The following is a 115,898-nucleotide window of genomic DNA, read 5'->3' on the forward strand; positions in this document are numbered from 1 at the left end:
CCAGCTCCAGCCTTCCTGTGTGGAGTTTGCATGTTCTCTTTGTGTCTGCGTGGGTTTTCTCCGGGTACTCCGGTTTCCTCCTACATTCCAAAAACATGCGTGGCAGGTTGATTGGGTACTTCAAATTGTCCCTACGTGTGATTGTGAGCGCAAATGGTTGTTCGTCTATGTGTGCCCTGCGATTGGCTGGCAACCAGTTTAGGGTGTCCCCTGCCTGCTGCCCGAAGACAGCTGGGATAGGCGTCAGCCTTGTGAGGAAAAAGCGCATTGGAAAATGGATGGATGGATGTTCTTTCCTTGAATATATAGTTGGATTTAACATCAATACAGTGAGCAAATTGCATTTGTGTTTTTTTAAAAAGGGCATTTCAAATTTGCCACCAAACCTTTGAACCGTCGTGTGCAATAATGTTGTTACCCTATTTACACGCACCAACAATAATTGAACAAACTATTATGTTTGACTTTGACGTGATAAAAAGGAGTTTGTCACCCCTGTGCGTAGCATTGTCCTTCTACCTGTCTTCAGCAGGGGGAGCCCATTCTCCGGTCACCGCGCGCCCCCGCGACACAGGCGTGGATGCTGCTCGACGGGGAGCGCGCGCGCCGCCAACCATAGCGAGTGCGTCCTTGCTTGGTGACTCGTCGAGGCGCTGAGAAGGCGGAGAGAGGCTCTCACGGCGTGGAAGGGCAGACCGCAGCTGGGGGGGAAAAACGATGTCCGATCGCCGGTAGCCGGTGCTTCCTGCCAGGACACTTTTTCACATCTCACTTCAGCCACTACCCGGAAGATCTACGCTGCCGTCGGGTGGATTCACGATGGCTCAGAACGGAGTCCTGGTTCTTCTCTGCATACTGCTGGGCTCTGGGGAGTTCCAGCAACCGGAGCCGCGAAAGCTGCCACCCCCGCCGGCTAAGTTGGACTTCGGCTACGTGCCCGTCGGAGTGTACGAGACGGTGGCCCACTACGAACCTGGACCCATCGGCATTCTCTTCCACATGGTGCACACTTTCCTGTGCGTGGTGCAGCCCAACGACTTCCCGCAAGGTAAGAAAAGCCCAACAAGATACTTTTTAGTTACATTTTTAATTACTCACTGTTTCTGGGAGTGAACGAGAGCCGCTTGAGACCTATGAGCCCTGGGCTCGATTCATTGAGCAAAGCAACTCTCTGGAAAATGTACAAGTCAAACATTTTGTGAAATGCATGCAAAAGAGTTGACTATTTATAATGCGTCGGTGTGCAACCTGAGGCACGTGGTCTAAACGCGCCATTCTATATTATATATATACAGTATGTTTATAAAATATGTGTGTATATATGTATACTGTATATGTGGGTGTATATAATATATATATATAATATATACACACACATTATATATATATATATTATATATATACACACACACACACACATATATATATATTTGTATATACATTATATATTTAAGTATGTATATACAGTTAAACCTCGGTTTTCGACCATAATCCGTTCCAGAAAGCTGTTCGAAAACAGATTTGTTCGAAAACCGAAACCACGCTCTTTAAAAAAAGAAATCTTAATTGAACACGTCTGTTCACAATGGAACGCTATACGAGGAAGCACCACTTCCTCGTCTACCCGAAGAAGTGTCACTTCCTTGTGGAAGGAAGGCGAGAAGAGTCAAGTGACACATTCAAGTGCGCTCAGTTTGTTCGAGAACTGAAATTCGGTCGTCATCCGAGGCATAAAAACCTCAAAATTTTTGGTCGAGAACAGAGACGTTTGAAAACCGAGGTTTGACTATATATATATATATATATATATATATATATATATAAAATATGTATATGTGTGTGTATGTACAGTATATGTCTAATATATATATATATATATATATATATATATACCTGTATGTATGTATGCATATACATACAGTATGTACTGTATGTATGTGTATATATATATATATAATGTATGTTTATACAGGTATATATATATATATATATATATATATGTATGTCTATATATATGTATGGATATATATATACTGTATATATATATATGATATATATATATGTGTGTGTGTGTGTATGTATATGTCTACATGTATTTTACATTGCATCAACTTTTGCCATCTTTTTCTTAGTTTGTGTTCGTGCCATGTTGGTGTTGCATTAGCTCCTACGCAGTTTTTGTTTTGATATGTCCGTAAATCCGCTGTTTTTCCCAGTGTGTAGCCTCCATATCCCATGTTAATTTCAAACTTAAAATTGAAATTGATAAAAATGTGCTGACATATCAGCATTTTTGTTTGTTAAGCTCCATATGCTATTTACCTTAGCATAAATCACTACTATATATATATATATATATATATATATATATATGTTGCAATACAACTATATATATATATATATAACAGAAATAGATAACCCCTGTAGTACTGTGTCAGCAGCCTCAGGTTTTTATTTGATTTGTTTGGGGGCGGGGGGCCTCTACAAGCTATGTTAGATTAGCATGAGCCACCACATAGTTTTGTTTGTTTTGTTTTTTTACTGAATTGGACAACCCCTGTCTACTGTGTCAACATATTTGCATTTTAGCTTAGTGTTAATTGTCTGTGTGTGTGTGTGTGTGTGTGTGTGTGTGTGTGTGTGTGTGTGTGTGTGTGTGTGTGTGTGTGTGTGTGTGTGTGTGTGAGAGAGAGAAACAGAAAACGTATAACCTCTGCACTGTGTCGTTTTTTTTAACCTCCATAAGAACTGTTGCAATACAATAGCATTCATTGCCACATAACTTTTCATGAAAAAATACATAACCCCTATTCTAATGTGTCAACACGTCAGCTTTTTATTTATTTTTGTTAGCCTCGATACATCATCTTAGCTTAGCATTAGTGATGATACAGGTGACAAAATCTGTCAAACAGAAAAGGGCACATGTGACAGGTAGATTAGTGTTTAGCTTTTGTTGCTATATTGGCAAAGAGTCAAGACGAAATGTGCGACAGCTATATTGGTGCATGGCTTGTGCTCACAATGGCCGTGTTCGGAAATTCTTTGTGATGCCCTTTGCACTACTCTGGAATTGTGTGTGTTCGAAGAGGCAGAGCGTGCTCCCCTCTCATTAATTTCAGAACGTAGCTCATTTTCTAAACCAATCAGCAGCTCGTTCTTGAACTGTTTCCACCTGGATTGCCTGATGCACTTGCGCACTTTGTCCCGAGTCGGAGTGCCTAAAGTGCACCATGGCACTCCGATTTTGGGGCACTCTGAATAACAGCACATTTCAACATCTCTCTCAAAAGTGAACTAGTACGCGCTTATAGTGTATTACTGAACCTGCCCTATGTCATCTGTGATTGTAAGGCTCCTCAGGTGACTGACTGTTAATCAACGCAAACATTTGTTGCTGATTCCCATCAGAACAGTTTGCCATGTGCTACAGTATGTTGGTCACAGTGTTCAAAATACACAATTCCACTAAACTTTGGATGGGCACTTTAGCTTAGCCTCTGCTTGCTATGTTAGCTTAACATTAGCAGCTACCCAGGTCACTTAACATCCGTTCACCATGTTCGCTTTGCATTAGCATGGCCACGGGTAATAAAAACTGTGAAACATACAACGAGGTGCAAAAAATTGGCGTCAAGACAAACTGGTACATTCGTGCTTAGCCTCTATTTTGCCATGTTAGATTAGCATTAGCAGCTATTGACTCAGCTTGTTATCTCGTGTGCGTTTTCACCAAATACATTTACGTCTCACCCCTTCTATTGTATTTTTCCTTTTTCTTTGGGATGCTATTAGTTTGCACTTAATGCAATTAAACACACACAGACACACAGGCACAAAAGCGTGTGTGTGTGTGTGTGTGTGTGTCCATGTGCTGGGGTGTTTGTGTGAAACGGGGGTCTTGGGATGTTTCAAGATGCCCTCCTTGTCTAAATCTACAGGACATTTTGCAGATTAACAGCTCGATGAGTCACCTTGTTAACTCGCTAAATCCCATAATGCCTTGCACCATATGCTGTTCAAAGTCTCCGTTCCATCCAAGCGCAAAACACTCACACACACACGCACACACACACAATGGAGAGTACATAATATTATACTGATAAACATTTCTTCTATAGTTCATTGAACCTCACGTCCACATATGCGGTAACCGAAAGATGTAAAAATGTATTGCAATGGATCAAATCAATACACTGACATTATTTATATACTGTAACTGTATTGTTAGCTCTATTGTATTGATACACCAGCATTAAATATTGATTTGTGACAAATCTTAATATCTCGAGATCTAATACTGACAAACTAGCATCTTGTATTTTAATATGATTCATATCAATATCTCTCTGTGAACAACACCCGACTCCAACATTTGATATTAATATCACAACGTATCATATCATTGTCTCTCTGTGTTCAGTGCCACACATTTGCATTCATTACTATTGCATACATGAACATTACATATCAACATTTATCGTATCATGTCGATACACCAGTATTATGTACAGTATTTAGATTGCATCGTGTCCTTATCTTTTAGGGGGAAATAGCTTTAATATAATTGGTATCGTCTCATTACTTTTCAAAGAACAGTATCAATACACCAGTATTAGATATGGATTTGTATTGTCTCAGAGATTAGTAGCAATACATGATGATTTGCAATTGATATTGTCATGTATCATTATCTTTCAGGGTACTTTATCAATACACAAGCATTAAATATCACAATCATATTATCTGTGTGTACAGTATCGATACATCGTCATTAGATATCAATGTGTGCCGTATTGTTATCTCTCAGATTACAGGATTGAAGCACCTGCACGAAATATTGATATGCCGAAACATATTATGTCCACTTTTTTTTTTACTGTTAAAAGAAAAAGAAAAATCAAAAAAAATGTGTTTTGTGTTAGTCAAGGTGAGAATAATCTTTTTTTTGTTGTGAAAAATCATTGTGTTTGCTAATGGGCGTGCAACCGCGGGAAGCCACTCAACACTTGTGGCTGCACACAATGGCTGCTTGTGGTTTTGTTTTACCAATGACCACTCATGTCATGTACTAGTAGGACTTGTTGTTGTTTGCTGCTTCAGTCATTGAATAGTGTGGCCACTGTTCCATTGTGAGTGTGTGTGAGTGACTCAGCCCAAATATTCAGTGGTGCCTTCATCCGTCTCCACGTTGCCTCAGGCTGTTCTGTCCACTATCATCAGGAAGCAACTCACTCATTCTGCACACCAACTGACTCCAGATCAGCCGAGACATGTGAAACACTGATATCAATATGTATCATATAGTAATCTCTAAGGGTCTTTACCACAGCATTAGATATCATTCCTGCGATGTGGTCTATTTTCTCATTTAGCATTAGATGTTAATAATGCTGCGGTACAGTGTCAATTCACCACAATCAGATATCAAAACCTATCACACATTATTATCTGTTGGAGGACAATAGTGCTGTCTCAGAATTAAATATTGATATCATGACTATCCTTCAGGGTACAGTGTATTAGAATCTATCATCGATACATTAATCGATATTGTGACTTATCATTGGGCCTCATCGTAGATGATCCATACATAACACAATTTGTCATATTTTAATTCTCAGAATGTAGGATCAATATAACAAATTTTAGATATCAATCAGTATTATTTAATACACCATATTGATACACCAGTATTGATATTGACATTGATTTTGCGGCACAGTGTTATCGTTGTGGACAATATGGAGTCACGGGCATTAGGTATTGATATCGCAAGACTATCGAATCGATACACAACCAGCAAATTTCGATATTGTCATATGTCCTATCATGATATCCCAAGGATTACTCGGCATTACGTCCCCCTGCAGAGTTTAGTTATGAGACAAATTCCAAGTAGTTGGTCTCTAGTTGTGTTCGCTGTGATTCAACTCGGAGAAACACGCTCTAATTATTTCAACCAATAATTCATCAACATTTTTTATTCTTCTTCTCTTAAATAATGCAAACGATGTTCACTTACCCAGAGTGGCAGAGAGGGGAGGGAAGGCGTTGATGTTTTTATTAAGGCATTCTGTTTGAATCTGTGGCCGCCCTGAAGCCTGCAATGCACCAACAGTGGCGCATCTTGCCGGTTGTTCAATCATATTACAATTGCAAAAAATGTTTTTTTACTTTCATCTGTTGAAAAAATTTGGGGTTTCTTTCTTGTTGCTTCCAAAAACCTTTGAAATCTGACTCACTATTTATTAACCTAACAATTAGTGTGATATGATCACACAAGTATAAGAAACTATCATTTTCTGGAAAATTCTGATATTTTCACAATGGCCATATGTCCCAATACCTTCGTCTTTAGGCCTATTTAATCTCACCAATGCTATCTTTTGCGTCGAAATGCCAAACACAAAATGACCTTTTCCCGGAACCGAGATGAGCAGCTCCTTGCAATCAGATGAGCGAGCGTTGACATTTCTATGCGCATTCTCTCCGCCAAACTCCCACGGTGAGGCACAATCAGTAAAACAAGCGGCGTCAAAGCGTCGCGCTGTTACGGCACAGGGGGTGCTGATCTTTTTGGCGATCTGATTTCGGCTTCCCTGCCATGCCTTGACAACATGTTGTAATTTTTGCATTCATCCTCGTGTTAGTGCAGTGACATCGATAATTGAGTTACTATCCCATACATTTATCATAGAGCTGTGTTCTTGACATGATTATGAATATTGGAATTTAAGGCCAGATTCGATTGACTATAAATATTCACTTTTGTGTTAATGTGAAAGGGATACTGCATACGTGCCATATGCAGTATACACAAAAGGCAAAGGTATATATTTTCAAATTCACTATGAATGTTGCCCAAATCCTTTAAAGGTTGCTTGACCAATTACGTAATATAATCCAAAGGAAAAAATGTCCGAAAAATTGGAAGGTCATGAAAATCCATGCTTACTTGGCATCGGATCAATCACAAATATTTCAGTATTGGACAACACGAATCATAGAGGAATAGTGTTTTACCATATACCATACCCTTTATGCACATTTTAACTTATTTAAACACATTTAAATATTTTTTTTAAATGCTTGCATTCCTGTGCGCCTGTTCTCATTTTCTTGCTAACACAGTTCCCTAAATAGGAGCAAAGCGTTCTTGCTTCCAACGTTATGTCACTCCCACTTGATTACTGCAAACTGTTGCTATAAAATGCAAGACAAAGAAATTTGATATATTTAAAACACCAGACTAATCAATGAAACCATATAATCTTGTGTACTACTCTAGCTTGCTAACATACTGTATCATGTGAAAAGCCATAGATGGGCTAATGGAAATTAGCCTCGATTTTAAAGTAATCATAAACCCTCAAACAAGTGATATTTTAGCACACAGAGAGCAGCTACACATAACATAATGTACATAATGTACAGTACATAATGTACAATGACCCTCACAGGCACACGTTCTCTCTGCTTTGTGGAATCGATGACCATGACTAAAATATTAGGGAATGCTGTAAACTTTTAGATATTGGGGTGGTTTGCCATGAGATATTTTTTAACGTACAGACTGTTCCTTGATTCATTATAGGTTGGAAAACACGGTGTTAAGTGTACTTGGTGTTAAGTCGGTTTCACTGTATTTTCGGTGACCTTGCGGTTGCTCGTTACATGAGCCAGTCATTCTGGCTGTGAGAGTTTAATCCCAGATTGGGATCCTTTTCACCATTAACAACGTGCTATCCCTCAAGGCTATTTTGGTGACAGCTAACAAGAGGTGTCAGCAGGGAATGAAAGTGCTGCATAATATCATGTTTTGCGTTCCTGTGTCACAGCGTAGATATAAAATTATCAGAAAAGACGCAAGGTAGCGAAGGGCAAATGAACCCTCAGATGGCGACATGACGGATGATTACTTAAAAATATCTTGACTTTCTTTCGGATTAAAGTAATTTCTAATTAGTGTAGGATATAAAGACTGAAAATGACGGCCTATTTAAACTGCATGTACTCAATCCTGATGTAATGATATACATACTGTACCCTGAAATGCCATGCTGGTGGCATCCAAATTCGACCATGCCAATGCAGTATCATCATCATGGTCGATACAAAACTGATAACCACCATTATTAGATATTGATATCGCAATGTGGCGTTGTCTCTCGGGGGTGAAGATTCTAAAAGTAAAGTACAGTGAAACTCCTCTAGAATGAAACCTGCATGGGTGAAAATACCCCCTGATGTGAAAAAATCTTCATGCATTCACACAATTCCCATTCTCCTGCCCCCCATACGACGAAAACCCCCCTGTTGCGTTATACAAAATCATTTTCGCTGCTCCAGCCTCGCGAAGACATTCTACAACGAAATCTTATCCAACAGCGACCTCTAATGGTTCATTCAGAAACGGCAACAGCAACCACCAAACTGGTTTACATAGTGAACGATGTTTATTTCGGCCACAGCTGCGAGTTTCCTGGACTCAACATACTCATAGCTGCTCTGCCATTGGCTTACCGAGCATCATCCTGGCCTCCAGTTGGCCAAGAGGGACCTCACTGTCTATGTGTGTAGATACTGAAGCTAGATCCGTAGCATCCGATTAGCTGCTCAGAGTAAATTGCTTATGGCTCGACGGACATTCAAATAAACAAACGTTTCCTGGAATGCTTTACTTCTTATCATGCTAAAAACACCCACGGGTCGCTTCGTAGTCCTCGATGGCCATAGTTAGCTCTTAAAGGCTAAAAACTTGACGCTAACTGGAGCGCTTCTCTCTTATTAGCGCTCCAGTTAGCGTCAGGTTTTTAGCCTTCGAGAGCTAACTATGGCCATCGAGGACTACGAAGCGTCCCGTGGCTCGACGGACATTCAAATAAACGAACGTTTCCTCGAATGCTTTACTTGTTATCATGCTAAAAACAGCCACGGGATGAAAGTTAACTATGGCCATCGAGGACTACGAAGCGTCCCGTGGCTGGCTTAAAAGTTCATTGCATGCCAGGAAGTATTTGTTATTGTTAGATTCAGACGAGGATGGACGTTGCATTGCTAAAATGGCTACAAAACGGACCTTTTGATGTCAAGCAGTTAAGACAAGAAGAGCTCTGATGCTGGAAGAGAGGATAAAAGTGATCAAAATGAAAGACGGAGCAAGCAAAATAAAAGACATTATCCAAGAAATTGATGTAAGTGAAAGTGAATGCTGATCGTAAATTTCGCAATTTCTTTCCCTTTTTTTCCTTTCTACACTGACAATATATGAAGTGTCAAATAAGTGTGTGCTCATACTTATGCACTATTGGAATAAAAATAAAGTACACATACGTTTGTGTGTGTGTGGGTGTGTGTGTGCTTACATCTAAGATCAAATTTGCTACAGTGAAAACCCCCCTGTTGTGAAAAATTTCTTGCTGCAAACATGATTTCGTTGTAGAGGAGTTTCACTGTATCAGCATGAAATGTCGATATCATGACATTATCTGTCCTTCTCTTTACCTCTCTCTCTGCACTACCTCTTTACATCTCTACCTCTGTAGCACGTGCCCTTTAATATCAATACTGGTATCAATACACCAGCAACATATTGTTAAGTTCAGATATTGACTTCGCAACAATATGGTTGGTTATCTCTTGGGGTACAATATCAAGATCACAATTCGTAGATGGATCGTTATTTTCCATAGAACAGTACTACACTTTCCTTAAATGTTGCAATGTGCTGTGTCATTATCTGTGTGTTGGAGTATAGTATTAGTGTCAATACCACCAGTATTAGATATTGATATCTTGACATATCTTTCTGAGTATGAAATTAAGACAATTCAAAATAGATGTTGATATTGTGTTTTAGTGCTCTTTTAAAATCAGCAAAAAATTGTCTTTTCTTTTTTTTTTGTTTGTTTGCTTTGTAATTCAGACAAATGTTCTGCCTGTAAATCACATCTTTAATGTTGCAAAGTTATTTTATTCATTATCTATTTTTTAAATTAATCAATCGATTCATTGGTTATGGGAATTTTATTCAACCAAATTTTGGAATCAGAATCTGCTTAAAACATCCATACCAGTTGGGCCATTGGAGCAAACACAACATTAAGAAGTTTGATCTGGACATCATATATAGGAAGGAAAGCAAAGGGACGACTCAATTAACGGACGCTTTCAAAATGGCGGAAAAATCGCACGCCTCCTCGTCTCATCATTGTTGAGTGGGAAGGACGTCTCATTCGGGTCATCAGAGGAGCGCGGCGACCGAGGCGGCGGGGATAGCAAGTCATGCATTTCCCCGCTTACTTTTTCCACTTCGTTGGCGCCGCGGTGCCTCCCCTTTGCAAATGGACGATAAACGGACTGACTCACCCCTGCCGCCAAAACGGCTTCCGCTTAGGAAGCGCTAACCACGTGGTTTTAGAAACTTGAGTTGACCTCAAGGTTATTGTAGTTAACAAAAGTGAACAAAATAAACTAAAACAAGGGGAAATTTGTTCATGCAATCAAATTAAAGTTTTTTTAAAAAAATGAAAACTAACTGAAACTACATCTAAGTTTATAAAACTATAATTATAGCCAAAATGTCCTCTTTTCCAGGGTTCATTTTAAATTACAATAAATAAAATACAATAAATTAAAATATTTACAATTAATATATTTTAAATATGTTTGGGGGGTATTGCTGGATGCGCATCCTGAAGAAAAAAAGTTAAACTGTCTTTTGAGAATTGTGGGTTACTTGACTTTATCATACAAATGCTTTATGGCCTTTTTTTTTTTTAAATCTTGCACTTGCCAAATACACAAATACCCCACGTAACCCCCCCCCCCAAATCATAATACTAAAACTAATAAAATTACGGAAACAAAAATGAAGAATTTTCAAAAAAATCAAAAACAATTAAAACTAAGTGAATTTAATTTGGTGTCAGAAGTGGGATCAAACCTGGATTCCTGAGTTCAAATCCATATTTAGGGTGGAACATGGTGTAAGAAATACCATTTTCCATTGCCATTCAAGTAACTTTCTCACAAAAACTGAGTACCCCGAGCATGTTGTAAATAGGGGTTTTCACGTTAATAGAACCATGATCAAATGTGGTTTGAGGGTATGCAAAAATTGTGTTGTAATGGGATTGTGAGATGCCTCATTGCAACTTCTGGGGGAAAAAAATCACAAAAATATAATGACAATGATGACCCCACTGCTCTAGATCCCACTTCCGACACCATTTATCACAAAGACTGTAACCGCTAACCATACCTCCAGAAAGCCTGGTCGCCAGTTTCTAATCTGGGCATTCCATGGATGGGCCCACTGATATTGATCTCACTTCTGACACTATTTGTAATGAATGGAGGGTAAACTCAACTTGCATTTCAACTTGGGTCTATTAGTTTATAATATACAGGTTTGTTCACCAGGCCACTAAAGAGCTAGGTACGAGCTTCCACCTGGGCACGCCACTGGTGAACTCGCGACTACCAATTCCAATTCTGACACCAACTGTCATGTATGGTGGGTTAACTCAACCTGCATTTGAATCTGCGGGTCTGTTAGATTGAAATGTACAGGTTCACTTAACAAGCTACTAAAGAGCCAGCAAGCCAGCTTCCAAACTGGGCACACCAAGGATAACCTCACCACTCGTAGTCCCACTTCTGAAATCATTTGTAATAGACGACAGGTAAACCAACCTGCATTTGAACCTGGGTCAATTCGGTTGAAATATGTAATTTATTGACCATGCCACAAAAGAGCCAGGTAGCCACAGCTTTCAAACTGGGCACGCCACAGATGACACTGTCACTAGTGATTGACCAATTTTTCAACTTTCAGCCTCTCTAATGCCATCCAGGCATTGTTTGTATGGTAACATGGAGCTGCATTGTTGTATCGGTGTAACGTTACATCATACTAAGTCATGACTCCCAGCTACTACAATGTGTCACTTCACGCCCATGTCACATCCAGACCAACTACATCGATTTTGGTCCGTTTGAGTTTAGCTGACGCGATGACAGCTCGTCTACATATATGTGTTTGTGTGTGTGTGTGCGTGTGCGCGTGTGTGTGTGCTGCTGCCCATCAATGCGATTCCCACTTGAGGGGGAGACTGTCATGTTGCAAGCATTCTGTCTTTTTTTTTTCTTCCCAGATGCTCATGTGGTCAGTCGAGCGCACTAGCAGCTGCGCACGTGGCCCATTATTATTATTATTTTGTTTATAGCACGGTAGGCAGGACACATCTGTTGAACATGCCAAGCACACGAGTGTAGGAAGGAAAGAACTTGTGTGGCGTTAAAAGGCAGATTCTCTCTCCATAGTAACAGATTCTATGGTAACTGTTCTGACCTTGTGCGGAGGTGTTTGTTTTACAGTGTGCTCATGAAGCAGAGGAGGAATATTGAAACACACACACGCGCGCTATTAAGTGTAATGGTGGCAGCACGGCAAATTGTTGCTTCACGTTGGTGTGTTGAGGTGAGGCTGTTGTCAACTTTTTATTTTTTTATGCTTGATTTTTATTTATTTTTGAGGTAAACATTGATTAGGGGAGGTTTGATAGGATTTCTTTTCAGACCAATACCAATACGACAATTCCCTGTTGAATACTCAACGGTACTGATACCAAGTTCCGATACCCGTTTTTCCTATGATTCTTGCAATTTCAGTTTACACAATGCAGGCCTGAGCATCCGTTGGGTCACCTAATGGGAAACCACGGTAACTAATTTTGGGTTCTGTAAATGTTCACCATGGGAACCCATTTTTCTAATTTGACAGGTATTCATAATCAAGAATTCTGATATTCAAAAGTATAATCTTTAATGGGTAAATGTTTGAAAACTATGCACGAACAATGAACATAATTTCATCAGCAGCTGTGTACTCCAGGTTTATTCAATAAAATAAATGGATCAAAATATGTTAACACTTTTATTGTACCCATTTGGCATCATGAATACAGCATACCACAATATCAGAGTATTTTTTTCCAGTCTCACACTGCAAAGATTAATTTACTGGTAATCATTACCGTATTTTCTGCACTTAAAGACGCACTGGATTAAGAGGTGCACCTTCAATGAATGGCTATTTTGTACATTTTTTTTCATAAATTGGACGCTTCGCGTTATAAGGCGCAATCTACAATGCCTCCACTAGATGGTGGTACGCTCCTTCCATTCAACTCGAGAGGCGTCCGTTCAACTTGAGAGGCGTTCATGACCGCCTCTGAAAAACGTAAATGAACTATTACTGTACTTAAATGAAACTACGAAAATTGAAAATAATGCATCAAAACAGAAAATCAAGCGAGGAAATCACAAAATAAATTCTATATCCCCAGACAGAATTTATTTTGTGATTTCCTCGCTTGATTTTCTTCGTGGTTTCATTGAAGTAATAATTAATTTACGTTTTTCAGAGGCGGCCATGAACGCCTCTCGAGTGGAACGGAAGAGAAGGCACGGAGACGGACAAAGTCGTACAGTGCCTATATTTGTTGAGACTGTGAAAATAAACCATTAATAAAGTCTGCGTTTAAAAAAATAAATTAAAAAAAACACAACCACAGCTTTCCTTTTTTCAACTAATACAGGTGCGTCTTTGTCCGTCTCCGTGCCTTCTTTTCTTCCGGTCAACTCGAGAGGCGTTCATGACCGCCTCCGAAAAACACATTGGCATTTCCTTGATCGTAGCTCCAACAGTACGATCAGATGTCAGTCGTAGTTATTTATTCCTTTGATGTGTATTCACCAGTGATGTGTTCCTCGAGCCGGTCCTTGGCCTCGAGGACCGGCTCGAGGACCGAAGGTCGGTCCTTGGTCCTTGGCCTTGGCCTCGGAGTCAAGTCCTTGGTCCTTGGCCTTGGCCTCGGAGTCAAGTCCTTGGCCTCGGACACAACGAAGGATTTGAGCCTCTAATCCTTCATCCACAGATAAAATGTGGGCCCGAGGACCGCAAAAATCATGAAGAAATCAAACAAAATCCATCCAGGGAAACCTATGTTGATGACTTTATCTGGCGCTTTAAGAGGGGCGGGGCTGCCACTGACAGGTGACAGTCAGTGCAAGGTGTAAAGAGCGGCATCACAGTTAGTTTCAATAACGGTTCGTTCCGTTCGCGATCGGCAATTTAAATAGCGTGTAAAGCCTTTCTGTAACAGTGGTGTCTTTTATTTAGTTATTTTTGCACAGTCGTCACGTTTGTGCGGTGGCACTAGAATGTTTGTTTGAACCAAGTAATTTGCGTTACAGCTGGAGTCAATAATGCCGGCACTTCACTTCCGGGTTTGGCCGTTGGGATTTGGAGTCCTTTTGCTCGATTCCAGTTATGTTTGCTGAATGCTTTCTCACGTTTGGAATAATGAATTTTGATAATACATAGTTTAAAATCATGGTTGATTTAATTTTTTTTATTATTATTGTGAAGTTGAAGGTATTAAATTAATGTAGTATTAGTGGGAGTGGTAATAATAGTAATACTCAGAGAATGTTTAGAGATCAGCCATCTCATTACCTCTGCGTCCCGCGTCCTAGACGCATAATTAACCCACGGGACGCACAGTTCCAAACAATGTGCGGTTTTGGGACGCAAGTTTTCTCAGTCAAAACAAACAAACAAACAAAAAAACTATGGCAAGCCTGAGGATTTCACAGTAACAATCGTTACCGGTAGCGTGTCGTTTCCGTGGCGTCATTTTCACGGTACCGAAAAATAGTTTAACTATAAAAGTCACCGCACACGAGTTGACTGTGTGATCAATGCGATTTCACTGCGCCTGTATGTGTGTTTGTGATGTGGTGTGGTGTGTGAGTGTGTTTCTTCTAATTTACTTTCGTTTTGTTTTGTTTTCAGTGTTGGGGGGGATGCAACACATGACGTTATGTGCGCATGCGGGTTGCTATTTTAGTCCGCAAACTGAGGAATCGCGCAGATGAAAGTTTGAGATGGCGGCAAAAAAAACTCACGAAGGTCTACTAATTACGATATTTAAGAAATGGGAATGCTTGTCTGATTTTTCGTATGAATCGTCCAAAGGGCGTATCACGAAACTCACCGGTGACGTATGCACAGAACGCGAGAGCGAGATACGACGCGAGGCACGATTACGAGGCAAGTTGGTCATTAGATTTGTAGGCTAATCGCTGTGAAAAATATTATGAAACAGTATTGGTTATTCTATAATTTACTGGTTGTAGCATGGTAACTTTATGAATAAACCATTCGTCACAAGGTGTAGTAATGCTAATGTTAACTGTTGCTAGAACTAATGATGACGTGTTAAATTCTTTCGTCAAATTGATCGTAGATTACACATGCATCATCTTGGGAAGAGGATGTCAAGCCACATCAATACTTACCTGTATTAATGATTACCAGTCAATTAATCTTTGCAGTGTGAGATTGGAAAAAATACTCTGATGATGCCACATGAGTACACCAGTTTTTGATCCATTTATTTTTTGGAATAAACCTGGAGTACACAGCTGCTGATGTAATGTTCATTGTGAATGCATAGGTTTCAAACATTGACCCTTGAAACACATACTTTTGAGTTTCGGAATTCTGATTATCAATATCGGGCGGCCCGGTAGTCCAGTGGTTAGCACGTCGGCTTCACAGTGCAGAGGTACCGGGTTCGATTCCAGCTCCGGCCTCCCTGTGTGGAGTTTGCATGTTCTCCCCGGGCCTGCGTGGGTTTTCTCCGGGTGCTCCGGTTTCCTCCCACATTCCAAACACATGCATGTCAGGCTGATTGGACGCTCTAAATTGTCCCTAGGTGTGAGTGTGGGCGTGGATGGTTGTTCGTCTCTGTGTGCCCTGCGATTGGCTGGCAACTGATTCAGGGTATCCCCCGCCTACTGCCCGGAGATGGCTGGGATAGGCTCCAGCACCCCCCGCGACCCTAGTGAGGATCATGCGGTTCGGAAAATGGATGGATGGATGATTATCAATATCATCAAAATAGAAAAATGGGTTCCCATGATGAAAGTTTACGGAACCCAACATTTGTTATCGTGGTTTCCCATTGGGTAATCTGACGGAACCGAAAAACGGTTACCATGAATTTCCGAAATCCTCAGACCTGCTCCTGAATTATTAAAATTTTTGCAGCATTTGTTTATCATTGTATGGATATGTTGTTTGTGTTATTATCATATGCAATTGAATAAGTAGACCCTTTCAGAATTCGAAATTTGGGACTCTCTCAATGCATAATGGGACTCATACTTTTCTGATCAGCGAGTCCCTGGGACTCGCTGCCGGTAAACTGTAAAATTATCACTGAGAGATTACTGATTTTTCTGCAGTCAGTGATTGACTTCTATGCAAAGTCATTTCTCAACTTGTGTTCCGTGCCATGTCATGCCTGTTGAGTGTTGATTTACAGTACTTCATATTAAGAAACTACTGCACTAAAACATACATTCATAAATGTATATCGTATGATTTTATTTTTTTTTCTCAGTATAAATAACACATACCCTGACTGTTCTACTCTTTGAATAAAAACACTTCATTCAAGCGTTAGGGACTGCAAAGGGTTATGATGGAGGGGTGTTGCAAATCATGAAGACCTGCCAAGTGGTATGATAGCATTGTTTTATACATGTCCTTGGCTAGGCCTCAATTTCAAAATCAGTCCTTGGTCCTTGGCCTTGGCCTTGGCCTCAGAAAATTTCTCAAGTCCTTGGTCTTGGCCTTGCCTCGGAAAATTTTCCACGTCCTTGGCCTTGGCCTTGGCCTCTGAGGCAAGTCCTTGGGCTTGGCCTTGGCCTCGGGTTGCCGGTCCTTGGACACAACACCGGTATTCACAAATGATGAAATCACAATATAAATTCTGTGGGGGTGGCTATAGAATTTATTTTGTGATATCCTCGCATGCTTTTCAGTTTTGATGTATTATCTTCAATTTTTGTAGTTTCATTGAAGTAATCGTTAGTTTACGTTTTTCGGAGGCGGTCTTGAACGCCTCTCGAGTCGAACGGAAGAAGGCACGGAGACAGACAAAGACGTACCTGTATTTGTTGAGCCTGTTTTAAAAAATTAACACCACAGCTCTCCTTTTTTTCGGAGCTGCAACACAAACTTATTTAATAAAGCAGCGACACAGTTCACTGAACCAACAGCAAGTTCCAACATTGGAAGCATGTCTCCAGGAAGGAGCCATCTTGGAGTCGACGTATTACCGTAATGACCATACAAAAGACGCACCGGATTTTAAGGCGCTCGGTGAGCTTTTAAGAAAATGGAAGACTTTTTGGTGCACCCTATAGTGCGGAAAATACGTTAAAACTTTGAAGTCAAGATGGTGCCCGAGTAGGCAGCCGTCAGCAAGTGCTCTCATGAGCCTTGCTTTTTTTGTTGTTTTTGTGTTTGATTTGTCACTTTGTGTTTGTTGTTACGTCGTGTGGACCTGATGTGGACTTTTTTCAGCATTTTTTGGCCACGACATTCATCAAGGAGGAGACTCTGTGCTCGGCGGTTGCGCCTTCTCGGCAGCATGGGTATACCAGCACTGTTTTTGACTGGGAGGGATGTCGGCGCCATTTGACTGTCGTTGCTGGACAGTCCCGGGGCGCTTGTGTCTTGCGCCTGTAATGGGCAGCATTTTTCACAGCCCCGCTTTGTTCAGCGGAGAGATCGGTGCTGTTGAACAGTCTGCGGCTGGATGGATGTAAGGCTTGAGGAGCCGACGATGAGAAGAAAGGAGCGTTAGCGCGGAGCGCCGATGCGGATTTGGAACTGGGAGTCGCAGTTTGGAGTTTGAAGCGGATTACGTGGGACAGGAGAAGTGAACTAATCTCTTTTCGTCAATGGACGTTACATCTTCGTGTTTGCTTTCAAAACTTAGCTTGTAGCAGACGTGTGCACATTTTCAGCACGTCTCTGATCCACTGGTGAAAGGACACTTTGATCCTCTCCTCTTTCATCTATAACTGCTTCAGACAACACAGTGTATGCAGAAAATTGGTGAAGATTGCACGACTGTCTGTGTCCTATGTGTTGTGTTGTGTTATTTTGATTGCAAAATGGCGCCGCGAGAGTGGCTGCCTTTCCAGCAGCTCCTATATTTTGTTGTTCTACTTCTTCCTTTCATAACTTTGCTGCTGTGAATTGGGAATTTCTCCATTGCGAGACTAATAACGGTTTTCTTATCTTATCTTAATACATCAATTACAGTACTGTGAAATGCTATGACCATCAGAAACACAGATGTGTCCACAATACTTCTGTCCTGGCTATATATTATGGGCCACAAGTAAACCTGATGCTGTGAACATGATTATACGCGTGTGTGTGTGTGTGTGTGTGTGTGTGTGTGTGTGGGTGGGTGTCTTTGTGTGTGTGTGTACTATTTATGTAAATAAACATATCAATGGCTACTCACCCCCTTTATTAATACAAACGCATGTAATAGGAATTGAATGATTAAAATCATGTGATGAATCTTTTTTTTTTTGAAAAATTACCTTATTACTATATATAGTCATATCGTATTGACATGGCTGGACGTCCGCTTTGCAACCCCAAGACGACGCACTGTGTAATCTACTTCGGCCTTACCAACAGTTATTACTACACCTTGTGATGAATTTTTTATTCATAAATTTACCATGCTACAACCAGTAAATTATACAATAACCAAGACTGTTTCATAATATTTTTCATAGCGATTAGCCTATCGATCTAATGACCAACTTCAATACTTGCCTCGGAATCGTGCCTCCCGTCGTATCTCGCTCTCGTGTTCGGTGCATACATCATAGGTGAGTTTAGTGATACGCCCTTCGGACGATTCATACGAAAAATCAGACTGGCATTCCCGTTTCTTAAATGTCGTAATTAGTAGACCTTTGTGTGTTTTTTTCGCCACCATCTCAAACTGTCGTCCGTGGGCTTTCTCAGTTTGCGGACTAAAATAGCAACCCGCATGCGCACATAACGTTATCTGTTCCGCACCCCCCATCGTTTTGTGGTTGGTATGAACCCGGGTTTTGGGGGGTTCATCCCAACCACAAAACGAGACAATTATCAACTAATCTTGCTTCCCTTCAAGTCTTTACTTTTCTAACGTGTCTTTTGCAATGTAATAAATTGAGCTCATCAGCAAGCTTGCCGGCATATATCGAGCGGCGTCCGCCTCCGGCGGTGCAATACTGCATGGATCACGATTTGGAACATCAAATTCACAGAGATAACGTCGCAGCCGAAATCCCAGAGTGGATGTTTGCTTTGTCATCGTACTACTGGCGCAAGGCTAAATGAAGTTTAGCTGCGTGCCAGCGTGTCCCGGCCTGGCTTACATATTCCATATTTATTTTCCCCTCGACTTTGTTTCGTAAGCCGGTTAGCACGCAGCTTAGCCATCGAGCTGATATTAGAGTCTGGTGGCGTTTATTCGAGCAACTTGATTAGTTTTTCTACTTTCCTTGCATATCCATCCATTCATTCATGTCATGTTTCACCTCTCACTTTTGCTTTTCTTCATCCGCCATCCGTGTCAGGCACATTTCTATTCACAGACGGGGTTTTTTTCTTCCTTCTGTCTCCCTCGCCTGTTTTATATATTTATTTAGTGTACACTTTCAGCCTTTTAGCTCCTCTGCACTAATGCCGAGCGAGTCATAAGACGGGAGGATAAGCCTCAGTCCTGACACCGGCGAGCCGTGTTCAGCACGTTGCGCGCCCCTATGCTAATTTTATGTTTGAGCTGAGCTCGTCTGAGAGTTTCTCAAGAGGCAGACATGCTAAGAATCTGATCAGAGAATAGTAGCTGCATACTGAGTCGAGTGATCACTCGTATTATCAGAAAATATATACGCACCACACTCTTTTACAACAATAAATGCAATGGTCGTACTATGACTAGTACTACTACAGTGAAACTCCTCGACAAGGAAACCTACATGAGTGAAAATACCCCCTAGTGTGAAAAAATCTTAATGCATTAAACAGGGTTCGTACGGGTCCTTAAAGGTCATAAAAATCAATAAAAAAAGTTGTAAAATTCTGTTCTTAATTGTCCATAATTTTCAGGAAAATCTTCTAAAATCCCCAAAAATTAACCGGCGGTGTTCATTTCATTTGTGTATGTAATTTTCCCCACCCTTCCAATTATTAGTTTTGTCGAAACATGCAGGACCTGGTACCCGCTCTGCTTTTTCCGTCGTCTCTGATCACGTGATCACTTCGGGTCATTCTGAGAAATAACAATAGATTGACGCCATCTTGGGGCAGTGAATGGGTGGTTTGGTTGCCGGCTCGGCAAACAATTACCGTATTTTCTGGAAAAATCTATTTATCGAATTTATCGATCTCAACAAGTGACAGACAACTATGTAGCGACGCCACTCGAGCGAAGCGCGCCTCAGCAGTCGATAGTGCGCTGCTCTCTGCTGTGCGTGCGTCAGCTAAGCTTAGCTGTTGTTTCGGCTAGGCTAGCGTTTTGTTGTCGTAGATCAAAGCATATTTGATTTGTGACGTCGGTTCCTTCCAAAAGACGTGCGCGTGCGTACATGTTCGCGCGGACGCACACACAGCAGACAGCAGCGGACTTTCGACTGCTGAGGCGCGCTTTGCTCGAGTGGCGTCGCGACAAATATTCCGGGACAATGCTATTTTCAAGTGGCGTGTCTGGAGAAGCCGGAGTTTCGTGCTTGAGTTGGAAAAATTGCTGGCGATTATACATCGGCCTACTGCCGAGTGTGCAAGAAGGGCATCTCCGTGAGAGATAAAATTTGTCATAGCTTCCTGGTCAAGTCAAATGCATTGAAGCACACAGCAAAACAGAAGAAAATTGATCGCCAAGAACTTGCAAAAGAGATTGAGGAGAAAACTAAGTCGCTGTCTGCTATTCCCTAATTGTCATATCAGTTTCATATTTATCATTATAAAACATGTCTGATCATTGAAGGTGATATGAGGGAAAATAATAGGGTTGGACCATTTGGGATTTAGACTTCTGACATGCATTTCAGCTGTTCAGGTATACTGGATACTGCTAAGATGGGCAATCAGCACTACTGTTAGTGAAACCAGATTTTCCAGGTGACCCATATGACCATTAAGATAAGAAAAGATAAGAAAACCTTTATTAGTCTCGCAATGGAGAAATTCCCAATTCACAGCAGCAAAGTAATGAAAGGAAGAAGTAGAACAACAAAATATAGGAGCTGCTGGAAAGGCAGCCACTCTCGCGGCGCCATTTTGAAGTCAAAATAACAAAAATAACACAACACAACATATAGGACACAGACAGTCGTGCAATCTTCACCACTTTTCTGCATACACTTTGTTGTCTGAAGCAGTTATAGATGAAAGAGGAGAGGATCAAAGTGTCCTTTCACCAGTGGATCAGAGACGTCATGCTGAAAATGTGCACACGTCTGCTACAAGCTAAGTTTTGAAAGCAAACACGAAGCTGTAGCATCCATTGACGAAAAGAGATTAGTTCACTTCTCCTGTCCCACGTAATCCGCTTCAAACTCCAAGCCGCGATTCCCAGTTCCAAATCCGCATCGGCGCTCCGCGCTAACGCTCCTTTCTTCTCATCGTCGGCTCCTCAAGACTTACATCCATCCGGCCGCAGACCGTTCAACAGCACCGATCTCTCCGCTGAACAAAGCGGGGCGGTGAAAAATGCTGCCCATTACAGGCGCAAGACACAAGCGCCCCGGGACTGTCCAGCAACGACAGTCAAACGGCGCAGACATTCCTCCCAGTCAAAAACAGTGCTGGTATACCCATGCTGCTGAGAAGGCGCAACCACCAAGCACAGAGTCTCCTCCTTGATGAATGTCGTGGCCAAAAATGCTGAAAAAAGTCCACATCAGGTCCACACGACGTAACAACAAACAAAAAGTGAAAAACAAACACAAAAACAACAAAAAAAGCAAGGCTCATGAGAGCACTTGCTGACGGCTGCCTACTCGGGCGCCATCTTGATTAGCTCTGTTCTTAGTGTTGTGTTTATTCGAAAATAAGTTGAAATTTTATATTTTCTCAATTTAAATTTTTCTTTGTGTGTTTTATTTGAGAATTAATTAAAATGTTTTTTTTTTCATTTTCTTACCTGTGATACAGGTAGCAAAGGGAAAATTTGACATACAAGTATGTCAAATAAAGGGTTAAGTGATTGCCCCTAAAAATAAAGATGTGCCCTTACTTTGGTAGCAATGATTTGAACACCAGCTCAGTGATATGTGGCTTTCTGTTCAGCCCGTGTATTGCTGAGCGGGCATTAAATCCACCGTGAATCCCCGCTGAATGGAGAAAAAGTCCTTAAAAATGGCTAAATTGGTCCACAAAAGTCATTAAAAGGTCCATAAATAAAAAGCAAGTGGAAGAGTGGGAACCCTGTTAAAACCATTCCCACTTTTCTACTCCCCCTACAATGAAAAATCCCCTGTTGCGTTATGTGAAATCTTTTTCTCTGTCCTTGCCTCGCATTGAGATTTACGACAACGAAAACAAGCCTTCCGCAAAAGTCTAATCCAACTTCAGCCTACGGCGACTCTTACTGCTTAGCTCGGAAACGGCAACAGCAAACACCATGCTTACACATGCGCAGTAGTACAGGAAGTATTTGTTATTGTAAATTTCAGAGTTACATTGCTAAAATGGCTACAAAAACGGACCTTTGCAGACCAAGGAGTGAAGAAAAGAAAAGCTTTAACACTTGAAGACAGGATAAAAGTAATAAAAATGAAAGATGGAGGAAGCAAAGTAAAAGACATTATGCAAGAAATTTATGTAAGTGAAAGTGAATGCTGATCGTAAATTTCGCAATTTCTTTCCCTTTTTTTCTTTCTACGCTGGCTATATGAGGTGTCAAATAAGTGTATGCTTTATACACTATTGGAATAAAAATAAAGAGTACACATATGTTTGTGTGTGTGTGTGTGTGTGTGTGTGTGTTTACATCTGAGATAAATTTGCTATCGTGAAAAGTCCCCTGTTGTGAAAAATGTCTTGCTGCAAACATGATTTCGTTGTAGAGGAGTTTCACTGGACTATTACTATTACCGTTACTATGACTACTACTGCTATTAGTGATGATGATGTTGATGATGAATGATACCAGTAGTAATATGAATTTTTAACGTGAATCGGAATAGATATTTACTTTATATACTGTATGTTGGAAATGACTTCATTCATTCATTCATCTGTCTAATGCTATTAGTAACATGGTATTTTAAATATTATAATAATTATTATTAAGAATAATACCAACTATAGAATATTAAATATTGTTATTGTAATTATTCTTATTATTTTAAAGTTACAAGGCTTTTAGGTTCTTTTGATTTGGAATGTCGTGAGCGTTTGTGTTTGTAAATACCTTCAGGTGTTGTGTCTTTGCTTGTGTGAAGCACCTTGAGTTGTCTTGTGGATGAAATGTGCTTAATGCTGTAAATAAAGCTGCCTTACCTTGCCTTGCCTTTTTGGTTGATTTTACGTAAGACAGACATTGTTTCGTCTTTGGGGGGAGGGGAAACCCGCCACCACACAAAAGGCTCAAAGATCTTTATGCAGTTTTCCCTTCTTCGCGTTCCTTCCTAAAGCCCCGATCATTTTACACCTGGCCCCAAACCCACAATAGATGCCTACAAAAGCCATTCAAAGTCATACAAAAACGGCCACATATAGTAGGACACACTGACCTTTCCCAAACTTTGCTTGCTTAGAGAATCATCAGGTGTTCACTGTCACCAGATGACAAACTTTCGCTTTTAGTGTTTTTTTTGGGGGGTGGGGGGGGGGGATATTTACCATTTGTGAGATCGCTCCGCTCACTAGTTAATCATGATAACTGCCACCTGCACAGTAGAAAAAAACAGAACAAATAGAAATAACCAGTTTCTAGAGTTGCAGTGCAGTTCGGAGGTCTGTCATGTTTCAAAAGAATTACCGTAGTTTGAGTTGAATCCCAGAAATAGTTTTTGGGGAAGATGTGCTGAAGCAAGCAGTATGTCAACAGGATGATCAAAGGGAATTCATCAAAATTTTTGACCTTGTCAGTTTTAACCCAAGGGAGAAATTTCTCGTTTGGGCCGTTGTAGCAGATTTTGGCTGACAAAGTCCCGTCAATGTCACTTCTCTGCTCTCACAATACATGTGTGCTTCTGCGTGCCTTGGACTTTTTTTTTTTAACTCTGGTTTATTTCTTAGTCTATCTGTTTATTTCTGTTTGGCCAGGTTGCAGTTATCAATTTTAACTGGTAAGGAATTTTTGTATCTTGTGTAATTGTATGACATGTCTACATTGCGCATGCATGTTCTCATGTGTGTCATGGATTTTTTCCCGCCACACATTCTGGGATCATTTCACACCAGGAAATACATATGAAGAATGTTCCATGTCCAAATATGGACACACATGGAATTATTTTGGAATCGTTTAGCACTATGAAACCCTTATCAAGTATCAAGTACAACTTTATTGTCAAATATGCTGTATGTTACCCATACAGCACAGATGAAATTTCCTCCCTCTTAAACATCCATGTGAAAAGACAAGGAGAAACACATTGAAATTATTTTGCATTGTAAAATGCAGATATGTGTATGTCCTTATAATTTCATTAATTGTACAGTATGTATTGCACCACATGATGCATTTTGGATTTAAAAAATATATATTATTAGCATTATATCCTGAGTTGACTCCCACGATTCGTGCGGAATCGGGACCAGTTCGGAACCCTGAATATTGAAAATCAGCATATTATTGATGCCCAATGCAATGCATTGGGTGATAAAACATTTTATTTTCTGCATCATTAAAATATATATAGCAACCAAAAAAAAGAAGGCATGCTTTTTTTTTTTAAATACATTTTATAATTTAGATTCTTCAAAGTAGGGACCTGAATCCCCTGATAACACCTTTGGACATCTTGGTATTTTCTCAGTCATTTTTATGATGTGGCTGATGCTTCATGACCTGAAATGACTTTCAGTTCACAGCTGTGCATTATCAAGAATTAATAGCTTGAATTTCTGGACCTTTGAATGCGATTGAGACCATTTGAATTTGAAGGTGTTTCCAAACTTTTGACTGGTACTGGTATTTTTATATACAGAGTGGGATGTTTCGGAATGGTTTCGCACCAGGAAATGCATTACCATGTATCTTAACAGAAAAGACTGAGAATTTGGGAACCGTCTAGCCCCAGAAAATGCACAATGTGGGTGTTTTAGAATAGTTTAGCACCAGAAATGTATGTTTATGTATTTTAATGTAGTTTAAATGGAGGGATATTATGGAATAGTTTAGCATCAGAAATACATGTACAAAGGAGTACTACAAAATTTATATTTATAAGTACTCAAAGAATTGATTGGTTCGTTTGGAATAGTTTAGCGCCATAAAATGTTTATCAATGTGTGCTTGTGTTAAAATGTATTGATTGTTGGATGGTATAGCACTTGAAAATACGTTTTACAAATACTTATGTGCAAATTTTAACATTTTGGAATGTTTTAACTCTGGAAAATGCATATTCATGTGTGTTTATCTGCAAATTTGGATATTTCAGAATGATTCACCACTGGAAAATCCATATTCATATTTGTTAATGTGAAAATGTGGACATTTTGGCATGATTTAGCACCAGAAAATGTGTTTATATACTTTGTACATGGGTTGACATTTTGAAACGAGCAGCAGCCTCTGTATGCTGAACCACGACCAGAAACTCTTTTCGCAATGTCTTGCAGATCTTCTGATCAGACTGGCCAAGGACAAGTTTGGAGCCCTTCAGACCGAATATCAGAAGGTGAGTGGATGACTTTCAAAGCCACAAACACTTCAGAAATCACATTTTCCTCATGGGAAATGAAATATACGCCCAGAAGTCTGTTTATCTGTGCGCATGCCACATTTCTCATTTTTATAATTTCCTCTTCAGTTGGTATTGTTGTTTGTGTTTGCTCCTGCTCTTTCTTTGACGCTTGTGTTTTAATGCTTTGTCTTCTGCATGCATCTTCTTCTTCTTCTTCTTCATGTGAAACCATCTGATATCTCCTTCAGCCAGAGAACATTGTACTGAGCCTGCAGGTAAAGTGTAAAAGTCCATACCAAAGTTCACCATTCCTCATACGACAAGCACTCCTTTTCATTTACATCGCCATCCATAAAATGCACAATTTTGCTTTTCTTCCCTTTAAGCAAACATGTTAGACCTGTTTAAAACCCTCTCAGGGCAGGTGATGCAGATTTGTAACAACCAAGTACCTTTACTTTACCTGTTACAAGAACTTAATTTGAGCGTGAGAAATCCCATTGGGCCGCGACCCTAGTGAGGATAAAGCGGTTCGGAAGATGAATGAATGAATGAAATCCCATTGGGAGTGATATATTCCTTTACTTAAATATGATGGAATCTCAAAATCTTCCCACTAGCACAAGCAATGTTTGAAGTTACTGTCCTGCTATATGTGAAAATTTGTTACTCTTAATTTTTATGATTAATGTACCGTACGTATAGCACAAAGATGATTTACAGTACATCTCATGCCTTTCCTGTTTTGGGCATTTTTAATTGTCGTACAAGCTCGATGACAATGTAGTGTATGCTATGTAATTTCAGTTTGACATTTGTGCTAAATCATCTGAAAATGTTCATCTGTGTACACAAAGATATATGGATGGTTCTAAAGCATTCCAAAATGTCCATATTTGTAGACAAGCAAAATTCCCACCTTTGTGCGTAAATATTTGTAGATATGCATTCCTGGTGCGAAACCGTTCCAGAAATGCCAATTGTGTTCATAAATACATAGTTATATGCATTTTCTCGACCTATCCATCCATCCATCAATCCGGGTTGCGGGGGTAACAGCTTTGGCAGGGGAGCCCAGACTTCCGTCTCCCCAGCCACTTCTTCCAGCTCCTCCCAGGAGCCCGTAGGACATGCCTGGAACACCTCACCAGGGAGGTGTCCAGGAGGCATCCTAATCAGAGGCCCGAGCCACCTCATCTGGCTCCTCTCGATGTGGAGGAGAAGCGGCTTGACCTCCCGGATGGCCAAGATTCTCACCTTTTCTCTAAGGAAAAGCCCTGACACCCTGCGGAGGAAACTTATAGGCTGCTTGTATCCGAGATCTCGTTCCTTTGGTCACGACCCATAGCTTGTGACCATACGTGAGGGTAGGAAGATAGATCGACCACGACAGACCAATACAAAGTCTGCATTACAGCCGATGCTGCACCGATCCGCCTGTCGATCTCCCACTCCATACTTTCCAAAGCACGTCCCACAGAACTCCCTGAGGGACACGGTCCACAAAGCACATGAAGGATGGTTGGGCGAACTCCCATGCACCCCCGAGGAACCTGCCAAGGGTGTCGAGCTGGTTCACTGTTTCACGGCCGGGACGAAAACCACAGTGCTCGACCTGAATAGATCTTACCAGGGAGGCTGAGGTAGACGAAACACACCCACCACTCCCCCTTCTTAAAAAAAGGGCACCACCACCCCGGTCTGCCAATCTAGAGGCACTCTCTCGGATGACCCCGCGATGTTGCCGAGCTGTGTCAACCAGGACAGCCCCACAACATCCAGAGCCTTGAGGAACTCGGGGCAGATCTCATACACCCCCGGGGCTTTGCCACTGAGGAGCTTTTTAACCACCTCAGTAACTTCAACCCCAGAGATAGGAGAGCCCACCTCAGGGTCCCCAGACTCTACTTCTTCTAAGGAAGGCGTGTTGGTGGAGTTAGGAGGTCTTCAAGGTTTTCTGCCCACCGACAATGACAATGTCCCAAGTTGAGGTCTGCAGAGCCCCAACCCCACTATACACAGTGTTAATGGCGCACTGCTTTCCGCTCCTGAGACGTTAGATGGTGGACCAGGATTTCCTCTTAGCTGTCCGGAAGTCGGCTTCCGTGACCTCATCGAACTCTTCTCATGTCACGACAGGCACCGGCCACGGCCACCGGACGGCCGAAACGCCAATTGGCCCCCTCAATAATAGATACGCGAAACATGGTCTCCCCCGACTCAATGTCCCCCGCCTCCTCTGGGATGTGGGAAAAGCTCTGCAGGAAGTTGAAACCCTTTCTGACAGGGTATTCTTCCAGACACTCCCAACAAACCCTCACAATACGTTTGAGTCTGCCAGGTCAGACCGGTATCTTCCTCCAAAATCGGAGCCAAAATCGGACAGCTCCGCCCCTTTCTTCATCCGAGTGTCCAAAACATGTGGCCGCAAATCCAATGATACAACCACAAAGCCAGTCATCGAACTGCGGCCAAGGGTGCCCCGGTGCCAAGTCCACATATGGACACCCTTATGTTTGAACATGGTGTTCGTTATGGACAATCTGTGATGAACACAGAAGTTCAAAAACAAAACACCACTCGAGTTCTGATGGGCGGGGGGGCGTTTCTCCCTATCACACCCTTCCAGGTCTCACTGTCATTCCCCATGTGAGCTCTGAAGTCCCCCAGCAGAACAGGCATTGGCCCAGCCAGCTTACGTAGAGAAAAAGCTACCCACTGCCTTGCTCAACATGCTGTGCTGGACAAAAACCATGCCCTGAACCAGTTGATCGCCGAGGTACAACCTGGAAAGCGCCAAAGGCTAAAATCTCGCCACCTTTTTCCTCATCATGCTGCAGAACTTCATGATTCCAACTTTAACATCCCGGAAGCGTGGAGAAGTAGTTGGGATAATACTGCAAGACCCAACCAGTTCATGGTCCAACCCAACACCGAACCCCCACCTGGCTCAACGCTACCCCGGAAAGTCTGGGTACGACTCAACCGCCTACGAACTGGGGTAGGCCGTTTCAACGACAACATGTTCCGATGGGGTCTCGTCGAATCACCATTCTGCGACTGTGGACCAGAACTCCAAACTGCAGAACATCTCCTCTACTACTGTCCCATTCATCGACCACCAGATGGCAACTTGAACCTCACAGCACCTAATGAATCTACGGTCCAATGGCTGCAACGTCTGGACATTTAACACCGCAAAGCTGCCCTCATACGCGAGAAGAAGCAGAACAAGGCAGCCTCTAGAGGGAGCACTCTCCAGCACACCCTCCAAGCACTCCAAAAAAGGGTGGGTACTCTGAACTGCTGTTTGGTGCAGAGGCACAAACAACAGTCGTGACCCGTCCCCCCACCCAAAGGCGGAGGGAGGCTACCCTCTCATCTACCGGTGTGAACCCCAATGTACAGGGCCTGAGCTGGGGGCAATGAGCATGCGTTTTCTGGGATTAAACATTCAAAAAATATCCATATTTGTGCCTTTTTCTTCTTCTAAAGCATCTAAAATGTCTACCCTTGCATGTAAACATTTGTGGACATGAATTTCTGGTGGCAAACCATTCAGAAATGTCTACAGTTGCACACAAATCCATTGTCCTTATGGATCTGTACCTCTGTTCATAAACATGCTGAAATGTTCATCTTTGCACATGATCGTTTCTGGATGATCAAAATCATTCAGAAATGTACATATTTAATATCTGGACATGATTTTTTGTGGTGCTAAACCACTGCAGAAATGTCCATATTTGCGCATGAACACGTACTGTATTAATATGCATTTTGTGGCGATAAACATATTTTGGAATGATTTATTATGGTTCCAAAGTGTAAGAAAGTGGCGTAGATTTTAGCATGAGTTCTCTCCAAGCACAAAGCTGCAACCTTCCTCCCGCCTCAAGACGCTCCGGCGGCTGTTTTGGTGATTTTTAACATCTTAACGACAGCGACATGCCGCCACCTCATCTTTGCGGAAGGTCACATTCTTCCTTCGGGCTTTCGCCAAAACAAAGTAATCGTCCAAAAATAGTATGAGCTTTAAGCCATGGAGGGGGAAAAAAATAAAAACACACAAAATTGTTATTATCACAAGATAAGACAGTGGGGTGAGTGGGGTTGCTGATTTTGTCTGATGATTTTGAATATAATACATTTCATGAAACTGAAATATGGGGGGGGGGGTATTTATTTTTATTTTTGACAAGCATTGGATACTGCTTTAAGTCCAACTTTCTCTGTGGCTGCTCAGCTGGAAGTCATCAAAAATTCTGTCTTTCCGCCTTCGTTAGTGATGCGGCAGCACCACAGGGATACACACATTGATCTGCGAGTCGTACGCCAACAATAATGTGCTTTCCATGGCATTGATCATACTGAATAACATCACAGAATGGTTCATTATTAAAATTTTCATACAGTTTCAGCAAAATCTTGACCCAGTGTTGTTTACACGAATCCTATTTGGGCACGCAATCGAGACGCCGTCAGATTCATTTATCAACACATTCTCTGGTGTGCTCTTGCTTTTCTTCAATCCCCAAAGTACTCTGCCCCTCTTTTTGGTTCACATTTGCACACAAATACAACTGGATATTCATGTTCTGATGCTAAACCATTTCAGAATGTCTGCACTTCCACTTGTATATAAACACATTTGAATTAGCATTTCATGGTGATAAACCATTTAAAAAAACAGTCCATATATATATATATATATATATATATATATATATAGATAAGATTTTTTTTTCAAATTCACGACCCTTCGAAAATGTCCACATTTATACATAAAGACAGCATTTCTGATTATAAACGTTTGCAGAATGTGTACATTTGTATATGTACGCATTTGGATTTGCATTTTATTGTGCTCGACGATTCCAAACTGTCCAGGTTTGCACATACAACATTTCTTTTTAAAACAGTTCAAATTCACTGCACTGACATATCAGTATACATTTTCTCGTACTTAATCATGTACAACTGCATTATGGACCATTCCAAAATGTATACATTTGTATTTAGACTTATTTGGATTTATAATGTGCTTGTGGATGTTCTAAAATGTTTATTTTTGTACATAGACATTCCACTGAATTATGGGGGGTGGGGGAGGCTGTTAAAACATTCAAAAATATCCATATTTCCTCAAACATTTATTTATTTATCTTTTTCTAGTAATAAACCAATCAAAAATGTCTATCTTTGCATATGCATAGTAAAGCATTCCAGAGTGTCTCCCCATTATCGAATGCCTATCCTTGAATTCAAACACATTTGGATTTGCGTTTATATTGCCAAACCGTTCTACCACATCAATTTCTGCACATAGACAAATGAATATGCATTTTGTGATGCTAAACTATTTCAGTATGCCTACACTTGTATATATAAACACACATGGATATCCTGTGAACATCTTGTGACAAACAATTCCAAAATATCCATATTTGCACACACATTCATTGTATGGCTATGTTGTTTGGCGCTAAAGCAATACAAAATATTCATATTTGCAAGTGCAGCAAGTGGCTACATATTTTTGGGTGTGAAACCACTCTTCTTGTACACATTCCCTGAATGTCATCCCTCCCTCCGTCTCCCAGGCGGTCTACTACGAGATGGGCTTCCTGGTGTGCGCGGCGGTGGGTGTCCTGTTCACGATCCTGTTGCCCGTGGTGGGCCTCTTCTTCTGTCTGTGCCGCTGCTGTGACAACTGCGGTGGAGAGATGCACCAGCGGCAGAGGAAGAACGCAGACTGTCGACGAGGCCTGCTGGGAACGCTGCTCTTCTCCACCTCGCTAGTCGTCACGTGAGTCTGACATGTAAAAATCGTACACAGGAAACAAACTAACTCATTAAAAGTACATTTTTGACACACAGACATGACATGTTTTTGTGGATAACTGTGGTTTGGGGCACTAAACCATTACAAGGTAGCCACAAATGTTCATGTCTCTGCATTGTTTGGTCCTAAAACATGGTAAACATTTGTGCATGAACTTACAGGTACAGTATGTGGTCATGCATTTTCTGGTTTTAAATTTTTCCAAAATGGCCACCCATCTGTAGTGTGCAGAGTAAACACGTTTGGAAATTATTTAGTTGACTTCAGTACCTCACATCATCCTTCCCCATTGAAATGAATGGCAATGCCATTAATTTGTTCCAGTCTCCCAAAAGATACAGAAAAAATGTAATGTGTTACTTTTGATGAGAAAACATAGCACTTAACATCACAGTCCTGTATAAAAAAAATACATGATTACATAATTCAGTGGAACGTAAAGAAATTCAATAGTTTTTGCCACCTTGTTTTCTTTAATTCAGTGGAAATTGTGCTGCTCCTTCTGGTGTGTGTGCTTGGCCACATTGAGGCAGTATGATACTGACATACAGACATTTGGTTCACAGACATTCCCATATTAGTGGATTTTTTTCTCGATATTTTAAAATATTTTTTTGTATTTTGGGGTGGGGTTTTTTGTTGTTGTTTTGGTGTCTTTTGCCCATTTTTGCATATTAGCAATTTTTTTCTTAAAAAAATTAAATCAAAAGATATATATTTTGGGGAGTTTTTTGTTTGTTCAGTTTTGTTTTTAATTCCCATGTTTTTCCATGGATAACATACAGTATATTGAATGTACATCAGCATTTTCTTTGAAGAATTTAGTTATATTTTATTCTTTCCCAATGCATTTTAATGGGTATAAATTATATGCATATTATTGCCATTTGTGCACCAGCACAGTCCTTATCCGCCATGAACAGCAGGGGTCAACTATACATGTCCACTGACGGTCTTCAGCACTACAGTTAGCTGCAGTAATTTTACTTTTTCGTTTAGAGGATAAATAATACATTCCTGTTATGTGTTGCTCGACTATTTGTGGGCGAATATCTCAACTAAACTTAGACTTCAAGGCGGTTATATTGTTGATTGTTTGATGTTTAGTTTGACAGTAAACTTGAACTTGGAATAACTGGCAATAAACAGCTTGAAGGCTCCTTTCTAAATAATTATCCATTTGCCAAACTTCTGCTTGTTGTCAAGTGAGTTGGTTTGAGTTCACTGCTTTCGTACAGCTCTCACATCTGACATTTTTCCTCACATGTCAAAGCAAAAATAAAAATTTTCGCTCGTACCTCCAGAAATTTAACCTGTATCACAAGCCACTGCTGTATACACATTTCTTGTGCTAAAGCATTCCAAAATGCCCATATATGTTGATTAACATATATGGATATGCATTTTCTGATGTTATCTACCACCATACACTTCTACATTTACAAACTCTTCCATCTCTCTGGGTGTTTCTGGTTCTATCTGGATCTAACTTGATTCAAAGTGTTCCTGGAGAGAAAACATAAATTTTGTAAAAGTCAAGTGGGGATGAAAAAAAAAAAAAAAAAAGTGCCATTAGGCTGGTTTTGGTCCTCATTTCACTCCAGCGTCTGTTCTGGTCGCTGGGGAGATTTTAATAAGTAACGACGCTCCCTGGTGCCTGCTCCTTGTGCTTTGGAATTTCCAATAAGTCAGACTCATTCCAATCATGGAGGAAAGTCAGCTCTTGTCAAAGTAAATACACCCCTGCCACATTGCCATGGCAATGCTTTCTTTTCCCACTGACCCAAACGCATCAGGCCCCGGTGGTTGACTGGTTAGCGTGTAGGCCTCACAGTGCAGGGGTGCAGGGTTCGATTCTGGTGGAGTTTGCATGTTCTACCCGTGCTTGCGTGGCTTTTCTCTGGGTACTCCTGTTTCCTCCCACACTCCAAAAACCTGCGTGTCAGGTTACAGGAATGCTCTAAATCAGGGGAAGGGAACTCAGGTTCCTCGAGAGCCATATCCTGCCTGTTTTAGATCCCTCCCTACTCCAACACGCCTGATTCAAATGATCAGCTCATCGGCAAGCTCTGTAGAGGCCTGAAACGATCATGAACAATTGAATCTGGTGTGTTTGGAGTCGGGAGGGATCGAAAACAGGCAGGATACGGCTCTCGAGGACCTGGAGTTCCATACCCCTGCTCTAAATTGTCCCTAGGTGTGAGTGTGAGCGCGGATAGTTGTTCGTCTCTGTGTGCCCTGCGATTGGCTGGTCACCAGTTCAGGGTGTCCCCTGCCTACTGCCCGAAGACAGCTGGGGTTGGCTCCAGCACGCCCCGTGACACTTGTGACGATAAGTGGTTCAGAAAATGGATGGATGGATAAACAAATGCATCAGAAAAGCTACCAGTGTGTGTGGATGTGGAACTTTTTCAAGCTACAAGCTGTCGCTTGGTATTGATTTTTGTTTGTGTGAGCCAAAATGCAAGTTGCAAGCGAGTGTGTGATCCACTCAAGCACAGTGACTCCAGCTTCTGACATCATCCACTTGGCCACACCCCTTAAAGACACTCCCAACACACATATACTACAGTACATACAGTAATCACACTTTGCAAGACCAGTTTACTATTTACATTCATTCATTTTGCTGTATAATGCTTTTATACAACACAGTGCCATTTTTCTTTACTAAAAATGCACCAAAAAATGATGTTGTTATTAAGGAGCTGGAATGGATAACCTGTGTAAATTGCGTTCCAAGCTTGGTTACGGAACAAAATAAGTCGAGGTACCCCGTTACTTGCAACTCTCCTTGATTGTTTTTCTGTAAATATTTTGGAATTGGTTCGGACCAGTTTATTCGACGAGGATGGACATTTTGAAATGGCTTACCACTGTCAAATCCAAATCAGTCAGTGTGTGAGTGGGAACATTTTGGAATCATTTAGCACCAAATACTACATATCAGTATGTTGTTTTTGTTGTTGTTGTTTGCAATGATGATAGACATTTGGAATGGATTCACACCAACAAATAAATGCACTAGGGTGGACATTTCGGAATGGTTTTGCACCAGAAAATATGCATCCATATGTCTTTTGTGTTATGTCATTTTGGAATGGTTTAGCACCATGAATACAGGAAATGGAATGGATATGCATTTTCTGGTACGAATCCATTTCGAAATGTCCATATGTGCACATAGACATATATGGATATGCATTCCCTGGCGCGAAACCTTTCCAAAAATATCAACATTTGAGCATGAACTGAATGTAATGTTCACGCACAACCCAATTTCTGCATGCTAATTTGCCTCTTGTGTCTTAAGAAATTCAAACAAATGAACCATAATGAAATCAACGTTATTGTTATTCTTGCAAGTGTGTCAAAAGACAACTTGTCTCATGTCGTTACCCAGCATGCATTTCCACGCTCTATTTTAGTCGCAGGCTGTCTAACACCATTAGCGCAAAAGATCGCAACATGACGAGCTAGGCAAACCCCCCCCCCCCCCCCCCCCCCCGCCGCACCAATCCTATGGGGGTCTAATTAATGATAATGTCGATGCCACCCGCCCACCCTCAACTCCATTAAATGCCTCATTTGGACCCCGTATTAATCCAAGATGAACGCCAAACGGCAACATTGCTCTTATGATTATTATTCTAATATCACCTAGGGAAGGGAACATTGCTCTCTCATGAATATAAATTTGAAAATTACTGAAGTACTGGAAAATACACATTAAAAATTTAAAAACAAATCTTGAATGTGGGGCGGCCCGGTAGTCCAGTGGTTAGCACGTCGACTTCACAGTGCAGAGGTACCGGGTTCAATTCCAGCTCCGGCCTCCCTGTGTGGAGTTTGCATGTTCTCCCCGGGCCTGTGTGGGTTTTCTCCGGTTGCTCCGGCTTCCTCCCATGTTCCAAAAACATGCATGGCAGGCTGATTGAACACACTAAATTGTCCCTAGGTGTGAGTGTGAGTGAGCGCGCATGGTTGTTTGTCTCTGTGTGCCCTGCGATTGGCTGGCAACCGGTTCAGGGTGTCCCCCGCCTACTGCTCGAAGACGGCTGGGTTGGCTCCAGCACCCCCCGCAATCCTTTTTCCGATCGGAAAATGGATGGATGAAATCTTGAATGTGAGATTCAAAAAAGCATGCATTAAATGATAGAGGTATATGAATTGGATTTATAAAAAAAATAAAAATAAAATGTGGGAATTTGGGAAAGATGAAAAGTCGTCCCCATAGTGTATTGAATGAGCTGAACAGTTTCAAGTTGGAATGTTTTGAATCACTTAAGAAACGTGGGAGGAGAAGGTACATGTAAACGTAAAAACATCTTTCTTTGAGGAACTCATTTCTGAAAATGTGTCCATTTGGGGAATGTGATGAATATTTATATAATTATCATGGGTGTACAACCGTTATGTTTATGGAAATCAAATTGATAAAGAAATGTGAAAGGAGAAAAAGAAAAAAAAATGTCGGTCCTCTTCGGCATTCACACAATTAGCCATTAATAACGCTAATGAGATTTTAGCATGGCAGAGGAATGGTCATCTGAGCGTGCACACGGACAAACATCTTCCAGTGACTCATGCCACGATAAATTGACTAACAGGAGGCTGTGAAATCCAAAAATTATAAAAGAATGAGAGATGACTGTGGAACAACGGCGCACAGACCTCCACCAAGACTCAGCCATTCACCAAAAAGCATCTGGAGTTTCTTTCCTCTTTGTGCTTTTCAATGATGGCGTGAGCTGTCACTGCTTTCTTGTCATCCATCCATCCATTTTCTGATCCGCTTTAGGCGGGGGACACCCTGAACCGGTGTCCAGCCAATCGCAGGGCACACACAGACGAACAACTATCGGCGCCCACACTCACACCTAGGGACATTTTAGAGTGTTCAGTCAGCCTGCTATGCATGTTTTTTGGAATGTGGGAGGGAACCGGAGTACCCGGAGAAAACCCACGCAGCCACGGGGAGAACAAGCAAACTCCACACAGGAAGGTCGCAGCCGGAATCGAACCCTACACCTCTGTACTGTGAAGCCGACGTGCTAACCAGTCGATCACCGAGCTGCCTATATAACAAGTCCATAGTTGCAGACACAAATAAAATTCCATACATCATTAGTCTATGTTTCCTAAAAATCTGAAAGTGAATGCTTAAGGCTCCATCCAGTCGGATGGTGGCTAAGCGATGATCGTTCATTTCTTTTGGTCGGGAGGATTTCTGTGTCTATAAATAGCTCCCCTTTAGAAAATACTGCCGATTGATCCTTTTTATTTCTTGAGTCTGCGATTAAGAGAAGCCCGGGAACAAAAAAAGCTGCTTTGACTTGTGCGCTCTCTTCCATCTCTGACTCCAGCAATCCTTTTCTTCGGGGATTACTTTTCTATTTTTTTCTCGGGGATTCAAAGCAACCGACTCCTCTTGTCTTTAAAGAAGAAAACTAGTTTAAGGTACCTCGGGTCAAACCAAGTATGCCTCACTTAGCCTTGTACTTCACAGGCCACCCATAAGTTATGTCGACATGTCAATCATTTTATGTAGTGCCAGTTTTTGTTTGAAATTACCTCCATCTTCATTTGGCAATCTACTTGTAAATCATGATATGTAGCCTCAGTTTCACAGCTCAACAGCAAATTTTAATCAGGGATGGCTTATTAGGTTTCCCAGAACCTATTTTTGAGGTGTTTTCTGAAACATCTCGACTTTTTTCCTAGCAGATCAGGCTTTTGAAATACTTTCATTTTGGGTTTTTAACTCTGAACACCGTTGATGTGAAATGCAGACAAGAGGAATCCTAACGAGGAGTGCCTTCGATGTCAGTGCTAATTTCGTGTCACTAATGTTTGCCTTGTTGTTGGGTCGACATAAAAAGTCGCAATGTTTATCGGTTTCTCAATTTCTGAATGGAGAACATGAGTTTCAAGGTATTTCCTGAATCACCTACAAACATATTTATCGTTGGTTTCCTTAAATGAGAAACTCTTCTTCCATTATTTTTCCTACAAGGTGAAATGCGAGCCCGTTCAATGCGAGGGCATCTTCTCAGTTGACTGATTTATTGTCGGAATCTTCTTTTTGTGAGAGCCAGCGAAAATCCTTGGGAGAGGTCTCCACTGTCCGTGTGGCTGCACTTGTTATTGTGTTGTTGTGCAGAGATGATGATGGAGGTTCACTTCCATTCTAGTGGAAGCAGGATGGAAGTGAATGCAGGCCATTGTTAGCGTCGCTACGAGCTATGGAGCTGGCAGACCGTGTCAACCCCCAATAGTGGCCTACATTCATGCTAGATTAATGCCCTCCTCTTCCTTTTTCTTCTTCATTTTTTCAAACAGGCTGACTTTCATGTGTGTTCCTGTACGTAGCCTCTCCTAAATTAGTGGAGGTGAGGGTTGTCCCCTCTTGTGGGGGCACCACAAGGCCAAGGTTGTCCGCAACGACTCTTTTGCACAGAGACCCTGCAAAGTTAAGATGGGCTGGCCTTTTCTTGTTTGTTTGGTTTTTTTTTTTTTGGTATTGTTTTCTAATAGAATCATTGAGTAATTTTTTGAGACTCGTTTCTTAATTTTTGGGCATCCGTGATGGACCGATCCCTTAAAATAAAACCCCCGATCTAATCTCCCTAATCAGCCACTGTCCTCCTCTGCTGTGAGATGACTACCGGTAATTGTATTTTCATTTTTATTTAGAGAACTACCTCATGTGCAGTTAAAAAAACACCCATTTGTATTGTTTCACAGATATTGATCAATGTTTTACGATAAAACAAGATTGGTTTGATCAGCATACACCTTGAATACAAGGTGTATGCTGATGGTTCTGAAAAAAATTGGGATCGGCAGGTCGGATTGAGGATTGGGATCGGCCAGAAAATTGTGATCAGTGCACCTGTAAATTTCTTATTTCCTCTGAGACTTTTTGATTGATCGTTTGAGAAATAGTTGAGGTATGTTTCTAACTAACCCTAACGCTAACTACCCTAGTCATTACTAATGAAAATGAATGATTAAATATTCCATTTATTAATTAAATTCCAAAATATTATCTCGGAAATTGTATTGTACCAATTTTATTTCAATTTCATTTATTTTTATTTAGTTGTGATTGTTTTTTTTTTTAAATTTACTTCATGACAATTTTTTTGTATTTATTACATTTGATTGTAAGAAAAAAACTTTTTTGACCGATTCATTAGTCATTCATTTGATTGATTTCACGTCATTTAATAGCCATTAAACCATCTTTAAAATTTCAATTCATAATTTATGTAAGTTTTCATTTTTATTGTTTATTTGAAAGGGACACCGCACATTCAAAAACACTGGTACAATGCAATACAATTGTATTTATTTTTTTTCCTTTTGATTACATTCATTTAATGAAAGGCCATTAAATAAATATTTGTGAACCTTTTGGCCAGTTAAACATGACATTGTTCGGTTCATACGTGAAAAATGTATCACCGGTGATCAGGGGTGTGCAGAAGAACGGGGTCAACAGGGCGGCGAACCCAAGCCATCATCCACTTGGTGGGGGAAGATGAAATGCGCCTTCTTCACGCATTAGCAACACGACTGAAGAGGCAGAAGAAAGGCCCGGCCCTCGCTTTGCATGTTGTGTACACCTTCTGAGAGGAAAACACAATCGCTTTTACATCATTTATGAAGATTCTGGATGATCAAAGTTGCTCCTTTACAAAGGTCATGCGCTCGAAAATGAACACACACACACACACATGCACGTAATATATAAATATACTGTATATCTGGTCCTAGCTGTGAGCTGCTGCGCTGACAATTCTGCCGGGATTGAGGGTGAGTCATGGAAGCAGCTTAATATTATGGGCTGCCGTCGCCTTGATGTTGCTCGGGCTAATTAAGCCTGAGACGAGCCGCTCGGGTCTGCCTGATGAGGGCAAAGGGACTGCGAGGTTCATTTGAATATGTTGACGAGGCCTCAGAAGAAAGTACTGTAAGAGATGCAGACTGTTTGATGCTTTTTTGACCAGGGGGACATTTTTCGGTGATGAAAAATGCTGACTCAACATCTAACAAATGTATGGTAAAAAAAAAAAAAAAAAAGCAATAAAATAATAATAATGAGGTAGGCTAAGTGTAGTTTTTTTCTCTTTCTACATATTTTTGAGCTTTCCAGTCATGTTTGTGATTTTGTGCCTATTTTAGATTTCATTTTGTTCATTCATTTTTGTGTTTTGTTGTTGTATTTCATTTTTCTATATTCTTCATTTTATTGGTATTTTATTATTTATAATTTGAACAATATATTTTTCAATTTCACATTTATATTTTTACGTTATTTCGTTCAGTTTTCATTTATTTTATTTTATCTGATATTGGGTTGGTTTTAATATTTTGTTATTCTGCATTATTATTGATAAAACTTTTTAAAAAATTATCGCAATGTTTTTGTTGTATTTTGTTTTATATCTTAATAAATATTTTTTCTTTTACATTGTAGTCTTGTAATTGTTTAACATTTATTTTAAATGTTATTTTTATGTATTTTTTATGTTTATATGTTTTGTAAATTTATTTCTTCTTTTTGTGCTTTTTTTTTTTATTTAAATTTTTTTTAAACTGAAATTATAATTGCATTCCGACATACTGTAGGAGCAAAAGCCTCTTTTATATCGAGATCTTGCCAAATAACAACATTACTGAACATTTTTGGCATTTTCCTTTCTGCAGAAACGTAATTGTTACTGTCCAGCAAGGGTTTTGTATGTCATATCAAATCCTGGTTGTTGACATACTGCGAAATGGGGGTTATCCCGCTTTGCTGGGTTCTGTGTAAAATGTTATTATGCAGCAAATTTGCTTGATAGCCGCCTGAAAGAGGCTAATGTTAGGCTCATTTTGGTGTGCAGTCTCTGAATCGAGATCATACACTGGTGCCCGTCATTGTCACCCAAGCTAACAGGAAGTGCGTTGTTGTCCTTCACTTTGGCAGGATCGGCGTATTGTGTGCTTACGCCGCCAACCAGAACCTCAGCGCTCAGGTCAAGAACATCCGACGTCTGGTCAACAGCAACATGAGGGATCTGCACACCTTCGCCAACGAAACGCCAATGGTAGGGTCACAAGTTTGGTTGTTTTTCAGCTTTTCACAGCGATTCTCCAAAATGATCGCCACAGCCTGACTCCATGCTCCGCCTACAATATAACCCAAAAAGTTTGCCTTTCTATTTAAGATAATCGCTTTTGATATGGGCTTATTAGGAGCATTTCCTGAGCAAAAATCTATCAAGCCCTGTCAATATTCTTCTTGATAATTGAAACTGATATTCAGGACTTTTTTTTAAACTTCCCATAGTGAATCTTTGAAACGATTATCAAAAAAAATATACAGTATAGGATAAATCTTGCAATTAAGCATCGCCTAAATGTCTTAGATACTGTCTCTTCTAATTAGGGCTCAGTTGTGAAAGTACAGGCCCTGGAAACCCCTCCGTGAGCCGTCACCTTACCGTGGTGGAGGGGTTTGTGTGTCCCAATGATCCTGGGAGCTAAGTTGTCTGGGGCTTTATGTTCCTGGCAGGGTCACCCATGGCAAACAGGTCCTAGGTGAGGGACCAGACAAAGCACGGCTCATAAACCCCTTATGATGAATAAAATAAATGGCACTCATTTTCCCTTGCCCGGACGCGGGTCACCGGGGCCCCCCTCTGGAGCCAGGCCTGGAGGTGGGGCTCATTGGCGAGCGCCTGGTGGCCGGGCCTACATCCATGGGGCCCGGCCGGGCTTAGCCCGAAGAGGCAACGTGGGTCCCCCTTCTCATGGGCTCACCACCCATGGGAGGGGCCAAAGGGGTCGGGTGCAATGTGAGCTGGGCGACAGCCAAAGGGGGGGACCCTGGCGGTCCGATCCTTGGCTGCAGAAGCTAGCTTTTGGGACATGGAATGTCACCTCTCTGGCAGGGAAGGAGCCCGAGCTGGTGTGTGAGTCAGAGAAGTTCCGACTGAATATAGTTGGACTTGCCTCCACACACAGCCTGGGTTCTGGTACCAGTTCTCTTGAGAGGGGTTGCACTCTCTTCCACTCTGGGGTTGCTCATGGTGAGAGGCGCAGAGCAGGTGTGGGCATACTCATTGCCCCCCGGCTCAGTGCCTGTACATTGGAGTTCACACCGGTACACGAGAGGGTTGCCTCCCTCCGCCTTCGGGTTGGGGGACGGGTCCTGACTGTTGTTTGTGCATATGCACCAAACAGCAGCTCAGCGTACCCACCCTTTTTGGAGTCCCTGGAGGGTGTGCTGGAGAGTACTCCTGCTGGGGACTCCCTTGTTCTGCTGGGGGACTTCAATGCTCACGTGGGCAATGACAGTGAGACCTGGAAGGGCCCCCGATCAGAACTCGAGTGGTGTTTTGTTATTGGACTTCTGTGCTCGTCACGGATTGTCCATAATGAACACCTTGTTCAAACATAAGGGTGTCCATATGTGCACTTGGCACCAGGACACCCTAGGCCGCAGTTCGATGATCGACTTTGTGGTTGTATCATCGGATTTGCGGCCGCATGTTTTGGACACTCGGGTGAAGAGAGGGGCGGAGCTATCAACTGATCACCACCTGGTGGTGAGTAGGCTCCGATGGTGGGGGAAGATGCCGGTCCGTCCTGGCAGACCCAAACGTATTGTGAGGGTTTGTTGGGAGTGTCTGGCGGAATCCCCTGTCAGAAAGAGTTTCAACTCCCACCTCCGACAGAGCTTTTCCCATGTTCCGGGGGATGCGGGGGACATTGAGTCCGAATGGACCATGTTCCGTGCCTCTATTGTTGAGGCGGCCAATCTGAGTTGTGGCCGTAAGGTGGTTGGTGCCTGTCGTGGCAGCAACCCCCGTACTCGCTGGTGGACACCAGCAGTAAGGGATGCCGTCAAGCTGAAGAAGGAGTCCTATCGAGCCTTTATGGCCTGTGGGACCCCAGAGGCAGCTGACGGGTATCGACTGGCCAAGCGGAACGCAGCTTCGGTGGTCGCCAAGGCAAAAACCCGAGCGTGGGAAGAGTTTGGTGAGGCCATGGAAGCCGACTTCCGGACGGCTTCGAGGACATTCTGGTCCACCAACCGATGTCTCAGGAGGGGGAAGCAGTGCACCACAAACAATGTGTACAGTGGGGATGGGGCGCTGCTGACTTCGACTCGGGACGTTGTGAACCGGTGGGCAGAGTACTTCGAAGACCTCCTCAACTCCACCAACACGCCTTCCTTGGAGGAAGCAGAGCCTGAGGACCCTGAGGTGGGCTCTCCTATCTCTGTGGTTGAAGTCACCGATGTGGTCAAAAAGCTCCTCGGTGGCAAGGCCCCAGGGGTGGATGAGATCCGCCCGGAGTTCTTCAAGGCTCTGGATGTTGTGGGGTTGTCCTGGTTGACACGCCTCTGCAACATCGCGTGGTCAGCGGGGAGAGTGCCTCTGGATTGGCAGACCGGGGTGGTGGTCCCTCTTTTTAAAAAGGGGGACCGGAGGGTGTGTTCCAACTACAGAGGGATCACACTCCTCAGCCTCCCTGGTAAGGTCTATTCAGGGGTGCTGGAGAGGAGGGTCCGTCAGGAAGTCGAGCCTCAGATTGAGGAGGAGCAGTGTGGTTTTCGTCCCAACCGTGGAACAGTGGACCAGCTCTACACCCTTACCAGGGTCCTCGACGGTATGTGGGAATTCGCCCAACCAGTCTACATGTTTTTTGTGGACTTGGAGAAGGCGTTTGACCGTGTCCCTCGGGGAGTTCTGTGCGGGGTGCTTCGTGGGTATGGGGTACCGAACCCCCTGATACGGGCTATTCGGTCACTTTCCCACCAATGTCAGAGTTTGGTTCGCATTGCCGACAATAAGTCGGAATCGTTTCCAGTGAAGATTGGACTCCGCCAAGGCTGCCCTTTGTCGCCGATTCTTTTCATCACCTTTATGGACAGAATTTCTAGGCGCAGCCGAAGCCTTGAGGGGGTCCGTTTTGGTGGCCTTTTTGCAGATTATGTGGTATTGTTGGCTCCTTCAAGCAGGGCTCTCCAACTCTCACTGGAGCGTTTCGCAGCCGAGTGTGAAGTGGTTGGGATGAAGATCAGCACCTCCAAATCTGAAACCATGGTCCTCAGTCGGAAAAGGGTGGAGTGCCCTCTCCGGGTCGGGGAGGAGATCTTGCCTGAAGTGGAGGAGTTTAAGTATCTTGGGGTCTTGTTCACGAGTGAGGGCAGGAGGGAGCGAGAAATCGACGGGCGGATCGGTGCAGCATCTGCTGTGATGCAGACGTTGTATCGGTCTGTCGTGGTAAAGAAGGAGCTGAGCAAAAGGGCGAAGCTCTCAATCTACCGGTCGATCTACGTCCCAACCCTCATCTGTGGTCACGAGCTATGGGTCGTGACCACAGAAGAACGAGATCCCGGATACAAGCGGCCGAAATGAGTTTTCTGTTATTTTGGGGGGTTTTTTTGTTATTATTATTGTTTTGTTTTAAATATGTTGTTTTTGATTACCACTGGTCATTATTTCCACTTTTCCTTTCTTTTGGTATAGCTTTTGTATTTCGACTTCAAGGTTACACACATGGGCCAGAAAGACCCACATGTATTTACTAGCTTTTGCACTTGGAGTGAAAAATAATTTCACAGCTCTGCACAGGTCCCCCCTTGCCCATCTCTAATACATGCATTGTTTTTCAATTGCTCTAATGTTGCCTCAAAATATGTTTGGTGACAATTGTGAATTGCACATAATATTTGATTAGGTTTAGGTGTATCTGGATATCCAGCTTTCCTGGATGAAGAAGAGTCCTCTCATGACACAGAAGACTCCTCTGATCAATTGTCTGAAGAGGAAACTCAGACTCAGTCCAATAGACTGAGTAAAATGGATCTGACTGGAATTAGAATCCTCCACACTCATGGCAGAACAAGAAGCCACAAACATCTTGATGGAGATGTCCAGGACCTCCTCCTCGAACATCAGCTGTTTCACCGAAAGATGCATGGGATATGTTCATGAGTGACAACATCTTTTTAAGGAGATTCTAAAATGCACCAACTTAGAGGGACGAAGAACCGCCACAACAAAAGGGAAATAGTGGAGAAACATTGACAAAGAAGAATTCATGGCCTTTATCGGTTTGACCCTCATTGCAGGGGATTGTGTCACCATAGATGAGTAGTTCGTGCCATTCCGAGGCAGGTGCATGTTTTGCCAGGACACGTCCAGAAAGCCTGCAAAATATGGGCTAAGAATCTTCTGGATGTGTGACGCAAGGGTACCTTATGGAATAGAAGGAACTGTCTTTACAGGGAGACAGCCAAGACCAGAGGTTCAAAGAAACGTAGGAGAGAATGTCATCCAACAATTGTGCAGTGGAATCACAGTTGGTGAATATACAGGACAATAGAGAAAGTAAGTTTTAGCACAATGCCTACATAAATTGTAGTTTATTTTTTATTTGATTTTTTTATAGGCGGAATAGAATAAAATGCATTGCAGCCAGTTCAGAGTTGTTAAACTACTGAAAAAACTCAATAGGCGTGTTCTCTCTTATCAAAGCTGTGTGACAAAATGACAAACACGTTGCAAATATCAAACACAAATGTTTGGTCTCCTTCACTGCTCAAGTAATGACTTGAAGCAAATTATTATTACAGTTTAAGTCATTTAGTCACACTTGGATGAATGGGTCAATATTGACCCATGTGTGTAAATGCCATGTAATAATATTAAAAACTATTTTTGTTCATAAAGTATGAAAGAAACAATGGAAAAAATGATCAGTGGTAATCAAAAACAAGGTATCTAAGGAACCCTTGGAATACCCGATGATAAAATTAATTGATTTCAAAAGATAGAACAGAAAAAATACTCAGCCAGCATGAAATAACATGGAAAATAAATGCGGGTCATTTTTGACCCATGCTGTGCATTAGAGGGGGTGTGGTTATGTTGTGCATCAAAGGGTTAAATACGTACAATTTACACATTTTTACATTTATTTATTTATTTTTGTGCTTCCTGTTTGCAGCAAATCGATTACCTCACCTCCCAGTACGCCACCGCCAAGAACCAAGTCCTCTACGATCTGGAAAGTAAGTCCACTCCTTGTCTACCTCCACCCCCTAGTGGCGAGTTTCATCATGACACGAGAATGATTTTAATGTACGGTAATACTTTTACCTACCCTGGAGTCATATCCCCAAATATGATTTCATTTCTTATAGTTAAGAATTTAATTTTCATCTAAACCTGAACCAACAAGTCACAACAACAACATTATGTAATTGTTACCTAACACTGAGGCTACTAATTTAACTCAAGTTAGCAAATATGTATAGGTCCTTGCCTACTTTACATTGGTGAGCAATCTTTTTTTGTCGTTATTATTATCTTGTTTCTGTGACTAAGAACATAAAAATAAAGGCAGCCAATATGTTTGTGTGGTATCTGATTGTAGAAACTGAAGATAATCCAGAGCCGCCAAAAATTTAATCTATGGAGAACCTTGTGTGTTGTATTTTTCCAAATGGCAGTCACAAGTCACACAGTGAACTGTGTGTTATCTTTTAATATTTGTTTATCTCCTCTTGCCGCCCCAGATATAGGTCCACTATTAGGTGGAAGGATACGCGACGCGTTGGATAAGGAGGTGCACCCGGCTTTGGACGCCGTGCTGAAAATGACAGGAGGTGCATATTAGCTCCCCGTTTCATATCCTTTCGCGATACTATCGAGATGGCAGCAAAACAAAACAAGTCATATTCTGTTTGTGAATGAATGATGAAGGGATATAAAGTAAAAGTACAGGCCAACATCAGCAATGTAAATCCTTAAAAATATTTCACAAATTTCACAAAAGAATAAAGTAAAAATAATGAATCCATATCAAACAAAATAGGTTATTCAAATTTATTTTTAAAATGCACTTTAAAAAGCAAGTGAAATATTGACATAGAATCAAGTCAAATTTGTTTTTTTTAATCTGATCAAATTTGGCAGAAAAACAGGTAAGACAGTGACTGCAAATCAAAATGTTGAAACTATCAAGTTATCGTATGAAAAAATGTTGCAAAATTATGAATAAAAATTGAATAAAATTAAAAGGAGTAAAATAATGAAAGCTCACAATTAAAATGATGAAAGCATCTCATAGAATAATTAATAATATATCTTTTAAATGTCTAATAAAATAGTGCCAACTGTGTCAAGTAAAATTCTGATGAATATAATTTTCAATAGATAAATTACCTAAAATAATCTAGTGAAATAATGAAAATAAAATCCGGACAAAAAAGAAGGGGTGCCGTAAAATCCATCCATCCATCCATTTTCCGAACCGCTTGATCCTCACTAGGGTCGCGGGGGGTGCTGGAGCCTATCCCAGCCGTCTCCGGTCGGCGGGGGACACCCTGAATCAGTTGCCAGCCAATCGCAGGGCACACAGAGACGAACAACCATCCACGCCCACACTCACACCTAGGGACAATTTAGAGCGTCCAATCAGCCTGCCATGCATGTTTTTGGAATGTGGGAGGAAACCGGAGCACCCGGAGAAAACCCACGCAGGCCCGGGGAGAACATGCAAACTCCACACAGGGAGGCCGGAGCTGGAATTGAACCCGGTACCTCTGCACTGTGAAGCCGACGTGCTAACCACTGGACTACCGGGCCGCCTGCCGTAAAATCATTACATAGAAATAAATAACAGCAGAAATCAAGTGAATTAATGAATATCCATCTATCAATCCATTTTCCGAACTGCTTACCCTCACAAGGGTCGCAAATGTGCTGAAGCCAATCCAAACTGTCTTCGGGCAGTAGGCGGAGTACACCCTAAACTGATTGCCAGCCAATCGCAGGGCACACACAGACGAACAACCACTCACGCTCAAACTCACACCTGGGGACAATTTAGAGCAGGGGTGTCAAACTCATTTCATATTGTGGGCCGCATACGGCCTCGGTCGATGTCAAGTGGGCCAGACAATTAAAATTATACCATACTCTGCTATAAATAACCAAAATATCATGTCTTTCCTTTGTTTTGATACAGCGAAGCACAAGAACATGAGGAAAATGTTGAGATGTACCTACATTTCATTTACCTAACATTTCATAAAACACCTTAGATTTCCTGAGACAAATGTTCAATTTATTTTTGTCATTCCCATATATGCATTGCAACTGATCCCACTGATTGTACCAAGGCACAAAACTTGAACAAGTAATTAGTATTTAAAAATATAGTCATGCATTTTAAGATTAAACGAGATTTATGAAGAAAGGGTTTTTAAAACCATTTACACATGTGCATATGAAATCTAAATGTAACCCCGCCTACACTTTACAAACTAAAGAGAAAACTGTGTGCTCCCTAGCGGATAATACATGAATTGCATCTTATTAAAAAGATTCATTCCGTGTCTTTTTATGCATTTTTTCATTTTTAAATTAAAACCCAGAGGGGGTTCGATCAGCGGTGTTTTGTTTAATAAATGAAAAATAAAGAAAACTGTGTAAACAATCCCATATAAAAAGGAACAAAAATCAGCGTAAAAATGATTAACAATGGAAGATTGTTGGTGAGTATTTCCAATTTAGTAGCAAACATTGCCTTCTCTGTACCGTTGGAATAGATCCTTGGAATAGACGGTGACTGACATGACACTGTGGTTTCCATTTTGATGATGTCCTCATTTAGCCTCTTGTGTTTTGCTTTTCTTCCTTTTTGGTGGATTTTTGTGAAGTGAAAATCGACAGAGCCATTAAAGGTAAAAGGACTGGAACCATGAGCTTGAGTCTGGTTTATCCCCAGTGATGAGCCCTCCCAAGACCTCCAACCCCTTGCCCCCCCCCCTCCCTCCCCTTTCATGGTCCCTTCATGTTGTATTACAGACCCATGTGAACATTAAAACTGCACTTTGCACTGTACTTATAAAATGAGGTCAAATAGGGACTGCTCTTGGTGATACTGATACATACACTGTATATACTGTATATATTTGCAGTTGTGTTGTTTTTGCGAACAAAAGATTCATTTGCGAAGATATAGATTGCTTCAAGCCAGCTCCCATGAATGTTTGCTGGAACTCTACTGTGACCGATGTCGTGCGATAGAGGGCCGTCTGTGTTAGCCCCTCTGCCGCAGCTTTTTGTGAACAAAGGGCTTCATACAGTATGTGACTGGTATCACGCATCTGATAGCACTGTTGGACAACATGGGAATATTGAGTGATATAGTCTTATTGGTTAGCGTTGAGCTAGCGCCCATTCATCTTGGCTTGATAGGACTCTAGTTGACCAGCTTTCTGTGAATAAAAGATCTTTAATTTGGATCTGCTTTTACTGCTGCTATACATTTGATTCTATATTATTTGATTTCTATATTCGATATGTATGCCATTTGACTGAGTGAAGATGTAGCTATGTTAGCGTCTTTCAAGTTCACAGCTATGGCTTGGATTAAGCAGCTTTTTGTGAACAAAATACTTCCATTTTGATTTTCTTTGACTGGCATCATGGATCTGGTTTTGGTGTTTGACAAGAAAGAGTGCTGAGGGACTCTATGCCTTCCCTCAGTCTATGCCATAGACCAGGGGTGTCAAACTCATTTCACATTGTGGGCCACATACGGCCTCGGTAGATGTTAAGTGGGCCGGACCATTAAAAATTAGACCATACTCTGCTATAAATAACCAAAATAATATGTTTTTCCTTTGTTTTGGTCTAAAGAAGCACAAGAACACTAGGAAAATGTTGAAATTTAATGAACATATCTTTTGCAAAACATTTCATGAAGCACCTAAGATTTCCTGAGACAAATGTGCAATTTACTTTTATCATTCACATATATGCTTTGCAACTGATCCCACTGACTGTACAAAGGCACAAAACCTTAACAAGTAATTGGTATTGAAAAATATAGTAATGCACTTTTAAGATTAAACGAGATTTATAAAGAAAGGCATTTTTAAACCATTTACACAAGCATATAAAATCTAAATGTAATCCCTGCCTACACCTTACAAACTAGGGAGAGTGCTATAATATGTGTAAAGAATAAAGTATTCACGTGTCCTTGATAGCGTCTGCTGTGTTGGGTCTGTCTCGGTGACAGACTGAGGTTGCTGTTGTCTTCTTCTCTGATATTCCATGAATTGCACCTTATTACAAATATTCATTCCGTGTCTTTTATGCACTTTCTTCACTTTTAAATTATCCTGCGGGCTGGATCAAACCTCCTTGCGGGCCGGTTCCGGCCCGCGGGCCGTATGTTTGACATCCCTGCCATAGACTATAATATTAACTTCAAGCTTACTCCCATTCCCTTTTGGCTTGACAGGAATCTATCTGACAAGCTTTTTGTGAACAAAGAGACTTTGTGCTGTTTGACTGGATGAGGATGAAAACTCCAACGTTCGCCTCTTGCTCACTCGAATTCCTGGCTAGAGACCCGAATGATGGTGGGATTAGGACAGATTTTTGTCAATGTGTGAAATTTTCTGTTTTTAGCATTTTAAAATTTTTGTTTCAGTTGACCAAATGGGAGATAAAGCAATAAACATTAAAAACTTATCTTGTGGCTTCCTGCTTAGTGCAATTTTAATTCACTTTTGTGAACACTGAATCTGACAAGTGTCCTTTTTTCCTCTTACCCTGCATCTCGAGTACGGTACATTCAAGGATGCAAGAGGACTCATGCATGCCCAAATCGTGTCGCATAATGGTTACCAAGGGGAGAGTTTGTCATCTACCGACCCTTCGCTTGTTTGTTGTGTACCCTGGTGCTTCGAAGCTTTTGATTGCTGCGTGTACAACGACAAGAACAAATATTTGCATTTAAAAGCTATTAAAACGTTAGCAATCATAGCATTCTTGTTTGGGCTTGATTGCCCAAACATCCAAGTTGTTGTTGGGCAGAGTTATGATTTATGTACTTGTAGAGAAAAGCTCACAGCGTACATTAAAAACTTAAAGGCATATTGTATAAGTCAATATTGAGGGGAAAAAACAACTAAGTAAAATAACATAGGCCACATTTTATAACTAAAAATGTATAATGGATATATAAAAATGCTGAGCAAAACAATATGTTCACTTTACTTTAAAGATGTAAAAATACTATGTAATATAGAAGGTTAAAATACATAAATACGTCACGAGCGGGAGGGATGATTAGCTCACTACCCTCGCTTGCTGAAGTATGAACATTAGATAGATAGACAGACATTGAATAAGGCATTGAGGTAAAATGCTAGTAGGAAAGCTACTGCTAACTATCCTTGCTGTAGCACTACCTTGCCAAAATTTTACCACCCTGAAATTGATCATTTCTGTGTATTTAGAGTCCCAAAAGAAAATAAAGACATTCTAAAAACTACATTTAGGAGTGAGGCTAAGCGGTGCTGAAAATTGCAACAATTTGGCTGGAGAACTTTTCCTTAAGGGATAGGGTAGCTAGCTGGCTGGCTAGATATTGTCAGCCTGAAGATATATTTAACATATTTCGCAACTATGATAGCGGATTATGCTAACACGGTATTCTCATTCCCCAGCCATGCGTGAAACCAAGGAGGCCCTGGAGAACGTGAGCGTGTCCCTGCAAGTACTGCAGGAGTCCACAGGCAAGCTGGATTTGAACCTGAGCCTGGTCCGGGCCAACATCAAGCGCTCCCTCAACGACCCCGGGTGCCACGACGAGGAGTCAGACGCCACCTCAGCCCAGCTGTGCCGGGGCATCCGTCAGTCACTGGAGCAGCTGCATATTCGCGCAAACTTCACCCGGGTACCTGACATACAAGCTTGAAACAGATTTACGTACAACGTTAACCCACAATTGTTTCACATTTTTAAGTTTTTACATGTAAAAAAAAAACATTTGTTAGGTGTTATTTATTATTTATTTAAGTTACATGCTTGGTGAATTATTTATGTTTTATGAATCAGTTGTGTTTTTTAAATTACAAGTGTTTTTATTTTTTTGCAGTGCTTTAAAATATTTTTAATATCAACACGTTCATTTTAAAGAAATACATGTATTTAAACTTTTCAACTGCTATGTACAGAAAATGAACAAACAATTTGTTTTTGGCTGTTTAAATAATTTAAAGTTTATCTAGCACAAATGAATTTTTTGTGTTTTTGCCTACATAACACAGTTTTACCCAACAGTCCTTGCATGTTTTGTGTTTCAATAACTAAAATGAATCAAACTTTAACTCATTCACTCCCAAAGACGTTTTTAAACGTCTTTTCAGACTTGGTCTACAATTGGCTCGTACTGAATGAGTTAATTACATTTCATGTTTAATTACCGGGAACAGTTTTGTCCATTGTGAATCATTTTTTATGTTTAAATAACACACTTCTAGCCACCATTAGCTTGGTATTTTTTTGTGTTTGTTTCACAAACATTAAAAAAAAGTTTACATATAGATAAGTCAAAATGAGTTTTCAGTCAACAGATTCCTGATTGAATACATTTTAATGTCCCTACTGAACGGCATGACTGTGGTTTTTTTTTTTTTTTTTTTTTTTTATCGGGTCAGCTTCCCGATGTGAACGCTCCGTTGAAGAAGATGAATGACATCTTGAAAACAGACCTCAGCAACGTTGTTAACAAGGTGAATGAAGAATCTTCATTTTGTTGTCGTTCATTTGACTTTGGTGTTGTTGATGACTTTTTTGCAGAAAAAGAACAAATCGTATCAATAAGACTGTAAATATATGCATTTTTGTTTTGTATTAATTTGTAACCTCTTTTAGGGTTACGCATCATTGAACGACACACCTTATATGGTGATGGTACAGACCCGAGCAGTTGTTGACAGTAAGTCTAACTAAATTTTGGAGAAAATGTTTATTTAAAAATGGCTTCTCATTTTTACATCTCTTTTTCAATTCAATTAAAAAAATTGTCACCGATGGCGTCAGAAGTAGGGATCCACTCCAGAAACTCTTTGGGATCGGAAGTGGGGATATCTTTTTATAAATATGGTGTATACATTTTTATTTTGATGTCCGCTAAACAATTGTATTTTGTTTTCATTGAAACTTTCTCAGGGGTGAAGATCTTGGTGGACGACATCGGCGGGAACATTGGCAACCTGTCCAAATCGTTGCCCGTACACAATTCCTTGTCCAACTTCACCCTCTTCATCAGCCACGTCCATGCCAAGATCGAGGACCAGTACCCTGAAATTGACAAGGTCGACTTCTACAGGTCAGACCACTGCTGTTTATGTCATCAATGTGTGGAATATTCCCCAAATTTAAATATAAAAATAATTAAAATTGTAAGTTGAAAAAATATATACTACATGAACAATGTACACTGGTGATGGGCCACTCTGAATGGCCCCGAGATTAAAAACTGGGGAAAATCTAAAATGTGAAAAAAAATAAAAACAAAGAAAACAAATTGCAAATGTGCAGTCCATAGATGCCAATCTGCAAATATGCTTGAGTCAATTTCGGTTTTAAGTTGTTATATCACCAATTACCACTAGATAGCAGGCATGTCTGAGTTGTGCTTTGTCACAAGTATCTTTTACCCAATGCTACTATGTGAGTAGGCCTAATCATTTTTTTGCAGATTCGGAATGATATGCAGGACAGCAGTTGTACCTCAATAATCTTAACATTTTGATTGAGTTGATTTTTGGTTTAAAAAAAAATATACGAAATGAGATATTGAGCTTAATAACCATTGTTGAATGGTAATTTTCACGCGACTAATTTTTTGCAATGGAAAAAAATCCTGAATGTGGTTATTGTGTTTCTCTACTTCCAACCCTTATTTGTTGGGTGAGCATAGTGGATCTTTTATCCAAGCATTGAAAAATGTAGTATCAAAAATGAAATATATTAAGAGCAGATATTTTGCACATAGGCATGTTTTGTCCATATTTAAAATATCATATTTGTCATACATCTGGTAAGGAAATGTGTGGTCCTCTTTGCCCCCCAGTAGCACTGACGAAAAATTGTGGCCCCCCTCCAACATTTAACATTTAAGTTGCCCACCTGTGCTATACTTGGACCATGTTTTGGATTTACATCACTTTGAAGTTTACTTGGTTGCAGTTTAAAAATAGCACAAATGGAGGGTGATGCATGTGTGTTGCATTTAAATGATCTTATTTCCATCTCACGATTTATTTTGTTTTATTTTTTGCATGTTTTGTGTGTGTGTGTGTGTGTGTGTGTGTGTGTGTGTGTGTGTGTGTGTGTGTGTGTGTGTGTGCCGTCAGGTGGACGGGCTGCGTGGCTTTGTGCTGCATGCTAGTGCTGGTGCTGTCCTTCAACTACATGGGCCTGCTGTGCGGCACGCTGGGATACGACAAGCACGCCTCACCCACCACCCGAGGCTGCATCTCCAACACAGGAGGCACCATGCTCATGGCGTAAGAAACCGTCACTTTTCCAATGGAGCCCCACTTCTGACACTACCTCCAACTCAAAAGTTGCTTTATTGGGCATAAACATAAAACACCACATTTGAAAAAAAAAGTGCACCCCTACCTATGACACCACCTATTTTTAAAAAAGAATCTTACGCCACTTCTGACTAAAAAAAATATCTGGACTTAACAAGATGCCATATTTCAAAATTATGTCAGCTCTCCTACAAAAAAAATGTGTTTGATTGGTGAAACAAAACATTTTTTAATGTAAAAGTTGTTAAAAATGGACTCTCTTGTCTGACCAAAAAAAAAAAAAAAAACTGTTTCATTGGACAGAAAAACAAAGTGGATCCTGAGTTATGTCAGCGCTTCAAAAATATTTTTTTTTAAAAATTGGAATTAGAAAGAAATTTTAAAAAACATTCTTTAATTGGATATACCAAAAACATAACCCACATTTTTTGAACGGATGCCCTATAATCGCCTTGAAAAAAAACAATTGGAACCCCACTTCTGATACCAGCACTGAGAAAAATGTTGTTCATTTAGACATGTAAATAAGAAGCTGTCAACCATATTTTGGAGGCGGATCTTCCCATCTAACACCACTTCTGACGGATGCTACCCCAAACAAAAAAGTTGTATTATATGGCATCCATCCATTTTCTGATCCGCTTTATCCTCACAAGAGTCGCGGGGGGGTGCTGGAGCCTATCCCAGCCGTCTTCGGGTAGGCGGGGGACACCCTGAACCGGTTGCCAGCCAATCGCAGGGCACACAGAGACGAACAACCATCAATGCTCACACTCACACCTCGGGACAATGTAGAGTGTTCTCTTATCCTGCCATGCATGTTTTTGGAATGTGGGAGGAAACCGGAGTCCTCGGAGAAAACTCACACCGGCACGAGGAGAACATGCAAACTCCACGCAGGAAGGCCGGAATCGAACCCATGACCTCTGTCCTGTGCGGTGGACGTGCTAACCAGTTGACCACTATGCCGTCCCATCAAAAAATGTTCCTAAGCTTCTAACACCATTTGTAACAAAAAAGTTAAAAATAAGAGAAAGGCAAAAGACAAGGTAACCATTGGGAAATAAAACGACAGTAAAGTAAAACTGCTCATTCCCTTTCAAGATGCCTGACAGACAAAAGGGTATTACAGATATATAATGTGAAATTGTTCTTTTTTTTTTTTTTTTTTACATTTTTAAATGTATTCTTCTTATTATTCTGTTTGTGATGTGTCTCTGGGTCCCCAGTGGCGTGGGCTTCAGCTTCATCTTCTCTTGGGTTCTGATGGGCCTGCTGACCGCCATCTTCCTGGTGGGCGGCAACATGGAGAAGCTCATCTGTGAGCCCTTTCAAACCAAGGAACTCTTTAAGGCCAGTCATCCAGCGACCAATCAACACGACAATAATCAGCGTGTTTGGTCGACGCCATTCACTCCACTCACTGCTTCCAACTGGTCTCCAGGTGGTGGATGCGCCGTACCTGGTCAATTCGGAGTGGAGGAACTTCATCCCGGGGTACTTGTACAACGACTCGGAGCTGGAGCTCACAGCAGAGAGTTTATACAGGTGAAAATCGGATGTTTTGATTTTGAAATCGGAATTTATTCATATTTCCAAACATTTTTTCCATTGGGAAGTAATGGAAATCTGGCTTGTCTTGTTTTTATGATGGAAGTGGGGCTATCTGGTAATCACTCAATGTGACCACACATTTTTCCTCAATTTGCAATTCCATCTCAATTTGACTGTCTTCAAGACCGCTGACTGGCTCAAAGGGCCTCACGGTGTGCAATTATAACAGAGTAGCTCAATTTTGTCACACTTTGTCGTATTTTTGTTGTTGTTTTGATTTATACTATACTTTCACTTCCTCTTGTGTGGTTATTATCGCATGTTTCCTTTGGGATGGGGGGCATTTTAGGGGGAGTTGTCTCCTTTTTATTATGTCAAAAATGTCTATTTTCTTCATTTTTCATTATTTTTATTTATTATAAATATTATTATTTATGTATTTATTTATTTTTAAAGTATGTTAAAGACATAAATATCTTGATCCTCAATTTTTTGCTTGACAGATAAGTCATTCTTTTTAATCAGTGTTTCCAATTGGACTCTTTTCTGATGCTTGTACATTTAACCTGTACTTTCCCTTCTATGGTTATAATCACATTCTCCATTTTTTTTTAAAAAAACGATTTTCTTTGGGCTGTCCCCGCACTCACAGTCACACCTAGGAACGATTTAGACTCTAAATTTTAGAGTGTTCCCTTAACCTGCTATACATGTTTTTGGAATGTGGGAGGAAACCTGAGTACTGTACCCGGAGAAAACCCACACGTGCACGAGGAGAACATGCAAACTCCAGGAAAGGAATCGAACCCTACATCTCTGCACTCTGAGGCCAATGTGCTTCGCAGTCGACCTCTGTGCCGCCTACCCCAGAGGATGTTTTTTGTTTTTGTTTTTTGTGGAGCTGACATCATTCCTTGCTTCCCAAACATGTTAAGCTCCATTGTGTCCATTTAAAGCCATGAACATGACACAGCAATGTAAACCTAAAGTCAGATTTACAATGTGCAGCCTTCATGCATCTGTGGTTTATCTAAACTACCTGTCCAGAAAGAATGTGTGCGCGCGTGTGTGTGTGTGTGCGCGCGCGCGCGCACGTGCGTGTGAGAGATGCACTTCCTGTCATGTTCGCTGGGTGGCAGCAAACGCTTTGACTAAGATTTCCTCTGTGTCTCCTGCAGCACTTGCAAAGAAAACAAAGGCATCTACTCGGCCCTGCGCTTGGACAAAGTTTTTAACGTCTCGTCTTTCCTCAACGCCACGCTGGTCAGTGAACGCAACATGCGCATTCGCCATCCTGTTGTATGACTCTGGATTATTTTTTTTTGACGTGGATATTTTATCGATGTAAAACGTAGCCTGGGAACATCACTTTAATAAGTGAATTTGATAAGGGTATTCATAAAAATGATGTTATTTGTAATAGCGTTAAAAATTAAACACCCTTCAAGGTATGCAAGGATGAATATCTAAAGTTAATCATATCTATTCATTTATTAATAGTAGACACTACTGAAAAAAATATACATCCATCCATCCATCCATTTTCCGAACCGCTTGATCCTCACTAGGGTCGCGGGGGGTGCTGGAGCCTATCCCAGCCGTCTTCGGGCAGTAGGCGGGGGACACCCTGAATCAGTTGCCAGCCAATCGCAGGGCACACAGAGACGAACAACCATCCACGCTCACATTCACACCTAGGGACAATTTTAGAGAGTTCAATCAGCCTGCCATGCATGTTTTTGGAATGTGGGAGGAAACCGGAGTACCCGGAGAAAACCCACGCAGGCCCGGGGAGAACATGCAAACTCCACACAGGGAGGCCGGAGCTGGAATCGAACCCGGTACCTCTGCACTGTGAAGTCGACGTGCTAACCACTGGACTACCGGGCCGCCCCTGAAGAAAATATGAGTCATATATTTGTTTTATTGGAATAAATTATTTACAGTGTTAAATTTAAATAAACAATAAACAAATAAAAATAAAATAAATGTTAAATACTACTAATGCAACAAATAAATAAGTAAAATTTCAAGAAGTGAATATATGGAAAGCATACATGTAAAATTGAATTAATACAAATAAATAAGTCAAATCACAAAACACCGAAATTAAACTCTAAACATTATTTAATGATATTATTGGCTGCTTAATAAGTCGATACGGCATGAAATTATGCCTTGAGTACATGTGGATGGGAAAACGATAGCTTTCCATTTTTCTTTTCCTAATGTTTATATTCACAGTGTTCACACTGGCACCTCATTGCGAGTGTGCTAATAAAGTGACGTAGCCCAGCCACCTGTTTTTCCAAATAGCTGCCTCCCCTTTCTGCAGTTGGTCAAATCAACAATATTTCCACTTTTTTGTGATGTACTTGTTCTCTCTGCTGACAGTTCACAAAGGACCTGGTGACCCTGCTGAGCAGCGTGAAAATCGACCTGAGAGGGGTCATCTTGCTGGAAGCGGAGGGCAAGCAGAACCTTCTGGATTTCTCAGAGGCGGGCCTGTCGGAAACAAACTACGCGGATTACCTGGAAGAGGTGACGCATCTCACCCAAAATGAGATTCATAGCTATTCTGATTGATGAAAATGCGTTGCACGTTCCTCAAATGGATCACAAAGTGAATTCCCTGTAAATGAAACGTTACCAAAGCGTATAAATGAGATTTCTTTCCGCAGGTCAACAAAGGCGTCACAGTGGTGGACCTGCTTTCGTTTGCCAAAGAGCTGGAAGCCCAGACAGACCTGATGGTATTTCACACCACGCTCCGGTCGTCTGTTCATTTCAATTATTCCTGTTTAATACGCCTCCGCCAGAGCGTCTCAGCCAGGCCTAGTGGGGCTTCGCTTGTAGTAAAGTAAACATGTTTGCAAATCGACGCTTTCTACGAGTAAAGAGCGGTGGGAAGTAACGCAGTACAAATACTTGCTTACAATGCTCTTGACTGACTGAGACTTGGTGGCTCTCAGGTGGTAATTTCCATCCATGGCCTTATTCAAGAAAATTGTTGGATTTGGAAGATGGACCAAAATTGTATGGATGGATCCCAAAAATAATTGAAAAAAAAAAGATTGTATGAGATCAGAAACCGTTAACATTGGCAGCACAGAACGCCCCCGGAATAAACAAGGCCGTGTTTGCTTTCATGTCTTATTTTGAGGATCCGATCAATGATGTGATTGATTGATTGGCAAATTATGACATTACAATTAATCACCGATTTTGCAGAGGTTGCAAAATCTCTGCCGATCCGATCCAGCCGATCAGATGCGTGTGAAGTCTAGTTACCTAAATGTCCAATAAATATAAAGCTGCCTTGCGTTGCCTATTTTTACACCTTTATATTTGTGTTTTATTTACAGTATTTAACCTTTATTTGTCGATCTCAGGCCATTGAGAACAGATTTTGCAATGTCGACTTGGCAGCAGACGGCAGAGTAAAATTAATAGGTATTAACAAAGTAACACATTAGAAGGGGTGTAATTGAAAGAAGCGGCCCGGTAGTCCAGTGGTTAGCACGTCGGCTTCACAGTGCAGAGGTACCGGGTTCGATTCCAGCTCCGGCCTCCCTGTGTGGAGTTTGCATGTTCTCCCCGGGCCTGCGTGGGTTTTATCCGGGTACTCCGGTTTCCTCCCACATTCCAAAAACATGCATGGCAGGCTGATTGAACGCTCTAAATTGTCCCTAGGTGTGAGTGTGAGCGCGGATGGTTGTTCGTCTCTGTGTGCCCTGCGATTGGCTGGCAACCGATTCAGGGTGTCCCCCGCCTACTGCCCGGAGACAGCTGGGATAGGCTCCAGCACCCCCCGCGACCCTCGTGAGGATCAAGCGGTACGGAAGATGAATGAATGAATAATTGAAAGAAGGTAAAAACATTTCAGTGTACAGTTAACCCCTGCGTATTCGCAGTTTGGCATCCACAAAATGCCCCATCTTTTTTTCTGGGAATTCACTCTCCGTTAATCACATAAAACTCACTTATGTGCTGTTTTCGCGTTCAAGCTAAAGCCATGTCTCATAAAAAGTCTTGTCTAATAGAGAAAATGTGCTTTGCCGCCATCTTGTGCCATCCATTAGGCCTACCAACCATTTTAAGGTGGATGTTAATTTCTCGCTCTATATTACAAACTACAACATTATTAGGTGTGTAACAAGGGGGGTATTTTTTGGGGTGTGTGTGATCCAGCCTCGTGGTCCCTTGCAAACGTCATTGAAAGGTCTCGTGGGCACCGTGCGACAAATCCACAGCCAGCAGGTGGTCCCCATGCAGCAAGCCATGGTAACGCTCCAGCTCACGCCGCACCCCTTTTCCACCTGCATTTGCAGCCCCTCCCTCTTTTAATTTTGTTTTGTTGACATTTCACTCTGTACCAAATGAGCCGTGAGCCTCTCTTAAGAAGACAGGCCATCTATTCCAATGTACTTCTTTATGCTTGTTTTCTACTTTCATCGTCAAGAAATATGTTAGAGCCAGGGTAAGCGCGCACAAAAGTGTGTCCATTTTGTGTTTTTGTTGTTGTTGTTATTTCATTACTTTGTGCAATGTGGAAGCCGTGTTTCCAACAAGCGGTGCAGGTAGCAAGTAAGGCGACAGTAAATATTTGCGATACGGTGAAATCCCTCCCCGCCCAATGAAACATTTACACTTGTTTGTGTATTTCTTGTGTAATGCTGCTTTTGTGCTTGGCGGAGGTAATACAAGCAATACTGAACTGCACTGCTTGATGTAAACAGGTTATGAGAGTGGTATCTGTTTTTCTGATGGCACAACTGAAAAAAATGTACCTCATTTTAGAGCAGCGGTTCTTAACCTTGTTAGAGGTACCAAACCCAACCAGTTAATATGCACATTCACCGAACCCTTCATTAATGAAGACAAATAAAAATATGATTTTTTTAAAAAATTCAAGACAAAAAAACTGAAAAAAGGAAATAAATTATTTTCCTGTATTCCCCATCTCCATTCAGTTTTCCCTCAGTTTTGCCGGTGTGAGACTAGAGTTGCTTAACTTGGCATGACAAATCATGCAGATAGGAGTCTCATCGCGTTCCGTGATGCATGTGAATCCACGTTGTACATAGTTTGTCTGACCACTTTCTTTTTTTACTCGACATAGCATGTATCAAAACATTGTTTGTTTGTTTTTTTTTAATCATGTGACTTACTATCATGATAGTCACACGTTGATGACTGAGCGAACTTCATTTCCCACAGCACTGATTGGTCAAGCAATGTAATGTGATCATCTGCAGCCAGCGATGGCCAAGTGGGCGTGTCATAATTAATTGGCATGTTGAGTCAGGTGTGTCTTAACCTCCATGGCAGAGGCTTCGTGGAACCCCTGAGACCGATTCACCGAACCCCTGGGGTTCAATCGAACCCAGGTTAAGAACCACTGCTTTAGAGGGATACAGTCACATTGTGTGTGTGTGTGTGTGTGTGTGTGTGTGTGTGTGTGTGTGTGTGTGTGTGTGTGTGTGTGTGTGTGTGTGTGCGCACACAGGTCTATATCCTTCAAAGCAATGATTCCCATCCACAACAATTTCAATTGATGTGTCCAAATTTCAGATGTACAAATGTGCTATCTCAAATCCTCCTTTCCTATTGAAATGAATGCATATGTCATTAATCCGTTACATTGCCCCCCCCCCCCAAAAAAAACTAACATTTGAACACAATTTTCTGCAGGAAAATTGGTCAAAATTGTCAATTATATATATATTATAATAACAGAATGGAAAGGAAGAAGTAGAACAACAAAATATAGGAGCTGCTGGAAAGGCAGCCACTCACGCGGCGCCAATTTTTCAACCACCAAGCACAGAGTCCCTTGATGAATGTCGTGGCCAAAAAATGCTGAGAAAAGTCCACATCAGGTCCACACGACATAACAACAAACACAAAGTGACAAAACAAACACAAAAAAAGCAAGGCTCATGAGAGCACTTGCCGACGGCTGCCTACTCGGGCGCCATCTTGACTTAAAAAAAAAAAAGTTCAAGTACCACTGTACTTTCTGTATTTTTTGTGATTGTTAGGTGGTGTGCCGTGGGATTTTTCGACTGTCAAATGTGTCTTGGCTCAGTAATGGTTGGGAAACACGGCTTTAAGATGTGGTATTGAAGGACTTTGTGGCCAAAATGCCAACAAGCTTCCACTTACAATCAACAGTTGGACATTTTGCTTTCCTTCTCTTTGAAAGTGATGGTCACATATTTTATTGTGTCAAAACCACCTGATTCTCTCAACTAATGGCCGTCGCCTCAATTAGTCACAACGTACATCATCCATTTATTTTTGGAAAAATTATTTCCAAATGAATCTATTTTATACATAGCGCTTGTCCTCGTTTACAAGCAGCTACCCAAATGTGGATAAGTGGTCTCGTAAATGGATGATGAACTCAAGGGTCTTTTCATTTTGGAACACAATCCTTTTGCATGTGTGATGTGACAATTGTGGTTACTTTTGAGATTATATCGTTTCTGTTGAGTCATCATAATCCGGGCATACCTCTTGCTTTGATGGTTAGTCGTGCTGCACTTTGATTTTCTTTCATTTGTCTCCGTTGAAGAGCGCCCTGAACCAGAGCATGAGGTTCCTGGAGAGAACTTCCTCTGACCTGCCAGTAAGTCAACCATATACCCTGTCATAATTTGGCCCTTTGATCAGTAATAATTTCGTGATACCGGTGAAGAGTTAAACCAACTCAACAGGCGAGAGCTAGCTATAAACTAAAATAGTAGGTCATACCCTACCTCATTGCTTCCAACAGATAGCTACGCAACACTCATCACAAAAGATTCAACTGAAAGAGATTTGTTAAAATAAATACATAGCCGATAGCCTGACAGGAATGGGAACTAGCTAGAGGCTACCATAGCGGTGTTCACTCAAGCGACCCAAACGAATTCCGCTCACAAGAGATCTTGAGTCAATCTAGTGAACTTTAGTTGAAGAAAAGCCACTCAGTCGGCTCCATATGTGAGTCGTATGAAGCCAATGAGAACGAAACCTTTGAAGGATAAAACTACCAAAATGAAACAAACAACATAATCAAATCAAGTGCTGCAATAAGCCAAAGAAACAGCCAAACAGATAACTAAATGTCGTGTTTCTTGTCCATAGAACAAGGTCTTAGCCATACTGGACGCCATCAATGCAGCCCAGTATCTCATCTCCCAGAATGCGACACATCTTATTGACCGGGTACCATCATGACTCCCATTACAGATAGATGCTATTTCATATTACGATAATATAATTGACCGTTTTTAATGTGTTTTCCCCTTCAGGAAAGTGCAAAATACACATCAACCATTGTGGGTTACTTCCATCAATACACAGAGTGGGTCAAGACATCTGTAAGTCGTAATACTGTAATAACACATTAATAATACATCACATTATTATTAAAGTATATTAATATGCAGTGCACTGTCATTTTTACGCCACCTTGATGCAGTTGGCCTTGGAGGTGGCCCCGTGCAAGCCTTTCAGCAACGTGCTGGACACAATGGAAATCTTTACCTGCAGCTTCCTGGTGGACTCGATGGTATCCGATATATCAGATATCATAAAAGCTAAAAATTAAATGGTTTCCTCAATTGAATTTGACTGTTTTTACATATTTTGGGACTGAAAATGAATATGCTGCTGTCAAATACTGTAATATGATTCAAGTTTTCGTAGGGGTGCGGGTCTGTTATCTCATCCAATTGTTTTCCACCAAAAATCTTGATTTGAAAATGTTCCCTTTCCTGCATCTATATGACAAAGTACAATTCAATTCGCTGATGGTAATGCCTAAGGGATGCTTATGGTGCAGAACGTGTTCTGGATGGGTCTGGGCTGCAGCACGCTCTTCCTCATCCCAAGCATTGTACTCGCCGTCAAGCTGGCCAAGTTCTACCGCAGGATGGACACGGAGGACGTTTACGATGAGTGAGTGCTTTATTATATATATATATATATTTATTTATTTTTTTTAATCACGCAGCACTGTCAGAAAACAGTCAGAATTAGTTGGAGAATGAAATTTGAGTGAGATATTGTTTTCAAGCTTCTTTTGTTTGACCCTAACTCTTTCTTCCCGCTTTTATTTCTTCCTTCTTCGTAGTTCCTCCGTTTCCGGGACTTGGCATTTTACTTTGTGATAACCATTTCTACTATTTCCCATCATCCAGCTCACCCTTCATCATCTCTTTTTTCTTTTGGCATCTTCCTCTTCTTTACAATCTGCACTTTACAAAGACACTACAAAGGCATGATTTCTTTAGTATCCGGGAAAGTCTGGTATCTTCCTGGGGCATTCCGTAGAACATTATTGTGTTTTTAATTTTTCCATGAAACGCCCATTTCTGCTTTCCACCGCTGAATTGTTTACGACTACAAATTCTTGGTGCTGTTTTATGGGGTGAAAAGTGTCCCTTAGCTTTCACTGAAGGGCTCTCGCAATCGCGACCTTACAAAAGCTTGACTGCGCTCCGCTGTAAATAACAGAAAAGAAAACGGTGCCCTCGATGAAAAGGACCAGAAGCATGCCACATGTTTTCATCTCACATCTTTCATGCTTTTGTTTGTATGCAATGTTTTGTTTTCAGTATGGAAAGTGGTAATAATGGTTATCATAGCGAGCCCGCGCAAGGCATCCTAAACCCCCCCGTGACCAGGTAAATATGCTCGTTGGTAGTCCAGTGCATGCAATACGGTGGCGGGAGCATGCGCACGAGCACACTCACACACACAACCTTTTATCCAGTGGACTGTATTTTACATTTAGGTTTAGCTTATATTTTTTCGAGCGTTTCAACTGATCGACAAAAACCGCATAGCCCTATTGACACCTTGTATTCATAAGGCTTCATTTCGACTTTGGAGGCATTCAAAGGCTATGCGGCCACACAAGTACATTGCCTACCTTAAAGCCGACAACGGCGTCTGTTGATTGTGCGTGACCACCCGTTTATCTAGGTTTGCTTTGAATTTGGAGTTGTTTTTTTCCAGGGTTCAACGGACTATGCGGATGACCTCATAGCTTTTTTAGCCTCGGTCTACAGTTATCGGAGTTATTTGGATATTTGCGGAATTGAAATGACTGTGCAGCCGAGCGCATGAGCGTTATTCGGAGGATGCATTTGTGTGGGTTGTCTGGGATTTATGAAGGGTTCTAAGGCTATGTGGATGACCACATAGCATTTCTCTCGGTCAGTTTTTCACTTTATTGCTTGTTTGTTTGTTTTTTCGCAATTCCACCGACCATTTAGACAACCACATAGCTTTATCCAGGATGTGATTTTGATCAGATTTTTTTCTTTTTTTAATTTTTGAGGGATTCAAATGGCTCAGCGGACGATCCAGGGCCTGCGCTTATCTAATTTAGTTCAGGTTAAAGATGATGTAATTCTATTTCACCCCTCTCGATAATGCCTGACGCAAGGCTGACATACAGTTGAGCCACAAACATATCGCTTGCCAGAGGCTGAGCTGCACTGTGTTTTGTTTCCTGAATAATGTATGGGAACTGGGCACTTCTTTGGTACAATACTGAATGTTCCATAAGAGAAATTCCTAATTCCTAATTCCCAAGACATGTATCTTACAGCTTTGCTAAATGCCAATGCAGGGAAAGCATTAAAAAAGCGCTCCTAAGGAATTGTTTGTGAATCCATCCTTCAATTTGGTTGCTGCTGTATGTTTTGCGAGGTGGCGGCGTTGCAGGACGAACATCCTGCACGCCACGTATGACGTGTGCCACAAAATCATTGTCTCCTCTCGTTTAGAATCAGCCAAAGTCCAATGAATGTGCACCTGATCCTTTTGTTCCCAGAGAGGCAAGCATGGCAAAAACGCTTGGGATTGTGCTTCTTTTCTTTTCCGCTTTAATGTCACATAAAATAACAAAATAACTGCATGCGTTGGGGTTTTTTTTGTTGTTGTTGTTCTTCTTACCGGTTGACTATGAGCCCATAACGTTAAGCGGAGAGAAAAACATGTAACAAAAATGTGATCATTATTAGTCTTAATTAGCATAATTCGTCATAAAACAAGCAGGGTATGAAAATGAGTATGAAATTATAAACTGGAGGAAATTAAAGGCTTTTTAACACCACAACATTTTGTGTATACTGTCACAAACATTTTTTTCAGCAATAAAGTACTGTAGCATGAATTTAAAAAATAAAAATCTGTTTGTTAGTTTCAAAGTGAAAATGAAATAAGATTGAAGGTGAAAGCTTGGAAGCGGAAAAACAAACAAAGAACTGGCACTGAGAAAAAGAGAATCTCTGAAGACTGACATTTAAAAACATTCCAATCAACACATATTTGATTTGGATTTGATTCTAAATCATATATGTGTTGATTTATTTTTTCAGTGGCGGTGCCTGTTTGGGTGACTTTTTCATGTTTTGCTCTCTTGCCTAATGAGCTTCTTGTTTTTAATCCCAATAGGTGCTGTTTTTTTCTTTTTTGGTGGGATGGGGGGGTCCCTTTTCTCTCTTTTTCTTCCCCCATCTATGGCTTCTAATAATGTTGTTCCTGTGCCAGCATCCCAACATACGATACCATGAACAGGTTCCCGCGGGCCTCGGCTCCTCCGAGGCACATCGACTGGTGACCGAGAGCCCACATTTTCTTGTGGCTCCCGACAGGTACTTTTTGTGTGTGTGTGTGTGTGTTTCTGATAGCATCTTGTTTGGTTTAAGAGCACCTCTTCTTCCAGCATGGATCAGCCTTTTCCGTCTTCCGTGATCGTAACATTTCCACAATCAGTTTTTCTTACTAAAAATATGACCTTACCTTAACGCATTGGCATTTTCGTCATTGCAGCCATAGACATCAAAGATCTGTTTTTACTGGGCTGGCAGTGACTGATTTAATCTTACGCAACATTTCTGTTTCCCCTTGTAGAATAAAATTACGTTTTGTTTTGGGGGGTTTTTTCCCACAATGCTCCGAGTTCATTCTTATGAGGTGCATTGTTTTCCCCGTACATGCCAAATACAGTTCTTGCAACATTCCGACTTTTACATGTCCTGCTCTGACATTTCAAATTTTCTTCTTTTCATTTTTTTTTTTGTAAAATACAGAATGTTTTTTCTTTTAACTTAATTTTCATCATGTTTTTATGACATTTTGCTCCTTGCATTTCCTGTTAAAAAAATGCTAAAAATCTTAATTCATATTTTTCTCCCAAAAGAAAATCTTTGTTCATATGAATTTTCTGACGCTACTCCTTTTTTTCCCCTGCAAAATTAACATGTTCATGTAGAAGTTTTGTTATTCTCACAAAACAGACTGTTGTGAAACATCCTGACATTATTGATTTAACATTGTTTTTTTTTTCTTTTAAACTGGTTGTTTTTGTAAGATAACGCGAATTTCCAACCTTCTACTCCAAGCATTTTATGATAAATTGTCCACTGTAGTAACCGCTGTCCCTGAAAGGGTTAAATGTAAAAGAGTATGACATTGTTCTTCTCAATATTTTTAAAATTCTTTTAACATTAAAAAAAACATTTTGTTGTACTTTCATAACCCTTTATTTTCATAACATTCCATTTTTAGGGGGTCATAATACTTTAGTATTGCAGGCTCTAACCATTCCTTGCAATGAATCCTCCTTTCTCTCTGTCTTTTAACTCACCTCAATTCTTTATTGAAGCTTCTTTTAGAGCGTTTCTTCTCCTGAGACTGGCGTCATGGTGTGACTCAAAATCATTTCCTGATTTTCCTTTTATGGAAATGCTGCATGAGGGCAGTATCTTCTTTTGTTTTATTTTGTTTTGCATGAATCTTATTTCATATAACTTGATGTTGTGTTGTGAGTTCCATGAAGCCAGAGGGGCCATTTCACATGGCCGATATTGAAATTTCCAAGTGAATTATACACGCACACGCACGCACACACACACACACACTAAAATGATGCATCCTATATGACTCAGTCCACCCTCATTTATTTCTGGGCGCTGTTTAACGTCGGAAAGATAAATGAGAAAGTGTCCACTCGCGGCCAAAACGATCGTGTTTTTATGTTCATGTATTGAATTTTGGGAAGCAATGCAGAAGAGCTACCAAGAGAAACCCAGCACGAACCTTCACAAAACCGCAGTATTAACGTGGACTCAGCTGCAGATATTATTTTGGCACCAAATTGAACCACGTTTTGACCCCAAAATCTAAATAATACAAATAAAAAGATGCGATAAATCTGTAGTTTTTGTGCTGTATTTATTTTTCTTTTTAGTTGTGGGTTAGCTTTGGCGTTATCACAATAGTGCATTTTTGCGTGGCATCGTTTCTTGGAGAAAAACATTCAAAAAGATTTTTTTTTTTAAACAGGTGTAATTTATTTATTTTTTTACAAAATGTTCTTGTGTCATTATGACTTTTTTTCTCATAAAATGACATTTTCGTAAAACCGGGAATATTTTGTTTGATCACTACAGGATAACCTTATTCTCAAGAAATTCAAAATCGTTTCTTTGGAATTTTCTTTTTTTGTCATTTCCAACATGTATTGCTTTTATCGTTTTCATACCAGTTTTGAATAAATGTCAGGAAAGACTTATGAGCCCACAGCTGTCCAAATAATAATTGACTTTTTTTTTTTTTGTGAACCTAACCGCAAATTAAAGTCTTTAAAAATCTTCATTGAGGCCGGGAGGAGTCATTGTTTAATAAAAAAAATTTTAACATCATCATTTCTTTTTTAACACTTGAGAGCCTGAGCTAGTTTACTCTCCCAAACTTCATGAGCAAATATTGCCACTTGTTTGATATACGATGCCAAAGTCTAATTCTTTCATGTTCACCTCCACAGCTGCCACGAACTTCACTGGAACTAAAAAAATAAATGTTTTCAATGAAGACGTGCACGGTGAGTTGTCCGCACCGTGTTTTTATTTTATTTGGTGATAGATTGATGACATGAGTTTCGATTGTTTTGGATCGATAGGCGGGAATAAAACCATCAGAGGCGGCGCCATTCATGCGGCCATTTAACAAGCAATTTGCTTCTTGCTGGAGCCCCAAACAATTCCATTTCTATGTCTCCATGCCAAAAGTGATTCCTTGAAATGACTTTTTTGCCTCATGAGACGACGAGTCGATGTACATGCCAAATGACAATGCTGGCTTTTTGAATGAATCTGAGAAAAAAAATGAAAGGACAACAGATTTATGAGGACAAAGTCGTCGGTCTTGGTTCAGAATACTAGATTAGTCAGTAAATAGAATGTGTGTGTGTGTAGAGCACACTTTTTTTTAAATTAAGAGGTAGAACTTACCAATTCACGTTTCTTTTGGTGAAAACTATCCTTATCTTTTTCCCAAAAATGAATTTTTGCGGTTGCTATTTTTGTACTCTCACTGTCATGCCCCAAGATTGTACTTGGTGGGACCAAAGCCTTGGCGAAATGGGAAAGTCGTATTTTGTATTATGTCAAGGAGCAACGTTTAGCCTGCATTGTTAAGGAGGGTGTACAGTATATGCACACTTCAGGTGAAGTCTTCCTGAATCCTAAATTATATTTCATTGTTTTGGGATCCTAATTTGTGCTAGAGTTATACTGTCAATGATTGATTTAAAGATTGGGGCAGCGTCAATTCATCTTGATCTTTCGCTTCGTGGCAAGACTCAGTCCATATTTACTGTACAGTGGTACCTCTACTTACGAACGTCTCTTCAGACGGAATTTTCAAATTACGGAATGCTCCAACAGGAAAACATTGCCTCTTGTTACGAAAGAAATTTCAAAATACGAAAAATAAAAATACGGTATGGGCTGCTACTCGCAGCTCCGATTTTCCTGAACGCAACATACTGCTGCTCTCCCATTGGCTGTTATCGAGCATCATCCTGGCATCCCATTGGCTAAGTGGGACCTCTTCAGTTTGAGTCTATGTGTGTAGATGTGTGTCTATGCAGCGTCCTCGTCATTCACCCCTCGTACCTTGAGGAGTTCCGATAGTTTTACATACAGTAAATGTGAATCGCTCACTATGCCGATGTTTGCCTTGGACATTTTCGAAGGATTGTTAAAAGCTGACAAAAGCAAACGTCCTTGGATCAGTTCTTGACAAAACGCCAGGAAAAAACCACTTCTGAGTGAGAACATGAACTCAAGGGGGCAAAAAATGATGAGGACCCATTTAAAAGTTAAATGACCATCATTTTTATTCTTTATTCTTTGTTTTTTACATTATGCACAACTCTCAATTATTGTGCCATAATCTAATTGTAACATGTATTTATTACATATTTTAATGCAATTTTATGCTTTAGGAAACATTTATGTCTGAATTTTGAGTGGGCTCGGAACGAATTAGGGCCTTTACATGGAAAATGCATCTTGACTTACAAAATTTTCTAGGACAGAAATTTCTTCCAGAACCAATTAATTTCATAAGTAGAGATACCACTGTACTACAAACCTTCACGTAGCATATATCTCATAACATTGTTTTGACTGTAAAACTAACAAATTTGAATTCCCTTTGGTCTTCTAGGCAAACCGAGGCCCACTCAACTCTAAAACAGGATTTTTCTCTCACCACGAAGAACTTGTTTTCATCTTGATCATCCTTCCTGCTGGACATCAACGGGGCTACCGCCTAGCTGTTTACATTTCTTTGGAGGCAAAAATCCAAAGTGGACTTCAATCTCTTTTTGACGACAACAACAGCGGCTAAGTAGCCACGGGAAGGTAACGACACGCTGCTCAAGGACCTGCCAATAATCTTTGCTTCGTTATTCTCGAGGACAACAGAAAATGACGCCTATTGTTATGTTGGCAGTATGTCGGCATCAACAAGGTGAAAAAAACAAATGGACAAACCAGAGCTAGCATGACTTTTAAATGTTTACAGTCATACACAAAGTAACATCGTCCTTGTGGATATTTTGGGCTTGTTGCGACTTTTGCCTTTCACGTTGGCATTTACTGCTCACCCTGCGACGTGCTTATGCCGCTTTCAGAGTTTGTAAACTGAATATTTTTAGGGGAGACTTTTTTTGAAATGGTAAAGCTGTCTGCTTAACTTTTTCTCTACTTCTGCAAATTTTACCAGACTCTCTGTGATGAAATTTGACTTTAGGCTCCATCCAATGTCCTTGATTATGGTTTTTTGTTTTGTTTTGTTTTTTGTGCGCCGAACACAGGGAGCTGTACATTCAGATTGCGTTCAAATTTTGCACATTCATAACAGTACTTGAGATCTCCACGTGGACCAAAAACTGTATCTTTTTCTTAAATCTTCTTAAATCTTAAATCATTCAAAAACGGAGTCAACCGGGGTTTTTTTCCAGGTTCTTTCCCTTTCATTTACAAAAAGCAAAACAAAAAAAACAGTTGAACCAAAGAGTGACTTTTCGTTCATAAAATCAACATTTGACATGACTGATTAAATGTCTATTGAAAAATATATGGACATGGAATGAAAAAAATCCTTATTTTCTTTTTAGGTTATTAAATCACAATCCAACCCCTTCAATAAACCTCAGGACCTTTTTTAATGATGACTCAAATGGAAAACAATCACAGATAAACAATCACTACCCGATTAAATCAATCGCAACCCGAAATATATCCCCGATAGCTATTTCCATCACTGTACTTTATTTTCAAATTTCCGTGCTTTATTAACGTTTGTCTCTTTGGTGAATTAACATTTTAATGACAAAGTAGAGAAATATTGTTCACAAGCGAAACAATTTTTTTCACAGTAGATCTCAGGCTTTTCCCACAATTTTTACTAATTTGACCCTACATTTTTTTCTCATCAGAACAACGTGGATACATTCATCGATAACTGAGCTAGAGCAAGCGAATGTATTCCAGTTTGTTTTTCTTCATTTTGTGCATTGTGCGCTAATGCTAACATATCCTGCTAACATACCGCTTCTGAGTTTACAGACTAGTTGCTGTTTGTGAAAACAAAAACACACTAGACAATCGGTTCCTCCAACAATAAGAGATTTTGGGGATGATCAATGAAACAAGCAAAATAACACTTTCTGATTGACACAGCAAGCTCGTGCCTAAATAGTGTTAGAAACTGCCAAATCTCATTCCAACAAACTACTGTAAGCTAGGCCACCTTTAGATCTATTTGAATCAAAAGGTCATATTCAGTTGAACCAATGATCAAACTGTCGATTCTTACAGTTGTAAGAACGTTTTTACTCAGTTGTTAGCTTCCATTCATCCTACAGTGGTACCTCGACAGTGCAAGTGCCCCAATTTACAAGTTTTTCAAGGTACCAGCCATTGCGTGTTTTTTGTTTCTGGGACAAAAATGTAAATATTTAATAAGGGTGAATGTTGCTTTGACATACAAGTAAAGTGATTTAGAATCATGGTATCACACTATTTGATTCAAAAGTTGAAATATATTTTAAAAATAGCACTTAGCATTGTGGTATTACACTGATAAATGTGACGGACCAAAACAACACTGTTATAATTGAAAATCATAGCGTTTGGCTACCCATGCTAATCATGTTTAGCTGCTAGCTTGTAAGATAACCGCCCTTTTTTACTCCATCCAGTTGAAGTAAAGGAAATGGAGTTCTACATACGAATTATGTTTATAGCAGAAGATTGCACATACACACATTCACAGGTTTCACACTTACTGGTGTAACCTTTATTGAGATAATAATTTAAAAGGCCTTTGCGCAGATGTTGGCTAACTTTTCTGGCTCAGTTCTTATTTCTTGCAATAGAATCAGGATCAGTTTTTTGTTGTTGTTGTTCTTCAAGAATTTGGATGTGGGCAGGCAACGCTTGATTTTTCTTAAGTGCTTCAATGTGTAAATTGTGAATAAAGTTTTCCTTTCAGCTTGTAATCATTGTCTTCAGTCATTCTTGTGAGTGTGGCTCAATAATGATATACTGTATACATGCACATACAGTGAAACCTCGGTTTTCGAACATCTCTGTTCTTGACCAAATTGGTTTTCGACCAAATATTTTGAGTTTTTTATGCCACGGATTACGACCGAAAATTGGTTCTCGACCAAACTGAGTGCACTTGAATGCGCCACTTGACTCCTCTCGCCTTCCTTACACGAGGAAGTGATGCTTCCTCATGTAGCGTTCCATTGTGAGCAGACGTGTTCAATAAAGATTTTTTTTTAAAAGAGAGTGGTTTCGGTTTTCGAACAAATCGGTTTTCGAATAGTCTTCTGGAACGCATTATGGTCGAAAACCGAGGTATGAGTGTATATGTAAATATATGAATACAATTATATATTATTGATCAAATTCATATATGTATGTATAATATATGTATGTATTCCTCTACAACAAAATCATGTTTGCAGCAAGAAATTTTTCACAACAGAGGGTTTTTCACTGTAGCAAATTTTATCTGAGATGTAAACACACACACACACACACAAAACGTATATGTGTACTCTTTATTTTTATTCCAATACTGCACGTATTGCATAATTATGAGCATACACTTATTTGCTTATTGTTTAACATTAACATACAATTTTTATATTAATCACTCCACTTTGTTAGTTTAAAAAAGTCATTTATACTCTTTTATGAAAAAAAGGAAGTTTCAATATCTATAATTATATTCCAAACTTTACTTGTATAAAATGCACCTGAAGCATAACAGGACTGTAATGAATAATATGTCTACTGTATACAGTACTGTAACACCTTATGAATATGTAATTGATCAATTTAATGATACAAAACTAAGGAAAAAAAACACCCAAAAATCTGTTCCATTTTTGGCTTATGCTGTAAAGCAACATTTGAATTTACTATCCATTCGTGAAAAAATAATTGATAGAAAATAAAAGTATTGATTTGTTAATTTTTATCTGATTTAAATCAATGACTTTTGAAATCAAACAATCCGAATCCCAAAGACACTTCATACGGTACAGTACTGTACTGTATAGCCAATGTGCAGTTGTGCAAAGAGAAAAAAAAGGAAATAAATTGCAAAATTTACGATCAGCATTCACTTGCACTTAGATCAATTTCTTGGATAATGTGTTTTATTTTGCTTCCTCCGTCTTTCATTTTGATCACTTTTAACCTCTCTTCCAGCTTCAGAGCTCTTGTCTTCGCTGCTTGGCATCCAAAGGTCCTTTTTATAGCCATTTTAGCAATGCAGCGAAATACTTCCTGGACTATTGCGCATGTGCAAAGCAGTGTGGTGGTTGCTGTTGCAGTTTCGGAGCGAAGCAGTAGGAGTCGCTGTTGGCTGAGGTTGGATTAAACTTTTGCGGAAGGCTTGTTTTCGTGAATCTCATCGCGAGGCAAGAGCAGAGAAAAATATTTCATATAACGGAACAGGGGGATTTTTCGTTGTAAGGGGAGCAGAAAAGTGGGAATGGCTTTCATGCATGAAAATGTTTTCACACTCGGGGGTATTTTCGCCCATGTTGGTTTCGTTGTAGAGGAGGTTCACAGTTTATCGGAGGTGTCAAACATACGGCCCGCGGGCCGGAACCGGCCCCCTAGGAGGTTCAATCAGGCCCGCCGGATCATTTAAAAGTGGAAAAATGCGTAGACACGGAATGAATATTTTTAATAAGGTGCAATTCATGGAGTAGCCGCTCGGGACAACCTGTTTTGATCAGAGTCGAAGACAACAGCAGTCTCAGTCTGTCACTGAGACAGACCCAACACAGCAGATGCTATCAAGGACATTTGAAGACTTTATTCTTTGCACATTTAAGTCAAGTCAAGTACAACTTTATTGTCAAATGTGATGTATGTGGAACATACAGCACAGATGAAATTTCTTCCCTGTCAAGACAACAATAGCAATCTCCTTAGTTTCTAAAGTGGAGGCAGGGATTAAATTTAGATATTATATGCACATGTGTAAATGGTTTAAAAATTCCTTTCTTTATAATTTTTGTTTAATCTTAAAATGCCTGACTATATTTTTCAATACCATATTACTTGTTAAAGTTTTGTGCCTCAGTACAGTCAGTGGGATCAGTTGCAATGCATATACAGTAATCCCTCGTTTATCGCGGTTAATGGAGACCAAAACCACCCGCGATAAACAAAAATCCGCGAAGTAGCGACCAATTAACATATACATAAAAAAATATATATGCCCCACATGGGCCTTTGCGCTTGAGCCTCACATTTGTCGAAGGAAATCTAAGGTGCTTCATGAAATGTTTTGTAAAAAATATGTTCATTAAATGTCAACATTTTCCAAATATTCTTGTGCTTCTTTAGATCAAAACAAAGGAAAGGCATGTTACTTTGGTTATTAAGAGCAGAGTATGGAAAATTTTAATGGCCGTATGTGGCCCACTGTGTGAAATGAGTTTGACACCCCTGCTGAATATATATACTGTAATTATCACCACATGAAAAGTGTGCTGTTCATTTAAACGCCAGTACAGTCAAACCTCGTTTTTCGACCATAATCCCTCCCAGATGGCTGTTCGAAAACCGATTTGTTCGAAATGCAAAACCATGTTTCCCATTATAATCAATGTAAAAAAAATTTAATCCATTCAAAGTCTGGAAAACAACTCTTTTTAAAGCATTTTAAAAACTAAGCTGCTTCACGGAGCAATCCCGTGCAGATGCAGTTCTTTTCTACACCGTTGAGTGTCACTGTTGCTTAAACAAAGACGCCACTTCAAGATTGGTGGAAAGACATGCAGTACTGAAGTTGCTTTCACAAGGTCTTTTCACATTTTGGTTTTTATATTAAAGTGAATGCTCTGCAACCACATAACGTCATTAATTCAATTTATGTAGCACATAACTTGATTTATAGGTGTACTGTATTAGGGTAAAAAAAATGCATGGGTGTGAGTGAGTGTAAGTGAGGGGGAAGATTTTTTATTATTTTTTTGCAAAATGCTGCAAGAGAAGTTTTTTTTTATCTGGATTTTTATTGTTCAGTATTTTGCCAGAAGCTGTTACATTTTTGCAAATCTAACTTTCCTAAATGAAATATATACAGTATATATATATTAGAGCTGTCAGTTTAGCGCGTTTTTATTGCCATTAATTTAAATGAATTTTAACAGGATTTAATTTTTTCTCGCGAGATTAACGCTGAACACGTCACAGCGGATGTAACGTTGCTCTATAAATAAACCAGAAACAAAACAACAAGTGCGCTGCATAGGTCCACGCACTTTGTTTTGCCAGCCATGGCAGCGCGAGACACCGAAAACGGATACTTAAAGAGTTTATGAATGGAAAGTTTACTTTTAAAAAGTTGCCAGATTGCTCCACTGACAAGACCAAAGTTACCTGTATCATACAGGTATACGATGTATGCCACTGACGCAATTGTTACTTATTTGGAACTATTTTGTGTGGAAGGTTACAGTGTTCCGTGTCCATATAAATAAAGCAGGTGGAGCTTCTCTGTGTTCATCTGACAGTGACGGTGCGCTGCAGTGGTAGCGACCTAGCGAAAATAAAACATCTCCAGTGTTGTCATCGAACCAAGTGTAGTCATCCGAAATGATGTCTACACAAAACCGTAGACTTCCGCGCAAGAAGAACCAACAGAATCAACATAGCCTGACTGCTGTGTTCAAAGCAAACTTGAGAAAAACGAAGTATGAAACCATGGCTTAAATCCACTATAGGCTGAGTTCTAGTTTACCTTAGATGTGCACTTTATAATTTTATATTGCTCTGTTTTGATTCCATAAAAAGAGCTGTTAAAGCAGCTGTTGTGTGACAAAATATTTTTTTCACTGTTGTTGATGGACAGTAATATTGTGTGAGAGATTATGTGTGAATAACTGCTCCAAGTGAAAAATGTGTGTGTGTGTGTGTGTGTGTGTGCGCGCGTGCGCGCTGTGTGAATAAGTGCATGCATGTATCTGCTTCACCGAGCAATCGAGTACAAATGCAATTCCCTTCGAGACCTTTGAGTGTCACTGTTGTCTAAAAGAAGAGGCCACTTCATCATGACAATATTGTTGAAAAGACATCTGCAGAAGTTGCTTTCACAAGGTTTGATCACAATTTGGTTTTTACATTAAAGCGGAAGCTCTGTAGCCTCATCATATAATTAATTAATGTCACCTATGTAACACGTTCATTCATAGTTATTTTACAGCAGACAAAATGAACGAATTAATGAAAGTGTGGGCGTGAGAATGTGTCAAGGCGTGAAGGGGAGATTGTGATTTTTTTTTTCTTCAAATTGGTGCATAGAGAAGCAAGGCATACAACAAAAGTTCACCCTGGAGCATTTTGAAATCTGTTTGGATGTGAATTGTGAAGGTAAGTCCATTAGTTTGGCAGATGTCATGTTTTTGCATGAAATACTTTGAATAGTGAGTTTTTTTGCAGTACATGAATATGATCGAAATGCACCTATCATTAGTCGATATGTTACAGATTTAGTAGAGAAACTTAATTTCTGTCAATATTATCATAATTTCGGTGCATAATGTGCAAATATACTGTATGTTTTGACTGAACACGATGGTGTGACTTGACTATGACTTGCTGAATCTAAATCATGAATTGCATGAAATTTTAGTGCGGACTCGACTTGAGTTGCTTGATTTTTGCAACACTAACTTGGTACTTGCTTGAAACTTGAGGGTTAAGACTTGAGAATGATGACTTGCACGTGTGTGTGACTTATTCCCACCTCTGTTGTTTCTCAGTCATCTTCCGGGTAGTATTGATGCTGTTGGTCTCCAACATGATGCGACTGCTGTTTCTGGCGTGCCTCTACCAGCAACTGGCGGTGGTGAGCAGTGGCCAAAGAGACGACATGGATGGACACAAGGGTGCAAAAATGGTGCCCTTGCGTCCTTTTCGGGGGAGGGACAAGCGTGGGTGTAGCTGGGCTGCGGTGGGTGAGGGCCACGACATCACCCTGGTGGTCACCTGCGCTGACCAGGGGTCCGCTTTTATCTGTGAGTACACCGCCACACCCTCCTCATGTCCCGGCTACACCGACGATGCCAAACTGTACTGGGAGCAGATAGGTCGGGCGCTCCGGAGGCACGGGGCATTGTGCCAGGTGGGCGGCGCGCCTGTTCGAGCAGGGGTGTGCAGGCGTGCACCCCCGGAGGCTCACTTCAGACTTCGGACCAAAGAGGCTCCGCCCACTACCTCAGTGAAGTCGTGCATCCCCGAGAACCGGAAGTTGGCTCGGGAGTACTGTGAAGAGGCCTGGTCTGATTTTTGCACCTTTTTGTTCACTATGGTGCAAGGTGATGCATGCTGACAAGTCAGCATTAGCCACATAAAATGTAAAATGCCGTAGACAGGCTAACAAGCATCATTGACAGTCGTGGTGTTGTAACCAAGCGAAACCTTTAGACAGAGAATATAACAATACTCATAGGCATATATTTTTTATCCTCAGCTAACACTACTGCAGCTTACTGAGTCAGTTGTGACGGTTTTCTTTGTATCTTTCTCAATGGCTCCATTATACTGCTCCCTATTGGCCAAGGCGATGAGGAGGGAGTGTGAGTAGGCTGCATAGTTTCAGGTCTAATGAGCTTGTGAAATAACTAACCTTGATGTGAACCTTGAAAGCTGTTTAAAGAGAACAAAGTACAGAGGAGATTAAGGGCGAGTCTTGTAGGAATGGTTGTGGTTAATGCAGTGGCGGGCCGTGCATTTCAACCTTAGGCCTTCAGTGACGTCACATACTGTACATAGACAATATAGGCTCGTCAAGCAGCACTTAATTTCCGGAGCATTTAAAACCATCAAGTATGCATTCAATTAAGAGCAGAAAACTAAATTTATAGATATTGTCAAAAATAAAAAGATGATTTAAAAATACGAAATAAAATGCCACCCAAATTACGCTGTGTGATCGTCTGTCCAATAAATTGCGCAATGTCGCAGTTTCATATAAGACAACAACCAAACAAGAACAAAACAAACTATTCTTTGAAAATAAAGTAAACAGATCATTTGCATTTTGAAAATCGGCGATACAACAGCTGAGATTGAACGAACTTTCGTGCACGAAGGTGACTACAATGCGCCATTATAAATTGCAGGTGAGCAGATTTATTTGATACATTTTTGTATCTTTGTCATTTTATTTCGTTACCATTAATTTAATACTAACGAAATGAAATGACAAGAAGAAATGTAAAATAAAATTCATTTACTCACCAATGTAGTGTCTGTTCACTGAGCTGCAGATCTACACGAGTGTCCCCAAACGTTTTTAAACGCACCATAGTTTGTAAGTGCCCAGCCGTGCGCTGATGTTTCCTTGCTGCCTTGGTAAAACAACTTAAATCCAGTGTGGCTCCAAACAACCGATTGGTGATCTGATTGGCTATTGCAACCTGACTGTGCCCGTTCACTTCCAGCGCACAGGGGCCTGCTCTGTTTAATCTGAAGGCCCCGAGCAAGTTTAGTTTACCTGGCAACACAAGCTATCTGAAATATGATTGGTTAAAAACTCTACCATAATAAATAAATTATTTATCGAGTGGCTTTCAATGTTATTTAAAATAGCATTGAAAGCCACTCGACTAAGTGGAAATAATATGACGTAAAGAATACAGAGAATAATTTTGTTTACATATTTATGAAAGTAAAAAATTAAATTGATGTTATTCTCAGAAAAGTAAATGTATTAAATTTACTTTTCTGAGAATGTTTAGGCCAGCAGAGAAGGCCTTGCTGGCCCTGACGGAACGCCACTGGGTTAATGTTTCGGTACGGTTGGTTGAGAGTTTTTCGGGTAGCGTTTGGCGTGGATTAATGTATTGTATGGACCAGACCAGGGATGGGCAACTTGAAAGCTGCAAGGCGCCATAAATTTTTCATCAGTGCTGCTGATGCACAAAATACATTCGCTTAATATTATTTTAATAATTCACTTCCGAATTCAATGAGAACTTTTGTTTCAAAGCAAGAGAATTACGGGGACCTCTGCTAATGCTTCAAAATTGCCTCAGACACAGACTGGTTATGAGAGGCTTAATTAGTCTCAGATAACAGAGAGATGATTTGACCAATAGGAAATAAATTAACAATTCAATTCGCATCATCATAGACAGTTATCATGGAATCAGGAATATGAGTGATGCAATTAGGTTCTCTCAAGTGTGTTTTAATTTACGCATTGTAAGAATTGTGTTGATTTGTTTTCTGTTGCCATCATTTGGATTGTCTTTGTTGTTGCTATATCATAATTGCTGTATAATACAATACATTTTAAAGAAAATACTGTGTCTGCTGTGGTGTTTTTCCTCAGTCTGTAAGTGTGTGCGTGTGTGTGTGTGTGTGTGTGTGTGTGTGTGTGTGTGTGTGTGTGTGTGTGTGTGTGTGTGTGTGTGTGTGTGTGTGTGCGCGTGTGTGTGTGTGTGTGTGTGTGTATGTGGCAAAGGATGCGCACCACCATTTAAGCTTTGGCCACCATTGTTGTCGAGAAAAGGTCAGTGTTTTGGGTAGAATTAACTGTTTTGGTTGAGTAATGGTCAAGGCTAACATCAGGATTTTGTTAGCTCAGGGTAGTATTGTAGTAGGTGCTTGGGTTAGATCTTAAGTTCGCGATCAAGGTATCATTCTGGATTCAGCGAGGGTGAACGTTTATGTCCAGGTAAGTTCTCGAGCTAAAATCCTCATAGAATAGCGTGCTAGGGTACCTGTATTAATGAGGCCCGCTGCACACCAAGTGGCCTGGTCAAACGCACCTGAGCCGTTGCACAGCGTACAAGTCACTGCAACTAGTTTTGCTGAGGTTCTTTTGTTCTGCTTGATACTTTGCACATTGTCTCTCAGCTTTTATTGGGTGGTACCACCGCACAACGGTACCCTTACATTACAGGATGTCCTTCCATACTTATTTGTCATGTCCTTGTTTATGATGATACTCGTGTAGCCTATACTACCGGAGACAAATTCCTTGTGTGTTGTACATACTTGGCCAAAAAAGATGATTCTGATTCTGATTCAACATTTGAATCCTAGGTGAAAGCCGTCGCAGCGAGATCCAGCTGGTTACCAAGCCACACATTTATTTTTTGGCCACGACATTCATCAAGGAGGAGACTCTGTGCTCGGCGGTTGCGCCTTCTCTGCAGCATGGGTATAGCAGCACTGTTTTTGACTGGGAGGAATGTCGGCGCCATTTTACTGTCGTTGCTGGACAGTCCCGGGGCGCTTGTGTCTTGCGCCTGTAATGGGCAGCATTTTTCACAGCCCCGCTTTGTTCAGCGGAGAGATCGGTGCTGTTGAACGGTCTGCGGCTGGATGGATGTAAGGATTGAGGAGCCGACGATGAGAAGAAAGGAGCGTTAGCGCGGAGCGCCGATGCGGATTTGGAACTGGGAGTCGCGGCTTGGAGTTTGAAGCGGATTATGTGGGACAGGAGAAGTGTGCATGAATGTGCATAACCCCCCCGCCCCCCCCCCCCCACTCCCCACCAACCCAACTGCAGGAGAATAATAATCAACCCGCAGCCCACCATAGGAAATGTTCAGGTTGATTTTGCGTTTGGTGGCCTCTTTGGATAGGACGTCGCTCAGGATGGAGATGGTGGAGATGTTGTCCGACTTGAAGTGACCCTCCCCTTTGCTTGAAAAAAATATAAGTGCAACATAATTGGAATAACACTTAATATATGATGACGTTGTGTTGATATTGTTGGCAACAGTGCGTTATAGCAATTTCGATGAGAAGATAGGAGCGTTAGCGCGGAGCGCCGATCTGGATGTGGAACTGGGAGTCGCAGCTTGGATTTGCATGGGACAGGAGATGTGAGCCAATCTCTTTTTCGTCAATGGGCGCTACAGCTTCGTGTTTGCTTTCAAAACTTAGCTTGTAGCAGACGTGTGCACATTTTCAGCATGACGTCTCTGATCCACTGGTGAAAGGACACTTTGATCCTCTCCTCTTTCATCTATAACTGCTTCAGACAACAAAGTGTATGCAGAAAAGTGGTGAAGATTGCACGACTGTCTGTGTCCTATATGTTGTGTTGTGTTATTTTTGTTATTTTGACTTCAAATTGGCGCCGCGTGAGTGGCTGCCTTTCCAGCAGCTCCAATATTTTGTTGTTCTACTTCTTCCTTTCATAACTATGCTGCTGTGAATTGGGAATTTCTCCATTGCGAGACTAATAAAGGTTTTCTTATCTTATCTTATATACAGTATATGCAATATTTTTTTTCACCCTGTCACCTGATAACATAAGCCGTCCACTGTAGTAACCGCAGTCCATGAAAGGGTTCAATTATGTTTTACTTGTATTCCACTTCAAACATGACACCCAAAGCAATCACATGAATGTAATCAATAACAGCTGGTAGTAGGGAAACAATCAGCAGTGGTGATTTTGTTGGTCTGGTGAGGAACAACATTTCTTTCGGCCTGTCTGAGCTCAGTCTCGGGAGCCGCAAAGGTACAACAAACACTTCCGGTACGTGCCTGTTGTGTCCTCCTATACACAAGCATATGCACACACAGACACACACACACAGATGCATATGCACAGAATTTTCCAGTCCAAACTTTCAAGTTGGAATTCTCTCAGCCTGGAAACAAAAATATTGGACATCACTTTTGTGGTGAACCCAGGCTTGAAACCCTAATTTGAAATTCTAACCAGGGCTCGAAACCCTAATTAGAAACTCCAACCAAGGTTTAAAACCTCAATTTCAAGCCCTAACCATGTCTTGAAATCTTAATTAACCCGACCAGGCCTTTCAACTCTGATTTCAAGTCCTAACCTTGGCAATGTGGAAGGAAGCCGGAGTCCCCGAGAGCAAACAAACTCCACATAGGGAGGATCTAATGCAGGACCTCCGCTGCAACACGCAAATATACTTGCCGCTTGAACAGTGCAGCGTCAGGGAGGACGTGATAAGATTGCCGATTGCACTGATGGATGTTTCGCTCTGCAGATTACGTCAGGCTCCGCCATATTTGAACAGATTCAGCTCAGCCTTATAAACTGTTTAGACCAAAGTATCTCTCTCTCTCTCTCTCTCTCTCTCCCGCTCACACACACAAAAAGTGACTATGTGTGTGTCTCTTTTGCTCTTAAAGTTGAGCAGAGCTGCTTAGGAAGAATGTTTATGTCATCACTCTGCTTTTATAGACTTATCTCCAGGATGTGTATGAACTTGTTCCTAGAAATGGAGAAAGACGCAGCATATACTGTCTGGACTTATTTGGAGCAATTGCACCATGCAGTACATGTTACGCACTGCCTCAGAGAATTAAACCTCAATCACAGCATTCTCGACAGGATCAAGTTTTCAATTCGAAAAAGTACCTGGCTTGAAACCATAATTCATAACCCTAACCCAGGCTAGATACATTAATTTGAAACACTGATCTTTGTTTGATACCTGAACCTGAAAACCTTGTGCGCACACACACACACACACATATATATATATATATATATATATATATATATAGCGGCTGGGTAGTTCGAATCCCGCTTGGGGCAAAAATGAGCACATAACACCATCCAGTGTGGGTCCTTGGGCAAGATCCTTCACGCTAATGCCTACCTCATACAATGATGAGAGACAATAAAACGAATGACATGCCGGCTCAGACGTCGCCTGGCCAAACAAGGTCTGCACTAGGTGCTGGGGAACCAGAGCACCTTGATGAAAAATGGGCTACTGGAACAAAGCGGAGATGGGCGAGATGCGATAACATGGCTCTGTTGGAATGCTACTACTCAAGCAACCCTAGTCAGAGGGGTTACATGCAATGAATGTGGGCTAAATGGTTACTTCGAAACCCACAGTCACGGTTGACCACGAAACAACTAGTAGCTCAGTGTTCCAACATCCACAAACGGCAACTGCTGTCACAACTTGAGATTGATGAGGTACAATGGTGAAGGGCCCCAGGCTGCCAGATCAAAGGAGGAGGTCATACCAGAGATTGGGAGGCAAGCCCCAATGAATGCAGATGATGAGATTGGGAGGCCAGCCCCAATGAATGAAATGCTGAGCGAGGCAGCAACTGACCTGAAAGCTAAGATCATGGCGAGAATGAAAGCTGGGCAACCTAGAAGCCGATTACAACGGCTATGTGAAGTACCACCTGAAAGTCTCATGGAAAGCGTGAATGCAGCACTGAGGGCAATCCCTACCGTAACGATCACGAAAACCAATCAGCGGATATAGTACACGAAAGAGAATGAGGCCAGACGAATAAACAGGCTGTTTGCAACGCAACCTGCGAAAGTGTACGCGCAGTGGCAGGGTCCTAACAACAGAGCTGACCCACCAAGACTGGAAACTGAAAGGTACTGAAAAGGCATATCGGAGAAAGAGGTTGCACATAACAGCAGTGCACAATGGCTGGTGACCCTGAGAGAGGAGCACAGCAACCTCCCTGAACAGAACCCAGTTACCATAACAGTGGCAGACATACAGGAAAGAGTCTCAGATATGAAGAACTGGACAGCACCAGGCCCGGACATGGTCCACACCTACTGGCTAAAGAAACTCACAGCACTCCATGAGCGCCTAGTAGCACAAATGAACCAGCTGCTGAGGGATGGGACTCACCCAGGATGGCTAACCGAAGGGCGAACGATCCTGATCATGAAGGATCCCTCAAAGGGTGCAGTCCCATCCAACTATCGGCCAATAACCTGTCTCTCCACAACATGGAAGCTCATGTCAGGCATCATTGCGGCTAAGATAAGTGGACACATGAATCAATACATGAGCGAAGCACAGAAGGGCATTGGTAGAGATACCAGAGGAGCCAAACATCAGCTCCTGGTTGACAGAACAGTCACACAAGACTGCAGGTCCCGACATACCAACCTGTGCACAGCCTGGATTGATTACAAGAAAGCCTATGACTCGATGCCACATACATGGTTCACTGAATGCTTGGAGTTGTATATGGTGAACAGGACCCTAAGAGCCTTCGTTGCAAACTCGATGAGGATGTGGAAAACCACACTTGAAGCCAATGGCAAGCCACTTACCCAAGTGTCCATCAAATGTGGCATATACCAAGGTGATGCACTATCCCCACTGCTGTTCTGCATAGGACTGAACCCCCTAAGCCAAGTAATCACCGCCTCAGAAATGGAGCTACGATCAGTCACCTCCTCTACATGGATGACATAAAGCTGCATGCTAAAAGCGAAAGGGACATAGACTCCCTGATCCACACAACCAGGATCTACAGCAGCGACATCGGGATGTCATTCGGGCTTGAGAAATGTAGGCGGATGGTGACTAAGAGAGGAAAGGTAGTCCGCACTGAAGGGGTCTCACTCCCTGAAGGAACAATAGCAGACATCGAGGACAGCTACAAACAAGTACCTCGGTATACCACAAGCCAATGGCAACCTCGAACTGGAAACAAGCGGCTATGGCAATACCTCCAGGGAGTGAGGCAAGTCCTAAGAAGCCAGCTCAATGGCAAGAATAAGACCGGGACAATAAACAGCTATGCCCTGCCAGTGATCAGATACCCTGCAGGAATAATAAGGTGGCCAAAGGAAGAGATTCAGACCACAGACGTTAAGACCCGAAAGCTCCTAACCATGCATGGGGGTTCCATCCCAAATCCAGCACCCTGAGACTGTACGCAAGCCGAAAGGAAGGAGGCCGGGGACTAGTGAGTGTGAGAGCCACTGTCCAGGATGAAACATCCAAGCTCCATGAATACATCAAGGAGAAGGCTCCAACGGATGACGTACTCAGAGAATGCCTCAGACAATGGGGAACAGAAGATGAGGCGCTGGAAGAGGGACCATCATGGGAGGACAAGCCCCTACACGGGACGTACCACCGGACCATAACTGAAGTGGCCGATCTCAAGAAGTCCTATCAGTGGCTAGAGAGGGCTGGCCTGAAGGACAGCACAGAGGCACTCATCCTGGCTGCTCAGGAGCAGGCCCTGAGCACCAGAGCCATTGAGGCCCAGATATACCACACCAGACAAGACCCAAGGTGTAGGTTGTGCAAAGAGGCACCTGAGACGATCCAACACATAACTGCAGGGTGTAAGATGCTGGCAGGGAAAGCCTACATGGAACGCCATAACCAAGTGGCTGGCATAGTCTACCGAAACATCTGTGCGGAGTATGGACTGGAAACCCCAAGGTCAAAATGGGAAACACCTCCGAAGGTGGTGGAGAATGACAGAGCGAAGATCCTGTGGGACTTCCAGATCCAGACTGACAAGATGGTAATGGCGAACCAACCAGATATCGTGATCATAGATAAAGGGCAGAGGAAAGCCGTTGTAGTGGATGTAGCGGTCCCAAGTGATGGAAACATCAGAAAGAAGGAACACGAGAAACTCGAGAAATACCAAGGGCTCAGAGAGGAGCTGGAGAGAGCCTGGAAGGTAAAGGTGACAGTCGTGCCTGTGGTGGTCGGAGCACTCGGGGCAGTGACCCCCAAACTAGATGAGTGGTTGCAACAGATCCCGGGAACAACATCGGACATCACAGTCCAGAAAAGTGTAATGCTGGGAACAGCAAGGATACTGCGCAGAACCCTCAAGCTTCCTGGCTTCTGGTAGAGGACCCGAGCTGAATGAGGGACGGACACCACCCGAGGGGTGAGACGAGGATTTTTTTTTATATATACAGGGTATATATATATATATATATATATATATATATATATACACACACAGTATATACATAAAACGTATTATTATTATATGATTATTTATTATTATTATTGTTCTTACTATCATTATTTTAATGTTATTTTTATTATTCTTTTTTTAATTATATAAAATATGTAAATATGGATAGTCCTTATTTTATTGTTATTCTTCTTATTTTTTTAATTATATAAAATATGTAAATATTTATAGTTCAAGTAGCATACGGAACCTGAATAGTGCTGTAGAGCGAGGCGCCGTACTTGTCCTTGAAACAAGCCGCGATGACCAACATGTCCTCCTCGCTTCTGGACACCAGGACCCTCATCAGGGTGTCATCGTCCGTGCCAGCACGCTGCAGAAAATAAAACACGCACAAAAACAACAACAACAACAATCGGGAGGTTTCGAAAATAAAGACAACATCAAGAGACATAGAGATGGTAAAAATCACATGGACGCTCCAGGAACTTGTGCAGGGCCAACCCCATAATGCTGGCTTCAAACCTGACTTAAAAATCAAAGCTTAATTTGAAACCCTGACTCTGTTTTATAGCCTAACTTGAAGCCCTAATCCTCGCTTGAGACCCATTCATCCATCCATTCATTTTCCGAACCGCTTTATCCTCACTAGGGTCGCGGGGGGGTGCTGGAGCCCAACCCAGCTGCCTTCGGGCAGTAGGCGGGGGACACCCTGAACCGGTTGCCAGCCAATCTCAGGGCACACGGAAACAAACAACCATCTGCGCTCACACTCACACCTAGGGCAATGTTGAGTGTTTAGAGTGCCATGCATGTTTTTGGAATCTGGGAGAAAACCGGAGCACCCGGAGAAAACCCACCCAGGCCCGGGGAAAACATGCAAACTCCACACAGGGAGGCCGGACCTAACCACTGGACCACCAGGCCGCCGGCTTCAGACCCTCCTTACAAAACCCAACCCTTGCTTGACAATATACTTTGTATGAAGCATTACACATGCTTGAAACCCGACCTCGAATAGTAAAGTTGCTAATGAAGTTTCCAGTGAGTGTGTGAATGTCACCCTTCACGCCATGATAGCTTAATGATGCTAACCAGTGTGTCAGAAATGAAATTGAACTGAATTCCCTGCTGTTGGGTTGTCTGTTCACTAACAGGTGCACGGGGAACACGTCCTCCAATTAATCCATTCTGCTGGAATTGCTTTGCAGTACAATTACATCATCAGAGATAACATCACATAAGGTACACGCACCCTCATTGATCTGTACAGGGACTCAGCAAAAAAAGACGGAACGCTGCGGCTGCATTTCACTGCGGAGGCAACAAAACTGTTTTAGTTCATCAAAATGTCCTTAATATTAATGATGTGAAATGTCATACCGACGGCTAGCAGCAAGTTCTCCAGATTTCCTGTGGTCTCGCCTTCAACGCTGTCCTCAATGTCGGAACCGCATAGCTTCTTGTAGGCGTCAAACACTGCACACACAAACACACTCGCAGTAATCCCCATCCAAATATTTCCTCGGCATGCTTTTATAGCATTCACAGCACTTTGTTTTTGGAGCTCTTCAAAAACGCTTTTCAAATAATACAGATTTAAAACACATATACTGTAATAAACCGAGAACAAGTGGTGGATACCACAAAAACATTGTACAAATAGCGTTGCGGTGTACCGATGCCTCTACATGTTGACAGTACACAAACGCTTCTTTTTTTTTTCCCAAACTAACAATCTCAATTTTCATTCCAACAGTCGCGCTCTGTAGGCGTAGAAAGCAGGATTAATCCGGATTATACATTCAAAAATTTGGCTGAGCGGAAAGTACTTCCTGTTTTGTTTCTAATCTACAGTATGTCCAATTTTAAAAATGTGCCATCTAGTGATCAACAGTGGAATTACACTCAAAACAACTGGAAGGCAGAACCAAAAAGTTATCCATTTGAAAAAAAAGAAATTCTTGGATGGCAAATAATGGAACAATCAAGTGGGGTTGTTGTCCAGTAAATCCCAGTTGTGCCACTGAGAAACGAGCAAAGGCTAACTCCTTTTTTGTCATTTTGCAGCAGAGTGATTTTGAGCTTTATGGCTGCAATAAAACCTGGGGGGATTGACTGTAAAGATTTATATGGAGAGGATTACCTTTTCTGGATGCTTGTTTTTATAGTCATTGTGGTTTTTCTACAGATTAAACACCTGTCAGAGTTTAATTAGTTGAATCAAATTAGTTTCATATTAATCATTTAAGTATTAATCATCTTTTATTGAAATGTACATATGATATATTGTGTCATATATCGATTTTTTTGTTGTTTAAAGTTAACTGTCATTATGGCCAAAATCCAAACATTCACCGAATCAATGAAAAAAATCACTTTCTGGATGATGCCCCGGTGCTGAAGTGCAACAATGGGCTGCCCCCAATAGATCAAAATTGGAACTAAACTTTGACTGAGACCACTTTTCATGCCTCTTTTCTGTTCGATTTTGATTTCTATTTCTGCACTTTACCTCAAATGACAAAAACCCAAGTTAGCCGGCTCCAATTCTCAGTGGGCCATTCATAGTTGTAATTTGTCTTTGTCCTCGCAATTTTGCAAAACAATTCTCTTTGTAACAATATTTTAGTCCCATCATAATAACACTTTATGTGCATAATACAGTGAGACTCCTCTACAACGAAATCATGTTTGCAGCAAGAAATTTTTCACAACAGGGGGTTTTTCAATATAGCAAATTTGATCTCAGATGTAAACACACACACACACACACAAACTACGTGTACACGCAAACACAAACGTATGTGTACTCTTTATTTTTATTTTATACTGTTTATACTGTTCAGATTACATCTTATGTCTTCTTTATACAGTGTAGCTGCTATCTTTCTTAGCTGTGTGTGTTTAATGCACAGCATGTTTGCATGCATATTTGCACTGAGGATTGAGAGGAAGAAATTTCATCTGTGCTGCATGTCATACGTAAGCATATTTGACAATAAAGATGACCTTGACCTTGACCTTAGCTGCTTGACATCCAAAGGTCCGTTTTGTATCCATTTTAGCAATGCAACGTTCATGCTGCGTCTGAATCTAACAATAATAAATACTTCCTGGACCCGGTGGCTTTCCTTTCCACCAGCTCACGGTCTCTAACTCGACCTCCCCTCGATCGCCACTCAAGACAGCGTTGCTCAGCTGATGTCACGCAATTAACTTTTAAAGCCAGCCACGGGATGCTTCGTAGTCCTCGATGGCCATAGTTAGCGCGATGGAACTCGCCTTCTCTCTAATTAGCGCACCAGTTAGCGTCAGGTTTTTAGCATGATAACAAGTAAAGCATTCCAGGAAACGTTCGTTTATTTGACTGAGCCACAAGCAATTTACTCTGAGCAGCTAATCAGATGCATTCCCCTCTATCTTCCACGGATCTAGCTACAGTGTATACACACATAGATAGTGAGGTCCCTCTTGGCCAATCGGAGGCCAGGATGATGCTCTGTAAGCCAATGGCAGAGCAGCTATGAGTATGTTGCTTTCAGGAAACTTGCAGCTGTGTAAACCAGTGTGGTGGTTGCTGTTACCGTTTCCGAATGAAGCAGTAGAGGTCGCTGTTGGATTAAACTTTGTTGGAGTGAATCTCTTCGCGAGGCAAGAGCAGAGAAAAAGATTTCGTATCACGCAACAGGGGGGTTTTCATTGTATGGGGGGCAGGAGAGTGGGAATGGTGTGAATGCATGAAGATTTTTTCTCACTAGGAGGTATTTTTGCCCATGTAGGTTTCGTTGTAGAGGAGTTTCACTGTATTGACATTATCACAATATTTACATTTTTTCTCCTCATATTACAACTTCACTCTCACAAAATAATATACCTGTATATATATATTTTTTTATTTTATAATATTACATGTTTTCCGATGTTACAACTTTTTTTGTCCTAATATTACAGTATATTAGGACTTTTTCCGCTCAAAATAATGACGTTATTCTCATAATATGACTTTTTTCCTCAAAATATATGACTATGTCCTGGGTACGACGTTAAACTGCATCCAACTGGTCCTCCAGGTTGGGGGTTGGGCGTGAGGTTAACAACCTCACCCTGTAAAACAAAACCTGTTACAGAAACGACGAGAGGAAGCCATTCCGGTAAACCACGGCGAAGAAGAGACGGCACATCCTTGGATGTATCTATGACGGGGCCGGGTGAAATCCAGCAGGAAGCCCGACCCCTGATGACCCCGATCTTTGGAACCAAAACCAACACCAGAGTAGGCACCTGGAATGTGCGCACAATGTTCCAGTCTGGTCGCATGGACCAGGTGCTGAAGAATATGAGGGACTATCGCCTGGACATCTTAGGCGTTAGTGAAATGAGGTGGACGGGGCAAGGGCGTCTCGTGGTTGATGGAGCAACTTTTCTGTACTCTGGGAAGCAAGACCACCATTCCCATGGAGTCGGCATCATCCTCTCCAATAGTGCAGCAAAAGCATTGATTGGATGGAAGCCGGTGAATGAACGGATTATTACAGCAAGGCTCTACACCAGATATGCCAAAGTAACCATCGTACAAGTCTATGCCCCAACCGAAGCTGCCTCAGCGGACGATAAAGACACCTTCTACAACCAGCTCCAGACCGTGCTTGAGGAAATCCCCAGACATGACATCAAAATGCTGATTGGAGACTTCAACGCAAAACTGGATAATGACAGAAGGGGCCTGAATGCCACAGTTGGACCACATGGGTCTGCAGGCTCCACGAACGACAACGGGGAGAGACTGTTGATGCTAACCAGTACCAACGGCCTCAGCATTGGCAACACCTTTTTTGAGCACAAGCGGATCCACAAAGTAACCTGGGTTTCACCTGGTGGCGGGACCCAGAACGAACTGGACTACATCTGCATCAACACAAGGTGGCGCTCGTCATTGCTCGACGTTCGCTCCCACAGAGGTGCAGATGTGGGTTCAGACCACTTCCTTGTGGTGAGTAAAATCAAGCTGAAGCTGAAGAAGGTGAAAAAGGTGCAGCCCAAGAGACCTTACGCAGTGGACAAGCTAAAGGATAACAACATCTCAGAAAGCTTCTGTGAGGAGTTGAGTAGGAAGCTCAAGGTATCACAACACCTTGCAAACATTGAGGAGCAGTGGAGTATGTTCTCTTGTGCCATTGCTGAAACTGCAGAAGCAGTTATCAGCAGAAAGAGGGGTACCAACAAAGAGAGATGGATAACAGACAACACCTGGAAGTTGATTGATGAAAGGAAAGTGGCCAAGATAAAAAGAGAACAAAAGAGGAGGCTCCGGAGCTGGAGGATGGAAGACGAGGAGTACAGGCGCTTGGACAGGGCAGTGAAGAAGAGTTGCAGGAAGGATAAAAGACAGTGGCTAGAAGAGAAAGCAAGAGAGGCACAGGAAGCAGCCGAGAACAACAACACGACGACCCTATACAAGATCGTGCGGGAGCTAACCAACTCCAGGAGCAGCTCTAGCGTGCCAATCAGGAGCAAGGATGGCAGGACACTTCTAAGCGACGAGGAGCAAGAAGCAAGATGGCTGGAACACTTCAGGGAGGTTCTCAACCAACCAATGCCTCCCGTGCTCTTCAATTTCGATCAAGAGACACCAGCTCCAGCTCTAAATATTACATCGAAAGAGATATCCGAGACTGAGGTTGCCAAAGCAATCAAGGGCCTTAAGAACAACAAGGCACCGGGACTCGATGAGGTAGCTGCCGAGATGTTGAAACACGGCCAAGACGCTGTTGTGGAGAGCCTTACCCACCTGTTCAACCTGATTTGGCATGCTGAAGAGGTTCCTGCCGACTGGAGACGTGGGGTCATTGTCACGCTTCCTAAGAAGGGAAACCTCGCAGACTGCAATAACTGGCGGGGCATTACACTGCTGTCAATCCCCAGCAAGGTATTCTGCAGTGTCCTGCTACATCGCCTTAAAGATGAAGTGGATAACATCTTGAGGGAAGAGCAAGCCGGTTTCAGGAAGGGAAGGTCTTGCGCCGAACAGATCTTTACCCTTCGAAACATCATAGAGCAGTGCCAAGAACTTCAGACACCACTCATGATCAACTATATCGATTTCAAGAAAGCCTTCGACAGCATCCACCGGGAGTCACTGTGGCAGATCGTCCAGCTGTATGGTGTACCCCTCAAGTACATCAACATCTTCAGGTCATTGTACCACAACTCAACCTGTTGTGTCAAAACCAACAGTGGCACAACTGATGATTTTGACATTGTCACTGGTGTAAGACAGGGTTGCATTCTGTCACCCCTACTCTTCATCATCATAATTGACTTTGTGATGAGGAAGTCCATCACAGGGGAAGAAGTTGGTATCAAGTGGGGAGGGAGCAGACTAGCTGACCTGGAATTTGCAGATGATTTGGCTCTGTTAAGTCACACCCAGCCCGCACTCCAGGAGTTGACCAACAATCTGCATGAGCACGGAGTTAAGGTCGGTTTACGAATTAGCCAGGAAAAGACCAAGGCCATGGCCGTCGGACAGCACCAACACCTTCAACCACTCACTCTACACCAACATGACATAGAGTACATTGACAGCTTCACATATCTTGGGAGTAACATCTCAAATACAGGTGGTGTGGAGAAAGACGTCAACAGTAGACTTGGTAAAGCTGCGGGAGTGTTCCAACGCCTCCGCAACATCTGGTCATCGAAAGCCATCACTACGACCACCAAGCTACGCCTCTATATGTCAGTGGTTATCCCAACAGCGATTTACGCCTGTGAGACATGGATGAAGACAGCCAACATTACCAACAAGTTAGATGTCTTTCATCGGCGTTGCCTGAGATCCATCCTGAGGATCTCATGGAGAGACCACATCACCAACGAGGAGGTGATGAAGAGGGCAGGAGTGGCTGAACTGTCAGACATTGTCTCTGAAAGGAGAAGGAAAATGATCGGCCACGTACTCCGGCTGCCAAGAGAGAGACCGGCAAGTGTGGCCATGGACTGGATGCCAGAGGGTGGAAAGAGGAAGAGAGGTAGGCCAAAGAAGACGTGGAGACAGACTGCCAAAGAAGACCTCGGTGAGATGGGTGTCAGCTGGCATGGAGCAAGAAGGGTCGCCAGTGACCGGAACAAATGGAGGAGGCTCGTCGCCCAATGTTCCAAATAGGAGCGGGCGGAACTAACTAACTAACTAACTAACTATATGACTATTCTCATATCACATCTTCTTTTTTTTAATCCTACATTACAGTATAGCTTTATTCCAATATATTGAAAAATATATTGTACAGGTAGTAAATGACAAACGCAAATTCAAGTCAAACATTGAGCCCGACATTCCAATAAACCTACTCTCACCTTGACGGAGATGTTCTGCGCTCCTATTTCCAAGAATGTTGATCAATTTCTCCTCATCAGTGCCGAACCTGCCTTTGCCCGCTGCATACAAGTCCTGCGGTCACGTTAAACAGGCTGTGATTATTACAACTTGTGAGTTATTAATGCCCGTGCAACAGCTGTTGCCCAGGCCCCGTTGGAATTGCCGCTCATCATTTCTTCCGACAAATTCATCTCCATTTTGCAGGCCTCCACGCGCCGATAAACTCGTCGAAATTTGCTAGTGCGTAAGGGTGATTGATGTTTTTAGAAATTACAGTAAAAGTGATTGAAATGAATCACTTGTTAGATCAGGGATGGGCACCTTCAATGCAAGAGGGAGTCACAAATTTTCATTAGTGATAATGGGGTGGGGGGGGGGGGGCATAGGACCACATTCTTCCTGACCAGATGACAAATATGGAGAAAATACATACAGGTATGTACAAAATATCTGCTGTTCATAGATGTCATTTTTGATCATACATTTTTCAATGCAGGTGTATAAGATCCACTATCCGAACCCGACGACAAAGAGTTTGAAGCAAATGCCAAAATAATCGCATACTGTATTTTTCCCTCCCATAGTGCAAAGGGACTCCTGAATAGCAAGTCAACATATAGTGTAATAACTGATTTTGTACCTTTTTTTCACAAAAATCAACTCACCCAAAGGTTATTGAGATACTACTGTATGTTTATCCTGAATATCATTCCAAATCCACGAATAAATGATTCCACCAATTTGTTTTAGTGTAAGGCAGTAGAAGACCTAATGTAAGTGCAACTAAGACATGTGTGCCATCTAGTGGTGATTGGTGAGCTTACAATTTAAGACAGTCGACCCAGGTGTATTTGCAGCTCAGCACCTGTGGATTAGTATATATGGGATTTTACTAGATTTTTTTTCAATTTTTTTTGTTTGGATTTTTTTTGGGGGGGGGGGGGGGGGGGTTCCATGACTTTCTCCTCTATTTTTTCATTAAAGGGGAAAAAAATGAAAAAAATTGGGGGGTGGGGGGCAATCAATTGCCCAACCCAGTGTTAGATAATAATGATTAAAAATTCATGTTAATATTTCAATTCTTTGCAGTACACAACTGACTGAACGTCCCCTGCTGGTAGCTCAGCACCTGGTCATTAAGCAACCACAAATGTCCTATTTCCTTATATTTATTTTCTCACTCCATTCCAGTGGCAAGAGAGACAATTTCCATAGTGTGGATGTTCCAGCCACACAAGAACGACATTTCCCAAGAGGCTGTGCTTCTGCGAACTTGCCACCAACACCTTATACAAAACCCTGCCTCTGTTTTTGTACTTTGTGTGTGTGTGTGTATGTGTGTGTTTAGGGAATAGAGAATGATGTTTTTTTGCTTCTTACCTTTGCATCTTTCGCAATGTTTGCCTCATCGACACGCTCCTCTCGGCTTGCCTTCTCAGCACAACCACAGAAAGATAGGCACAAAAAGTATAGCCATTATCATAAAATTACTTCAAGTCAAAAAATGAACAAATATGAAATAGAATAACAATATCATTGATGGAACATGACATTTTCTTTGTTGTAAAATTATGACTGGATTTTTGTAACATTTTTTTTTCTTCCTCCATCCACCTTCAACACCGGTTACCCTGAAGAGGGTCACGGGGTGGGGTGGTGAGAGGAGGGTGATGGAGCCGAATCAAGCTGATTTGGGACGAAAAGCAGGCTATGTCCCAAACTGGTCGCCAGTCAGTCACAGGACAAATATAGAGACAAAGACCCATTCATACCTACATCCACATTGTCATTGAGTGGGAGCCCATCCCACGTTGCCCGCACACAAGTCAGGTAATTGTACCACTACACAGCACATATCAGCGACCGTGATATTCTTTGAAGCAAGTGTATGTACTGTATATCACGTATAGTGCTGTCAAGAGATTTAAAAAAAAAAGTGAGATTAATTAATTATGATCTGTAATTAATTGATCTAATAATCTATATTTCAATCTTATCTAAAATGTGCTGAGAAACCCCGTATTTTCTTTGCTTTGCTTTAGCTTTCGGTTGCTAACATTAGCTGTGGATGCACTCGCGACTGGGTGCTTTGCATTAATGTGGGAGGCTAAACTTGAGCTGCTTCGGTGGTCAGCAAACTCCTTACAAACTCCACTCCTCACCGCTATTTGCTAAGCCCACCCAACTCCAATGGGAGCCTATCAGCTTCGGCTACACAAGCCCCAACATAATGGGAGCCAATCAATGTCCGCTTCAGGCTGTGATTGACAGTTGTTTCCCCACCCTCATAACTCTAACACAGGAAGCCAACACATAAAGGATATTAGAAAAAGGCAACCCATTTACAGAAACAATAAAGGCAGATATTAAAATTTAGATTAACGCAATTAAAAAACATAATGCGCTAAACATGACCATAATTAATTAATCGCAATTAACGTCTTATTTTCTGAGATGACTTCAGAAAATGTGTGTCAATGTGAATAAAATTAGGTTTCAACTTTCAGCTCCTTGTAATGTTCTAAATCGACGTCACCTGCAGGAGTATGACAAGCAGCCTCTGGTAGTATCCCGACGTGTCGCCGCAGATATCCTTCTCCAGATTGCTGCCAAACTCTGCAACATGTAATTCTTATTCATGATGCACAATGAGAAAATGTTCAACCTAACACAGCTGTCTTTGGGCATTGAGCGGGTGAAACCCTGAACTGGTTGCTACCCAATCACAGGGCACACATACACGAACAACCATTCGCACTGAGAATCACACCTAAGGACACATTTAGAGTGTTCCATTAACCTGCCTAATTTAGTTCAAATATTACAATTACGCTTACTATTGTTTGATTAAAACTTTTATTCTTGTTACATTGCAAAGTGTAAAATTTTTCTTATTTGCAATTGCTGTTTTTTTCAAATAGTATTCTAACTTTACATTTTCTTTAACTTTACATCTTTCTTTTTTCTATCATAACTATTCCTAAATGTTCACTTTTTTGGGCTAGCAATGTAATAAAGTTATTCTCCTAGTGACAGTAAGTTATTTTCTTAAGTTTGATTTCCACAAATCCGTTTAGTTATTCCAGTATGACAATTTTATTTTTCATTTCTTTATGTACTTTTTTTCTCATATTTTTTCCTTTAGTATGTAGCCTTAATTCTCCTTGAAGAAAAAAATTGCATTGTATTTAATATTAAAAATGATGACTGTTAGATGAATGATTACTTCTTTTTTTTTTAAACAAAATTCAGGGAACTCCCCATATTTGTGGTCCAGGATTTGGAAATTTGTTTCCTCAGATTTCTTTGAGATTTTTTTTAACCTATCCTCCATTATTTGCTGAAAAACTCACCTATTTGCCATTCTTTGGCACCACCTGGTTGCATTTTGGTGCCAAAGAAAAAAATTGAAGTACGATGAGGAGGTTCATAAAGACAAAAGTAGTCCTTTACTGTCATCTTGAGCCAGCTATAGCCAATTACAAAATAATTGCTTTTGGATTGGGGGGGCTTTATATTTGTAGAACATGCCTCAGGCGTGTAAGAATAGCCAGGAAGAATATTGCCCAATATGGCTCGAAACTAACATGAGCAATAGATCCATTTAACTGCACTGGTGTGACTATATCCTTGACGCTTACATGGATCCATACACTCAGTCATGACCATAACTGTGGTTTGACTCGTCTTTTTACATGCATAGAGGTGCAAGTTTATGTCACAGTGGCTCAATAATTTACTGCTAACGGCGGCAAAAGCGCATGCTTATCGATCGCTCACCCTCCTTGTAGACCTTGACGATGTCTCGAAGCCGCGGGCCACTCCTGGAGGCCAAGATCTCAATCAGCACGTCGTCATCAGTCCCGACACCCTACGGTGCAACAAGAAAGAATCACCAAGAAGCTACCAGTGTGCTTTTTATGGGTCCAGCGTTATTGGAACAAAAAAATTATTGTGATAAATTTCCCCGTCTCAATTTTCCTGTCTGATGCAAGTGAGACTGAGTTGCCACGGCGACCCAGAACACCCCCAATTCTAGCTTTTGTATATTTAATTAACTTGGTTCACACTCATCTCAATGCTGGCTGCACAGAGCCTTTGTCATGAAGTGTCATGTTGCGGCTTGATGAGCCGTAGAGCTGCACAGCTGCGGAGAGACTCTCAAGAGTAGCCTGTAATGCCCTACATAGTGTATTAGGGATGAAAAAAATAATAAAAATAAAATAATCCCTTTTTTCCTCTCAAGTGAATATTATTTTCAAGGTCCTGCTCTCTTGCATTTTTTTAAACAAACACAAGCAACCAAGTAAACATAACTCATCCTTTAATTCAAGTGCATTTATTCAGTGGGAGACATAAGGCCCACAATGAGAAATCATTCTTCCACATCAACTCATGTGTGTCACAATTTTTGACACCCCTGACGTGAATACTTTGTACAACTCACGCTTGCCAACAAAACGGCAGCAAATTTTCTCTTTTAGTGTTTCACTAGATGGGAGACTAGAAGGAGGGATCTTTGACCATTCCTTTTTGCGCAATCTTTCTAAATCATCCATCAACCTGGGTCTCCTCCTCTTTAGCAAACTCCGCAGGTTTTCAATGGTATCAGGTCTTGGGACTGAGATGGCCATGGAAGGAGCTTGATTCTGTCTCTGGTAAAACATATTTACCGGTCCTATTTTTTTTGTGTGAGAGTATGTTCCTGCAGTAAAAATCTAATTTGTTTTCAGGCATCTTAAGCAGGGGTACCAATGATCATGGAAGACATTGTATGGAAACGTGGACTGCTCCTCGTAAGCACTGATGTTATCTAGAAACAATATATACAGATACATTTTATATATTTCGGGAGGTGACACGGTGGTCGACTGGTTAGCATGTCCGCCTCACAGTGCAGAGGCTCCAAAAGGCCCGCGACCCCCTTGAGGATAAACGGGTCGGATAATGGATGGGTGCTGTATCAGTGATCATGGGAACATTTAAACACTTGTTGCAAATTCATGTTCATCTGTTTCCAAATTAATGTGCCAAAGTCCAGCACACTCGCGACCCTCATGAGGATAATGCAGCGGTTTTTAACCTTGCTAGAGGTACCGAACCCAACCAGCTCACATGCACATTCACCGAACCCTGCATCCATCCATTTTCCGATCCGCTTTATCGTCACAAGGGTCGTGGGGGGTGCTAGAGCCTATCCCAGCCGTCAGGGCACACAGAGGCGAACATCCATCCGCGCTCACACTCACACCTGGGGACAATTTAGAGCACAGGTGTCAAAGTCAAGGCCCGGGGGGCAGATCTGGTCCGCCACATCATTTTATGTGGCCCGCGAAAGCAAATCAAGCATGCCAAGTTCCATGATACTTGCTGAAGTCTGAACCAAAATTTCAAATTGTCATATGTGATCCACAATAACAGTAATTATTCTTGACTTCTGATTTTAAAACAAGTCATCCATCAATTTGTTGTGCTCTGTGTATGCAATCTGTGGAGGTGATTAAACATTTATATGGTTTCCCAAAATTCATAACGTCCCTCCAAAGGAAACCGTTACTACAATGTGGCCCTCGACAAAAATGAGTTTGACACCCCTGATTTAGAGTGTTCAATCAGCCTGCCATGTATGTTTTTGGAATGTGGGAGAAAACCGGAGTACCCGGAGAAAACCCACGCAGGCCCAGGGAGAACATGCAATCTCCACACAGGGAGGCTCGAGCTGGAATCGAACCCAGTACCTTTGCACTGTGAGGTTGACGCGCTCACCACTGAACCACATGGCTGCCCCCCCACCCCCTCATTACTGAAGAATACTCTGAATAGCTGCCAGAAATCATCTCAAAGTGCACATATTCCAACTTGTCACCCAGAAGTTTCATTAGGTTTAAATAACAGATTCAGATGCCGAAGTCCTGCTATTGTTATGCACTTTACCATCATTAGCACCGCATTTTTGAAAGCCTTGTGACAAGCGTTGGAATGTTTGGTTCTTATTATTTCTTCAGAAGACCCTGATGGTTTTGTGGTACACTCGCCTGACTTGTGAGCGGGCAGCGTGGGATCGGTTCCTACTCAGTGACGGTGAGAATGTGAGTGTGAATGGTTGTTCGTTTCTATATGTTGCCCTGTTACTGACCGGCAACCAGTTCAGGGTATAGTTTGCCTCCCCCCGCCCCCCCAAGCCAGCTAGGATAGGCGGCAGCACGACCTGCGACCCTTGTGTGGATAAGTGGATAAGAAAATGGATGGATGGATATTTCCTCAGTAAGATGGACACATGCATTGCATTCATTTGGAATGGATAATGGCTACGGCCCGGTAGTCGCCGGGTTAACGCATCAGCCTCACAGATGCAGGGTTTGATTCTGGCTTCGGCTTCCCTGTGTGGGGTTTGCATGTTCTCCCCGTGCCTGTGTGGGTTTTCTCTGGGTACTCTGGTTTCCTCCCACATTCCAAAAACATACAAGCTATGACTTTTCTTTCCTGAACTTATCAATTTTGGAATATTGCAAGTATATTGTGGAACAATATTAACCCTTTCAGGGACAGTGGTTACTACAGTGGACAGCACCCTGTAACTTGTTATCAAGTTACAGGGTGCATGAAAGGGTTAAAAGAAAAATCGTGACGGAAAAAAGTCCATATATCGAACTAACAGACACTCGAAAAACAGCCTGTGACCTATTGCTTCAATACTTGACATACATAAATGTGGAACTGCTGTGCTATTTGTGTCTTCTGTGCGCAATTGCCAACGTTTTTGGCGTCAGGCTTACCTTGATGGCCTTGTGCAGCAGTGTGGCATCGTACACGACGGGCAGAGTCATCAGGGCCACGATGAGACTCTCAAACAATCCTCCCAGCTCCGACTTGAGAGCGCTGACCAGATCCTGCGAGAGCCGAACGATCGATGATGTTTGCCCTCAGTAATAACTGCATTTGTATCGAACTGTTTTGTGTTTCATTTGGAAAGTCACCAATTTGGAGAAGGAATAAAAAGGGCCATAATCCGTCATGTAAGCAGAGTGACCTATAGACATAATGGAGACTTAACGACCAATTGTGAATGGGGGTTTTTTCTTTGTGTCGTTAAAACGTTTCCATGTCCGCAGTAGAACGTCAAGAAATTATTAAATGCAACTTGGATCTTGCACTTAAAGGGGATGTTAAGTCAAAAATGTTCTTGACAATAATATGTTCGATGTGGCTCCACGAGTCTAATCACAACATTCTGATTAATATTGCATTTGTGGAATAAGAACTAAGCAGCAAAATCCATGGTCATGTGACATTCACAAGCTGAGACCGAAGGCAGTGATTAGCGGGGTTGAATTTAACATCCATCCATCAATCCATTATCTGAACTGCTTTATCTTCACAAGGGTCGCGGGGTGTGCTGGAGCCTATCCCAGCTGTCTTTGGGCAGTAGGTGGGGGACGCCCTGAACTGGTTGCCAGCCAATCACAGATAGAGACAAACAGCCATCCATGGGACAATTTAGAGTGTTCCATTAACCTGCCATCCATGTTTTTGGAATGTGGGAGGAAACCGGAGTACCCAGAGAAAACCCACGCAGGCACTAACCAGTCAACCACTGGGCCACCCTACAGATTTCATTTTATTGCAACACATTTTTTTGAGTTGACTTCCGCTTTCAAATGTAAATAGAACCGAGGTGCACCTAAAAATGCACTGCACTGGAATTTTAAAAAAGTTTAAGTCACTGTGACAATATGCCAGCAACTTTGAACTAGTGTTTCTTAAAAATCTAAATGCTAAGATTTGTTCCATGAAGCTGGAATTACGTTTTTTCTCTGCAGTTTATTTTCTTCATTTCATGGCATTCATAATATACATCCAAAAGGGCAGAAGTAAATGCCTCCTCCCAAACAGCTCGGCTGTCTATTATCCAGGCTCACCTTTCCGTAGGTCGTTTTGTACGCCGCTTTTATTTGCTGCCGCTGATTGTTGCTGCGCGCCGCCAGCAGCATGAGGATCACGTCTTCATCTGTCCCTGTCGGACAAATGACTCATGAGCTCAGAAGAAAAAGACGGGGATCGGGGCCAAGAGTAGAACAGGCGAAGGTGGTGATTTAACAATGGATATCTTGTGAAAAATCATAAGAGACCAAGAGAGAGAGAGAGAGAGATCTTAAATGGAACAACAAGCCAAAAAAACAACACGGGTCGATGTGAAGGAACAGATACCAATCCTGAGCTCAAACACTAAGGTGATGCTACATTGTTTGAAAAGGGTCAAGTTGAAAAACGTATAATGTAGTGATCATCAAAGTCATTGATCAATACAAATGAGCGCATTTGAATCTGTGCACTAGTGGGATCTTTTTTTTTTTAATTTGATAAACTTGATGAACAGATTGTACATTACAAAGAGACTCATCACATATGAGAAAAATAATACAGATCAGATAGCACATTCACAAAAACATATTTTAAAATGTAATGCTAATAATAAAAAAAAAAAAACGCCGGTGGTCCTAAATAAAAATTAAGAAACATTGAAAACATTAAAATGGGAACACAATTTCAAGGTTTCAACAATTTTCTTATTTTCCAGCCAGAATAAGGCACTAGTGGGATTGTGCAATCACTTAGACCATAGGTGTCAAACTCTGGCCCGTGGGCCATATTTGGCCCGCGGTGTAATTATATTTGGCCTGCAAGGCAATACTAAATGACTATTAGAGCTGGCCCGCCGGTATTATACAGCGCATGTACCGCTGATACTACAAATCCCAGAATGCTCAGCTGGTGTTTTGGCGCCTCCCTCGGGACCAATGAACACTCTCTCCGTTGTTGATAGTATACCTCGCTACCTCACGCAACTACTGGCACCGCACTACCTCTCCCAAAAATGGCGAAAAAAAAGGCAGGAAACAGGACCTTTCTGGACAGGTGGGAGACAGAATATCTTTTTATAAATCTAAAAGACAAACCTGTGTGTCTTGTATGTGGAGCCAACGTGGCTACAAACAAGGAGTACAATATACGACTACACTATGAAACGAAACACCACGACAAGTACAAGGACATGGACACGACTCAGCGGCGCCAGAAAGCGGAGGAGATGAAAAGACGTTTGGCGACACAACAGACTATGTTTAAAAAAGCCACCTCGCAAAGTGAGGCTGCTGTAGCGGCTAGTTTTATTGTGGCGGCAGAAATTGCAAAATCAGCGCGGCCCTTAAATGAGGGAGAGTTTGTGAAAAAGTGCACGATGAGAGTTTGTGATCTTGTGTGCCCAGAGAAAAAGAAAGCATTTTCAAATGTGAGCCTGAGCAGGAACACCATCGCTGCTCGCTCATGTGAACTTGCCACCAACCTATTTGAGCAGCTGATGGAGAAGGGAAACGATTTTGTTGCATTCTCCCTTGCTGTGGATGAGAGCAGCGACACATGTGATACTGCCCAGCTGTCAGTCTTCATCCGTGGAGTGGACTCAAATATGTGTGTTACGGAGGAACTTTTGGGATTAAAATCAATGCATGGCACCACCACAGGAAATGACATATTTGAAGAGGTTTCCACCTTGTGTCACTGAAATGAAGCTGCCGTGGGATAAACTTGTGGGACTAACGACAGATGGCGCGCCAGCAATGTGCGGTCAAAAGAGTGGACTGGTGGGCAGGGTTCGGGAGAGGATGCGGTTGGAGAACTGTGCAGGTGAGCTAACTGTTTACCACTGCATCATACATCAAGAATCACTGTGTGGCAAAGCCCTAAAGATGGAACATGTTATGACCTCAGTAACACGAGTAGTGAACTTTATAAGAGCAAAAGGTCTGAACCGCCTCCAGTTCAAGTCTTTTCTCGAGGAATGCGGTTCAGATTACGAGGATGTGCCGTATCACACAGAGGGAAAGTAATGAACCGATATTTTGAGCTGCGTGAGGAAATATGTCAGTTCCTGGACAGCAAAGGGAAAGACACTGTGGAGCTCCGTGAGCCAAAGTTTTTGTGTGAACTTTCTTGCTTCTTCTCCAAGGCATGGGCTTGAATGGTTGCACTTTCATTGAAGGATATTATTGTTAGTTCATTTATTATTAGCCTGTGGAAAAAGGTTACTTTTGAAATTTAAATCAGAAGGCTGCAAATAAATAAAAGGCATACAATTTTCATTTACATGTTATTTAAGGAATAAATGCCATTGATGTGTTTTTTTTAATTTGAAATTCAATTTTGCACGTGTGCAATATTAAGCTATACATCGTAAAGTATTTAGCTTTGCTTGTTCCATATTCAGTGTTTAAGCAAAAGTTGTTTGTGTCCAAATGCACAGGTTCATTGGTATATCTGAAGGAAAAATGTCAATAAATATCAATGTTGGCCCGCGAGTTTGTCCAAGTTTTAAATTTTGGCCCACTGTATATTTGAGTTTGACACCCCTGACTTAGACAGTGTTTTGCAAACTTTTAAATATTGTAAAATAAGTTTGAAATGATATCACAGTGTTTTAGTGTTAATTTTAGGATTTCAATGTACAATATATGGCCTATATTATAGGCAATTATAAACATTTTTCGTGTGGGCGTCGAGTATTTGTCAATTGTCACTATTCACTCTAATGACTTTAGACATCTTTTTTCACTGTACAGTCGTCCACTCCACTGGCAGCCGTGGTTCGCTAATGGTAAGAGTGAGATACGTGGGAAGAATACTGACACGAATGTGCCTTTTTCTGCTTGGCTCTCGACGAAGGCGGACGCTTTTTGCACAGCTCCTGCCCTCACCCCCACCCTCTCCTTGCTTGCCACTGAGTCTTTGTGCTGTCTTTGTCTAACTCTTCCTAGCCTCCTACCGTATTTTCATCTGAAGAACTAACCATGGAATTAGTTGGCTGGTCTCTCGATACAATCGACAAAATTTCTTTGACGAAAAGAGCAGGCAGTGGGGAGCCTGCTTGCCCTCCGGGGACATTTGCTGCCGGATACGCCCTTGATCCATGGAGAAAGAGGAGAACGGTGTGCCTGGCAATACTGTCCGTGGAGGATGTGGAAGACATCTACATTATTGGCCTTTTGATAACAGGTATGCTGCTGTTTGGTGTTGGCAGCTTTCTGTTCTATCGCAAAATTCAACCGACGGGAGCGGCTTTATTGGAAGTGAAGAAGCTGCCGGTCATTCTGGATGGTTTGGCGCGAATGTCCAACACTCAGACTCAACCGCAATATTGATGCGGTTTTGGAGCGACTCCGTGCGATCGACAACAACATGGAGAAGTTGGAATCCGCGCTGCGGAAAGAGTTTTCGGATTCGGCTGATCGGTGCCAGGGAAGAGATACAGACCACGGACTCAAGGCTGTCTGAAATTGTTGGCGGCCGTCCCTCCAAAACAAACAACGCTATCTGGCCCTTTCCCCTGGATGGAAGTACGCATGGAATCTAGGGCCCCCACCATCACCCCCCTCCTTCTCGGCCATGGACTGATAAGCCGGGACTGTCTTCATGAGCGGACCTCGACGAAGCAGCTATGACCTGCACACGCATACACATACATAACTGGACAACCACACGCGCATACACATCCTTATTATCACCGTCTTCATCGCTCCGATTCTTTTCCCCCGTGACGTGGTTGGACCTGCAGAGCGCACGTGTCCGTGCAGCTGGTCAGGAATGCCGCGTCGCGGTCACACCCACCGCCCCCTTCCCATTCATCCTCCCCCTTATTACATGTTATGTCTTGTGACTTGTTGTAACTGTCATATGCTTATTTATGTGCTAGGGTCTTTTTTTATCCTAGACTTAAATTATCCTCAGAAGAGGATAGTTCGAGCGTGGTTTATTTTTCCCTCTCCCTACCGAGCGTTTTCCTTTCTGAATTCTGATTGTAATTTCCCCATTGCGGGACAAATAAAGGATATCTTAATGCAAATGAAACATTTTGAGAAGACGAATGCTGAGAATGGCAGCGAAGGAAAGAGTTAAGCACTTACCAAGTCCTTTCATGGCTCGGTGGAGGATATCGGCGTCGTGTACGGCGTCAAAGTTGACAAAAGGTCGGACGCTACCTCGGTACGTCTGCAGGAAGGAAATACATTTAATTATTTATTCTTAAAATTGACGTGAATAATTCATTGTGAGGTTAGTTCTATTGAAATGTAGTTGTAAAATAAAACAAACTGCGCTCAGGTTTTCTCACCTCTTTCTAGCGTGTTAAAAACTGTGATTCTAACCAAGCCAAATGAAGTTATGCCAAATTGTGTGTATATGAAAGCCTAAAAACGAGGATAAAAAGCAAACATGCAACCAACTGCTATGCAAACAGCAAGTATTGAGCATCAAAAGGTAAATGAAGTTTTGTCAGGTTCTGTTTTGGAGGGTAAATGAGCAAAAGGTTCTAGCATGCTACCAGTTGCGAGGCTAGCATCCGTCCCATATCCTATACACCAGAGGCGATTGCTCTAAGACTGCAATGGAAGCTCAGCTTCCCCAAAAATGTCAAAAAATAAGTGATCAAATATATGTGTGTACATACAATTGTGTGTACATGTCATTGACTAAATATGTGCTACAACGCGTTCAACTTTCATTCCGAATCAGCTTCTTATTACCGGTTACGACGCGACTCTCTTCTCATTCATTCCCGCAGCTTCACTGTGCTTTCAACTGTGTGCACGCTGAGCGCCTACAGCGCGGACACTGGGCGTCTCGAGGGTAGTACCAATGCATTGAAACGAGAAGAGTCATTGGATAAATGCTGGTTTTGTCCCGCCCATCGGACGCTCATCGTCTCTGAGAGTCTATGGACAGTGTGCGTTTATGGGCGGGCCCGGAAAAAAACCTCAGCTTTTCTGCATGATGATTGGATGATCTATCTGAGGCTGAATCTCCTTTTTGATTGACAGCGAAATGAGCCAATCACTGATCTTTTGGTGCAGGCATCCGTGGGAGCATTTTTCAATTCTCATTCTGTTCTAAATTGAACTGGAGACTTGTAATCATCTGAGCGACACTCTCTTTGTTGAAATGGACGAGCGACTAATTCATCTTTTATTTCTGGTGGGTTTTATTGAAGTTGCTGTATGTTGTACGACACTAGTTAAGTCACTGGAAAAGACGCCTTGTTGGTATGACAGGGTCACAGATCATTTTCTTGAAAAGGAACAGAGAGTAGAATCCATGTGTAAATAAACTGACACATTTTATGATGTCGGCCGAAATTGAGCTTCCCCTCCGCTTTTCCTGCTTGGCTCTCGACGAATGCGGACGCTTTTTGCTCAGCTCCTGTCCTCCTCCCCCACCCTCTCCTTGCTCGCCACTTAGTCTTTGTGCTGTCTTTGTCTAACTTTTTCCTAGCCTCCTACCGTATTTTCATCCGAAGAACTAACCATGGAATTAGTTGGCTGGTCTCTCGATACAATCGACAAAATTTCTTTGACGAAAAGAGCAGGCAGTGGGGAGCCTGCTTGCCCTCCGGGGACATTTGCTGCCGGATACGCCCTGGATCCATGGAGAAAGTGGAGACCGGTGTGCCTGGCAATACTGTCCGTGGAGGATGTGGAAGACATCTACATTATTGGCCTTTTGATAACAGGTATGCTGCTGTTTGGTGTTGGCAGCTTTCTGTTCTGTCGCAAAATTCAACCGACGGGAGCGGCTTTATTGGAAGTGAAGAAGCTGCCGGTCATTCTGGATGGTTTGGCGCGAATGTCCAACACTCAGACTCAAGCGGGGACTGAGCTCAACCGCAATATTGTTGCGGTTTTGGAGCGACTCCGCGCGATCGACAACATCATGGAGAAGTTGGAATCCGCGCTGCGGAAAGAGTTTTCGGATTCGGCTGATCGGCGCCAGTGAAGAGATACAGACCACGGACTCAAGGCTGTCTGAAATTGTTGGCGGCCGTCCCTCCAAAACAAACAACGCTATCTGGCCCTTTCCCCTGGATGGAAGTACGCATGGAATCTAGGGCCCCACCATCACCCCCCTCCTTCTCGGCCATGGACTGATAAGCCGGGACTGTCTTCATGAGCAGACCTCGACAAAGCAGCTATGACCTGTAAACGCATACACATACACAACTGGACAACCACACGCGCATACACATCCTTATTATCACCGTCTTCATCGCTCCGATTCTTTTCCCCCGTGACGTGGTTGGACCTGCAGAGCGCACGTGTCCGTGCAGCTGGTCAGGAATGCCGCGTCGCGGTCACACCCCCCCCCCCTTCCCATTCATCTTCCCCCTTATTACATGTTATGTCTTGTGACTTGTTGTAACTGTCATATGCTTATTTATGTGCTTAGGTCTTTTTTATCCTGGACTTAAATTATCCTCAGAAGAGGATAGTCCAAGCGTGGGTTTCTTCCCCTCTCCCTACCGAGCGTTTTCCTTTCTGAATTCTGACTGTAATTTCCCCATTGCGGGACAAATAAAGGGATATCTTGACAGACCAGCATCCGTCACTGCTATACACCTAATGTTTGGGGGGAAAAAATCTGCATACAAAAAGATTTTGATTGCATTGAAGTCATTTTTAACAATATCCTCACCATCTTTTTGCCATTTTACATAATAGTGTACTGTTAAATAAATAAACAGCAACATATAATGCGGCATATTTTTATCAGAAATCGTACATTTCCTTTTTTCTTCTCTAATATAAACTTTTGGGGGCATCGGATCTATCCACCTAAACATGACAGATCAGTACTTGCAAAACGTTTTTTAAAAAAGTACATACGGTATGTCACGTTTAGGATTTTTTTTTTCTCTCCAGAAGTTATGTTTTAAAAAGCATTTTGGTTCAGCTTCTTCATTTATTCCTTAGCTATTTGAAAAAAATAGGTGCACATTCAATCATCCATCCATCCATCCATTTTCCGAACCGCTTGATCCTCACTAGGGTCGCGGGGGGTGCTGGAGCCTATCCCAGCCATCTCCGGGCAGTAGGCGGGGGACACCCTGAATCAGTTGCCAGCCAATCGCAGGGCACACAGAGACGAACAACCATCCACGCCCACACTCACACCTAGGGACAATTTAGAGCGTCCAATCAGCCTGACAAGCATGTTTTTGGAATGTGGGAGGAAACCGGAGCACCCGGAGAAAACCCACGCAGGCCCGGGGAGAACATGCAAACTCCACACAGGGAGGCCGGAGCTGGAATCGAACCTCTGCACTGTGAAGCCGACGTGCTAACCACTGGACTACCGGGCCGCCCTACATTCAATCATAACTATTACAATAAAAAAGTCACAGCATTCACCATAGTGTTTATCACATACGTGTGACCATGACAACAGGATTAAAGTCATGAAAGATGTCTAATGAAGCGTGTTCCACCCCCCACCATTCCAAAAAAACAACAACAATGTGACGATGAATGAATACGCATTCAGTAGCAAAAGCTTATCAGGTGCTGGTGCAGGAAGTGATAATAATAAGCTCATTAAATGTATTATCTGCTCTTCAAGGAAAAGCCATTGTCTTTTCTCACTTCATTACACACGGCAGCCCGTGTGACGAGACACATATTTGCGACTGATTGAATCCTTGATGGCTTACACCCAAGATGTCGTGATAAAATCCAAAGAAAGAACTCACCATGTTCGTTTCTGATGATTGTACAAAGCTGAAAGAGACAAGACCACACTTATTTGGTTCACAGGCTACTTTTCACAAGGTTCTATGGTCATGTTAACATTTGTCATGCTAAAATCTAGCATCATCAAACACCTATGGTTGTGTCCAAACCTATTGAGGAAGATAAAATGCTTACCTTCTACCAGCGAGAAAGACAACATATTTCCACTTGGTTCATATATATATGAATACTTTATATATATATATATATATACAGTGGCGTTCTGTCAGGGCCAGCAGGGCCTTCTCTGCTGGCCTGAACATTCTCAGAAAAGTAAATTTAATAAATTTAATGTTAATGTATGTGACGTCACTGAAGGCCTAAGGTTGAAATGCACGGCCCGCCACGGTATGTACATATATATATATATATATATATACATATATATATATAAACACTCCAAATTGTCGCGAGGTGTGAGTGTGAGCGCGGATGGTTGTTCGTCTATGTGTGCCCTGCGAGTGGCTGGCAACCGGTTCAGGGTGTCCCTACTGGCTGAAGATAGCTCGGATGGGTTCCAGCACCCACCGTGACCCTTGTGAGCATAAGTGGATCGGAAAATGTATGTATGTACGCATATAAGAGGGATTTGGGGGAAGAGAGACCTTCTACCTCATCTGGCAGAAAAAGACCCCAGGGTTGTGTCAATCTTTCTGGCTTCCATGAAATAGTTCAAATGCCGTGACTCGGATATATATGTGGACGACATGAAAACCAAAGTAACAAGGACGCCAGCACAGTATGCTGCATACGATTGCACTGAATGCTAGAACCTTGCAACCGAAGCCTACTCTGCCAAGGAGGGAGACTAAAATGCAAACAAGCTACAATTTGCTATGTTAAAATATAGTCTATTAGATACCTAATATCAGTTACTACATAGAAAGCTGAAGGCAAAAAAGTAAAATCTGCAACCAAACCTGTGACATGCTAGCATCTATCATAACAAACACGTAATGTGGTTGCAATTATTAGGAGGACGTTGAAAAGTCTTACTTGTCGCAGTATGTCTTCTCTTTCTCAGAGTGCTCAGTAAGTGGCATCTGTGCTGCGTGTCGGGTGAAGAAAGCGAACCCCAGGCCAGTCCACCTGTGGTGTCATCTTCCACAGCACGTCTCCATGACCGCACAGGCAAGCCTCTCGTGTGTCACCTTGAGTAAATCAAGTAAATGAGCCCCCTGATATGGATCCTCGCTGAGGTGATATTTTGGACCAGGTCCATGACGTTTGGCATTCAATTGATACTTAAAAATAATTACAAATTTTATGTGTTACACTGCAAAAATAAATTTGACATCCATCCGTTTTCTTATCCGCTTTATCCTCACAAGGGTCGCGGGGCACGCTGGAGCCTAACCCAGCCGTCCTCGGGCAGTAGGCGGGGGACACCCTGAACCGGTCGCTAGCCAATCGCAGGGCATACACACACGAACAACCATCCGCGCTCATGCTCACACCTCGGGACAATTATGAGTGTTCAATCAGCCTGCCATGCATGTTTTTGGAATGTGGGAGGAAACCGGAGTACCCGGAGAAAACCCACGCAAGCACAGGGAGGCCGGAGCCGGTATCGAACCCACGACCTCTGCACTGTGAGGTCGGCGCGCTAACCACCACCACCTGAATTCAACATACTATTCTATGTTGCATTTATTTATTTTAGAAATATAATCTTATGATTATATTTATATAATTCTTGAAGTATCGTCCAAAAAGTAGAAAAAAATGAGAACGTTATGAGAACAATTTTTTAAAATGTGTTATGTCAAATGAAACTGAATGCACCCTCAGATTAGTGTTTGCCTACTCGTGTGCCATCCATCTATGTCATTTGTTTTATTGATGAGTGTTTATTTATTTTTAAACACGTGCTGCTCTTCTTGTCCTGATCATTTCAATTGCTTCAGTCCGTTGCAAGGACGACTTTGTTTCCAGGCATCTTGGAGGAGTGGGCACTGGGCATCATCATTCACAGGCACGCGCACGCACGCACACACACACATATACACGCACACACATGCACACGCACACACACACACACACACACACACATACATACACACTCACACACACACTCACACACACACACCGCTCACATTTCGGTGTACCTCAATTAAAGCAAATTGTGAATCCCGTCTACAGACAAGTATGCAGGCAATTTCCTCAAAACCCAAATAAACGACAGCTCATAATAGCGTGATCAGATTGAGTGAAGATCCAAGACAGATTCTGGCACTCCTTTGCGGGACATATCATGATGCTCCATTGTACTTCATGCAGATAGTCATCCAATTATCATCGGGTGGCTTCACTTCACATTGAAATGAGAGAGTAATATAAGCCACAGCATTGTACGGTGATTTTTATTGTTATGAATCATCATCAAGCCCTTTTTTGTCACGAAGAAAGGAGGAAAGGCACATTAGCAAAAGATGTAATAATTAAAAATAACAAATGAAAAAAAAGTTTCTAAGTTTCATTTATCCAGCTATCTATCTATCTAGAGAGAGAGCGAGAGAGAGAAAACAGTGTAATTCTCTCAAGATAAATTATAGAGGGGTTAAAAATCTGAAAACTATGAATATATTTTGTGCGAGAAATAATACTACCGGCTATTTTCAAGAAAAAAATGTAAATGTCATAAAAATACATTTGTAATATTACGAGAACTTCAGTTATACCATTTTCGGACAATAAGATTATGAGAATCAATTTTTAAGATTGCAAGAAATAAAATGTAATATTACTTTTAGGGAAATACCCATGTATCTCGAGAAATACCAAGGGCTCAGAGAGGAGCTGGAGAGAGCCTGTAAGGTAAAGGTGACAGTCATGCCTGTGGTGGTCGGAGCACTCGGGGCAGTGACCCCCAAACTAGATGAGTGGTTGCAACAGATCCCGGGAACAACATCGGACATCTCAGTCCAGAAATGTGCAGTGCTGGGAACAGCAAGGATACTGCGCAGAACCCTCAAGCTTCCTGGCCTCTGGTAGAGGACCCGAGCTGAATGAGGGACGGACACCACCCGAAGGGGGGTGAGACAAGGAATTTTATATATATATATATACACACACACACACACACACAACACAAAATTCTACTTGATTTTATGTGTTTTCATCACATATTTTGTGTTCATTTTTGTTTTTCTCGAATAAAGTCAATGGCTCAATGTGACCCGCAGTACATTTAATCATTAAAATAGAATGACACAATTGCTCAAATCAGGCAGAATGCAACATGTCAACGTCCTTTTAGGGTAAGCCAATAGGAGTCCATCGCATTTATTTTGTTTCCTTACATCAGTCCACGAGGAGAAGATGGGGCGGTGGGAGGCGGTCCGTTCACAGCACACGCCGGAGATCCTGAACGGTGGAGGCGGTGATGGCGTTGGCGGGGGGCTGTCGGAGGGATCTGGCCAGCTGCATCGTGGCTTTGCCCACCGAGTGGCGCAGCTGCTTGATGAGCATCCACAGCAGCAGCATCATGAGCCCCAGCAGCCCCAGCAGCATCGCCAGGTACACACTCACGTTCCAGCCCCAGTCCAGCTGCAAGGGCAGCGATGTGGACGCCAGCAGAAATTTGCGGGGGGCCGGCATTGGAGCCACACACACATATGCACTCCCCTAATAAAGAAAAAAAAAACTTCTCAGGGATGGAGCGCAGACATTCCGACAGGTAGCCGAGCGCTAGGTGATGAAATTCCCGTCGGTCTCCATGATTGAAATGGACATTCTCTGATTCTTCCCGCAGCTGTGTCCCCCTTCCTTGTGCTCCTGTCTCACTCTGCCTGACAGGGAAGCAAAAGGAAGGAAAGAAGGAAGGAGGAGGAGGGACTGGCATGCCACTGGCTGCATGCACGTCACTTGGGGGGGGATCACAGCAAAACGTTTATTATTTTTAGATTAATTGCATTCATTTCAAATGCAATTCCAAAGATGGTAAAATCCCACTTTAATTTGGGGGAAAAATATTTTAAAGTTGTACAGCTTTGGGGTTTGTCAACATACAATGCGAGATTTTTAGCTTTTCTTTTGTTTGAATCCAACCTGTTAAGGCCACGGAAGGATTTATTCGTCAAGTAGATTTTCAATGGGCAAGCATGGAAGAGGGTCTTCCGTGCCGTGGGTTTTCTCCGGGTATTCCTGTATCCACCCACATTTCAAAAACATGTGTGGCAGGTTCATGGAACACTCTAAATCGCAGGCATCAAACTCAAGGCCCAGGGGCCAGATCTGGCCTGCCACATCATCTTATGTGGCCCGCGAAAGCAGGTCAACATGTCAACTTCCATGATGCTTCCAAAAATGTAAATTCTCATATGTAATAAGTAAAAGAGCTATACTAAGCATTTTCTTGATACCAAACCTCTCATGATAGTAACTTAACCATGAGTTGAATCAACAGTTATTCTTGAGTTCTTCATATGGTTTCAGTCATAACGGCCCTCCAAGGGAAACTGTAACAACACAAAAATGTGTTTGACACCCCTGCTCTAAATTGTCCCTAGGTGTGATTGTGAATGCGAATGATTGTTCATCTATGTGTGCCCTGCGATTGGCTGGCAACCGGTTCAGGGTGTCACCCGCCACAGTGTATATATATATATATCTCCACGACCTCTGCACTATGAGGTCGACGCGCTAACCACTCGACCACCGTATTGTACATATATACACAATACATATACAACATACAGTATATACACACTACTCACAAAAAGTTAGGGGTATTTGGCTTTCAGGTGAAATTTATGTAAAAAGTTCACGCTACAGTGATATCATATCATGAAAGTAGGACTTTTAAGTAGAAGGATGCATCATCTCAAACATTCATTGAAACAAAAGTTAACAATAACGGTGCGTAAAACACAGCAAAAAATGTCAGCGTCTCAATAACTCATGTGCCCTTGAGCATTAATTCGATCTTGGCGCCTCATGCTGTTCACAAGTTGACTTATTGCCTGCTGAGCCCTGGCATCCCACCCTTCGTGAGGAGGCAGCCCTCAGGTCATTGAGGTTCTGGTGCAGCGTTTCAAGCTTCTACAAGGTGACTAATCTGATCCCATCAGTTTTCAATAGGATTCAGGTCTGGAGAATGTGCAGGCCATTCCATTTGAGGTACGTCAGTCTCCAGCGGCTGTCCCCTGATGATGCGACCTCAATGAGTTTGAGCATTGTTGTCCATGAAGATGAAATTAGGCCCGTATTATTCATGTTGCGGCAAAATCACTGGACTAATAATGTCATTCAGTTGCTATGGGCTTGTCACTGTACCATTCAGAATGTGTATGGCAGTTCAGTACCGAGTGGACACGCCTGCCCACACTGCCACCACCAAAAGCTCGTCTGGTGACAACAGTGGCAGAGGCATAGTGGTCTCCTTGGCATCTCCAACAACATTGGCGGCCATCATTTCTGCTCAACGTGAATCGACTTTCATCAGAGAACAGCACTGAGTCCCACCGGTCCCTTGTAAATGCTCCCTGGCACATGCAAGACGATGACGCTTGTGCCCGGTGCTGTGGTCAGGTACCTTTGCAGGTCGTCTAGCACGCAGATATCAACAGTTTTGAATGGTCTGACGAGACACTTCGGTGCCTCTCACCTCCCTTAAATGCGCCTGGAGTTGAGTGAAACTCGGTTTCTCAGGGTATTGTTTACAATGTAAGGGTCATCAGAATGGGATGTGGCCAAAGGACACCCCACTTATCTTTCTCTGTGACTCATCCAGTCTCTCGGCGTCTCTGTTGCAACCTGCTGATGAGACTCTGAGTGGCCACTTCCATCTGGGAACGTCCTGTGTGAAGCATCACACTGGCAAAGTACTGTTGATGCATTGATAGGTGTCATCTTGGTCTCATTCGGTCAAATGTGAATGATATGAGGATGACCGTTTTAACACCAACTCTAATTGAATCAGAACATTTATTGGTCAATTTAAGGATCAAACACCTGTTGTGAATTTTCGCATTAAAGAACAGCAACTTGTGTAAAAAGTACTGAAACAATGAACAGTTACATTCAAAAGCTTAGAGAAAGTTACATTAAGTTCACCTTTAAAGGTTTGAATACATTTTAGGCTCGTCCTGAAATTTCCCCAAGTTTTTGTGAGTCGTGTACATTTGAATGCAAAATGCTGGGGGTGTTGGGTGCACAGACATTCACTCATGAGTGCTTCCTCTGTGCAAGGTTTATCTTTACATTTGTCTTTATTGATCTCTACAGTCCCAATCAAATATTCCAGCATTTCACATTGCTAGGCAACATCTAAGCACAAACTTCCACCAAGCCCCAACAGTGTATGCAAAGCTTAGCTGGTTCAATATACATTAGAAATTCATTTAAAAGCAAACGTTTATCTAGGCATGAGCAAACCAGGACCAGGTACAGCAATGAGCTTCGGTAGCCAAGCTAGCTCAAATCACATTTTGGCTAGAGCTGACTACAGCTTGGCTGACCTGGAATGCAAACGGTATGTGTGCCACTTGACTTTTGATGGATACAGCCGAGTGTTCCAACAATGCTTTCTTTAGTTTGGGATTTTTGAGGAATTCAAATGACTATCCAGCCAACCACATTTTAAGGTACAGTACTAAATTGTGCAACCGACACTCGCTATGCCCAGAGCCTGCATGTAGGTTTTGTTTTGAGGGATTCAACTGCCTGTATAGTTTTATCCGCAAGCTGCACTCATCTT

The 115,898-nt window shown here is 41.8% G+C and overlaps 3 protein-coding genes across 13 annotated transcripts; 2 read left to right on the forward strand and 1 right to left on the reverse strand.

Moving 5' to 3' along the window:
- Nucleotides 1-580: 580 nt before the first annotated feature.
- prom1a (prominin 1a) lies at nucleotides 581-72,489 on the forward strand. 11 transcript variants are annotated; one of them, XM_086106136.1, is made up of 29 exons: nucleotides 581-1,048; nucleotides 25,742-25,800; nucleotides 26,055-26,081; nucleotides 31,410-31,615; nucleotides 40,629-40,749; nucleotides 45,665-45,728; nucleotides 46,236-46,325; nucleotides 48,384-48,407; nucleotides 51,192-51,421; nucleotides 52,185-52,259; nucleotides 52,402-52,465; nucleotides 52,699-52,858; nucleotides 53,889-54,041; nucleotides 55,304-55,427; nucleotides 55,519-55,622; nucleotides 56,807-56,891; nucleotides 58,023-58,169; nucleotides 58,310-58,381; nucleotides 59,820-59,912; nucleotides 60,091-60,108; nucleotides 62,209-62,262; nucleotides 62,763-62,843; nucleotides 62,930-62,998; nucleotides 63,100-63,189; nucleotides 63,463-63,578; nucleotides 64,238-64,306; nucleotides 66,183-66,286; nucleotides 67,300-68,517; nucleotides 70,149-72,489. In XM_086106136.1, the coding sequence occupies exons 1-27, from the start codon at nucleotides 820-822 to the stop codon at nucleotides 66,250-66,252; spliced, it is 2,694 nt and encodes an 897-aa protein (XP_085962262.1). In that variant the 5' UTR covers nucleotides 581-819; the 3' UTR covers nucleotides 66,253-66,286; nucleotides 67,300-68,517; nucleotides 70,149-72,489. The 11 variants fall into 11 exon arrangements, with proteins under 11 accessions (XP_085962262.1, XP_085962270.1, XP_085962266.1 ...); XM_086106144.1 differs by lacking the exon at nucleotides 64,238-64,306; XM_086106147.1 differs by having other exon boundaries at nucleotides 582-1,048; nucleotides 63,754-64,306; nucleotides 66,183-68,517.
- Nucleotides 72,490-76,407: 3,918 nt separating this feature from the next.
- On the forward strand, nucleotides 76,408-79,873 carry fgfbp1a (fibroblast growth factor binding protein 1a). The gene is made up of 2 exons (XM_086105944.1): nucleotides 76,408-76,897; nucleotides 77,290-79,873. Exon 2 carries the CDS (start codon nucleotides 77,310-77,312, stop codon nucleotides 77,856-77,858), a length of 549 nt encoding a protein of 182 aa, XP_085962070.1. The 5' UTR covers nucleotides 76,408-76,897; nucleotides 77,290-77,309; the 3' UTR covers nucleotides 77,859-79,873.
- A 2,040-nt stretch (nucleotides 79,874-81,913) lies between these two features.
- anxa5a (annexin A5a) lies at nucleotides 81,914-105,987 on the reverse strand. The gene is made up of 12 exons (XM_086106093.1): nucleotides 105,961-105,987; nucleotides 105,545-105,629; nucleotides 101,507-101,601; nucleotides 100,364-100,477; nucleotides 97,368-97,458; nucleotides 96,124-96,203; nucleotides 94,968-95,018; nucleotides 93,566-93,659; nucleotides 87,590-87,685; nucleotides 87,462-87,520; nucleotides 86,457-86,579; nucleotides 81,914-82,052 (listed from the first exon to the last, which is right to left on the reverse strand). The coding sequence occupies exons 1-12, from the start codon at nucleotides 105,985-105,987 to the stop codon at nucleotides 81,993-81,995; spliced, it is 975 nt and encodes a 324-aa protein (XP_085962219.1). The 3' UTR covers nucleotides 81,914-81,992.
- Between the last annotated feature and the right edge of the window lie 9,911 nt (nucleotides 105,988-115,898).

Source organism: Hippocampus guttulatus, chromosome 2 (genome assembly GCF_054856545.1).
Source record: "Hippocampus guttulatus isolate MCC_2025c chromosome 2, RoL_Hgut_1.0, whole genome shotgun sequence".
Taxonomy (NCBI): domain Eukaryota; kingdom Metazoa; phylum Chordata; class Actinopteri; order Syngnathiformes; family Syngnathidae; genus Hippocampus; species Hippocampus guttulatus.

Bases quoted from the DNA above. Each gene is read 5' to 3' on its own strand.
- prom1a (XM_086106136.1), top strand. From the start codon at position 820: ATGGCTCAGAACGGAGTCCTGGTTCTTCTCTGCATACTGCTGGGCTCT. The intron at 26,082-31,409 runs GTAAAGTGTAAA...TCCGTCTCCCAG, and splicing joins ACATTGTACTGAGCCTGCAG to GCGGTCTACTACGAGATGGG. The intron at 62,999-63,099 runs GTAAGTCGTAAT...ACCTTGATGCAG, and splicing joins CAGAGTGGGTCAAGACATCT to TTGGCCTTGGAGGTGGCCCC.
- fgfbp1a (XM_086105944.1), top strand. From the start codon at position 77,310: ATGCTGTTGGTCTCCAACATGATGCGACTGCTGTTTCTGGCGTGCCTC.
- anxa5a (XM_086106093.1), bottom strand. From the start codon at position 105,987: ATGGGACGGATGCTAGCCTCGCAACTG. The intron at 105,630-105,960 runs GTAGCATGCTAG...TCCTTCCTGCAG, and splicing joins GGATGCTAGCCTCGCAACTG to ACGTACCGAGGTAGCGTCCG. The intron at 87,521-87,589 runs GTATGACATTTC...TTGCCTCCGCAG, and splicing joins GAACTTGCTGCTAGCCGTCG to TGAAATGCAGCCGCAGCGTT.